This window comes from Capra hircus, chromosome 6, assembly GCF_001704415.2.
Source record: "Capra hircus breed San Clemente chromosome 6, ASM170441v1, whole genome shotgun sequence".
NCBI classification, from domain to species: Eukaryota; Metazoa; Chordata; class Mammalia; order Artiodactyla; family Bovidae; genus Capra; species Capra hircus.
The window spans coordinates 45,272,666-45,416,844 of NC_030813.1; the positions used below are offsets into that span (position 1 = coordinate 45,272,666).

Sequence of the window (144,179 nt, forward strand, 5' to 3'; positions counted from 1 at the left end):
CTGTATGCAAAAAGATGTGTTTATTTTTCCTTTGACTCCAGGAACCCTGGCTGCTCCTCAGCTCTGGATACACAACCCCCACCTGACTGTTAAGCCTTCTGAAACTACTGAAGCTTTCAGAAACAGTAGAAAAACCAGGTAGCTTTGCCTTCTGCAAGAATCAGAAAGTTGTGTAAACATTTAGGGCTGATCCCCCGGCAGCTGGAACTGGTTTAACCAGATTCAGTGAGGCTTGTGCAGAAATGTCTGTCTGGGTGAAGAAGCCTGCCTTTAATCTCAGTGGGCCTTTGGGAACAATCCAGAAAGCTGCTCTACCCTTCGAGTGTTTGTTTTAAGTTGTGGCACTTATAGGTAATCAGGAACTGCCTTTCAACCAAGGCACTGGTTTAAACCAAGGTCGCCACCACGCTGGCGCAGTGTTTAAGCAGTTTAACATTCAGCTACACTGGCTCTCTGCGCAGCAGGTGAGGAATTGCAAGTGCACACTTCCATCAGTCTCTAGACTAAATGCTGCTCATTTACTGGGACAACATCCACCCTATGTTTTGAGGGCAAATATTGCTATTTATTATTTTAAAAGTTCAAAAGTCTGTGGTTCAAAGAGGGCAAGTTGTCATTGCTGGTGTGGAAATTTGATATATAGAGGAATGCAGTAGGAAAAAGTCTTTAACTGAATAAAGAGATGGAAAGGTAACAGAATACGCCACTTTGGCTTAAGCATGATTTGGAGCTTAAGGCAATTGAGAATCAGCAGATATAAGAAAAGCTCACTGTCCTCTTATTTACCTAAAAGGGGGACATACTCTGTAAAGATAACTTGTAAAGATGCCCCCCCTTCACTCGCTCGCTCCCCGCCACCTCCCTTCTCTATCAAGAACAGAAATAAACCACTAGAGATAATTCTAGATCCTTGTTTACCATTAGTTTCACCATCTCCTTGCCTTCCGGAAATTTGCCATCCACAGGAGCTCAAAGTACTTCTCATATCTATAAATATATACTGTTCTTTTGTCAAGAGATTGAATATAAGCCTAGGTTCTAACCACCTCTGTGAGAGACTCACTTCTAATGTTCCCATGTGGATAGTTGACAAAAAAATGTTCATAAATATCTGCTTGTTTTATCTTATTTACCTAGTTTTTTTTTTTTTTTAAGTTTAATTTGTAGGGCCTCAGCCAGAGAACACAAGATGAGTAAAGAAAAGGAATTTTTTCTTTTTCTTTCCCTACAAGATGAACTAGATTCTAGTGGAGTTTCTATTCATAGTTTGGGGAGGTTGAGTTTCTCATGTATGTAATATGTATATTATATATATATACACTATATGTGGGTATGAGTGTGTGTTTGTTCACTTATTTAACTGTGCTACCACTTATGAAATTTCTTACTCAGCCGTGTACTATGTTGCATGTTTTTTGTGCTGTGTAAACATCTGTTTGCTCCTCCGTATCTACTCTCCGCCTTCCCCCCTCTGCTCTATGTTCTGAGAGGCTGACCTTCATGGACAGCATCAGCAGGCATCTCCACATCTCATTTCTGTGTTTTGTTTGTTTGTTTGTTATCTTTCTTTCTTTCTTTTTTGCCCATAAGAGATGAAAAGATGAAAGATCTGAGGGCCAAAGGAAGAAAGTGAGGTTGGATATTCATTCCCCCAGCTTCTTCCCTGTGGGCCTGTCATGGCTGGCTGAGGCCCTCTGCTGAAGGCCATCACTCTGCAGGGCTGTTTCTTCCATATAATTATTCTCTTTGGGTTTCCAGTAACTTCCTTGGCCCTGTAGATCTGGGGTGGAAATAACTTCCTGTTATTAACAGCCCTAAGGGAATACACTTTCCCTGGGTAGTTCACCTTAACTCCGCCTGCAACCTGGTAAACAGTCCCCTTATAAGACTTCCTTCAGTTACCCCACTTGAATGTGCCATCTGTGTCCTGCCAGGATCCAAAAGGTGCACATGTGCTTTCATTTCATTCTTCCCACAATTCAGAAGCCACATGTATTATTACATATAGTAAACCTGAGAAAGACTCAGAGATGCTGAGCAACTTGCCTGAAGTGGGTGGCATAATTAATTTGCAAACGGTGGAGCAGGATTCGAAGGGGGCTCTGTGTGGTTCAGTGACCCACTCTCACCAGGCTGAGCTGTATGGCTGGATGGCCTCTATGGTCCCAACCTTTCCCCTTTGTCCTCTTTTCATAAAAAATACTTTGCCGACCCCTTTGACTCCCCTAAAATGAAATTCATAGATGAGGCAATCTAACTAAACACCTAATTTTTAATAAAATAAAATGTACAAAATATTTTAAAAGGACAGTTACTTATAATAGAGTATATATTTCACATGTAAGTGCTTGGCATGACCACACTGTTACATGATAATGTAGCTGTCAGGTGTACATACTTACTTTATTTTTTTGTAAAATAATTTTATTTATCTATTTATTGTTGGTTGTGCTAGGTCTTCACTGCTGCTCAGGCTTTCTCCAGTTGCAGCTGAGTGGGGGCTATTCTGTATTTACGGTGCTTAGGTTTTTCATTGTGGCGGCTTCTCTTGCTGTGGAGCACCGGCCACTAGTGCCACCTGGGAGTGGTTGGAAACAGCACCACCAGACACTTGGTTGCCCCAGTGAAGAGTGCTTTTGTGGTAGACTGTGTCACTGCCTCCAGTTCTTCAGCCCTTTGTGACCTATTCCCTTTGCCTTGTAACTTATTAATGTTTGACCAAGTGACCTGCTTGAGTCAAAAGAATGAGGCAGAAGTGACAGTGCAGCTGGAAGCCTAGGCCAAGCTTGTCTGTTTCTTCTAGCTCTACTGCATTTCTGTCATTCTCATGAGAACAACGTGCCCAAGCTGGCCAGTTGGTTACAGTAGGAGGCTGAGGCACACATGGAGAAGAGCTGAGTCATGCTTGTCAAGGTGGATGTAGATCATCTAGACAATGACGTAGCTTAGGTAAGATTAGAGAGCTGAACCCCTCTGCTATAAGAAATCTCTGAGATGACAAAATGGACCTGTAGCAGCTTCTTTTGCAGGCATTCCAGCAGAAGCTCCAAGTCATCTGCCCAAACCCAAGCCAGTCTTTATGGTTCTTTGTACTCTCAAACTACAATGGACTAAGGACTTCCCTGATAAAAGTGGTTAAGAATCTGCTTTCCAATGCAGGGGATGCAGGTTTGGTCCCTGGTTGGGGAACTAAGATCCCACATGCTATGGGCCGACTAAGCCCAGATGCTTCAACTAGAGAAGCCTGAGTACTGCAACGAAGAACCTGAACCCTGCTTTGAAGACTTAGCACAGCCGAAAAAACACAAACTACAATGGGCCCAAACTGGGGATGGTTGTTTTCCCAAAGGAAACTGGAATTCTGTTAGAGAAGGTAGAGAAGACAGTGAACCACTACCAAGTGCTTCACCCATCTTCTGTGCAGGAGATTTGGGGACTGAGGGCTTTTATCATGGCTTCATCCATGTTCTCTGCAGGAAATTTGGGGACTGAGGGCTTTTATCCAGAAAGTCAAGGAGTAAGACTTCCTGATCTCCATAGGAAGATCACCAGTTTGTCCTCTGTTCAGGGTGGAGGACCAAAATCGAGTGTCTCTTAGCATTAAAGATCATGCTCTGAGATGGAAATGTGACAAGGGTCTGTCTCAGAGTCCTGTTAAGACTTGAGCTTTTTTCTGCTCAAGGATTTTTGTGTACAAACTAAAAATATTATGAAACAATAAAATGAAACATTAAATTAAAGCTCATATACATGGCCTCTCCAGCAAAGAACCAACATATGCTATTTAACATTTTGTTGTCCAGTTGCTCAGTCATGACCGACTCTTTGTGACCCCATGGGCTGCAGCATGCTAGGCTTCCCTGTCCTTCACCACCTCCTGGAGCTTGCTCAAACTCATGTTCATTGAGTCTGTATGTCACTCAACCACCTCGTCCTCTGTCAGCCCCTTCTCCTCAGGGAGCAGGTTCAACCCCTGGCTGGGGAACTAAGATCCCATGTGCTGCGAATAAGACCTGGTGCAGACAAAGATGTAGTTTCCAAAGGAGAGTAGAAGCAAATCTGGAAGACATTTAAAGAGGCAGAGGCTGGTATTTGAGAACATATTTATTCAGTTCAGGTCAGTTCAGTTGCTCAGTCATCTCCGACTCTTTGCAACCCCGTGAATCGCAGCACGCCAGGCCTCCCTGTCCATCACCATCTCCTGGAGTTCACTAAAACTCACGTCCCTCGAGTTGGCGATGCCATCCAGCCATCTCATCCTCTGTTGTCCCCTTCGCCTCCTGCCCCCAATCCCTCCCAGCATCAGACTCTTTTCCAATGAGTCAACTCTTTGCATGATGTGGCCAAAGTACTGGAGTTTCAGCTTTAGCATCATTCCTTCCAAAGAACACCCAGGGCTGATCTCCTTTAGAATGGACTGGTTGGATCTCCTTGCAGTCCAAGGGACTCTCAAGAGTCTTCTCCAACACCACAGTTCAAAAGCATCAATTCTTCGGTGATCAGCCTTCACAGTCCAACTCTCACATCCATACATGACCACTGGAAAAACCATAGCCTTGACTAGACGGACCTTTGTTGGCAAAGTAATGTCTCTGCTCTTTAATATGCTATCTAGGTTGGTCATAACTTTTTTTCTAAGGATGCAGTCTTCCCCAGCATCAGGGTCTTTTCCAGTGAGCAGTTCTTCCCATCAGGTGGCTTTTAATTTCATGGCTGCAGTCACCATCTGCAGTGATTTTGGAGCCCCAAAAAATAGTCAAACACGGTTTCCACTGTTTCTATATCTATTTCCCATGAAGTGATGGGACCGGATGCCATGATCTTCGTTTTCTGAATGTTGAGCTTTAAGCCAAATTTTTCACTCTCCTCTTTCACTTTCATCAAGAGGCTTTTTAGTTCCTCTTCACTTTCTGCCATTAACCACCCCCCCTCAAAAAAAATTGGTAATTATTTCTGGTGATATGATTTCATGAATTCAATTGCAAATTTTGCAAACAAGCTTTTTAAAGATTACAAATATGTACCTATAAGCCAAAAGTTAAAAAATAGAGGTGTTACTGCTAATGCGAATGAATAATTACGGCTTGAGATATATCCAAAAGTACCATCAACAGCAGGTCCTGAAAGTTTCCTAACTGGAGATGTAGAAGTGCAGATAATGTGCTCCAGAAATCCATGCTAGAGTACTTGAAAAGGGGTATTGTTATGTCAAAGACCAGATGCTACAGGTGCAGGTGAAGATCTGAGTGAAACTATTCCATAAAAAGTTCAGGAAAAGAGCAGTATTTCTAAATTAATATACATTAGTATTAAATGAGTGAGTCTAAATATGTATGAGTAGCATCATTTTTTTTTTTTACATACTATCAGTTTAGTTCAGTCTCTCAGTCGTGTCCGACTCTCTGCGACCCCATGGACTGCAGCACGCCAGGCCTCACTTTCCATCACAAACTCCTGGAGTTTACTCAAACTCATGTCCATTGAGTTGGTGATGCCATCCAACCATCTCATCCTCTGTTGTCCCCTTCTCCTCCCGCCTTCAGTCTTCCCCAGCATCAGGGTCTTTTCCAGTGAGTCAGTTCTTCCCATCAGGTGGCCAAAATATTGGAGTATTGGCTTCAACATCAGTCCTTCCAATGAATATTCAGGACAGATTTCCTTTAGGATGGACTGGTTGGATCTCCTTGCAGTCCAAGGACTCTTAAGAGTCTTCTCCAACACCACAGTTCAAAAGCATCAATTCTTTGGCACGTAGCTTTGTTTATAGTCCAACTCTCACATCCATACATGACTACTGGAAAAAACATAGCTTTGACTAGATGGACCTTTGTTGGAAAAGTAATGTCTGCTTTTTAAAATGCTGTCTACGTTGGTCATAACTTTTCTTCCAAGGAGTAAGCGTCTTTTAATTTCATGGCTGCAGTCACCATCTGCAGTGATTTTGGAGCCCCCTGAAGTCAAGTCTGTCACTGTTTCCACTGTTTCCCCATCTAATTGCCATGAAGTGAAGGGACTGGATGCCATGATCTTTGTATTCTGAATGTTGAGCTTTAAGCCAACTTTTTCACTTTCCTCTTTCAGTTTCATCAAGAGGCTCTTTAGTTCTTCTTTGCTTTCTGCCATAAGGGTAGTGTCATCTGCATATCTGAGGGTATTGATATTTCTCCCAGCAATCTTGATTCCAGCTTGTGCTTCCTCCAGCCCAGCGTTTCTCATGATGTACTCTGCATATAAGATAAATAAGCAGGGTGACAATATACAGACTTGATGTATGCCTTTTCCTATTTGGAACCAGTCTGTTGTTCCATGTCCAGTTCTATCTGTTGCTTCCTGACCTGCATACAGATTTCTCAAGAGGCAGGTCAGGTGGTCTGGTATTCCCATCTCTTGAAGAATTTTCCACAGTTTGTTGTGATCCACACAGTCAAAGGCTTTGGCATAGTCAATAAAGGAGAAAGCAGGAATAGATGTATTTCTGGAGCTCTCTTGCTTTTCTGATGACCCAATGGATGCTGGCAATTTGATCTCTGGTTCCTCTACCTTCTCTAAAACCAGCTTGAACATCTGGAAGTTCACGGTTCATGTATTGTTGATGCCTGGCTTGGAGAATTTTGAGTATTACTTTACTAGCGTGTGAGACAAGTGCAATTGTGTGGTAGTTTGAGTATTCTTTGGCATTGCCTTTCTTTGGGATTGGAATGAAAACTGACCTTTTCCAATCCTGTGACCACTGCTGAGTTTTCCAAATTTGCTGGCATATTGAGTGCAGCACTTTCACAGCATCATCTTTCAGGATTTGAAATAGCTCAATTGGAATTCCATCACCTCCACTAGCTTTGTTCATAGTGATGCTTCCTAAGGCCCACTTGACTTCACATTCCAGGATGTCTGGCTCCAGGTGAGTGATCACACCGTCATGGTTATCTGGGTCATGAAGATCTTTTTCTGTATAGTTCTGTGTATTCTTGCCACCTCTTCTTAATATCTTCTTCTTCTGTTAGGTCCATACCATTTCTGCCCTTTATTGAGCCCATCTTTGGATGAAATGTTCCCTGGTATCTTGAATTTTCTTGAAGAGATCTCTAGTCTTTTGTGTTTTATTGTTTTCCTCTATTTCTTTGCAATGATCACTGAGGAAGGCTTTCTTTTCTTTCCTTGCTATTCTTTGGAACTCTGCATTCAGATGCTTATATCTTTCCTTTTCTCCTTTGCTTTTTGCTTCTCTTCTTTTCACAGCTATTCGTAAGGCCTCCCAGATAGCCATTTTGCTTTTTTGCATTTCTTTTTTTTGGGGGGATGGTCTTGCTCCCTGTCTCCTGTACAATGTCATGAACCTCTGTCCATAGTTCATCAGGCACTCTGTCTAGCAGATCTAGTCCCTTAAATCTATTTCTCACTTTCCCTGTATAATCATAAGGGATTTGATTTAGGTCATACCTGAATGGCCTAGTGGTTTTCCCTACTCTCTTCAACTTTAGTCTGAATTTGGCAATAAGGAGTTCATGATCTGAGTCACAGTCAGCTCCCTGTCTTGTTTTTGCTGACTGGATAGAGCTTCTCCATCTTTGGCTGGAAAGAGTATAATCAATCTGATTTCGGTGTTGACCATCTGGTGATGTCCATGTGTAGAGTCTTCTCTTGTGTTTTTGGAAGAGGGTGTTTGCTATGACAAGTGCATTTTCTTGGCAAAACTCTATTAGCCTTTGCCGTACTTTATTCTGTACTCCAAGGCCAAATTTGCCTGTTACTCCAGGTGTTTCTTGACTTCCTACTTTTGCATTTCAGTCCTTTATAATGAAAAGGACATCTTTTTTGAGTGTTACTTCTAGAAGGTCTTGTAGGTGTTCATAGAACCGTTCAACTTCAGCTTCTTCAGCATTACTGGTTGGGGCATAGACTTGGATTACTGTGATATTGAATGGTTTGCCTTGGAAATGAACAGAGATCATTCTGTCATTTTTGAGATTGCATCCAAGTACTGTATTTCAGATGCATTTGTTGACTATAATGGCAACTCCATTTCTGCTAAGGGATTCCTGCCCACAGTAGTAGATATAATGGTCATCTGAGTGAAATTCACCCATTCCAGCCCACTTTGGTTCACCTATTTCTAAAATATCAATGTTCATTCTTGCCATCTCCTGTTTGACCACTTCCAATTTGCCTTGATTCATGGACCTAACCTTCCAGGTTCCTATGCAATATTGCTCTTTACAGCATTGGACCTTACTTCCATTATCAGTTATCTCCACAACTGGGTGTTGTTTTTGCTTTGCTTCTGTCCATTCTTTCTGGAGTTATTTCTCCACTCTTCTCCAGTAGCATATTGGGCACCTGCTGACCTGGGGCGTTCATTTCTCAGTGTCCTATCTTTCTGCCTTTTCATACTGTTCATGGGGTTCTCAGGGCAAGAATACTGAAGTGGTTTGCCTTTCCCTTCTGCAGTGGACCACATTTTGTCAGAACTCTCTACCATGATCCGTCCTTCTTGGTTAGCCCTACACAATAAGAATCATAGTTTCATTGAGTTAGACAAGGCTGTGGTGCATGTGATCAATTCGATTAGTTTTCTGTGATTGTGGTTTTCAGTCTGTCTGCCCTCTGATAGAGAAGGATAAGAGGCTTATGGAAGCTTCCTGATGGGATAGACTGACTGAGGGGGAAAGTGGGTCTTATTCTGATGGGCGGGGCCATGCTCAGTAAATCTTTAATTCAATTTTTTGTTGATGGGTGGAGCTCTGTATATATATAGTATATATTACATACTATAGATACTGACTGTTTCATCTACAATATTCATGTGTTTACTGCAGTTACATAATAAGTCTTGAAATTGGGTAAACTAATTTCTCCTACTTCATTATTTTTCAAAATTGTTTAGGCTATTGTAGTTTTCTCACCTATCCTTATGAATTTCAGAATAATATTGTCCAAATCTACAAACATCTGACAAAGATATGCTGTAAATATGGGTGTAAGTGACATTTTTACTAAGTTGAGTCTTCAGCTATTTTTATCAGTCGTGGCTGGTGGTGGTGGTTATGTTGCCTTTTGGATTTTTAACCATACCAAATCTTTGCTGCACTGCTAAGAGTCATCTGTGGTCATAACCTTCACAGAGTGTAAGGGGAGAGTTGTTCAGTCGTGTCTGACTCTTTAGGACCTCATGGACTATACAGTCTGTGGAATTCTCAAGGCCAGGATACTGGAGTGGGTAGCCTTTCCCTTCTCCAGGGGATTTTTGCAATCCAGGGATAGAACCCAAGTCTCCCCCATTTCAGGCGATTCTTTACCAGCTCCTGGCTATATTCTTACGCAAGGAGGGTACTCACGGATCCTAAGGTACTAAGGCTGAGGCAGAAAATAGGTGAGCTTACTGCACAGGGTCCAACAAGTTGCCTGTCAACGCATCCCGTCTCCCACTCACTCCCAGGAGAGGGACCTCCTAGCCTCCAGCTAGCAAGGGACAGGGTTTAGGGGCATGACTTCCGCTCCAGCGGCCGAAGTTCCTCCTAGCAGCGTGGGGGCGCTCTAAAGTGGCTGCAGGCCCAAGCGGCGCTCTTTCTCAGCCTCTTTGGTCCGGACTGAGGCTTTCGGGACGGCGGTGGGAAGATGGCGACCTCCAGGGACCAGCTTGGAACCTTGGAGGCAGAGGGGAGCTCGGGTCATCGGGGATCCTCGGGAGTCGAGGTGGTGCTTTCTTCCGATCCCGCCACCCCCGCCCCGCTGTGCCCTCACGGTGGGTCCGCGTCTGGGCTCAGCCTGGCTGTCTGGCGCCAAGGGGCGTGGTTAGCCTGAGGGTGCCTGGGGCATTTAGGGCTCCCGAATTTTTATCTGCCTCTCTCTCCCACTGAGTATGGTTCTAGAAGACGCTCCTTCCTCGGGAAGTTGTGCTTTTCCACTTACTTAAGAAACCTTCAAAGAAGCCTTCCTGTTGTGATTTTGGCTCCATCGCGGTTACGTCTTTTTTGAAGGGACGAGGCAGAGGCTAGGCACAAAGGATGTATGTTATTGAGTAATTCCCATTGCGAAGTACTTTGATATTTCATTTGTTGATTGCTTTATTTTTAGTTAAAAAAAAGTTAGGGAGGCGCGAAATCATGAATTCTTGCTTAGAAACCAGACCCAGTTTTTCTCTAACTCGCGGAGAGAGAGTGTGTCCAAATCGAAATGCTAAGAGTTTCACTGAAAAGGTAACTGAGCGCAGGTAACAAAGTGCTCAGTTGCTCGAACTCTGTTGTTGTGTCAGGACCTAGACGGTTCACCATGTGGACTGCAACTGTACTGACACTAGCGTTTTCTTTCTGGAGAGACTGGTTTTCGAAATATATTTCCTAAGTAGTCAGTGCCTGAATGTTGTGACTTTCGGTTAAAAAAAAATTATCAAAGTATTGCATTTAATTATGACAAGGTATGCATAAAACTAAAACGTTTTATTTGAGGTCGGTGAAAACCAGAAACTTGATATCGATGACTGACATGTTTTTTCTTATTATGGAACTAGGACCTACTCTTCTGTTTGTAAAAGTGAACCAAGGGAAAGAAGAAACACGGAGGTTTTATGCCTGTTCAGCTTGTAGAGATAGAAAAGATTGTAATTTTTTTCAATGGGAAGATGAAAAGGTATATCAGCTTTCTGGATATATTTATTTATTTATTTTTGATGTGTGTGACATTTTGTTGAGAATGTATGAGATAAACCTCTTAAGAGATGGAAGATACCATGTTTTTTGGTCCCGAGATTGGAGTTTATATTTACTTTGAACTTACTCTGACTGCTGATGTCTTAAACTACTGTCTCAAAGAATGAATTTCCTTTAAAACTTTCTGAGGTGTTAATACTGAGTTTGCAAATATAGATTTCTTCCTGAAGAATGCAGGTCATGATCATTCCAGGAAATGTTTTAGAAAAACCCTTTTTGGGAAGCGTTTGCATCAAACGTCCTTTCTTCAGCTACTGGATGGCTGAGGAAGGCACTTAGAGATACATTTATGAGCTTGGTATCCTCTTGGCTTAGTGCCAAATCAAGTTTCTGAAAGTTTTGACTAGAAAACTTTCAGCTTTGTTAGGTTTATTGGGAAACAGTCTGTGTGCCACTCTTTTGTAGACTTTTTAAGATCACCGTGTCTGAATTAATCTCTCAGTGATTCAATACTTTGTTTACTGTTTCAAACTGCTCTAGTTTCCCCAGCTTAATGTCTCCCCCGAAATGAATGCTTGTTTACAGCTTTGAGCTGCCTGAGTTTCTGGCTTGTTGGTGTTCGAATATGATACCACTTTTTCTAGGATGTTAGCCAGTTTGATGATTTACTAAGTGGATTTTGTACTATCTTTCAGTTGTCAGGAGCCAGACTTGCTGCCCGGGAAGCCCATAACCGAAGCTGTCAGCCTCCTTTATCCCAATCTCAGTGTGTGGAAAGGTACTGATGGGGTGTCACTTTTAATTTATTATCCCATTGTTGATTTTTTCCCCTGTGCCTTTAAGTTTACTTTAAGTGATTAGTGTATTTTTGTTGTGGTAAAATGTATATTTAACATTTACCAATTCAGTTCAGTCCAGTCGCTCAGTCGTGTCCAACTCTTTGCGACCCCGTGAACCACAGCACACCAGGCCTCCCTGTCTATTACCAACTCTCTGAGTACACCCAAATCCATGTCCATTGAGTTGGTGATGCCATTCAACCATCTCATCCTCTGTCGTCCCCTTCTCCTCCTGCCCTCAATCCCTCCCAGCATCAAGATCTTTTCAGATGAGTCAGCTCTTTGCATGAGGTGGCCAAAGTATTGGAGTTTCAGCTTCAACATCAGTCCTTCCAATGAACACCCAGGACTGATCTCCTTCAGAATGGACTGGTTGGATCTCCTTGCAGTCCAAGGGACTCTCAAGAGTCTTCTCCAACATCACAGTTCAAAAGCATCAATTCTTTGGCGCTCAGCTTTCTTTAGTCCAACTCTCAAATCCATACATGATGACTGGAAAAACCATAGCCTTGACTAGACTGACCTTTGTTGGCAAAGTAATGTCTCTGCTTTTTAATATGCTGTTTAGGACTTCACTTTTCACTTTCATGCATTGGAGGAGGAAATGGCAACGCACTCCAGTGTTCTTGCCTGGAGAATCCCAGGGACAGGGGAACCTGGTGGGCTGCTGTCTATGAGGTCGTACACAGTCGGACATGATTGAAGCGACTTAGCAGTAGCAGCAGCAGCAGATTGGTCATAACTTTCCTTCCAGGGAGTAAGCGTCTTTTAACTTCATGGCTGCAGTCACCATCTGCAGTGATTTTGGAGCCCAGAAAAATAAAGTCAGCCACTGTTTCCACTGTTTCCCCATCTATTTACCATGAAGTGATGGGTTACCGGATGCTATGATCTTAGTTTTCCGAATGTTGAGCTTTAAGCCAACTTTTTCACTCTCCTCTTTCACTTTCATCAAGAGGCTCTTTAATTCTTCTTCACTTTCTGCCATAAGGGTGGTGTCATCTGCATATCTGAGGTTATTGATATTTCTTCCGGCAGCCTTGATTCTAGCTTGTGCTTCCTCTAGCCCGGCGTTTCTCAAGATGTACCCTGTGTATAAGTTAAATAAGCAGGGTGACAGTGTACAGCCTTGACGTACTCCTTTTCCTATTTGGAACCAGTCTGTTGTTCTATGTCCAGTTCTATCTGTTGCTTCCTGACCTGCATATAGATTTCTCAAGGGGCAGGTCAGGTGGTCTGGTATTTCCATCTCTTTCAGAATTTTCTACAGTTTGTTGTGATCCACACAGTCAAAGGCTTTGGCATAGTCAATAAAGCAGAAATAGTTTTTTTTCTACAACTCTGTTGCTTTTTCCATGATCCAGCAGATGTTGGCAATTTGATCTCTGGTTCCTCTGCCTTTTCTAAAACCAGCTTGAACATCTGGAATTTCACAGTTCATGTATTGCTGAAGCCTGGCTTGGAGAATTTCAAGTATTACTTTACTAGCGTGTGAGACGAGTGCAATTGTGTGGTAGTTTGAGCATTCTTTGGCATTGCCTTTCTGATCACATGGACCACAGCCTTGTCTAACTCAATGAAACTGAGCCATGCCCTGTGGGGCCACCCAAGACAGGTGAGTCATGGTGGAGAGGTCTGACAGAATGTGGTCCACTGGAGAAGGGAATGGCAAACCACTTCAGTATTCTTGCCTCGAGAACCCCATGAACAGTGTGAAAAGGCAAAAAGATAAGATACTGAAAGATGAACTCCCCAGGTCGGTAGGTGCCCAGTATGCTACTGGAGATCAGTGGAGAAATAACTCCAGAAAGAATGAAGGGATGGAGCCAAAGCAAAATCAACACCCAGTTGTGAATGGGACTGGTGACGGAATCAAGGTCCGATGATGTAAAGAGTAATATTGCACAGGAACCTGGAATGTTAGGTCCATGAATCAGTGCAGATTGGAAGTGATCAAACAGGAGATGACGAAAGTGAACGTTGACATTCTAGGAATCAGCAAACTAAAATGGACTGGAATGGGTGAATTTAACTCAGATGACCATTATATCTACTGCTGTGGGCAGGAATCCTTTAGAAGAAATGGAGTAGCCATCATAGTCAACAAAAGAGTCTGAAATGCAGAACTTGGATGCAGTCTCAAAAATGACAGAATAAAGTGGTGATAATTATATTAACAGTGTTGTGCAACCATCACCACTACGTTTCATCATCCCAAACACATTCTGTCACTGTTAAGTAATAACTCTCCATTGAACCTTCCTCCAGTCTGCGATAACCTCTAATCTACTTTTTGTCTCTATGAATTTGACCATTCTAGGTACTTCAGATAACAGAATAATCTGTATTTGTCCTGTTGTGTCTGGCTTATTTCACTTATAGTAGTGTTTTCAAGGCTTATCCATGTTGTAGCATGTATCAAAACTTCATCCTTTTTATGGCTGAATGACATTCATTTGTATATGTGTACCATATCTTGTCTATCCATCAGTGGACACCCAGATGTTTCCACCTTTTGGCCGTTGTATGTAATAGTCAACACATGCTGGTGTATGAATAGTTTGAGTCCCTGTTTTCATTTCTTTGTGTACATCCCTAGAAGTAGAATTACTGGATCATCATGGCATCCGGTCCCATCACTTTATGGGAAATAGATGGGGAAACAGTGGAAACAGTGTCAGACTTTATTTTTTGGGGCTCCAAAATTACTGCAGATGGTGACTGCAGCCATGAAATTAAAAGACGCTTACTCCTTGGAAGAAAAGTTATTACCAACCTAGATAGAATATTTAAAAGCAGAGACATTAGTTTGCCGACTAAGGTCCGTCTAGTCAAGGCTGTGGTTTTTCCAGTGGTCATGTATGGATGTGAGAGTTGGACTGTGAAGAAGGCTGAGCGCCAGAGAATTGATGAGTTTGAACTGTGGTGTTGAAGAAGACTCTTGAGAGTCCTTTGGACTGTAAGGAGATCCAACCAGTCCATTCTAAAGGAGATCAGCCCTGGGATTTCTTTGGAAGGAATGATGCTAAAGCTGAAACGCCAGTACTTTGGCCACCTCATGCGAAGAGTTGACTCATTGGAAAAGACTCTGATGCTGGGAGGGATTGGGGGCAGGAGGAGAAGGGACGACAGAGGATGAGATGGCTGGATGGCATCACTGACTCGATGGACGTGAGTCTGAGTGAACTCCGGGAGTTGGTGATGGACAGGGAGGCTTGGTGTGCTGCAATTCATGGGGTCGCAGAGTTGGACATGACTGAGCGACTGAACTGAATTGAACTGGTGATAATACTGTTTAGTTTTTGAGAAATTGCCAACCCGTTTTCTACAATAGCTTCAACGTTTTATATCCCCCCCCCACCCCAGCAATGTAGGAGGGTTCCAATTTCTGCATGTCTTTGCTAACATGTATTATTATTATTTTTTGCTAGGATAGCCATCCTAGCAGTTGTGTTTTTGATTTTTTGTTTCCTTCTGTATTGATTTTTGTTTCCTTCTGTGTTAATGGTGTTGACCATCTTTTCAAATGCATTTTGGCCATTTATATATCTTCTTGGAGAAATGTCTATTCATGTCCTTTGCCTACTTTAACAAGGTCATTACTGTTTTTGTAGTTGAGCTGCAGGAGTTCTTTATATGTTCTAGGTGTGTGTGTGTGCATGCACTCAGTCGCGTCTGACTCTTCGTGACCCCAAGGACTGTAGCTCGCCAGGCTCCTCTGTCCCTGGGATTCTCGGGCAAGAATATTGGAGTGGGTTGCCATATATTACTCCAGGGGATCTTCGCAACCCAGGGATTGAACCTGAATCCCTTGTGTCTCTTGCTCTGGCAGGGGGATTCTTTACCACAGGAGTGTATCAAAGGGTCTCATCTTTCAATTTTTTTTTTTGTTGTTGCGTGTGCTTTTGTTATCATAGCTAAGAATCATTGCCAAATCCAGTTTCATGATACTGTAATCTTCTTTATTGAAATAGTATTAATAAAAGAACTAAAATTTTTTAAAAAAATATAACATCTGTCTTTAAAAATCTGCATTTTTAAAATGTTTTATTGGGTTAACTGGAATTGAGTCACAGGTTTAATTTGTTGGTAAACTTGTGAAGAAAATTCATCCCTTTCCTTTGTGGTAGGCATCGTGCTCTATGTGCTGGGGGAAGCTTTGTTCAAAGCCTCTAGTCTGGGTTGCTGATGACAAAACGGGTTTTCACTCTTGTGACAGCTCTTTCTGGTTACCTGGGTTGCTGTGTTGAGAAGGATTCTGAAGTCTTGTCTAGCTTAAGTGGAAAGGATACTGGGATCTGTTAAAAGTGTCTTCCTGAGCTTTTAAAGTCCTTTGATGGAGGTGACTTTTTTAAAGATAGCTTGATTGTCCCTTAACTAAAGTACTTAGTGATATCTACTTAATTTATGGGAATTAACTTGATATCTTCTTAATTTATGGGAATTAAATCAACAATGAAAAATGTTGAAAGGAGAATTGATGAAAATTGGGTACCACTGAGCCAGGCATCATGTGAGGTGTTTTCCATGTGAAGTGAAGTGAAAGTCACTCAGTTGTGTCCAACTCTTTGTGACCCCAAGAACTGTAGCCCACCAGGCTCCTCTGTCCATGGGATTCTCCAGGCAAGAATACTGAAGTGGGTTGCTGTTTCCTGCTCCATGAGATACTATTTAATCCTGCCAAGGTGGTTTAGATGAAACTTGTGGCTTGGAGAAGTTAAGTTAACCTCATCAACTTCATACTACTAGAATGACTGAGCAGTGACTCAAACTTATGCCTCTCTGATTCTGAAGTAGTATTTTTAAGCATATAATTCAGTTCAGTTCAGTCGCTCAGTCATGTCCTACTCTTTGCAACCCCATGAATCACAGCACACCAGGCCTCCCTGTCCATCACCAACTCCCGGAGTTTACCCAAACTAATGTCCATCGAGTCAGTGATGCCATCCAGCCATCTCATCCTTGGTCGTCCTCTTCTCCTCCTGCCCCCAGTCCCTCCCAGCATCAGGGTCTTTTCCAATGAGTCAACTCTTCACATGAGGTGGCCAAAGTATTGGAGTTTCAGCTTTAGCATCAGTCCTTCCAGTGAACACCCAGGACTCATCTCCTTAGGATGGACTGGTTGGATCTCCTTGCAGTCCAAGGGACTCTCAAGAGTCTTCTCCAACACCACAGTTCAAAAGCATCAATTCTTCGGCACTCAAAACAGATAGTAATTAATATATGATGTGTAGTAATTTAATTTAAGGAGATTTGAGGATATAAAAGTTATATAGAGATATATTATTATGAGGTTATCATAATGAGATAGAATAAATGCAGAAAGTAGAAAGTAGGTTTTTCCCTTTGAAGCCATCACTTTGGTCATTTTCTAGTACTTTCCCCCTGGCCTTTTTCCTGTGCAAAGGGGTTGTGGTCATAATGTGTACTTACTTTTGTACTCTACCATATCACTTTTAGCTAATAAGCATGTATTTCATGTTATTGCATAAAAATACTGGTGATTCAGTTAAACTCCGTAAGAAAATTTACATGATCTTCTTTCCTTACATAATAAGATTTTAGCCTGGAGCTAAACCACTGTGCAAATCTTTGTACTGCCAGAGTATGGTTTTTGATACTGAAGAATTTTTGAAATGCATATTTCATGATAATTAGAAATAAAAACACTGGCTAGAATATGAAAATATTAAAATTTTTTCAAAAGGTTATTTCCTGGGGGCTGTAATTTCATCTGTTCTAGTACTGATAATTAAGAGCTTGTCTTAAATCATCTGTGATCCAAAACCTCAGATTTTGTTCCCCAGGCCTCTGTCCATTTATCTATCCTTCCATCCATCCAATCATTTATTCATTCTTTGTTGAGGACTCAAAAAAAACTTAAAATGCTAGTAATAATGGAGTTGAGATATATTTAAAAATAATACACTGCAAAGAAGATGTACTATGTTGCCAGTATTCTTAGAAAAACTGGGTACTGTGGAAGGTCAGAAGCTTTACACATTATTTGTGCCTTCACTAACTGATTCAGTTTAAGGATATGGTATTTAAATAGATTTTGGAGGATTGGTAAAAGTTTACACTTTTTGAAGTGCAGTGTCATTGATTTTACTGCATCGCTTTATAGCTGATGCTCTTATTTATGCTTTCTTATTTGCTTGCTTCAGAGTGAAAAGTTTGAAATTAATCATTCTTCAAAATTAAAAATGTTGCCTTTCTCAAACCAAAGCTTATTAAATTACCTGTTCTATGCTATTAATTGCTTATTCTTTTAGTGTGTCTTCAGTTTGAGACTAGCAAATTATTCTTGCGTGTAATGGACCTAAAGATGACATACTATTACTTGAGATTATAATTGTTTTCTAATTTAATTTTATACAACTCATTTGTGTTATCTTATTAAGTAACTATATTTGAAAGTGTTAAAATGCATTTAAACATTATACCTATTTTATAAAGCAAACTTTTCATCTGTTACTGTGACATAGCATTAGCTTTTCATTGATTTAGTTTTGAAATTGTTAAAAAAGAACAATTGTAGTTATTGAGATAAATAGACTTTTGTTACTTGATTTTTATTATGGAACTGGCAGTGCTGCACAGACTTCTAAGTTCTACAATATAGGATTTGATAATCATTTTCCTAATTTTACTCTTGGAACCATGCTTTATATTTCATATGTGTTCAGCTGACTGGTTTACATTTTGTGCCTGAAACTTGACTTTCCTTACAGTTTTTAGCTGCCTGTTATGTAGTCTATTATGTAGTATGTTGGCATCTTTATCATGATCCCTGAAGTCTTACAGAAGATTTATTTTAATGCTAAAATCAGCATTAATTTATGTGCATCCAGATAGTTTTGTTTAGTTGATAATTCATTTGGTTATATTTTTTTCAGAGCTCATTTAAACTCAGATTTTCAAGGTCTGCTATTAGGGAAATGCCATAAACATAATTTGTCTACTCTTGGAAAGACAAATGGAACATCAAATGGAGATCAATAAAAGTGACATTCAGAATGCTAGCCTGCAGTTTGTGAGTCATGCTGAGCCGTGCAGCAGAATGAATTTCTTCTTGCCCCCGGGAGTGTGTAGTAAGTGCAGATGAGGAGGGAGCGCTGAGTAATCCTTCGCTCTGGAGAGTCTCATGTTCTTCCTGCCAAGCTTAAAAAAAGCTCTTGTGTCTGAATGTTACATAAAGCCACGTCGTTGAATGATGATGTAATTTTGAATAGAAATATGCCCAAGATCTCAGTTGATCTTGTCAAGAGAAGGTTACTAAACTAGCAATAAAAACTTTCTGAAGGATAGCTTTGACCAGACACAAAATATGTAAGTGGAGGTTCATTTAACATTATTTGCCGGGGTCCAGCCCCGGTGGATCCAGGGAATTCGAAGGGTGGACGGCGTTGGTGTGGAAAGACTTGTTTATTTATTAATATAAGATTAGATTAAGAAACTATAGTGTAGTAAGAAGATTAAGTGGAGGAAGAGGGCTGAATAGCTTGGTTTACACGGAAGGCCAATAAAATTCCAGACAAGGAATTTGCACCATCTACGTTGGGCCACCGGCGCCCGCTTGAATATCTAAGGGTGCCTCGCCTTAAGCTCCCTTTCTCGCCAGGGCAAGTAAGTAGACCTGGCGAGCCTCCGCGCCCCCAGGTGGAGATTCAGCCTGAAGTTAAAGTAAAGAGCAGAGAGAGGGAAAGGGAGAGAAAAAGAGAGAAATACACGGGGGGAGCCAGATTCCCAAGAAACCAGGCCGAGAGACCAGTCCGAGAAACTGGTCCGAGAAGCTGGTCCCCATCCTTTATTGTTCAGAAGGCCTTTTATACTTTTGATAAAACATGGAGATCAATGGGTAACACAAAATTATGTAGCGTTCGCAGCCCAGACTCTTTCTATACATCATTTTGTATACAAAAGGTCTCAGGTGATTTACATTATCTTCTGGCCAAGAGGCTTGTTAACACTTTTTGGCTCTCTTCCTTAATGAATGTTAATTTTGTTTCCCTGAAGTGTTTTTCTTTAATCTGCATCTCCTTAAAGCATTAAAGTTACATCTCTATAGAACAAAGGCGCAGTGAGTTATAACAAAGAAGGTACTTAACTCAAAGATCTAATGTTGCTAATACCAGGTCTACTACTTGTTTTCCTATATACCAACTATATCTAAAAATAAAGGATATGAAAATTCAGCAGCAAGCATTGACTCAACAAATGAAACTTTTAATCAGTCCTATTCTAAAGATTTTGACTCTTTGGAAGCCCCTACATTCCTAGGATGTTTTAAGCTTCCTGTGCCTCCTGCGGTCAGGAGGCCTCAAACAATCACATGCACAGCTGTACGAGTCCTGCAGGCAGGCTAGAAAGCCATCGGAGGGGTTTTTAGATTGAAACACTCTTTCAAATGCAGAAGACTAAAGCCCTGAATTGACTTTTTCCAGAAAATGTCAGAAGAGTGGAAAAGCAGAGCACAAAAACCAGCAGATTTTTGTTGGGGTACATGCTTAGGAATTTCCAGAGGGGTCCCTGAAGTCTGAGCACGCCTTGCGTTTGTCAGCTTCCTTCCTCATGACCTTGTCACTGGCAGGATTCCTCACACTGGCTTCCGGCAATTGTTCTTTTTCTTTTCTTAAAAATAATTAAATTTAGTGGCTTAAGATAGTTCCATGTAGTTAGTGAATTGCCACACTAGCCCCTGGCTTTGAGCTTTCATCTCTTCCTGGTGATTTGCACTTTGTCCTGCCTTCAGTTGGCTTCAATGGGTGTGTGATAGGCAGTCCTTTTGCCTGTTTTTAAGTAGCAGAAGCTGACATAGCATTATCTCTTTGGGGAGCTTCCTTTCTCCTTTTTCCTGTAAAGCCTTTGATTGTTTTTGTCATTCATTCAATGATGAGTGTTTACTTCTCTGATATCAAAAGTGTGCTTCGGTTTCCAGGGCTTCTTCAGGCGGTGCTAGCAATAAAGAACCCGCCTGCCAATGCAGGAGTTATAAGAGATGTGGGTTTGACCCCTGGGTTGAGAAGATCTCCTGGAGAAGGGCATGGCAACCGACTCTAGTATTAACGCCTGGAGAATCCCATGGACAGAGGAGCCTAGCGGGCTACAGTCCATAGGGTCGCAAAGAGTCAGACACAGCTGAAGCAACTTACGTGCTTCCGCTCTGTTGCTCTGGTTTGGTCCTTGACTGCAGGTACAATAACTTTGTGTGTCGGGACTGAGTCATAGGATGACGGCAGTGACGCTCCACCTACAGTCTGGCTGATGGCAGTTTTAAATCATGTCTCAATATCCTCGATGCTAAAATATGAAAATGTATGCATCTTCTGCTAAGTCGCTTCAGTAGATGTGATGAAATAGGTTGATTGGATTTTGCTTTTGTGATCCAGTCTTTCTTCTAATGGGTGGGTTTATTTAGCCCGTTTTAATGGTAGGTACGACAGATACAGATACGCTTGGTCCTGGTTTTGTTGTATGATATTTATTGCTTCTTTTTATTCTCTTTCACTCTATGGTCGCTTTTTTTAAAGTGCGTTTCTTCTGTATTATTGTTTTCATGGTTGCCTTTGTGGTTTTTTTAAACCAGATTTAATTTTTTTTAATATTGCCTTCATCTAAAAATGAGAAATGGTGACTTTATATATTTCTTCTTCTGTCTTTCCTTCTCTATAGTTACTATCTGATTTCAGTTGATTATTTCTTTTTAGGGTTAACCTCATACCTTTGATTGTTGCTTATAGCACTTTTACTTGATTTTTCAGTTTTAAATTATATCTTTTGGCCTATGGCTCTAAAACATGAGAAAATCAGTATACTTCTACTAACTCCCACTTTCTCTTCCCATTCCTTTGCTGGTTTTATTTGGATTTTGTTTCCATTTTATACTCTGATACTCATATTTTTTTCTCATTTTAGTCTGTGGTCAAATGGATTTAGTGCTGACTGACAGTCTACTGTTGTTTCATTTGGCTGAAATTTATCCTCCAGCAGTTTTAATTCGTTCATAAAAAACCTTTGATTAATTAAAAAATAACTGACATCAAAATATCCATGTGGCTATTGTGTGATTCCATTTATATTATAACGTGTATTAATCATAATAACTTCTTTACTGTACAACTTCTGTTTTCCAACTGGCTAATAACTGTTTTGGGCTTATTTGTTTTGTATGACTATCTGTTTAATTATTTATGTGCTTCAGAAATGATTCAATTGCAAACTCTCTGCCTGTTGTCTGAACTCTCTCAAAACATTCAGATGTAGCATAATCTCTCAGCTTCACCTTCTTGAAGAAATCTGAACTGCTCCTGACTGGAAAAGTTGCCCTTTCTCCTTGACATCCAGCTGTCCAGCAGTTTCTGCATGAAGTAACCAGATTACATAACTGTATAACCCCTATTCTTCCAAGTCCAAAAATATTTAATGCCTTTATTCTTTGTTGTTGTGGGTTTTTTTTACAATTAGAAATTTAATCTCTATTTTTTCTTTTACACACATATATATATATTTTAATTAAAGTATACTTGATTTACAGTGTGTTAATTTCTGGTGTACAGTAAAGTGATTTGGTTTTATATGTTGTTGATCAGTTGCTAAGTTGTGTCCAACTCTTTGTGACCCCATGGACTAAAGCACACCCAACTCCCCTGTCCTGCACTATCACCTGGAGTTTGCTCAGATTCATGTCCATTGAATTGGTAATGTCATCCAACCATCTCATCCTCTACTGCCCTCTTCTCCTTCCCCCTCAATCTTTCCCAGCATCAGGGTTTTTTTTCAGTGAGTTTCAGCTCTTCACATCAGGTTGCCACAGAATCGGAGCTTCAGCTTCAGCATCAGTCCTTCCAATGAATATTTAGGGTTAATTTCCTTGAGGATTGACTGATTTGATCTCCTTGCGATCCAAGGACTCTCAAGAGTCTTCTGCAGAACTGCAGTTTAAAAGCATCTATTCTTCAGCGCTCAGCCTTCTTTATGGTCCAACTCTCACATCCATACATGACTACTGGAGAAACAAACCGTAACTTTGGCTGTATAGACCTTTGTCAGCAAAGTAATGTCTGCTTTTTAATACACTGTTTAGGTTGGTCATAGCTTTCCTTCCAAGGAACAAGCATCTTTTAATTTCATGGCTGCAGTCACTGTCTGCAGTGATTTTGGAGCCTAAGAAAGTAAACCCTATCACTGTTTTCATTTTTTCCCCATCTGTTTGCCATGGAGTGATGGGACCAGCTGCCATGATCTTCATTTTTTGAATGTTGAGTTTTAAGCCAGCTTTTTCACTCCTCTTTTACCCTCAGTAAGAGGCTCTTTAGTTCTCTTCACTTTCCGCCATTAGAGTTTTATATATATATGTAGTTTTTCAGATTTGTCTCCATTATAGTTTATTACAAGATACTGAATATAGTTTGCTATGCTATACAGTAGAGCCTTGTTGCTTCTTTTTTATGTATAGCAGTGTACATTTACTAATCCCAAACTCCTAATTTCTCTCTCCCTACCCTCCTTTCCCCTGAGGTAACCATAAGTTTTTTTCTATGATTGTGTCACTCCTTTGTTCTTGAATGGCATTGTATTTAAATATAAAATTATTCGGGTGTGTATTTTCCTTGGGATTTTGCAGGATTGCTTCATGTCCTCCAGAGCAGTGCTGCTTAATGATCTGTGTTAAAGGGTCAGTGTTTTGTTTGTTTGCTTGATTTATATTTTTATTCACAGTTCACGGGGATTAGATACTTCTATAATATAATAAAAATATAATTAGAAAATAAGATGAAAAAGAAGACATACAAATGCAAGCCCACATTTTTTATTATTAGACTGAACAGACATAAAGTACTCTGCCTAAATGGTATCAAAGTTTCTAAACACGTACTCTTAATGTCTGTCTTTGTCTGGTCAGGAACTAGAAGCACATGTTGGCCAGCTCCAGTGCCTGGCCTCTTTGCAGAGCGCTGTTCTAGAGTTAAGTAAGTACTGTAGATGTCTGGGGCCAGTTTGATTTGTTATCACTCAGCAGTTGACTTGATCTTTTCTCTTTGTGCTTTGAAATCATGTATTTCTGTAAATATCTTTATGCTGATACTTCATTGATAGGATTCTAGGTTGGGAATATATTTTCTTCAGAATTTAGAAGGCAGTGTTCCAGCTTCTTTTGTCTTCCTTATAGCTGTTGAGAAGTTCAGGTTCAACAAGTTCATGTTCAGCAAGTTCATTCCTGATCTCTTCTGTGTGACCTGTGACTTTTTTGATCCCTCCATCAATTTTTTAGAATCTTTATTCTTAGAGATGTGATATGTCATGAGGTTCTATCTTGATGTGAGTCAGTTTTGTTTTATTTTGCTGGGTGTTAGGTAAATCCTTGGAAACTGGAAACTCATTTTCTTGAAGTCTGAGAAATTTCCCTAATTATGTCCCCAATGTCAAAGCATGAAAAACCGAGTGTTATATGATTTTACGGCTGAGTAAACCCCAATTCTTGGTGATCTTCTGGAGTTGTCTTTTTTTTTTTTTTTTTTTTGAGTTTGACTCTTGCCTTTCCTTTAAAGTGCTTTTTAACACCTTTGACTTAGGAAAATTTCAAGCATACACAAGAGAAGAGAGAGCAGTGTAAAGAGCCTCCTTTATTCTTTGCAGTATAAAAAGCCTGCCCTCACACCTAGCTTCATCAGACATCAATATGAGGCTAATTTTGTTCCACCTGTACCCTCTACCCTCACCTTCAACCTGACATTGTATAGTTCTACCCAGAAATACTTCTCTATGTATAACAAGAGATAAGGCCTTTAAAAACATGATCACAATAATACTTAAAACGTAAACAGTTTCTTAATATTATGTATCATGTGCAGTTAGAAATCAACATTTCTGTTTACCTCATAAATGCCATTTTATAATTGGTCTGTTCATATCAGGATCCAGACAACCTTCACATAGTGTAATTGGTTGATAGTTCTCATTCATTGAAGAATGAGAGTCATTTGTCTGATAGACTTTCCATATCTGAATTTGATGGATTAAATCCTATAATGTCATCGAATTTTCTTCTATCCCTTGTATTTCTTGGAGAGTAGCGTGTCACCAAAATCAAGTTCAGTTTTGGTAGCAGACTCTTCTGTAAGTGGTGGGGTATATTTCCTTTAACATCTCATCAAAAGGCAGATAATATAGTTTTCTTCATTTCTTGTGCCTGTAGCTCACTGAGTTTGATCTTTGGATGTAATTTTAGAAAATTTTAATCATTATTTTTTTTAAGCTTTCTCCCCACTCTCCCTTCTTGGAGGTTCATTTTCACATATTTGGGCCCTTTGATGTTTCATTTTAGATAGTGTCTAGGGCTGTGTCTTCAAGTACCCCAATTTTTTTTTTTTTCTATAGTGTCTGAACTGCTGTTAGTCCTGAGTCCTGTCTAGCATGTTTCTCATTTCAGACAATTAAAAAATCTTCATAGGTTTGATTTTGGTCTTTTTCTGTTTTCCATGTCTTTACTTTGGCTGTTGCTTTTGTCTGCCTTCTTGAACACATGGAATATAGTTATAATAAAATGGCTTTACTGTCTCTGTCTGCCGATTGCATTGTCTCTGTCATTTCTGAGCTGGTTTGAATTGATTTTTTTTCTCCCTCATCATGGGTCACGTTTTCTTGTTTCTTTGCATTTCTGATGCTGGCAATGTGATTTTTACCTCCTATATGGATATTTTGTATTCCTTTACCTATTTTTGAACTTGGCTCCAAGGTACAGTTAAATTACTTGTCTACTGTTTGATATTCTTGAGCTTGTTTGGCCAGCAGTAGTCTGTGGGCCACATCTGGTCATGCCGCTTCATTCCTGTTTGGTTTGTGGTTGGTTTTGTGCTCTGGCGATAGAACAGTAGTGGTAGAGAATGGATGGCCATGCTCACAGTATTTGCTCTCTGATTGTTTGTAGTCCTTTGCTTTTGAAGGCGGATCATTAAGTCTTTTGGAGGATCAGAGCAGCCTTTGGGATATGGCTGATTTCTCCCCACGTCTGGGGCCATACGTGCTGAGCACTGTACCTAATGCTTGTGGAGTTAGAGGTTTTTTGCTCAGTGCCCTGGGTGATTGTTCACCTGCTCCTTTGCATTGGTCCTTGCCCTCTCAGAGGGGAGTGTTTTCACGCACCTGCTGATCAGTATGCAACGTAGACTTGAGGGGACTCCCATCAGGCCTCAGAGTGCTCTCTCACTGCCCGCACTCCGCCCTCTGTACCCTGTGTGTACTGTTCAGTGCTCTGTCCTGGGGGTCCAGCCCATGGCCACCATGAATTCTCAACTCTACCTTATTAACTGGTCATCATGCTGCATCTGGAGCCTTGGTCCTGTGCAGCCAGCTCTCCACGGGCAGGAAGCTGGACACCGTTCCACTCACTCATCTCTTCCCATCTCTCAGCATTCACTGTTTGGGCTGCCAGTTGTCCAATATCTTAACACTGTGGTTTCATATGTTTTATGTATCTTTTGAGGGCCAGGATGGTAAATCCTAACTCTGTTGCTCTGTCTTAGCTGGCTGTGGAAGTGTTCAACAACAAACAGTTACTAATGAAGGGTAATAGTAGTGAATTCAGTGTGTCTGTTGTTGAGAAGGATACTGGTGCCTTCTGCTTGCATCTCATGTCTCCGGGGCCCTTTTCCCTACTGACATTCTTACTTTGAATTACTATTAAAGTTGCTTCTAATATCGTGCTCCTTTTTCTTTCCTGTCATAGATACAGCTATCAAAAGAAGAGTGTATCATAGAAATAGGAGCATTTAAATTACCAGCATGATAAGCTTATTTCTTGCTGTAGCCATTCAAAATATCTGTCACTGCCTTGAGTGCTTTGAAGTGAAACTGTGCTTAGGTATAAAAAAGTTTTAAAACCCACTTTGATTCTATGCTAAGTTCATAGTTTTTGCAGTGTAGTTCAGAGTTTAGTTCAACTGAAATCATATGACTCTTTTCAGACTCTAAGAATCCTTTGATGTGCTTAGATTTAGATATTTCTGACCTTTTGTGAGCCATGATGGCTCAGACAGTAAAGAATCTGCCTACAGTGAAGGAGACCCAGGTTCGATCCCTGAGTCGAGAAGATCCCCTGGAAAAGGGAATGGCTACCCACTCCAGTATTCTTGCCTGGAGAATCCCATGGACAGAGGAGCCTGGCAGACCCCAGTTCATGGTGTTGCAAAGAGTCGGACATGACCCAGCAGTTAACAGACACACACGTGAGCCATGATAATCTTACTTATTTTTCTTTTGTTTTCCTACTCTGATTTCTTAGTTGGTTTTTTAAAAATCAGCAGTTTTAAAAACATACTCTGATTGTCTTCTGTCTTTAATCATCAGGAATAAAAGGAAAAAAAAATGATGACTTTGAAATCAAATATAAAGATGAATTGAAAGGGATCAAATAGGATATCTGGTATCATATTTTTTAAGGTCTTTGATTATTGTTTTGCTGTTTTTAATTTTTTTTGTTTGTTTCTATGGCCAGTTTTTTTTTTTACTTTATTTTTTATTGAAGGATAATTGCTTTACAGGATTTTGTTGTTTTCTATCAGACCTCAACATGAATCAGCCATAGGTATACGTATATCCCCTACTATTTGAGCCTCTCTCCCCTCTCCCTCCCCATCCCACCCCTCTAGATAGATACAGAGCCCCTGTTTGAGTTTCCTGAGCCATGCAACAAATTCCCGTTGGCTATCTCTTTTACGTATGGTAATTTAAGTTTCCATGTTACTCTTTCCATGCATCTCACCCTCTCCCCATGTTCATAAGTCTGTTCTCTATGTCTGTTTCTCCATTGTTACCCTGTAAATAAGTTCTTCAGTACCATTCTTCTAGAGTCTGTATATATGTGTTAGAATGTGATGTTTTATCTTTCTCTTTCTGACTAGGTTCTAGGTTCATCCGCCTCATCAGAACTGACTCAGATGTGCTCCTTTTTAATGGCTGAGTAATATTCCATTGTGTATATGTACCACAACTTCTTTATCCATTCATCTGTCAGTGGACATCTAGGATGCTTCCATGTTCTAGCTATTGTAAATAGTGGTGCAATGAACAATGGGATACTTGTGTTTTTTTCAGTTTTGGTTTCCTCAGGGTATATGCCTAGGAGTGGGATTGCTGGGTCATATTGTGATTTTATTCCTATTTTGTTAAGGAATCTCCTTACCGTCTTACATAGTGGTTGTGTCAATTTATATTCCCACCAACAGTGCAAGAGCATTCCCTTTTCTCCACACCCTCTCCAGCATTTATTGTTTGTAAACTTTTTGATGATAGCCATTCTGACTGGTATGAGATGATATCTCATTGTGGTTTTGATTTGCATTTCTCTAATAATGACTGATGTTGAGCATCTTTTCATGTGTTTGTTAACCATCTGTATGTCTTCTTTGGAGAAATGTCTGTTTAGGTCTGTTTCCCACTTTTTGATTGGGTTGTTTGTTTTTCTGTTGTTTTGAGTTATATGAGCTGCTTGTATATTTTAGAAATTAATCCTTTGTCAGTTGTTTCATTTGCTATTATTTTCTCCCATTCTGAGGGTTGTCTTTACCCCTTGCTTATAGTTTCCTTTGCTGTGCAAAAGCATTTACATTTAATCAGGTCCCACTTGTTTACTTTTGTTTTTATTTCAATTACTCTAAGAGGTGCGTCATAGAGGAGCTTGCTTTGATTTGTGTCATCGAGTGTTCTGCCTGTGTTTTCCTCTAAGAATTTCTGGTCTTACATTTAGGTCTTTAATCCATTTTGAGTTTATCTTTGTGTATGGTGTTAGGAAGTGTTCTAATTTCATTCTTCTACATGTAGCTGTCCAGTTTTCCCAGCACCATTTATTGAAGAGGCTGTCTGTGCCCCATTGTGTATTCTTGCCTCCTTTGTCAAAAATAAGGTACCCATAGGTGCATGGGTTTATTTCTGGGCTTTCTGTTTTGTTCCATTGGTCTGTATTTCTGTTATTGTGCCAGTACCATACTGTCTTGATGACTGTAGCTTTGTAGTATAATCTGAAGTTAAAAAGATTGATTCCTCCAGCTCCATTCTTCTTTCTCGGGACTGCTTTGGCTCTTCGGAGTCTTTTGTGTTTCCATATGAATTGTGAAATTTTTTATTCTAGTTCTGTGAAAAATGCCATTGGTAGTTTGATAGGGATTGCATTGAATCTGTAGATTGTGTTTGGTAGTATAGTCATTTTGTAATATTAATTCTTCCTACCCAGGAGCATGGAATATCTCTACATCTGTTTATATCATCTTTGATTTCTTTCATGAGTGTCTTATAATTTTCTGTATACAGTTCTTTTGTCTCTTTAGATAAGTTTATTCCTAGATACTTAATTGCTTTTGTTGCAGTGGTGAATGGGATTGATTCCTTGATTTCTTTTTCTGATTTTTCATTGTTAGTATATAGAAATGCGAGTGATTTCTGTGTATTGATTTTTGTATCCTGCAACTTTGCTAAATTCACTGTAATTTTATACTATCATTAGGGTTTTCTATGTACAGTATCATGTCATCTGCAAACAGTGAGAGCTTTGCTTCTTCTTTTCCAATCTGGATTCCTTTTTCCCCTCTTCTCTGATTCCTGTAGCTAGGATTTCCAAAGCTATGTTTAATTGTGGTGAAAGTGGACACCCTTGTCTTGTTCCTGATCTTAGGGGGAATGCTTTCAGTTTTTCACCACTGAGAATAATGTTTGCTGTAGGCTTATCATATATGGCCTTTACTGTGTTGAGGTAGGTTCCCCCTGTGTGCATTTTTTGAAGAGTTTTAATCATAAATGGGTGCTGAATTTTGTCAAAGGCTTTTTCTGCATCTATTGACATGAGCATATGGTTTTTATCTTTCAATTTGTTAATATGGTATATCGCATTGATTGATTTGCATATATTTAAGAATCCTTGCATAGCTAGTATAAACCCAACTTGATCATGGTGTATCAGCTTTTTGATGTGTTGCTGAATTCTGTTTACTAAAGTTTTGTTAAGGATTTTTGCATCTGTGTTCATTGGTGATATTGGCTTAAATGTGGTCTTTCCTGGAAAATGTTCCGTGTGCACTTGAGAAGGTGTATTCTTCTGTATTTGGATGGAATGTCCTGAAAATAACAATGAGATCCATCTCATCTAATGTATCATTTAAGACTTGTGTTTCCTTATTAATTTTCTGTTTTGATGATCTGTCCATTGGTGTGAGTGGGATGTTAAATTCTCCTACTATTTTTGTGTTACTGTCAGTTTCTCCTTTTATGTCTGTTAGTGTTTGTCTTGTGTATTGAAGTGCTCCTATTTTGGATGCATAGATATTTACAATTTTTATGTCTTTCTCTTGGATTGATCCCTTGATCATTATGTAGTGTCCTTCCTTATCTCTTGTAATCATCTTTATACTTCTTCAACTTCACTCGCTCAGTCGTGTCCGACTCTTTGCAACCACCAGGCTCCTCCATCCATGGGATTCTCCAGGCAGGAATACTGGAGTGGGTTGCCATTTCCTTCTCCAGGGGATCTTCCCGATCCAGGGATCAAACCCAGGTCTCCCTTATTGCAGGCAGACGCTTTAATTGTCTTTATAGTAACATCTATTTTGTCTGATATGAGAATTGAACTCCAACTTCCTTTTGCTTCCCATTTGCATGGAATATATTTTTTCATCCTCTCACTTTCTATATATGTCTTTAGGTCTGAAGTGGATTTCTTGTAGATAGCATATCTTGTTGATATGGATCTTGTTTTGTGTCCATTCAGTTGGTCTGTGTCTTTTGGTTGGAGCATTTAATCCATTTACATTTAAAGTAATCATTGATATATATGTTCCTATTGCCATTTTCTTAATTGTTTTGGGTTGATTTTGTAGATCTTTTTTCTCTCTTGTATTTCCTGACTATATAAGTCCCTTTAACATTTGTTGTAAAGCTGGTTTTGTGGTCCTGAATTCTCTTAACTTTTGCTTGTCTGTAAAGCTTTTTATTTCTCCATCAATTTTGAATGAGATCCTTGCTGGGTACAGTAATCTTGGTTGTAGATTTTTTCATTTCAGTACTTTAAATATATCCTGCCATTCCCTTCTGGCCTGCAGAGTTTCTGCTGAAATATCAGCTGTTAAGCATATGGCGTTTCCCTTGTATGTTACTTGTTGCTTCTTGTTTGATGCTTTTAATGTTCTTTCTTTGAACTATGAACAGAGGTTCATGACATTGTACAGGAGACAATGGATCAAGACCATACCCAAGAAAAAGAAATGGAAAAAAGCAAAATTGCTGTCTGAGGAGGCCTTACAAATAGCTGTGAAAAGAAGAGAAGCCAAAAGCAAAGAAGAAAAGGAAGGATATACCCATTTGAATGCAGAGTTCCACAGAATAGCAAGGAAAGAGATAAAAGCGTTCCTCGGTGATCAATGCAAAGAAATAGAGGAAAACAACAGAATGGAAAAGACTAGAGATCTCTTCAAGAAAATTAGAGATACCAAGGGAACATTTCATGCAAAGATGGGCTCAATAAAGGACAAAAATGGTTTGGACCTAACAGAAGTAGAAGATATTAAGAAGAGGTGGCAGGAATACACAGAAGAATGGTACGAAAAAGATCTTCAGGACCAAGTTAATCATGATGGTGTGATCACTTACCTAGAACCAGACATCCTGGAATATGAAGTCAAGTGGGCCTTAGGAAGCATCACTACAAACAAAGCTAGTGGAGGTGATGGAATTCCAGTTGAGCTATTTCAAATCCTAAAAGATGATGCGGTGAAAGTGTTGCACTTAATATGCCAGCACATTTGGAAAACTCAGCAGTGGCTACAGGACTGGAAAAGATCAGTTTTCATTCCAATCCCAAAGAAAGGCAATGCCAAAGAATGCTCAAACTACCGCACAGTTGCATTCATCTCACACGCTAGTAAAGTACTGCTCAAAATTCTCCAAGCCAGGCTTCAGCAATATATGAACCATGGACTTCCAGATGTTCAAACTGGTTTTAGAAAAGGCAGAGGAACCAGAGATCAAATTGCCAATGTCCGCTGGATCATGGAAAAAGGAAGAGAGTTCCAGAAAAACATAGATTTTTGCTTTATTGACTATACCAAAGCCTTTGACTGTGTGGATTGCAATAAACTGTGGAAAATTCTCAAAGAGATGGGAATACCAGACCACCTGACCTGCCTCTTGAGAAATATGTATACAGGTCAGGAAGCAACAATTAGAGCTGAGCATAGAAGAACAGAAGTTCCAAATAGGAAAAGGAGTACGTCAAGGCTGTATATTGTCACCCTGCTTTTTTAACTTCTATGCAGAGTACATCATGAGAAACGCTGGGCTGGAAGAAGCACAAGCTAGAATCAAGATTGCCAGGAGAAATATTAATAACCTCATATACACAGATAACACCACCCTTATGGCAGAAAGTGAAGAAGAACTAAAGAGCCTCTTCATGAAAGTGAAAAAGGAGAGCAAAAAAGTTGGCTTAAAGCTCAACATTCAGAAAACAAAGATCATGGCATCTGGTCCCATCACTTCATGGGAAATAGATGGGGAAACAGTGACTGACTTTATTTTTTCGGGCTCCAAAATCACTGTAGATGGTGATTGCAGCCATGAAATTAAAAGACGCTTACTCCTTGGAAGAAAAGTTATGACCAACCTAGACAGCATGTTAAAAGGCAGAGACATTACTTTGTCAACAAAGGTCCGTCTAGTCAAGGCTATGGTTTTTCCAGTAGTCATATATGGATGTGAGAGTTGGACTGTAAAGAAAGCTGAGCGCCGAAGAATTGATGCTTTTGAACTGTGGTGTTGGAGAAGACTCTTGAGAGTCCCTTGGACTGCAAGGAGATCCAACCAGTCCAATCTAAAGGAGATCAGTCCTGGGTGTTCATTGGAAGGACTGATGTGAAGCTGAAACTCCAATACTTTGGCCACCTGATGCAAAGAGCTGACTCATTGGAAAAGACCCTGATGGTGGGAAAGATTGAGGGCAGGAGGAGAAGGAAATCACAGAGGATGAGATGGTTGGATGGCATCACCGACTCAATGGACATGGGTTTGGGTAGGCTCCAGGAGTTGGTGATAGACAGGGAGGCCTGGCGTGTTGTAGTTCCTGGGGTCGCAAAGAGTCGAACACGACTGAGCGACTGAACTGAACTGAACTTTGTGTTTAGTCTTTGTTAGTTTGATTCGTATGTGTCTTGGCGTATTTGTCCTTGGATTTATCCTGTATGGGACTCTTTGTGCCTCTTGGACTTGATTATTTCCTTTTCCATGTTGGGGAAATTTTCAGCTATAATCTCTTTAAAATTTTCTCATACCCTTTCTTTTTCTCTGCTTTTGGGACCCCTATAATGTGATTGTGCATTTGATGTTGTCTCAGAGGTTCTTGACACTCTCCTCAATTCTTTTCATTCTTTTTACTTTATTCTGCTCTTCAGAAGTTGTTTCCACCATTTCTTTTCTAGTTCATTGATTTGTTCTTCTGTTTCAGATATTCTGCTATTGATTACTTCTAGAGTATTTTTAATTTCAGTAATTGTGTTGTTTGTCTCTGTATGTTTATTCTTTAAATCTTCTAGGTCTTCGTTAATTGATTCTTGCATTTTCTCCATTTTGTTTTCAAGATTTTTGATCATCTTTACTATCATTATTCTGAATTCTTTTTCAGGTAGTTTGCCTCTTTCCTGTTCATTTATTTGGACTTCTGTGTTTCTGGTTTGTTCCTTCATTTGTGTAGTATTTCTCTGCCTTTTCATTATTACTATTTTTTTAACTTTCTGTGTTTGAGGTCTCCTTTTCCCAGGTTTCAAAGTTGAATTCTTTTTTCCTTTTGGTTTCTGCCCTCCTAAGTTTGATCCAGTGGTTTGTGTAAGCTTTGAATAGGGTGAGGTTTGTGCTGAGTTTTTGTTTGTTTGTATGTTTTTCCTCTGATTGGCAAGGCTGAGTGAGGTGGTAATCCTGTCTGCTGATGATTGGGTTTGTATTTTTGTTTTGTTTGTTGTTTAGATGAGGCCTCCTGCACAGGGTGATACTGGTAGTTGGATGATGCCAGGTCTTGTATTCAAGTGGTTTCTTTTGTGTGAGTTCTCACTATTTGATAGTTCTCTGTTAGTCTAGGATCTTGGAGTCAGTGCTCCCACTCCAAAGGCTCAGGGCTTGATCTCATGAAACGGACTGTTGTCCAGCATAAAATGCCTGTGGTACTGCACACAGTTCCTATTCTCCAGGTTCCAGTAACTCATTTTCAGAAGATTGCTGGCACAGCATCAAAACCAAATTGCTCTGCTCAACTTTGAGTGCTCGAGAGATGAAGGATTCCTCTGAGTCCTCCAAAATGCTGGCTTGATGAGTTACTGGTTCCTGTGACTCCAGCTCCAAAACCCTGTGGAGCAGCAGAAAAGCCCCCCAGAAGGGCACTTCTACACACCACCTGTGGAACCCCAGAGATGAGCAGGGTAGAATGTTTTGTTGTTTTGCATGTGAGCTTCTCAGAACTGCCTCCATCAGTACTGCTAAGAATAGAGGAACTTTGTGGGAACATTTTTTCTTTTAAGAGGTAATTTTTCTTGCTAAGTATGCCATAAGAAATTGAAGAATGATCTTAATTTCTCACTTTAAAATGACTGTCTTACTGAGCCAGACTGGTTAACACTTCAAGTTGGAATACATGGATTTGTCAATAAACTTAAAGGTGATAGTAGTCTCCATTACTACTAAGTTGTTTGAGTAATATATTATATTCACATTTTAAATGAATATTGATCTTCATCCAGTGGCTAAATTGGAGCATCTCAGTTCTTACGAAATCGCTGATCCTTTTCTATTTTTAGGTGTGCAGCCAGACATAAATTCTAGCCGACATTCCACAGAGTTTTTTGTACCTTTGCTTCCTCACACAGCACTCTTTGGGCTTCCCAGGTGGCGCTAGTGGTTAAAAAACCAGTCTGCTAATGCAGGAGACATAAGAGACACAGGTTTGATCCCTGCGTCGGGAAGATTCCCTGGAGGAGGGCACGGCAAACCAAGCCAGTATTCTTGCCTGGAGAATCCCATGGACAGAGGAGTCTGGTGGGCTACAGTCCATAGGGCTGCAAAGAGTTGGACACGACTGAAGTGACTTAGCATGCATGCTTGCACGCACAGCACTCTTTAAGAAGTAATACTTTTTGCATGTTAAAAGTGGCAAAAATCAAATGCCTTTAAGGTAACCAACTTAGACTGTATTGCTTTGTGTTTTGTCGCGTCTTGAAGGTACTTGAAGTTTATCGAGTTGCCCTTGTCTCAGAGAAAGTTTTGTCAGAGCTGTCAGCAGTTGCTGTTGCCGGATGATGAGGAGAAGCATCATGAACATCCAGTAGTGGGTGATGTTTCTATCACCCAGTTAAAAAGGCCCAGTAAACTCCTTTATCCCCTGGAAAACAAGAAGACAAATGCCCAGTATTTGTTTGCTGACCGGAGCTGTCTGTTCTTGGTAGACCTGCTCTCAAACCTTGGATTCAGAAGAGTACTGTGTGTTGGGACCCCAAGGTATGTGATAACAGTATTTTAAAGGCTTCTCCCATCACCACTTTCTAAACTGTAAGAAAATATAGTGAGTAGTTATTTACTGTATAGAGGGTACAACATGCAACCTCAAGTATACAGTGTAGTCCTTCTCTGAAGGAGTTTGTGATTTTTATTCCATTCAAGCGAAGTCTTTACAGATTTCTGATGTATGATAGAAGATTGTGGTTTGAATCTTCAGTTATTTACTATTAATTCTAGAGTTTTCTGTTTTAGATGAGATCCAACATTTAAAAATACTTTGAAATTCAGTGTTTCATTGAAATGTTAGAAATATCAGGAGACCATTGATGGGTTTTTTGTTACATGTGACATTAGTCGTTTCTTACTAAATTTGCTTTCACTGATTGCTTTAGGTTACATGAGCTGATCAGGTTGAACGAATCAGGTGGCAAGAAGTCTAACATTAGAAGCCTTTTATTGGATATTGATTTTCGGTAGGTTTACAAAGTATAATATTTATTCTCCTTCATTGTATTCTGTTTCTTTTTAATGTTTTCTTTTCTTTTTTTTAAAAATTTTTATTTTACTTTATTTTACTTTACAATACTGTATTGGTTTTGCCATACATTGACATGAATCCACCACGGGTGTACATGCATTCCCAAACAGGAACCCCCCTCCTAATACTCCATTGTGTATATGTACCACAGCTTTCTTATCCATTCATCTGCTGATGGACATCTAGGTTGTTTCCATGTCCTGGCTATTATAAACAGTGCTGCAATGAACATTTTACTAATCCTGTTATAACCCTTTACTTAGTATAGAAGTAGTAATTGTTTATAAGGTATTTCTTCAGTTAGATAGACTCAACATGTAAAAGTGAAAGTCACTGAGTTGTGGCCAACTCTTTGCAACCCCATGGACTATACAGTCTGTGGACTTCTCCAGGCCAGAATACTGGAGTGGGTAGCCTTTCCCTTCCCTAGGGGTTCTTCTCAACCCAGGGATCGACCCCAGTTTCCTGCATTGCAGGCGGATTCTTTACCAGTTGAGAGGGAGGCAGTAGGCTTTTTGCTAGTATGCTTCCTAATTTTTTTCTGTGAAGGTATCTAGTTGTCTTTGGCTTATAATTTAGACATACATTTCTATTGAGTGAAATTTCTTCTTATATACTTACTTTTCAAGGGTAATTCTGAATTTCCTCTGGGATTTTGTTTTATCATAATGTCTTAAATGGGATAAGATGTGTATTTTAATGTTTTTAATGAAGGGTGTGCGTACTATCTTTCACTGGATGAAGCCTGAAGTGAAGGGAGTGCTAACTAGGAAATAGGTCCTGAGGCAGAGGCTAATTAGTAAGCAAACAGATAAGCTTTGTGGGAGAGAATCAGAATTAAACAGCAACTGATATGTTGGAACAAACAGGTGAGACAGTGGACCACGTTTTGAGTCTTCCCTCTGGTTGTAATTGAGAAGATACAAATTTTTAATTTACAGCACAGGACGGCAGATGTGTCCATCCACAGACTCTAATTCTGTAAACTTGAAGTACTCTTCCTATTTTCTGTAATTGTTTGAATTCTAGGAGTTCATGGTAAGTCTTTGAGACACCATGTCCTTAGTATATTTTTCTTATTCTTGAGTGTATTGAAGGAATCAGTCTTTGAGTTGTTGTTTTTTTTTAATCTGATAGGACCTATTTAGCCAATATTCCAGTAGTTGTTGTGTTCTCTCCAGTATTACTCAGATTCTCTGTGAAATTACATATGCTTTTTCTCCCTAAAAACAAGGCAGACAGAATTTTAAAGTGTAGAAGTCACAATAAAAAGTACAGCTTTCATCATTTATTTTCCTTTAGATTTCCAAGTTAGCTTTGGGCTATCTACTGTAAGCATGTATGTGTCTCGGAAATAACCCACATTTTCTGCAACTCTCATTCCTTATTAACAAGACGAGTACACTCTTTACAAATATCTATTTGGTGTTAGTAATCTTCGGGAAAAAGAAATTCCATGAGTGATAATACAGACGTCTTCTTAAAGATAAACTCAGTTTCTTTTTTTAAACTGAGATATAACTCATTTAAAACAGACCATTTTTAAGTGTGTATTTCAGCAGTTTTTGGTATATTCACTGTTTTACATCTACAATCTATCACCCATAATTCCAGGACATTTTAAATCACACTAAAGAGAGACTCCTTACTTCTCCTGATATGCTCCTTACTCCTCCTGATAAGCGTCAATCTTTCTTTCATCCAGATTTGTCTCTTCAGGATGTTTTATATAAATGGAATCATACAATATATGCCCTTTGTGTCTGACTTTCTTCACTTAGCATAATGTTGTCAAGATTCCTCCATGTCATAGCATCTAAGTGTACTTCCTTTTATGACTGTGTACTGTTCCATTGAGTGAATATATCAATTTCTTTTTTAACTACCTTATTTCCTAAAGTGTTATTAAATGATTATAAAGGTATTATTATAAGAACTTTTAAGTTCTTATAATAACATGAAATATTAACTATAACTGATATTTAGTAAATGCTTGTCACATGTCAAACCCTATTCTAAATTCTTTGGTCCCCACAATAGCCCTCTAGGACAGATGCCATTAACATTCTCCTTTCCTCAGAATAGAAAACTAAGGTACAAAGAAATTAAATAACTTGACCAAAGTCACAGTCATAATTGTCCTATGGTAATTCTATGTTTAACTTCTTGAAGGACTCCCAAACTGTTTTCTAAGGTGACTGCACAGTTTTTCTTTCCCAACAGCCGTATATGAGAGTTCCAATTTCTTTGCATGCTCATGAACACTTGTTACTGTCTGTCTTTTTGAAATAGTGTCTCATTGTGGTAATGATGTTGAGCATCTTTTCATGAACTTAGGACCAATTGTTTATCGTTTTGGAGAAATGTCTATTCAGTCATTTGCTCAATTTTTAAAATTGATTATTTGTCTTATTGTTGAATTGAAAGAGTAGTTAATGTATTCTGGGTACTAGACTCCTATCAGATATATAATTCATAAATATTTTCTCTCATTCTGTGAGTTGTCTTTTCACTTTTATGTAGTCAAAAGTTATTCTCTTTTCTTTGGTTGCTTATGTTTTAGGTGTCATACCAAGAAACTATTACCTAGTCTAAAAGCATGAATATTTACATTTGTTTTCTTCTAAGAGTTTTAAATTTTTAGTTCTTACATTTGGTTAATTTTGAGTTAATTTTTTAGTATGATGTGAGGTAGGGGTCCAGTTTCATTCTTTACGTGTGGATATCCAGTTGCCTTGGCACCATTGTTTAAATGATTATTCTTTCCCCATGGAATGCTCTTGGAACCTTGTTGAAAACCACGTGACGATATATCTGTGGATTTATCTGTAGACCTTAAATTCTGTTCCATTTATTTGTGTCTGTCCTTATGCCAGGCCCATGCAATCTCAATTGTTGTTTTGTAGTGAGTTTTGGAATTGGAAAGTGTGTATCTTTCAACTTAATTCTTTTTGAGATTATTTTGGCTTTTGTGGGTTTATTGCATTTCTGTATGAATTTTAGAATTACCTAGTCCGTTTTCGTAAAAAGCTAGTTGAGCTTTTTGTAGGAGTCACATTGAATTTGTAGATCAATTTGAGGGGTTGTTGTTTAGTTACTAAGTCGTATCCAACTTTTTTGTGACCCCATGCACTATAGTCCACTGGGCTTCTCTGTCGATGGGATTTCCCAGGCAAGAACACTGGAGTGGTTGCTGTGTCTTTCCCCAGGGGATCTTCCTGACCCAGAGGTCAAACCCACATCTTTCCATCTTAAGTGTTCTGTTTCATGAATATGAGCTATCTTTCCATTTATTTAGCTCTTCTTTAATTTCTTTAAACAATATTTTATAGTTTTCAGTGTGCAGGACTTGCACTTCTTCTGTTAAAGTTTTTCCTAAACACTTCATTCTTTCTGTTTTTTTTAATTAAATTTTAAAAAAATTTTGTGTTGTTCATTGCTCATGCCCTGATGCTTTTTTTTAAAGTTGCAATAAAATATACATAGTATAACTTTTACCATGTTAGCCAGTTTTTTAAGTATACCATTCAGTAGTGTGAAATAAGTGAAGTATATTCACATCAGTGTGCACTGTTCTCCAGAACTCTTTTTTGCATCTTATCTGATTTACTAGTATTATTTTTTTAAGTTAATCATTGTCACATTAATTTTTAAAAATTGTTTTGAAAGAAATTCTAAGTCTTATTACTGGTTTACTTTTAACTTGAAAGATTGATATTGTGCTTTGACTCTTTTGCCTTAAATGCCATACCTTGCAGTTTCACCTTTCTTGAGCCTATAGTTAAATCCCCTAGTCTAAGTAGGGAGTAGGTGATGTAGATAAAGGTTGTTTTATAACCTATGGAACACACGGATGCTTTTTTCTTTCTGTGTCGGCAAACCTCTGTGTGTGTTGCAAACAAAAGCTGGAGGTATTGAACTATGGTCTCCTGGCTTAGCTTCTTTGATAGCTACTCTATTTTTGAGTCAGTTCTGTAAAAGGTCAACATTGAGTGCTAAGAGAGAGCCGGTTTAATTGAAATATGTTACTAGTCAGAATGAACTCTGCCTGTTGCCTGTATTTACATTATGATGGAGTGTGGGGTTGGTTCACATTTTTCACAGAGACCACAATTAAATCAGGGAAACCTTCCTATGTAGTATAGTGTGGCAGTAGATAGTTCCTTTGGCACTTTGAATTTGGCTTGTTGTTGCCCTGCAGAAGGTCTTTGCAGAGCTGCAGATCCCTCAACTCTAGGGATCTGTGTATAGTGCTGTAAATGTTCTTTCCTTTCCGTCCCGCCCTCCTTCCATTTATTTTTGCCTGCACTGAGTCTCTGGGTTGGGCTTTCTCTAGTTGCAGCAAATGGGCATCTTATTGCAGTGGCTTTTCTTGTTGCAGAGCACAGGTTCTAGAGTGCAGGCTGAGATGTTGTGGCTCGCAGTCTTAGTTGCCTTGTAGCGTGGCAGATCTTCCTGGACCATGGATAGAATCCATGTCCCCTGCATTGGCAGGTGAATTCTTAACCACTGGACCACCAGGGAAGTCCTAAATGCCCTTTTCTGAACATCTAAGATATGAACTTCATAAAGATGGAAATACCAGATCACCTTCCGTGTCTCTTGAGAAATTTCTGTGCAGGTCAAGGAGCAACCGTTAGAACCGGACATAGAACAATGGACTGGTTCAAAATTGGGAAAGACATATGTCAAGGCTGTATACTGTCACCTTGGTTATGTAACTTATATGCAGAATACATCATGTGAAATGCCAGACTGGGTGAATCACAACCTAGAATCAAGATTGCCAGGAGAAATACCAACAACCTTAGATGTGCAGTTGATACCACTCTGTAACGGCAGAAAGCGAAGAGGAACTAAAGAGCCCCTTGATGAAGGTGAAAGTGGAGAATGAAAAAGCTGGCTTAAAACTCAGCATTCGAAAAAAGAAGATCATGACATATAGTCCCATCACTTCACAGCAAATAGATGGCGGGGGAGGGGGTAGGGGTAAAAACAGTGACAGATTTTATTTTCTTGGCCTCCAAAATCACTGCAAACAGTGACTACATGAAATTAAAGATACTTTCTCCTTGGAAGAAAAGCTATGACAAATCTGGACAGTGTTTTAAAAAGCAGAGACATCAGTTTGCTGACAAAGGTACATATAATCAAAGCTATGGTTTTTCGAGTAGTCATGTATGTATGAAAGTTGGGCCATAAAAAAGGCCGAGTGCCACAGAACTGATTCTTTTGAATTGTGGTGCTGGAGAAGACTCTTGAGAGTCCCTTGGACAGCAAGGAGATCAAACCAGTCAATCCTGAATATTCATTGGAAGGACTGATGCTGATGCTGAAGCTGAAGTTTCAGTACTTTGGCCACCAGATGCAAAGAGCTGTCTCACTGGAAAAGACTATGATGCTGGGAAAGATTGAAGGCAGGAGAAGAAAGGGGTGACAGTGGATGAAATGGTTGGATTGCATCACTGACTTGATGGCCATGAGTTTGAGCAAAGTCCAGGAGATAGTGAAGGACAGTGAAGCCTGGCATGCTGCAGTCCATGGAGTTGCAAAGAATCAGATGTGACTTAGCAAGTGAGCAACAAGAAAAAGAAGATATGAAGTTAACATTTGCTAAGATGGATTTCTGTATGCTCCAATTTTAGCATGAAAGATGTGAAATTCTGTTTGGCAAACTACATCCAAATAAAGTTATATCAAAAAGCTGAATTTCTTAGGTTCATTTCGTGAACTAATTTTATTCAGCTCTTGATTACATTTCCTGTGTGTAGAACATGTTTCATACTTGGTAACTGGCTCTCATTTAAAGAGAATGAATGGCCAAATTAAATGGATGTCCTTTTGAGCAGTTTTCAAGTGTATGCATTTCTGATTGGTTTTGTTTGCGTTATTCAATGGAGAGAATAATTCTTTGTGGCCAATTTCATTTTAAGAGGGTAATGTTGAGTGAATTTTTGTAATTTAAAATATGAATAATTATGCTCCCTTATTTGTGTTTGATGGAAGCTTAGAGCTGAAACCTTGGCTTTTTTCTCTCTCTGGCTCTGCCCACTGCTACTGAGAACATTTTGGACAAGTGTGCTGTGCTGAATTTTATGTAAATAACATTTTTCTTTTCTTTTTTCTTTTTTAATTAAAAAAAAATACCTATTGCATTGTGAAGCAGTGAAAAAAGTAGAGGGCGGTAGAAATAAATACATTTAAAAAGGGATTGTATTTTTCACTTGCTCACACAAAGCAGTGCAAGGGAGAACACCTCAATGATGGTTGATCTACAGCTGTACTAGTCTTAATATATATGTAAATTAAATAATTGATATGATATATTATCAGCTATTTGGGATTTGGTTAAAGAGGAAGACATTTGTTAAATAATGGTAATTGACATTGTCACAGTTTTTGGAGTATTCCTTAGGTTACAGTGTATAGTTTAAATATTTTCTGTTATTTAAGCCTTCTGTTTATTTCTTCAGTTTAAATTTATGTCAGCAGATGTACTAACAGTATCTTAAATGATATTAAGGGATATTGTATTGAGAATGGTGAGCAGATGTTCTTTTGTCTCCACAGAATAAGAGGAAATGGGTTTAGATTACAGGAGGAGAAATTTTGGTTGGACATAAACCTAATTCCTTAATACTAGAGACATTGAGACATAAATCTTTATAGCTGGTATTTATTAAAATAACGATACCTGAAATCTCAGTATATGCTTTATAGCTAGCATTGTATTAAGCACTTTACATAATTATCTTATGTATTCTTACCTAGTCCTATGGGATAGAAATCATTTTCCCATTTTGCAGATGAAGAAACTGGGGCTCAGATAGGTAAAATAACTTACTAAAGTTACACAGCTAGTAACTGAGAGACTTAAGAGTTTGAAACCATGCCCCCTGACTCTCGAGCTGTACTCTTAGTCACGGTGTAATAGAAAGAGGATAAACTAGGCTTGTCCGTTGTATTAAATACTCAACATGGTTGGTGATCATGCAGATGGTATTAAATAACTGTGAGTAGAAAGAAGTGCCTCTATCATGATTTGGTTAAAGAAGTTGTATAAGTAAGTATGTGTCCATGATTTTTTTCAGTCTTTCCCCTATCTTACGTGTTCTGTAGAAGGATGGTGTGGTCCCGTGTGAACTGTTTTTGACAAAACTATGGAAGTTCAGAATTCTATTGAAAGAGGTTTCTATATTACACAAAGAAAACCCTCAGAAGTCAGCAAGAAAGACATTAAGACCCATAGACATAAATGGGGAAAATAGAGATAGGCAGTACAAATAAAATTAAGGAAGAAAGAAATTTCAGTTTTGTAAGAAATCAAGTAAATGCAAGTTTAAGCCATAAATGTGGTATGAATCAAAATTTGCCTAGTAAATTAGTAGAAATTATAATGTGTTAATACCCAAAGCTGGTGTTCCCATTCATTAGTGATTGCATTTTAAAGTAGTATGTTAGAAGAATAAAATGATTCAATCAGTAAATAAATATCCTCTTTCCTGGCACTAATTCAGTAAATATGAAATGCACATAAATTGTTTTTCTTATGTATTAAGAAGCATATTTTATTAAGCTAATTTGCAATAGACAAAAAAAACCTCTGTATTAAATACCATTTTTGTTAGCCACAGAAGAAAATAACAGCTATTGAGCAGAAATGTTGATTCAGTATTTTCCTTAACGTTATTAGGTATGAGAGACATTTAAACTGCCAAACTGACCCAAGCTTAAAATGCATAATAATCTCTATCAGGAACATAATTATTTATTTATAATCTTCTGGTCCATAGGAATATGTGTGTTTTTTGTATATGAGTTTTCTCACTGACTTATTAAAACTTGGGGCCATAATCTAAGTTTGTTATTCATCCACTATTGTTAGCTTCTTGAGGTTTGGGAAAGTATTCTTTATTTCAGAAACCTGAAGGATGATGAAATTGATTTTATTTAAGGTGTGATTTCATAATTTTAAAATTTAGTTTACATTTATTTACTATATAGCTGTGACCAGACAAGTAACTACAGTAATAAATTATTTTACAGGTATTCACAGTTTTATATGGAAGATAGTTTTTGCCATTATAATATGTTTAACCATCACTTCTTTGATGGAAAGGTAAGCGTTATGACCATTATCTCTTTCTTCTTTCTTATATTTCCTTCATTATTTTTCTACAGTCCCTCAAGAGCAAATGGTGGCTATTCTTCCATTTACTGATATTTACTTTTGTTTGTTCACTGAGTGTTATCAAGCATCCAGGGGTGATCATGTTATTCACCTTTCATGCTTTTCACTGCTTCTTGGGTAAAGACCTACTTTCTCAGCAAGACCCATGTAGCCTTGTGAGATTTGACCCTGCCGCCCTCCAGCCTGTCTTCTTTCCGTTCCTGCTTTGCTGTTGTATTCAGGGCATATGACATTCATCTCAGGCTGGCCTTTCCATCACAGGGGCCTTTGCCATGCTGTTCCCTCCTTCTTCCACTCCCTCTTTGCCCTGTGAATTTCACCTCATCCTTCAGAACCCTGTTCCAAGTTCCTTTCTCCAGCTTCCCCTACCCTCAGACAAGGTCAGGTTCTCCTTTGTAGATTTACAATACTGTAATTAAATAATTCTGTGGTTAGTTGTTTGATGTCTTCCTCTCTGATAAATTTCGTGTCCTAGTTAAGGGGATTTATGGTTTTATTAAGCTAATCCTTAAAAAATAGACAGTGTCAGGAGTTAACCCCAGTCTGTGAACTCTAGGTGATAATGATGTGGCAGTTTAGGTTCATCTCTTTTAACAGATGTCCCACTCCAGTGGGGGATATTGGTAATGGGGGAGGGGCAGGAGCAGGGGGTATGTAGGATATCTTTGAACCTTCCTCTCAGTTTCACTGTGAACTTAAAACTGCTCTTAAAAATTAGCCTTAAAAAAAGGAGAGTGGCTTAAAAAAAAAAACCTTCTTTCAGTATGATGTTAGTAATGTCCTTGTGAATAAACATCATAGCAAGTACTGATATTTCTACTCTTGTTTTGAACTCTTTGTTAGTCCCATTACGAAATAAAATCTGTAACCAACCAAGTAATCATACCTGACAGAAGGCTGGCCTAAAATATTTCAAATTATCAAGACTACCTGAAGCATATCCACACATGTGCTGGGCTGTGCTGTGCTTAGTTGCTCAGTCATGCGCAACTCTTTGTGACCCCATGGATTGTAGCCCTCCAGGCTCCTCAGTTCATGGGGATTCTCCAGGCAAGAATACTGGAGTGGGTGTCATGCCTTTCTGCAGAGGATCTTCCCAATCCAGGGATCAAACCCAGGTCTCCCACATTGTAGGTGGATTCTGAGCCACCAGGGAAGTCCAAGAATACTGGCTGAAGTGGGTATCCTATCCCTTCCCTAGGGGATCTTCCCAACCCAGGATTGAACCGGACGTCTCCTGCATTGCAGGTGTATTCTGTACCAGCTGAGCTATAAGAGAAGCCCATGTCCATACATATATATATATATATATATATATATATATATATATATATATTTTAAATGGTGAACTATGCTTAAGTATATATTGTGCTTTAAGATATTAACTGACAGACTGGAAATCAAGAAGACCAAAAGACCTGTGCATTTAGGAAATGAAAGTAGATTCTAAATTGTTGGTTGGGATTAAAAAGTGAGTCTCCTGATTTACTAGGTATAGCCAATGAAGTACTCCTTCCATCAGAATCAATTTAGCATTGGGATACACATTCTTCAGCAGTGAAAGCTATGAAAACCAAGTATTGAAGTAAATAGCAGTTACAATTAGATGTATTTCACTGTTTCCTGAAGGGCTTATGTGGTTGATAATCACCAGAATTTGAGGACTGATTAGATGAGCTTTAAGGAAAGCAAGAAATTGAAAAATCACTTGACAGTAGATGAAGAGGGGCTTTTCACCTTAGACAGTGACAGTAGGAAAAGGAGAGGAAAGAAGTGGGTTCTGAAGACATTTTACTGATGGAAACCAGCAGACTTGATGTAATTACTATGTGTACACATGTCAATTATACCTCATTTAAAAAAAAAAAAAGATGACTTGGTGATACCTGTGCTGGGGAAGAGATCAAATATACCATGGGGCCATGACCTGGGTTCATCTTTCATTCTTCAAAACACAGAGTGGGGAAGTTTGTAAGTGACATTTGGAAATGTTGAGTTTGTGGGGCTGGCAGAACACTGCCATGCAGGGGTCCAGTGTGGCATCTTGGAATTGTGGGGCCTTGAGCTCAGGGATGCTGTCAGTGCTAGTGACACAGATGAGGGAGTAACTGAGCTTCTGTTACTGCTTGATGCTTCAGTAATGGGTCAGGTATTCATTTATTTGTTCTTAATACTAGACCATGACTTTGCTTTTTATTCTGAACCATAAAGACGGGTAAAATTACATTTAAATACCTAACGGTTGGCCAGCAATTTTGTATATTTCAAGAAAATAACAAATAATTAGCATTTCTCTAGGAAATTCTATGTAAGTTTTATTGAGAGTTTATAGAATTACCTTGCAAGTTTCTAGAATAACCGTTGGAATAAGCTGTAAAGACTGAGCTCCATGTTTTCTTTCCTAGAAGAAAACAGTCATCCAACTCAGGCTGTCCTTTCTCTGTGTTTTAGGAGCAGCCTCTAAATAGCACTGCAGCTGTAGAGAATGATCTGTAGAAAACTACTGTTTAATTATTTTATTGTCTGCCTCTTTTCTACCTACTTGGAGTCAAGGTTTTCAGTAGAGATTACCATCTAATAATCGATCGCTAAAGTCTTTAAGTGTCTGCAAGGTGCCTGTCTGTGAAGGCATATAAGCCTTTGAGGCACCAAATGCCTTTGAGGATCTAAGCTCTGCCACTGCACAGAAGCTCTCCACAGTTGACTGGATTAAAAAGCAGAAGTTTCCTGTACAAGATTTTTTTCATAACAAATAATATAGTCTCTTGAAAAATAAAAAATGTCATACACCTTAATGGTTAAGGTGGTTAAAGTGTGTATAGAGGGTGCCTATTTAAAATGCCAGCTACTGAGATAAAAGAGTTAAGTTATTGTCAGCTTTGGTGGCATATGCGAGTGTCTTATTTCCGCCTTGTTTCCTAAGGTGATCAACCTTAGGACCCTCAGCCCCTCAGAAGAGTACACCCCACCATTGATTCTACCTGGAAAGATACTCTTTAATGTTTTTTAAAAATTTGGTTAAATGTTCAGGCTTTGTTAACATTTTTTTTTTCCTACTTATAACTCTTAGGGATTTGAAGGTTTTTCAGTAACATCGTCTGCAATTTTAGTCCTTGATCGTGTAGGCAGGTTAAGGAAGTGCCAGGCAGCACCTGAAAAATGATTAACCTTCTTGACACCATCCTTTGCTGTAGTACTTCCAGGAGGAAGTTAATACTTTCTTAGAGAAAAGGGATTGGGGTATTGTGATTTTTCCTTTCTTCAATTGGGTCTTCTAAGTTGATTTAATAGTAGAACAATATATATTATAACGTACATATAGGTTTATTAAAGTTCAAATACCATTAAACTTTAAAATCTTCTACTGTTTTGTATACTAAAAGTATTGATTTGCTTTTATAGATGAATACTTGAAAGCTACTACAAAGTCAGTAGACTAGAGCTAGTATTATAGGTCTGTCTCTTGTTGATCTTTCCAAAAGCAAAAAAGGGATAAATATACTGGACAGTTTTTAATGTTAACTTTGCAGTCACTAGTTCAGTTCAGTTCAGTCGCTCAGTTGTGTCCAACTCTTTGCAACTCCATGGACTGCAGCACGCCAGGCCTCCCTGTCCATCACTGGAGTCTACTCAAATTCATGTCCATTGAGTCAGTGATGCCATCCAATCAACTCATCTTCTGTCATCCCCTCCTCCTCCTGCCTTCAATCTTTCCCAGCATCAGGGTCCCTTCAAATGAGTCAGTTCTTCGCATCAGGTGGCCAAAGTATTGGAGCTGCAGCTTCAGTATCAATCCTTCCAATGAATTCCTTTGCAGTGGACTGGCTTGATCTCCTTGTTGTCCAAGGAACTCTCAAGAGTCTTCTCCAACACCACAGTTCAAAATCATCAGTTCTTCGGTGCTCAGCTTTTCTTTATAGTCCAACTCTTATATCCATACATGACTACTGGAAAAACCATAGCCTTGACTAGATGGACCTTTGTTGGCAAAGTAATGTCTCTGCTTGTTAAAATGCTGTCTAGGTTGGTCATAACATTTCTTCCAAGGAACAAGCATCTTTTAATTTCATGGCTGCAGTCACCATCTGCAGTGATTTTGGAGCCCCCCCAAAATAAAGTCTGTCGCTGTTTCCATTTTTTGCCCATCTGTTTGCCATGAAGTGATGGGACTAGATGCCATGATCTTAGTTTTCTGAATGTTGAGCTTTAAGTCAGCTTTTTCACTCTTCTCTTTCACTTTTATCAAGAGGCTCTTTAGTTCCCCTTCACTTTCTACCATAAGGGTGGTGTCATATGCATATCTGAGGTTATTGATGTTTCTCCCAGCAATCTTGATTCCAGCTTGTGCTTCATCCAGCCCAGCATTTCTCATGATATACTCTGCATCTAAGTTAAATAAGCAGGGCGACAATATACAGCCTTGACGTACTCCTTTCCTCATTTGGAACCAGTCTGTTGTTCCATGTCCGGTTTTAACTGTTGCTTCCTGACCTGCATACAGATTTCTCAGGAGGCAGGTCAGGTGGTCTGGTATTCCCATCTCTTGAAGAATTTTCCACAGTTTGTTGTGATCCACACAGTCAGAGGCTTTGGCGTAGTCAATAAAGCAGAAGTAGATGTTTTTGTGGAACTCTCTTGCTTTTTTGATGATCCAATGGATGTTGACAATTACTAAAAACACTGTAGTTAGTTTGTTGGGAAAATATGTTAGTAACACAGTTTCATGGCCTGGATAAGCTTTGTTATTTGTGAACTTGCATTTATTTACTTTCCATTGTTCAAATATGCCTGCCATTTACCTGGCATTCAAAAACACATGCATGTTTAACTGTTGATTTGTGGCTCATTAAATTGAAATTATGGTGGTGGACAAACCAGATAGGAAAAATATGTCTTATTCATCTTTGTGTCTCCAGTGTTTAGTACAGTCCCTGCTTCTGTTTGTTGAATTGAATTTAGCATTTTAGATAGTCTTCATGGATAGTGAGTTTCTCTCTTTTAGGTGACTAAATTTAGTTTTTTAATTTAACTATTTGAAATGTGTAGTCCTTGAATTTGCAATTTCATAAACCCATTTATCAAGGAACCTGAAGATAAAACCTAATGGGGCCAAATGAGAGAGGCTTCAGGATGTCACTGAGGGACTCTGGGGTGATAGGGTGGGTGAAGTTCAGGATGAAGAGAGAGACTGAGCCTAGTGCATTCTCCTCAAAGTAGGGCGAAGTTCCTGACTCTAGTCCTGGTTTATTTATTTATTTATTTTTTCTCTGTTTGTTCCAGGCTGCCCTTGAAGTGTGCAGGACATTTTTACAGGAAGATAAAGGTGAAGGAGTCGTCATGGTGGCAGATCCTCCATTTGGTGGCTTGGTCGAACCTCTGGCTGTTACATTCAAGAAGTTAATTGCTATGTGGAAAGAAGGTCACAGCCAAGGTGTGTGATTTATTATTTACTGCAAAGTAAACTTGTATATGCATCTACTTCCTGTCACATATTAGCAGACCTTAGTGAATCAGAGCACTGAAAAAATATACATGCCTTGAGTTCTCTGTTGAAAAATAGGCTTATTTGATGATGACTTTATCATGATACACTTTGTTTTATTCTAATTATGTATTTGAAAAATGGCTCATAAGTAAAATATTTGATTTTGGTGGGCGTAAGGAGGCATTATCCATGAACATTTAACAGAATATCAGTGAACTGTTGTCATTTATTTGCTATTTACTAAATGGCCACTATGTTCCAGATACTGTTTAGGTACTGGAAATGGAGTAGTAAATGAACACTTACCTCTGCCCTCATGGACCTTATATTTCATCTTCCAGAAGCCTTACCCAGAACTCTAGGACGGCACCTAGCCTCTGGGCCAAAGCTCTGAACTGTGCACAGATTTGTTTGGGAAGGCTGGCCATCAAGTAGCCTAGCAGTGACACATGGACACCTGACTCTAGAAGTGGGTTAATGACTAGGGGATATTCAGCTTAAAGTGGCTTAGGACTTCAAAGTATTTTATATAATTGCCTAATTAGTCAGTTTAATCATTTTTCAGTTTCCAGCCTACAAATTGATAAATATAAGAGTGTCAGGAATTAGTGATCAAGCTTCTCCATTAATTGTGCTATATAAATAGTGTGCTTTGGGGATAGGATGCAAATGAAATCTGAAAAGTGACTCATAGTGCTAAGTATCCTACTTATTTTTGGTTCTGAGGTCTCCTTTTCAGAGTGGAAAAGTCACTGTTGTTGGGGAAGCAGTAAAGAACCCTGTGGGCTTGAATTCGGTTCTACTGCTTATTAGCTGCAGTAAATTTGAACAAAGTGCTTAAATTTTGCAGCTTCGGTTTCCCCATCTATGATATGAGATTATTATATTAATATCTGACTCCAGGTATTGGTAAAGAGATAACATATAAAAAAGTTCCTAGCATTGTGCTCAGCCTGTATGAGATGTTCTGTAAATAATAGCTATGTCCACTGTCTCTCATAAAAATTAATTTTGATGGAATTGTTAATAAGAATCTCCCATGATCCAGAAAAGATGTATCCACCCTGAAAACTGGCATAGTGAGTTATGGCAGAGATAAGGATTCAGATCTAAGGCCTTCTGCCTTCTGGTCCAGGAATCCTTCCACTGTGTCACAACAACCTTTGTGCTTCATAGTGAAACTCATTTTTTTAAATTTGTCACTTTTTAGGTAATATCTTTGCCTTTACCTAGACCACAGTGATATGCATATAAAGTTAACTTTTATATACATACCCCATGTGAAAGTGAAGTCACTTAGTCGTGTCCGACTCTTTGCGACCCCATGGACTGTAGCCTACCAGGCTCCTCAGTCCATGGCATTTTCCAGGCAAGAATACTGGAGTGGGTTTCCCTTTCCTTCTCCAGGGAATCTTCCCAACCCAGGGATCAAACCCAGGTCTCCCGCATTGTAGGCAGACGCTTAACTGTCTGAGCTAACCCCGTGTAGCTGTGGTTAAATATACGAGAATGTTTCCATTGACTTTGGGGAAAAGTCAAGTTGTAAATGGTACTCTGGTAAATAGTCTCTCCTTTTGTATGATTTAAATGTATTGAAGGATTATAATTTCGCCCAATACCATATTTTTTTCAGTAACAACTCTCTTCTTTATGTTTTCTCTGACATCAGTTTTTTCTTTTCTGTTTTTTCTGATCCATTAGATAACAGTCAGAAAGAACTACCCATATTCTGGATTTTCCCCTATTTTTTTGAATCCCGAATTTGTCAGTTTTTCCCAAGCTTCTGCATGCTGGATTACCAGGTATAGTAAATATTCTGTTTTCTGGCATGGTTGGGAAGTGGATATTCTGCTTAAATAAATATTCTGGTAGGACTATCCATCAGTTTTAGTAAATGTAAACACTATAAGCTATATGAGACACTAAAACTCTATCATATGTAACTTAGTGCAGTGGTTCCTGGTGTCTGTAATCTCTAGGGTGCCTATTAAAAATAAAGATTCTTAGGTACCAAAATAAGCCTACTAAATCAAAATCAGAGGGTAAAGCTGTAAGAAAAAATATTTTACCAAGCTTCCCGGTAATTCTGAACTCTGCTCGGTCTTGCATTAAATGATCTAATGCTTCACATCACCAGGAGAGTGGGCAGCACCCCAGGATCATCATTATCAGCATGGGATTTCTCCATTCAGAGGTGGTAGAGAAGTAAATCACTTTTTCTGTACACTTTACTTTGTTGCCCAGAGGATGCCAGCAGCTCCAAGGAGGGGTTTGCCCAAAGTCGTGTCGGAACAACTAGTGTGTCAGAGAAGCAAAGATGCTGAGGTGTGAGTGTGCTGATTCAGGGCACTGACCAGACCTTCTCCTTCACGTCCCTGCCATTCAGCTCCTCTGCTTTAGCGTCCACTCTCCTGGATTCATTTCCTTGAGTTCTGAGTTTAACCCTGTTGTTGCCATCACAGTGTGTGGTCAGCAAGCGGGCACTGTTTCTTCTTCTGTAATGACATTTTTCTGTTTGAGTTTTCTGAGCAGTTGACTAGTCTCTGATCAAGGCTTTTCAGCCCCCAAATTGTAAAAGTCTTCACTAGTCGTTCCAAGCCAGCAGTTGATTCTTTTCTTTTATTAATTGAAGCATAGTTCATTTACCATACTGTGTTACTTTCAGGTGTACAGCGTAGTGATTCAGTATTTTTGCAGATTATATTATATTATATGCTATTACAAGGTAACAGGTATAATTCCTGTAGCACTTGGCTCTAATCTTTGTACATCCTGAAGATGTATACTATTATGAAAATTATTTAGAAATAATGTGAGAAACAGTGTTACTAAAAATGAGGGCACAGATTCTACCTGTAATTCTACTCCAAACAGCAAATAGGTTGTTGGAGTTGACCCTTGAATAACCAGAGGGTTAGGGGTGCAGTTGGAAATCAGTGTATAACTTATAATTAGCCCTTTGTATTTGAACTTTCTCCAAATCTGTGGTTCCGCATCTGTGGATTCAGCCAAATTTGTTTTGATAGTATTTACTATTGAAAAAGACCCATGAATAAGTAGACCCACACAGTTCAAACTTGTGTTGTTCAGGGGTCAACTTATTCACTTCTAGTCTTCTCAGAAAATACTTTTACATATTTGTAATCATAGCAGATGAATATGAATTCTGCTTCCTTCATGGTGCCTTATATAAATGTATATTTTAAAATATAGCTATATAATCTTATTCTTTATTATTTCATTAATGGACTGTATTGTTATCCTCTCTTTTTTCAGACTTAAGAGGTTGCTTCCACCTTTAAACATCTTTTATTCATAGAATTTTTTTTATATTGTATATAACTCCATTAAAATAAATTTCTAAAACTAAAATGGAATTACAAAAGTTACATTGTCAAGTTTAATGGACATTTTCATGGCTGTTGAACCGCATTAACAGATTCCTTTCCAAAACTGTGTAGCACAAGTCATTTTAACCTTGATTTCCTGAGCTCTGCTTTAGGCAAAATCTGTTTCATAATTCTTCTCAAAGCTGGTTTACTTTCCTTTTTAGGGCATCCAGTTTTCTGTTGCTTGTCTGAAGGTTGCTTCTACTGTAATATGGACCCTTGCAATGCAGAGATAGTTGACATATCCTAGAGATGTGAACTGAGTAAGCCATTTCTGACTTCAGGTACACCTGCTGCCTTTGACGGTGAATAATCATACAGTACAATGTTTGGCACATAGTAGGTGCCCTATACACATTGAGTGAGTTCAGTTCAGTTCAGTTCAGTCGCTCAGTCATGTCCGACTCTTTGCGACCCCATGAGTTACAGCACGCCAGGCCTCCCTGTCCATCACCAGCTCTCAGAGTTCACTCAGACTCAAGTCCATCGAGTCAGTGATGCCATCCAGCCATCTCATCCTCTGTCGTCCCCTTCTCCTGCCCCCAATCCCTCCCAGCATCAGAGTCTTTTCTAATGAGTCAGCTCTTCCCATGAGGTGGCCAAAGTACTGGAGTTTCAGCTTTAGCATCATTCCTTCCAAAGAAATCCCAGGGCTGATCTCCTCTAGAATGGACTGGTTGGATCTCCTTACAGTCCAAGGGACTCTCAAGAGTCTTCTCCAACGCCACAGTTCAAACGTATCAATTCTTCGTCACTCAGCCTTCTTCACAGTCCAACTCTCACATCCGTACGTGACCACTGGAAAAACCATAGCCTTGACTAGATGGACCTTAGTCGGCAAAGTAATGTCTCTGCTTTTGAATATGCAATCTAGGTTGGTCATAACTTTTCTTCCAAGGAGTAAGCGTCTTTTAATTTCATGGCTGCAGTCACCATCTGCAGTGATTTTGGAGCCCAAAAACATAAAGTCTGACACTGTTTCCACTGTTTCCCCATCTATTTCCCATGAAGTGATGGGACCGGATGCTGTGATCTTCGTTTTCTGAATGTTGAGCTTTAAGCTAACATTCTCACTCTCCTCTTTCACCTTCATCAAGAGGCTTTTCAGTTCCTCTTCACTTTCTGCCATAAGAGTGGTGTCATCTGCATATCTGAGGTTATTGATATTTCTCCCGGCAATCTTGATTCCAGCTTGTGTTTCTTCCAGTCCAGTGTTTCTCATGATGTACTCTGCATATAAGTTAAATAAGCAGGGTGACAATATACAGCCTTGACGCACTTTTTCTGGAGTTGAAAAGGAACTGAGTTTTAATCCTAGTTCTGACACTTAATAACTAGACCTACACATTTTATCTGACTCTCTGAAACTTACCTTGTTACCTGAGCATAGTAACAATATATCTGCCTCATAAAGGTTTTAAGAATTATTTGAGATAATATCTTAAAAAGCTTAGCCTTGTCCCTGACCCACAGCAAATGTAGAATAAAGGTCATTGCTATCAGCATTGTTGAAACCATCTTGATACTGTCATCATTCTGATGGTCCCAGAGTCAGGGTAGAACTTTTCTTACGTTCTCTTTTGTACAGTATCTGAGACATTAAAATTGTAAAACACATCATTCCTCAGAAAACTTTCATCCACATTTTGTTGTTTTTCAGTCACTAGGTCATATCTGACTTTTTGCAACCTCATGGATTACAGCATGCCAGGCTTCCCTGTCCTTTGCTATCTCCTCGAGTTTGCTCAAACTTATTTCCATTTTTTCACTGTGGGCAAGAGTTTGAAATGGTGAGGAGGCAGAAGGCAGATCCAGGATAAGGCAGATGCGAGCAATTAATGTGGATTAACCAGTTATTGTTTGTTTAGACAGGCTGTGTTACTACAAAAGAACTTTTACAAATGTTGGCGTTTTAGTTTTGAGAGCTAGTTCCAAGGTCCAAGCTTACTGAAAGTAGTTATATAACTCAGTGCATTGGGGGAGAAGGTGCTAATTAGATCATGTATATCAGTCAGGGTGAAAGCAGTGTTTTCAATTAAAGAGAAAGCCAACTTTTGAGAAGAATTAGAATAAAACTATAAAACGAAACAAATCTTAATTTTTTTTGTTATTCCTACTAAAGATAAGAATTACTGCCCCATTACATGCTGACTGGGAGAAGATTTCGCCAGATCTCCTGGGGTGAATGTAAACCTTTTCTGTTTTTTGTTTTTGTTTTGAAACTTTCTCTAGACTTACTATTATCCTTTCCAAACCTTTTGCATTCTTTCTTTTGTTTCTGTTGTTACTTTAGCTTCATTTTGTGGCAGTTTTTTCCCTTTTATATTAAACTGCCTTCATCAAATGAAAAATTTGCAAGTTTCCTTTCTTCCTTCACATATCTTTTCCCATAGACATTGATTAGGCTTTCTTTCTGACTTGGTCTGAGATGATTATATGCCCCTAAACCACAATACAGTAAAAAAAAAAAAAAAAAGGACACAAAATCTCTTTTTTCAGAAATACTTTTTAGGTTAGAGGAAGGCAGAAATGCTGCGAATCTTCATAAAATATAAATCATGTAGAATCTTCAGCGATAAAGCACTTGATCGAAGACCTAGAAAGGAAGGATTTGGTAATGAAAAGAAATTCTGATTTAGAGTCAGGAGAAGTTTGAGTCCTAGCACTGCCTTTTAGAAGCTATTTAATCTTGAGGGAAGTCACTTCATCTTTCCAGGTCTCTTGTTTCCTTACCTGTAAAATAAAATAATCGAACCAGAAAAGGGATGGCAGATAAGTTTTACTTTTAGACGTAAGCCTGATGCATTGTCAGTGACTTCCTGGAGAATTTGTTGAGAATACCAGACTCAGTGGCAGAAAGTAGCGTGATTGATTTGTGATGTCTGCCACAGGGTCAGGGTCAGAGAGTGGTAGATTCAGGTCCTATATTTACCGTATCTGAGCTGGATCATCTCACTTCCCTTCCACCTGGAACATGCTGTGATCTCTTGTTTCTACTTAGTCTGGGACATTGTTAAAAGTAGAGATCTTTGCCTTTTTTTTTTTTTTTTTTAAAGCTATCATTTTAAAAAATCATCCCATTAGAAAACAGTTTTTCAAGGCTGATTTCATGTTAAGAAATGACACTTTGACAGGACTTTCTGAGAAATGATTGTAAATTATAAGGTGACAAGAAATTCTCAAAACTCAATATATAGTAAACATAAAACATTTAATGGATTTGAAGTAATGAATAACACACAAACACGTCTGTGTATGTCTCTGTATGTATCTATATGTATCTGTACATATGGTATTTAAAATAAGAGGTTACATGGAGTAAGGTTTCTAACCTTTTAGAAGTTCTTTAATCTTGAGGGAAGTCACTTTATCTTTCCACGTTTCTATTTCCTTACCTGTAAAATAAAATAATTGAACCAAAAAAGGGATGGCAGATAAGTTTTACTTTTAGACTTAAACCTGATGAATATATTACATATTATATACGTAATATATATGTAAAAAAACCTTCTTGCTATGGCAGAAGTTGAGTGATGGAGCTGAAGAGTTCATTGGGATCTTTTGAATATAATGAAATTAAACAGAACATACTTTAGGGAGTTCTGAAAATACAAGTATGTACTGTTTTTTATTTAATCTTTATTTCCCAGCATAACACTTAAAGCATAATAGGTGCAGAGTAATTGTCGACATGAACGTCTTGGTTTCCGTAGAACTAGTTTCAGTCTTGTGTTGCAGAGACATTTGCTTATAGATAAAATTAAAAGTTAGGAATTGCAGATATTTTGTACTTTCCCTCATTTCTATACAGTACTTCATCACATTAATCAGTTCCATGGGAGAAATTTTCTATTTGAAAATGCCTCTCATCATCATTGTGAGTGAAATGTCAGGGATAATGATGGGAAAATGGTGTATCAGCTCTACCACTAGTGATATGCAATTTGCAAAATTGTGTTTGCTTTACAGCACTTCCATAGGAGGTTTATTTGTGTGGATGAAGCTATGAAATATGGATGTATGTTAGAGGTACATTAATTTACCCTAGCAGCATGCATTTTACATACCATATGTTTATAGTTAATTAGCACAACAAACCCACATTTAAAAATAATAATAATCTCAATTAGGTTATGCAAAATCAAGTAATCAACCACCTTCCTGACACACACATTCTGTGACTCCTTGGGTAATCATAAAGAAATTGTTCTTTTTCCCCCTCTCTTCCATCTGCTATCTATTCTATTGCATGGAGTATTCCATTTACTAAAAGTCTTTCTAAGATACTCTTTTCCAGCAGTTGAACATCTTCATAAGATTCTCTTGGAAAGAATTTTTTTTCTTATGACACTTATAAATGTTCAGAATATCTTTGTTGGTGCCATATATTTACTGAGTACATTGAGGAAGTACGTTAGGGAAAAATTATGAATTTAAACCATTTTAAAAGAAAACTACTTAAAGTACTATTTTGAGATAATTGAAGTAAAGTCTACTTTTGTATCTTAGCCTCTAATAGGTAACATATATTCATAGAATTTTAAAGTTGGAAACAAGCATAGCTTTAGCATAGGCTAACTTCCCAATGTAATAATCCTCTCCACTAAATTCATGACAAGCAGCCATCTAGCCTCACTTGAATGCTTTCAGTGAGCAAAGTCCTACAGCCTTACAAGGCAACTCAATTTATTTAATAGCTCTAATCATTAGAAAATTTTCTCATATGGAGATAAAATATGCTCCCTATTAACTTCTAACCATTGGTCCTACTTCTATTTTCCAAAGCAATGAAGGAGAATTCTAATTTCTATTCCACATAACACCCCTTCAGTTATAAAATAGCCATCAAATCCTCCCAGTCTTCTCTTTTCTGAATAAACACCCCCAGTCTGTAAAACTGTAAGTCCTATTTATCCCCATTACTTTCAGTAGAAATGAACTGGCTTTATTAATGTCTCAAAATGTAGCAACTGAATGCAGAGCTTTGAAAGTGATCTAACCTCGTCTCCTTTCCTTGTTAATGATACTACAGTTGTTATAGTCCTGAGTAATCCAGCTGTAGGCCCACACCTACTCTTAATGGTTACCCTAGACTGTGGACTCACTATGCTGACCTGTGTATGCTCACCATGCAGAACACCCTAGGGCTTTTTTCCTCACTGTCTCTCGTTTAGTTGGGTCTCCTCACCTTGTACTTTTCTTTCCCCCCGTTGCTGAAGCTTGTTAATCAGTCTTCCTAGATTTGTTCCCCTGTACATCTAGCCAGCAGTGCTATGGTCATGGGAGAACCTAGGAATCTCCCATTAAAGGCCTCTCTTTCCATCGTGCTCAGTGCCTCCAGTTCAGGCAGTTCAGTCGCTCAGTCGTGTCCGACTCTGCGACCCCATGGACTGCAGCATGCCAGGCTTCCCCGTCCTTCACTATCTTCCAGAGCTTGCTCAAACTCATGTCCATCGAGTCGGTGATGCCATCCAACCATCTCATCCTCTGTCGTCCCCTTTTCCTTTTCCCAGCATCAGGGCATAAGGGTCTTTTCCAATGAGTCAGTTCTTCGCATCAGGTGGCCAAAGTTTTGGACACTTTGACAGGAATTTCTGAGATGCCTTATGCCTTATATTTTTGCAATTCTCTCATTAAATAGCTAGCTTGTGAGTTAGTTCTGTTGTAAATTCTTAAGTGTAATCTTATGTAGAATCTACACAATTTATTACTTGAAAGTTGGGATCTAGCTTATAAAAATCACATAATACTCTTGTGGGTGATCTAAAGCAGTGTTTCTCAAACTTTAGTGTGCGAAGAGGGCTTGTTAAAAATACAGATTGCTGCCCCCCCCCCCCCGAGTTTGTGTTTTTAGGTCCTAGGTGGGACAAGAAATTGCATTTCTAACATGATCCCAGGTGATGCTGATATTGCTGATCCAGACACCACAGTTTGAGAGTTAATGATCTGAAGAAAGATGGACTTAGTGGCTAGGTGGAATTCACAGCAGTTTTAAAACCAAACTGAGAATGTTTATGGGTGATAAGCTGGAGGAGGAGACGGGAACCAGAAGCTGATAGGAATCATGCTTGTTGGTTTCAGTTTACTTTCCAGATAATCTGCAGAAAGGGAAAGTTGAGTTAGGGGTATTAAGGAGAGAGGTGAATGCTTGAAGTAGTCATTGTGGGGAGAACTGTAGTTGATTTCCCTCTGTGTCTCCGTCCTTCTATCACCAACATATGCCAGGTCCTGAATTCAGTGTTGTACATACACTGGCTCATTCAACTTTGACAGCAACTCTAAGGTAAGTGTTAGTAACCTTTTCCAGATGAAAATGATGCAGGCTTGCCTGAAGTCATATAACAAGTGAGCGGCAGAGCCACTGCCTGGCCTCGACCTGGCTCTGTCAGAAAGTGACGGTGGAGGGCCGAACCAAGGTGGCACTGAGCCTCAGGGAGCTGAAAACTGACATGCAGTGAATGCAAACAGTGAAACACCCCAACTGCCCTGGCACAGATCATCAAAGGTGGAATTTTTTAACCCTCAAAGCTAAATTCTTAATTATGTAATAGTCCTTCTTGCAGAGTCTGTTGCATTGGATATAAGATTAGAGTTCTTCTCTTAATTCCAGGTAACATGAATTTGTCATAGCAAATTGTACCTTTTTTATAATACAATTTTACTCTCATGGAGTCCTCTCTGAATCTGTTGACTAATAAGTAAACTCTTGCTTTTAAGAACTTCTTATTAAATATTCTGATTTAATTTGTATCTTGGCATCAGTTTGTTCACTTATTGGTTAAAGAGTCTTAACAAATGTTGACTCAGTTGAGAAATTTTTCTTTTAATTTTTTTTTTTACTTTCTAGGTAGATTATGATAATCATGCACTTTATAAACATGGAAAGACGGGACGGAAACAGTCTCCTGTGCGTATTTTCACGAATATCCCACCTAACAAAATAATCCTTCCTATTGAAGAAGGGTACAGGTAAGATCATAGAGGGACCTTGAAATACATTGGTCACTGAAAATAAAGTTCCATATATCTAACACAAAAATGCCTTTCATATTGACTCATGTAGTACTTTTATTACTATTAAATGTGGCCTAAAATGTTATATTGGATTTAGCTTGAATTATACCAAATTTTTGTAACATGCCTTGTGAACTTTTATCTACCTTGTGACTCTCAATAGGTATAAATATATGCAGCCCATTTCATCGAGTCTTTCTTTTCTCCTTAGATTTTGCCCACTGTGTCAACGTTATGTTTCTCTAGAGAATCAACACTGTGAACACTGTAATTCTTGTACATCCAAGGTATAGTTTTCTTTAGAATGTGTTTTTACTCAAATATGTTAGTTTTATTCTAGTTCACTAGTTTCATCATATTTGCTTACTGTTATTTTTTTAATATTATAATTCATATTAATGTATTAATGCCAAAGAATGTTCAAACTGCTATACAGTTGTGCTCATTTTACATGCTAGCAAGGTTATGCTCAAAATCCTTCAAACTAGGCTTCAGCAATATGTGAACCAAGAACTTTCAAATGTGCAAGCTGGGTTGAGAAAAGCCAGAGGAACCAGAGATCAAATTGCCCATATTCATTGGGTCATGGAGAAAGCAAGGGAATTCCAGAGAAGCATCTACTTCTGCTTCATTAATTATGCTAAAGCCTTTGACTGTGTGGATCACAACAAACTGGGAAATTCGTAATGAGATGGGAGTACCAGACCACTTTACATGTCTCCTAAGGAACCTATATGCAGGTCAAGAAGCAACAGTTAGAACTTACTATAGAACAATGGACCGGTTCAAAATTGGGAAAGGAGTACATCAAGACTGTATATTGTCACACTGCTTATTTAACTTATATGCAGAGTACATCATGTGAAATGCTGAGCTGGATGACTCACAAGCTGGAATCAAGATTGCCAAGGGAAATATCAACAGCCTCAGATATGCACATGATACCACTCTAATGGCAGAAAGTGAAGAGGAACTAAAGAGCCTCTGAAGAGGAGAGTGAAAAAACTGACTTGAAACTTAACATTTCAAAAATCTAAGATCATGGCATCTAGTCCCATCACTTCATAGCAAATAGATCGGGAAAAAGTAGAAGCAGTGACAGATTTTATTTTCTTGGGCTCCAAAATCACTGCAGATGGTGACTGCAGCCATGAAATTAAAAGACGCTTGCTCCTTGGAAGGAAAGCTATGATAAACCTAGATAGCATATTAAAAAGCAAAGACATCCCTTTGCTGACAAAGTCCATATAGTCAAAGCTATGGTTTTTTCAGTAGTCATGTACAGGTGTGAATGTTGAACCATAAAGAAAGCTGAGCTTCAAAGACTGATGCTTTTGAATAGTAGTGTTGGAAAAGAATCTTGAGAGTCCCTTGACCAGCAAGGGGATCAAATCAGTCAATCCTAAGGAAATCAACCCTGAATATTCATTGAAAGGTCTGTTGCTGAAGCTCCAATACTTTGGCCACCTGATGCAAAGAGCTGACTCATTAGAAAAGACCCTGATGCTGGGAAAGATAGAAGGCAAAAGGAGAAGGAGGCAGCAGAGGATGACATGGTTGTATAGCATCACCAACTCAATGGACATGAATTTGAGCAAACTCTGGGAGATGTTGGAGGACAGAGGAGCCTGCAGTTCATGGGATCGCAAAGCATTGGGCATGGCTTAGCAATTGAACAACAGCAACAAGTTAGTGAATTATTGTTTATTAATTATATTTTAATACAGTACCTTTTCTCTAATCATAAAGTACTGCAGGCTTTTAAAAATATTTAGTTGCCTTCATTATCATTAATAATTTTTGAGTTATTTTTATATGGTACTGTGTGACTGCTAAAATTATTAGTGTTTCAAATAAGACAGTAAATGAGGACTGAATTTTGTTGAGGGCAAAATTGTTTCAAATAAGGCATTGAGTTATTAGATACCAATCACTGTTCTGATGAAGCAGCAGTTAATAACAGGACTTTTTATGTGCCAGGCCCTGTCTTAAGTGCTGTACATGGGCTGAGTCATTTACTCCTCACAGCACTAGTAGACAGGCTTTTCACAGGTGAGGAGGGACTGCAGAGGACACACCTCCTAGTGACATTTTTGGAAGGCAGGATCACCCTTAGGGTGCTCTGTTATTTTAACTAAATCCAGTCAAAAAGAACATGTGAAGTTTAGTTGGCTGATAAGCACATATTATTCTCTGAAGGAAAGGCTATATTTTTATAACTATTGGAAAGTACATTTTTTATAACTTTATAATTGTATTACTGGTTATACTGGTTTTTTACTATGGTAACATAGATTATATATATTTCCAATTAGTTTAGAAAGTGTCTGTATTCTTCATTAAAAAAAAATTATGCCCAAATCATACAAATTACAAAATGAGAAAAAAAAAACAATTTTTTAATTTAGAGACGCACACATAAGTGGAAAAGTTAAAAACAAGGACGTGAGCATCAGAAAAGCTAGGATAGGTGCCTCTCAGTGGGGAGGGAGGAATGCTGGACTAGAAAGGGGCATTTGGGGAAGTGTCTAGGGGACTGATGGTATTCTGTCTCTTGACTTGTTGGGTTCTTCAGTGTTCACTTTATAATACTCACTAAACTGGATGTATGCATTTCATGTACTTTTTTAGGTATGTTTTATTTCATAGTTTTAAAATACCCAGATAGTAATCTCCATCCTTCTAAATTACATTTTCTCAAATATGAACGTTATTAAGGATTATGTCAGATAGACTATAAAAACTATGAGTCATTAATTCTCTTGAAATTTTCATTGAGTCCTTCTTCTTGCAGTTTGGGTTGATTGATCTGGAGTGGACTTTCAAGATCATTTAAATAAATCCCCCAGTTTTAGTGTTAAGGAGTCTGGGGCATTTGAGTTGAGTGGAGAAATGCATAAATTAAAATCAAAGTATTTAATTGTAAAGCTCAGGAAAGTGAGAAATAAGGAATGAATAATTTACACAGCTTTTAATAAGCCATTTTGATTTTTAATTATCAGACTTGATTCTTAATGACAAATTAATCATAATTTAAAAATTGTTTTTGTAGGATGGCAGGAAATGGAACCATTGCTTTCTCTGCAAAAAGTGTGTAAAGCCTTGTAAGTATTTAGACTTAGTGTTTGAGATCCTATGAAAACATTTGGGTTTTTCTTCATCTAAATAGAATTTTTATTTAACTGTATTTACAAAAGAAAAAAATTAATATAGAGACTTACATTAATTTACTTTCTTTTTAATTTTTACACTTATTAAAATGAACTTTCTCTTCTTCAGAGAGATGACTTTACCTTGTTTGGTTTGGCTTATTTTAGTAGGATTTTGTATTGTTCAGCCAGTCCCCATTGTATCAGTGGTTCGTGACTCATTGCAGAAGGGCAGAATTTGTTGCTACGTATGAGAAAGAAGTTAGCTGATTTACGTGGGATTCCAACCTCTTAACCTTGGCCTCTTTAGCCAAACTATAATTAGCTAGGCAAAGCGATCACAATATTTGAAGTAAACACTATTCATACTTCCTCATCATAAAGGTTAATCTAATGAAAAATTCTATTAAACGAACCTCTTCTAAAACCTAATTCTTTATTTTACAGCCTGGACCCACTGTAGCATTTGCAATCACTGTGCTCTTCCAGATCATTCTTGTGAGGGCCCTAAAGACGGCTGCTTTATTTGTGGTGAATTAGATCATAAACGGAGTACTTGTCCTAACATCTCTACATCTAAGAAAGTTAACAAGTTAGTTGAATTCCTTTATTTACTAGAAAAAATTTTTCTTGTGTACAGAACAATCCACAAAAGTGTGCAATAATTGGAGGATCCATAAGTGCGAAATTAATTGTTGCTTTCACTGTTAGACATTGTTTGCATAGATGGGGAGGAAGGTTATCAAGGTGAGTTTCAGAGAGCTTAAGATTTTACAGGCAAGACCAGTAAATAACCAAAATATAAGGTAGAAAATGACTAACTTTCCTATATGTGTATGTGATATAGTTGTTATAATTCAGAGCAACATTATACCAATGACAGTAGTTGATTTAGAAATATTATTGGTATTTTAAATGAGCTAACTTATGATTACATTTTTTTCTTTTTAAACTAAAGGGATGACAGGTATTGATTGAGTCCTCTTGTTTTGCTGATGTGGAAACCAGATAGCTAAGTTTAATGTTACATTAAAATTGAGATCAGGATAAAAATTTTGAGTAATCATATAACTTGTGATGAAAAAAACATCTTTTAGTATTAGAAGTGTTAGGTTGGTACTTGTTTATTTTATATTCATTTTAGACTATAGAAATGATATTAGACAAAAAAAACAAATTCGAGCAATTTTTTTATTCAAGGTCGAAATGGGTTGTAAAGCAGTAGAGACGACTCACAACATCAACAATGCATTTGACCCAGGAACTGCTACATACATACAGTGCAGTGGTGGTTCAAGAAGTTTTATAAAGGAGACAAGAACCTTGAAGATGAGGAGTGTAATACAGCTGGTCATAGGAAGTTGACAACGACCGATTGAGAGCCATCATTGAAGCTGATCCCCTTAACAGAGAAGTTGCTGAGGAACTCAACATTGACCATTCTATGGTCATTTGGCATTTCAAACAAATTGGAAAGGTGAAAAAGCTCAATAAATGGTTGCCTGATGAGCTGACCAAAAATAAAAAAGTAATTGTTTTGAAGTGTCATCTTCTCTTACTCTCGGAGAAGGCACTGGCGACCCACTCCAGTACTCTTGCTTGGAAAATGCCGTGGACGGAGGAGCCTGGTGAGCTGTAGTCCATGGGGTCGCTGAGTCGGACATGACTGAGTGACTTCACTTTCACTTCTCACTTTCATGCATTGGAGAAGGAAATGGCAACCCACTCCAGTGTTCTTGCCTGGAGAGTCCCAGGGATGGGGGAGCCTGGTGGGCTGCCATCTGTGGGGTTGCACAGAGTTCGACATGACTGACACAGCTTAGCAGCTGCAGTTTCTCTTATTCTGTGCAACATTTCTTGATTGGATTGTAATGCATGATGGAAAGTGGATTTTATATGACAACTGTCAATGACCAGCTCAGTGGTCGGACCAAGAACAAACTCCAGTGCACTTCCCAAGGCCAAACTAATACCATGAAAGGTCATGGTCACTGTTTGGTGGTCTGCTGCCTGTCTGATCCACTACAGCTCTCTGAAGACTGCTGAAACCATTACATCTGAGAAGTATGCTCAGCAAATCGATGAGATGCACCAAAAATTGCAACGCCTGCAGTCAGTATTGGTCAACGGAATGGGCCCAATTCTCCACAACATCACCTGACCCCATGTCACACAGCTGCTTCAAAAGTTGAATGAATTGGACTATAGAGTTTTGCCTCTTCCACCATATTCACCTGACCTCTCGCTAACCAACTACCACATCTTCAAACATCTCAACAGCTTTTTGCAGGGAAAATGCTTCCACAACCAGCAGGCGGCAGAAAATGCTTTCCAAGAGTTCGTCAAGTCCTGAAGCACAGATTTTTACGCTACAGGGATAAACAAACTTATTTTCTCACTGGCAAATATGTGTTGATTGTAATGGTTCCTGTTTTGATTAATAAAGATGTGTTTGAGTCTAGCTATAATGATTTAAAATTCATGGTCCAAAACAATTACTTTTGTACCAACCTGAATACCTGATGCTTTACTAACTACTTATGATTGTATTCTTTTCCATCTGTTTTTATTTTTTTGGTCAGTAGAATTTTTTTTTTCATTAAAGCCCAGCCATTTGAATTCTGCCTACTATTTAAACTACCTTTTCCACTGAAAAGTGAAAATGAGAGTGTCAGTCACTTAGTCATGTCTGACTCTTCGTGACCCCATGGACTGTAGCCTGCCAGGCTCCTCTGCCCATAGAATTCTCCAGGCACGAATACTGGAGTGGGTGGCCATTTCTTGATCCCAACCCAGGGGTCAAACCTGAGTCACTTACATCGCAAGCAGATTCTTTACCATCGGAGCCACCAGAGAAGCCCATATTGAATCTACTTTAAATAATTTATTCCCACTAGGTAATCAAGGGTAGAAGTGGTATTATAAAAATTAATTAAACAGGTATATTGAATCTTAGAAAATACTTTTCCTTATAATCCTTTAAGAATAGAATACAGTCTCATAAAGTAGGGGTGATCTAGGGGTGTTTTACTATTTACAGTATAATTCTAGTTGCAAACAGGAGTTAGTATCATGCTCAGCCTTTGATTCTGTGATTCTATGACACATGGAAACTGAATTTGCCTTTTGGTAATACATTGTAGGCTCTTCCTTGGTTCTTAAATAGCTCTGACTAGTCTATTTGTTAGTAATATATTGTTTTCATTGAGGAAAATCATGTAGTATCTTTCAGTACTAGATTTTATCAATTTTAACTTAAGACCAAATCTTTTAGGACGTGGTATACCTGATAATTCTTGAATAGTATCACCTTCTTCTCTTAGAGAAGACAACTAAACTGTTAATGGTTATTTTCAGGTATTGCTTTCAAAAAGTTTTTACAATGAGTTGACAAGGCATGAACTTTTTATAATAGTAAAAAATAATTTTTATGCTTTTTTTTTAGCCTATATGGCATCAAAGGTGTTTTCATCTTGTCTTACGTTGCTGGTGGCTCAGACAGAGGTTAAAGTGTCTGCCTCCAATGCGGGAGACCTGGGGTTGATCCCTGGGTCGGGAAGATCCCCTGGAGAAGGAAATGGTAACCCACTCCAGTATTCTTGCCTGGAGAATCCCATGGACGGAGAAGCCTGGCAGGCTACAGTCCACGGGGTCGCAGAGTCAGACACGACTGAGCGACTTCACTTCACTTCACTTCTATGTTACTTTAGTTTTCCTTAGTATTAATTGTCCTTTGGTTATGAACTAGAATGATGCTGGCTCCCTCTTGTGGTTAGAGCTTGTTTTATCAGTTACATAAATACTTGGAATTTAGAGGACAAATATCAATACCAGGTGAATTTAATTTTAAGGCAAAATAAAACAGCCAATTGATTTATACTCAGTTTATCACTGTTTAAAGACTCTACCTCTGGAACATTTTGTTCATTCATATTACAAATGAATATTTTCTTTCTGTTTTTGTTTACCATATCTTCTAGTGAAATCTAATGGCTCAGAGGTTAAAGCTTCTGCCTGCAATGTGGGAGACCTGGGTTCAATCCCTGGGTCGGGAAGATCCACTGGAGAAGGAAATGGCAACCCACTCCAGTATTCTTGCCTGGAGAATCCCATGGGTGGAGGAGTCTGGTGGGCTATTGTCCACTAGGTCGCAAAGGGTCGGACATGACTGAACGACTTAACTAACCTAACTAGTGAAATCTGGTTCATGTTTAGTTCTTAGCAGTGGATAAGCCAAAGAAAATTTGTTTGAATTTTATATACAGGCATGCATAATAACGTCATTGATTTTGCCATCAAGAGATTATATGTCATTACATTTGCTAAATCATCACTTACCAGGACATTTTCCTACTTTAAAATAAATGGCTAGAGAAAAAGGAGACTTACATAACATGCAAAAAACAGAACGAAGATGACTGTTTTGTTTTATTTTGAACTTAAAAGATACCCTAGTGCAAAATCTAAACATGGAAAAATATTAAATTACCAGGCAAAATTCTGAATAGTAGTCATGTGGAGCTACTAACAATAGCTAATATTTATTTAGGAGTTACTATATGCTGAGCATTTTATATACCTGAATAATTTATAGTAGTGTATGTAGTATCAAGGTAAAATTAAGAGCATGGTTTCCTGAATCAAGCTGGTTCTGCCACTTCCTCATAGATGGTTTCTTAGCCTCAGTTTCTTTCCCTAAAAAAGAAAAGTGGGAGAAGGAAAGGGAAGGGTGACGCCTGCCTTGTCTCAGTCTCCCAGCTCCTTGAAGTCAGTTGTGCCCGTTCATGTTCGTATTCCCAACACTTAATATGTATACTGAAGGAACCAAAGGAGAGGCTGGGCTTGTCCACGAGGAGATTATATACTGTATATGAAGCTGCTTTCCCAGATTTTGGTCCCGGGAAGATCAAGAAGAAGCTTTCCCCTAGGACTTGTGGTGGTTTATAAGGAGGAGTCCAGCAGTTGATATTGCTGGGCAGCCTTGGAAGTTTCCAGGTTTGCCAGTGCTGGCAGCCCCAGGCCACCCCTCTGTTCATGATATAATAAATGGCATGACTCTGCTAGCTTGGAGAAAGTGAATGAACAGACCAGTAATCTTTCTCAGCTATGGATTGCCTGTAACTTAGTTCAGAGAGCACCTGAAACAAAGGATCTGTTTTTGTTTTCTGGTATGATTTAATGTTTTTTAGAGATTGACTTTCAGCTTATTCATTTTGAAGCTAGTCTTCAAGAGCCCACTAAATGTGGACATCCTGGATGGCACTTGTCAGGATTTTAGGATACTGAGGAAAGGAAAAGTAAGACTATAAGCTGAGCTTCTGTAAGCCTTTTCAGAGCTGCAGCATTTTTCTACCATTGCTAACTGTCGATGTATCGGTCTTTTTCTGAAATATGTAATTCAGGGATTTGGAGATAGAAGTGCTGAGTTGAGCAGTACAGATGTACAAGGGGGAAAAAAAAAAACCCCTCCCAACTCATTGGCTTGACTATTCACCTCTGTGGTGTATTTGTCCTGAATAGATTGTTCTAAATCTGTAGTAACCATCTTTCAAAGAAATTTCTTCTCTAAAACATTTTGCTTGGTCAGGACTCTATCTCCTTGTTACTGTGGTTAGGATTCTGAGGATTTATGCTTATAATACAGTAAATTCTTTCCCTTCTGTTTTCTTATTTGGTTAGCTAGTTAATTAAACTTCAACATAATTACATAATTCACTGTGCTCATTCTCCAAAATAATTTAGCACCTTGTTTTTCAGAGCTGTCAGAAAGCAGAAGCAAAGAAAAAGCAATAAGATGAAAATGGAGACCACTAAAGGACAATCCATGAATCATACATCTGTTACAAGGAAGAAGAAAAGGAGAGAAAGAACCCATCAATATCTTTGCTCTTAAATGTCCAGTGACTTGAGAATAAGAAAGATTTATAGTCCAACCTTTGATGCCATTTTCTGAAAGTGCCATGTTGGACTTAAATTCTTTTGCTTTCAAAGGTATGCACCTTTCTAAGCTTGAAAATAGGGAGGCGGTATTTTGCTGGTTTATAGATACCCCCCCTTTACACGCCCCCCCCCCCCCCACACACACACACACTGCAGCCCCTCTGGAGACCTTCGCTGGCTTACTAGCTTTTGGTGCCTTTTTTCTCTCTTTACATCTCTTCCAGTCATATTATTTTAGCCTCTTTTATCTGAAAAATGGGCACAGAGCATTCTTTTGCAGAAACAGAATAAGAATGAAAACCTGAGGTTTTGTTTACATTGAACATGGGAATATGTTGTTAGATACATTAAATTAAATATTAAAATATTGCACAATGTCTTAAATCTCACTTGTAAAGAGAAATACAATGTACAGTTGTTTTTTTTAAGACAGAATCTGAAGATGGAAAGAATTTTGACAAAGGCAGTCTAAAACAATTATGATTATGGTTATATTAATATTAAATATTTATTTTTCAACTACTCTTTGCAGTTTTCCTTTGATGGTATAGAATCACCTAAATGTTTGTTGAATTATGACTTGCTCTGTCATCTTATTGTCTTTTAACTTATGCAGGATGTTTCTTTATAAAAGTTGTAGCAGAGGCAGTCTATTTTGGTGATTCACTCTCCTCTTTCCTATTCTAACACTTCCTGGTTGTATGTATTTGGCCGAGTCATTCACTCTCTAGAAGCCACTGTTTCTTATCATTATAACGGGGACAACACATCTCAGGTTTGTTTGTGGTTAAATTAAATGAGGCACCTGCACCTGGCTCTCAGTTCACTTGTTAGCCTGGAGAAATGTTAACAGGTGAAGATGGTAATTATCTGGTGGTCCAGGGCTGCAACGCTAAAGGGAGGGGTTTGAACAAAGAACTCCTCTCCCCATTTCTCTGCTAGGTATCTGACATTATCTTCTTCAGGCGTAGTAGTTTTGAATGGCTTGCATTTGCATAATGACTGTCCTCTCTTCCCCACATAATTATTTTAGAGCACGTTTGGAGGCATTTCTGCTTGGGCTTAGCTGGAGCCCTCTTCTAAAAGTAGAACTGTACTTCATCTCTTATTTAAATTCCACCTGGTATTTTAAGTTTGGATGGTTTGGTACCTCCTGTGGAATCCTCACACATGGCCCTGACAGGGTGGTCCTGATAGATCAGGTGACATCGAAAGATGAGCCAAGCTCCTGGACTTAACAAGCATCAAATAATTCTTCTCTTGCCCCATTTTTGTGGGTTGCTGTAGTGATAGGAGGGGCAGGTTTTGAGGTGATTGGATGAGATATGAACCTTGTAGAGTCATTGTAAGAGTCTCTCTGATTCAGGCATAGGTGTGGACATTGCCTGACTTTCATGGTGTCCATGATACTGTGGTTAAAATCTATTGAAATCTGCCCAGAAACTCAGACACCTGAGGGACCGTGACTGCTGAAGAATTGAGTCCTGATGGTCAATGGTTATCATCACCATGTTTTCTTAGTTTTAAGATACCATCAGTTGTAAAGTGTGCTATTGATGGAATCATCTTTTCAGGGGGAAAACACCCTTATCTTATTAATTGTATATTAGATGTGTCTTATTTCAGAAATACTGAAATGTGAAAAAAAGCCCATATTAGTATTGAGCAAATAGAGTATTACTTATAATCAGGAATTCTGTACTTGAAAACTTCGTTACCTTCTCAGAGAGTTAAAAATAGGAAGTTTGATGGTTCTGTTCTTGTGTTCAGTTAATGGTAATTTTAAGGACTTAATCTCTTTCTTTTCTCAGAGGATAAACTAATAGAATGTGAAAATGTCTCTGGGAGGTTGGGAGATGAGGTCATTTGTTCTAATTAGGAATCTGCATAACTGAGCATTAAGATACTTATTTAAAACAGCAGTAAGAGAAAATCCCTGAATTTGACAGACAAACCTTTTTAAGCTTTTTTTTTTTTTTAATAAAATAAAAACCCCGTGCACCAGCCCCAAGCATCCTACATCCTGCATTGAACATAAGGAAATTTTTTTTTTGGCCATGCCTTGTGGCATGTGGAATCTTAGTTCTCCCACCAGGGATTGAACCTGTGCTCCCTGCAGTGAAAATGTGGAGTCTTAACCACTGGAGCACTAGGGAAGTTTCTGAAAAGGACATTTTTCTTAAATAATTGCAGCTAAATCTCATTCTATTTCTTGCTTATATTACGTAATGTAATGAAATATGATGTTACTTTGTCATATTTTTGTACTTTGTTGCATTTTGTCACTTTGTAGGCCCTGAATGAGATTAGATTTTTTTCTCCTACATTTAGTGTGATATTTGGACTAATTTATTTCTCTGGTATGCCTCAATCTTTTCATCCCATTCTCTTTTTTCTGTTTGGAATATTTCCCTCCATACAGCCATCTTTTAAAGTCTTACAGAGCCTTTAGGCCCTGGTCCCAATCCCACTCTCTCCTGGTAAGTTGCACATTTGAGACTGATCCCAGCTACGACCTTCCTCTCCAAGCCGCTTGCTATTCTGCACCATGCTTGAGTCACTTTTTATGTAGTATTCCGTGACTGTATTGACAGCTTCTGTTTCCCCAAAAGGTTTCAGTTTCTTAATGTCAGTGCCCGCTTCTTACAGTCTCATGTCTGCTGAGTGCTGTAGGTATCTATAGAAACTTGAAAGTATGGAATTTTCTACAGGTTTTCAGGTGGTAGGTATATTCATTTGCTAGGGCTGCTATAACAAATATATTGGATGGCTTAAACAGTAATTAACTTTCTCATGGTTCTAGAGCCTGGAAGTTCAAGATAAAGGTGTTGACAGGCTTGGTTCTTGAGGCCTCTCTCCTTGGCTTGCAGGTGGTTGCCTTCTCTCTCTGTCCTCACATGATCTGTCTGCGGTGTCTCTTAGATCCACATTTCCTCCTGTAAGGATGGTTGGATTGCATTAGTGCCCACCTAAATGGCTTCATTTTACCTTTATCTCCTTTTTAAAGATGGTGTCTCTAGATCCAGCCCCTGTCTGAAGTACTGGGAGTTAGGTCTTCAGCATATAGATTTGGAGAGACACAGTTCAGTCCCTAACATTAGGCTTGCCTAAGATACAGAGACAAATTGCTCTTTTTCTTACAAGGATTGAAAAAAAAAGAAAAAACCTGGAGGCTGAAATGGTGAAGAGTCTGCTTGCAATGCAGGAGGCCTGGGTCAGGAAGATCCCCTGGAGAGAGGGGATGGCAACCCACTCCAGTATTCTTGCTTGGAGAATTCCATGGATGCAGGAGCCTGGCGGGCTGCAGTCCACGGGGTCACAAAGAGTATGACTTAGCATCTAACACACAACACTTTATTACTAAAAAATGCTAACCATCATCTTATAACAAAGGGATGCGACAAATCTTCAATTGTAAAGAGACAATATCTGTGAAGTACAATAAAACATGGTGTGCCTTTGACTTAAACATAAAATCACAGCCTACAAAAGGTTGTGGTCTGATGCCACCTCCTTCACGATGTCCTTGTTGCTGTCTCCAGTGAAACAGTCATCTTTTGCCAGTGAAATAAAAACAGTTGTGTGTTTGTGTGTCTTTGACTTGTTTTCAGGCACTTAAATCATGCCCTGCATTAGAACGACTCTGTGCTTGTTTCCCCTCTGTAGCTTAGAAGCTGCTTGGGGCCAGGACTTCATGGTGCACCTTCCCTGGCTCCCAGAGCTGTGTCTTGCACATGGTGATATCAGAGACAGCCAGCTGCAGGACCCATGGCCACCTTCCTTCTTCCACAAGCCTGGGAAGCTAACACGGTTAACTGGAAGTTGGCACCCAAGCTAACACTGTTCTTCACTCACTCAGTAGAAGCTCCTCATAAATCAGAGTTGGGTCAGGTGAATGGAAATGGTCATTCATGCCTCCAGACCCAACTGTGCTGCCTAATAGTAAGACGCTAATACTCTTAGAGCTGCCAAGAAAGAAAAGCTTTTAAAAAATGCAAAGGAAAAATCTAATTTGACTTATTTGATGTTGGTTTTAATTGGAAATTAGGACATGGGTTAAATTACTTGAGGGTCAGCTAGAAGGTCATTGATAAAGTGACGATAAGATCTCTAAATTTGATTTCAAGAGACTTAGTATAAGTGTTAACTGTGTAAGATTGAGGGGGAAGGAAAGCAAAACTGAGCAAGCAGATCTCAGAGGTTCAAGGGGTAAATTTTATCCTTTTAGCTGGACAGTCACAAGATTCTCAAACTATTGCACGGCTTAGTACCCCTGCAGACTGTAACTATGATATCCATTCGTCTTTAAGAAACTAACCCTAATTAGATGGGCCAATTTCTTCACTTGCAAATGTGGAGGTGAGGAGTGGGAGAAAACTAGAGATAGTCAGTCTAAACATTCTACATATTTAAAGAAGACAAAAGGAAATAAAAGTTGCTGCCTGTTAACTTTATACTTAATACATGAGCCACCTGAGTCAAAGAAAATGAAAAGTAACTCTGATTCTACTACCCAGAGATAACCACTGTCACAACTTATGTGTATTTTCTTCCAAAAATAAGATTCCTGTATAAATAGCTACAGACACTTTAAATTTTTAAAAAATGGAATTGTAAAAATAGTTTTGTAATCCTCTCATAAACATGTTGTGAACATCAGTTTATACACATAATGACAGTATTATTCTTCAGTATGGACATATTGTATTTAATCAGTCTCCTGTGGTTGGGCAGCTAAGTTGTTTCCATTTTTCACTATTGTAAACAATTTGATGAATGTACTTAATAACCAAATTTTTTCTTATTTCCAAATGGCCACATCTGGAACTTCACACCTATGATATTTCCTATGTTGTTATACATATCTGGGAGGAAATTCATACTCTTCTGTGAAGGTTTCATAATATGTAGGTAGTTACTCTCCTCTGTCTTGTAACACTGAGGGTATAGCTTTATTCACAGTCCTTTTCCTGTGTGGTACGAGGGACCATATTCAGGATGTTTCAGGAAGGTGGGTATTCAGTTTTCATAAGATTGTAAAGCAGGTAGATAGTGGATTTAGCTGAATGCACCCCACCATCTAGATTATCTATTGCCATGTGTTAGAGGATGGAGAAGGTTATCTTGAGACCCGAAAACCAGACAGCCAGCTCCATATTATCAATGGATCAGTTTATTACCAGGTAACTCACAAGTTGGGGGTCAGGCAGACAATGATCTGGAAGCATTTGCAACTGCGCTCAGCACCGCCAAAGGACCACTGCAACAGTTTTATATTAGTTCACCTAGAGAAACAGGAAGTGCATTCTGAAGTCAAGATTTATGAATGGGTAATTAGTCTTGGGCTTCCCTAGTGGCTCATACTATAAAGAATCCGCCTGCAATGCGCGATACCGGGGTTTGATCCCTGGATTGGGAAGATCCCCTGGAGGCGGGCATGAAAATCCACTCACAGTATTCTTGCCTGGAGAATCCCATGGACAGAGGAGCCTGGCAGGCCACAGTCCATAGGTTGTAGAGTCAGACGTGACTGAAGCGACTTTAGCACAACTAGTCTTGTGGGTGCCAGGAATACGTCAGGGAAGGTTTTCATCATTGTTTGGGGACTAACAGAGCATAAAGGCCACCTGGTCCTAATAATTATTAAACTATTAACTGCAAAGCTCTTGATGACAGAGAAGTGATTTACCACACAGTACAGTCCTGGGTAGGGCAGTGGAAGGACAGGTGGAACTGTACATGCTCAAGGTGGCATTGGTTGTGCTAACTATACAACACTCCAGAACATTAAATAATACCTGAAAATGCATTTCATTGATAACAAAAGCAAGTCCATTCTCACCTTGGAATACTGCCTCTGGACAAATCTGGGGACCATGCTTGATAGTTTGCAGAAAAAGCAAGGTTAAAGACCCATCTCTGAAAGGGAGCAGAGTAAACATCATGAGTTACAAACTGCCTGGCACAAAATAGTGCCTGAAATATTAGTTGCTGAATGAATTAGTCTACTTCTGTCACCTTTTCCCAGGGGCTAGATCCAGATAGATGGCGGGAAGATAGGGCTTATTTAGAGTTGAAGATCTTCCCACATTTCTTGTTTGAGCAAGTCAAACGAAGTGAAAGGTAGATGGCTTTCTACCATAGACTTTAAGATGGAGAATCACAGGATGATGATAGTCACATTCTTTTAACCTGGCCCATAACTTATGGGAACTTTTGAACAAGTTAACACATTTAGATGTGTAACAAGAGGCATCAGATGGACTCTGATTCACACATCCGGCCAGGCTGAGCCCATGTCCCCTGCACTTGAAGAGCCCAGATTCCTTCGTATAGTAGACGCTCCAATAGCTATGAGACAAATCCTGACTGAGCCCACAGTCCTCATTTATTACAATGCGGCTACTAATATCAGTAGTTATGAAGCTTAAATGGGATAAAGAATCAGGGTATTTGCCAATGTCGGAGATTCTAAAGCAGAGCTCTCCTACGTAGGCTGCAAATTGGCAGCACTCTTGAGTGTTCCATAAATCCTGGGTCCCATTCCGTACTGTGCTGTGCTGTGCTGTGCTTAGGCGCTCAGGCGTTTCCGACTCTTTGCGTAGCCCGTCAGGCTCCTCTGTCCATGGAGTTTCCCAGCAAGAATACTGGAGTAGGTTGCTTGCCAACCAAGGGTTCGAACCCAGGTCTCCCGCATTGCAGGCGGATTCTTTACCGTCTGAGCCACCAGGGAAGCGCTTTTCATCAGTCTGGCGTGCTGCCTGGGCACGGTGTTTAAAGCAAAAGAAACAAACAAAAAACCTCTCTAGTGAGCAAGCAGGACTGAGGACCACCGGTTGGAGACTGTCAAAAGGACTGTGGGTGATCGAAACCTCGCCTCCGTGCTCTCGCGAGGAAGTTCAGGCACCGGAAGTGCCGGAAAGCGCGCGGCGGCGGCGGCAGCGCGGCCGGCGCGGGTAGGGAAAGCGGGGGGCGGAGACCGCCCCGGCGGCGTTGGCTGCGGTGGGGCACCTCGCTGGTACCGCCGCCTTTGGTGCTCTTCCGGAAGGGTCCGGGGCAGGAGCGGCGCCGGGCTCTGGCAGAGCGGCCGCGGGGTCCCCAGCCAGCCTCCGACTAGGGAAGTCATTGCAGGGCCGTCCCCATGTTGCGTTTCCCGACCTGTTTCCCATCCTTCCGGGTGGTGGGAGAGAAGCAGTTGCCGCAGGAGATCATCTTCCTGGTCTGGTCACCCAAGCGGGATCTCATTGCTTTGGCCAACACCGCGGGCGAGGTGAGTGAGCCGGCGCGCAGCCACGAGGACACCGAGCCCGGGCCATCTGTCTACCCTGCCCCTCTCTGCAGTCTTGCTGCACAGTCTAAGTGAATATAAGGGACCACGCACGGGAAAGGTCTTTCGTACACCCATTTCCCGCATTCTGTGGCCAAGTTTTCACACAGCTTGACACAATCACACGGTCCTGCATCCCGGAGACTCTCATAGTTATTTGTTAAATGCGGCTTTTAAAGGCTCATGTATCACTTATGAGTTGACATAGTAGTGGGTCCACAGATTCCGCCCTTCGTTTGCTTATACAGTTCAGGCAGAAGAAAGGTGAGTTGTCAGACACGAGCTGTGCATATGCATGGTTGTAGCTGCCAAAGAGGATGTTTAAGAATCTTTATTCTGTTGTCCAACATTCACAGTGTTGGTTGGTTAGCCACCTCCCATTAAAAATACCTTTAAATTGAAACAAGAGTGATGCTTCACCTGATGGAATGTGCCTGATTCACTGATTCCTGATGGAATGTGCCTGAGTGTTGTCCCTATTTCTGCTGCTGCTGCTGCTAAGTCGCTTCAGTCGTGTCCGACGCTGTGCGATCCCATAGATGGAAGCCAACCGGGCTCCCCCACCCCTGGGATTCTCCAGGCAAGAGTACTGGAGTGGGTTGCCATTTCTGGTTCACCTTATATTACACTTCATCAAGTGTAACCCAGCTGTAACTTTCTGCTGAAAGTTTTTAATTACTTGGCAGACATTTTGTAAGGAAACCTTCACCTTTGTGTCTTTACTCCTTTGGCCTTTTGGCAGGTGTCCTGATAGTTACTTGGCCAGGTGGGAGTTGTCTTCAGCCAGGCTTGGAAACTAGTTGGAAAAGGGAACTCAGCAGTCAGGGAAACGTAGCAGCCTGGAAGGCTGTGTTGATTATCATGGCTTTGTCGCCAGGGTATTGATGTCTTTCCCAAAGCCCTCTATGAAATCTAGTCTCTCTCCGCATCCAGAGTGTTCTGGAATTCTCTCATGGCTCTGAGAGGAGTGCAGTTCCTTCAGCCACAACTGTAGGAGGGAAGGGAAAAAATAGCATCAGTGTGACCAGATGAGTAGGTGTAATTGTGGGCACTTGTCGCTTCCACTTTCTTAGTGAAGAAGAAAGGGCACTGTTTAGGAATGAGGATGGAGACGAAAATATTGGAATTTTGAGGAGGGAAGAGAACTTTGAAGAAGCTGACAAGGCGAATGGACTAGTGGATCTAATAGGATTGTTCTTCAGTATTAAAAGGCACATGAGCTTAGTGGTTCTGTAGTGAAACTAGTGAGCATGGTTGTGTCTTCTGTTCAGCTGCATGGGTGCAGGTGTGGTTGGCTTTAACCAGAGTTGTTGTGCCAAAGGGTGACAAAAAGCAAGAGATGCAAGGGAGTCGAAGTTATGTACAAGAGAAGTGATTGTAATGATGAACTTTGAATTCTAACCTGATTAAGTAGGGAATTGAGGTCATGTGTGGGGTGAGGGACAGAGAATCGGCGGTAGACTCATGGGATTGTATGTCTTGGTGAGGTTGCAGAATTGAAGTTGGGTATTAGTCAGGATGAGCAGGAAAGATACAGACAGTGATGGAAAGTGGGAAGTTTGCAGCTGAAGTTTATGGCAGCATTTGTAGTTGTCGGTAATGACAGTGTAACAGACATGACTCTGGGAGTGACTGCAGTAAAAAGCTGTGGTCATTGAAGAAGAGGTAGTTGAGAACCAAAAGCCAGGACGCTGTTGCTCTTGAAATCACCAAAAATGACGATGAGAAGTGTTGGAAGGCGTGAATGAGCCAGTGCGTGCATGTGTGCTGAGTTGCTTCAGCTGTGTCAGACTCTGCGCCCATATGGACTGCAGCCTGCCAGGCTGCTCTCTCTATGGGCTTTTCCTGGCAAGAATACTGGAGTGGGTTGCCATTGCCTTCTCTAGGGGATCTTCCCTACCCAGGGCATCGTACCTGAGTCTTCTGCTTGGCAGGTAGATTCTTTACCGCTGAGCTGTCTGGGAAGCTGTATTCCTTTCTAAAACATAAGTCTCTTGTTGACGTAAAAGTTAGGAAAATGTGTAGAGTACAGGGTTAAATTAGGCCTTGTTTCACCCGTTTCTTTGAAAATACCTTAAGTTCATTCAGACACTCTTGACTTTGAATTTTTTCTGATGGCTAAATATTATACTTGGTACAATTTTTTTAAAAATTTATAGTGGGGTTTAGATTTATTTTTGGAAATGGGTGTTTTTATTATCTGCCACTATGTCTGTTTTGTCCTAGGTTTTACTTCATCGACTTGCAAGTTTTCATCGAGTTTGGAGTTTTCCACCAAATGAAAATACAGGAAAGGAAGTGACCTGTCTGGCTTGGAGACCAGATGGCAAACGTAATGACAGTATTGTAAAAAATGTGTTTTTGTTTTTCAGAAAGAGTATTCTGTAAAGAGAACTTACTCACCGAGAGAATTTATTTTTCTTACAATGTACTAGAATTCTGAATACTGATTTGGGAATTTTGTTTTTTCAGATGCTTTATAGTGTTTTCATGGAACTCAGATTGATTCTGCCATCTTGTTTCATGGCAGAGATATCTCTAAAATGAAATCTGACTTCTTGGCAAAGATAAGTCTAACAGGAAGTTTTATGAGAATATACAGGGTACTTTGGTTTTGTTCTTTTGCTGTCTTGTTCTGCACTGTTTGTCCAGGGCTTCATTTGCCACTCAATAGTCAGTTCAGAGCCATCATGGCCCTTTTCTCCCCAAAATGTGTTTTAGCATTAAATGTGTGGTTCGTAAATATTCTCTCAGCACAATTGTTTACCTCACCTGAAGGACTGTCAGCTTTGACCCCCTTCCTTCAATTTCCATGTGATCTTACTCCTGTTGGTGCCCTGTGTGGTGTCGCTTACCATGCTGCTGCTCTGAGGACTGAGCTCTCCTCTTCCATGTGTTGTTACACTGACAGTTATTTGAGCTGCTGTACATGTCTGGTCAGCACAGGAAAATGCTGCAATTCATCTGTATCATTGGTGCCTTAAAAAAACAAATTGTTTTCATAAAATGATATGTATTCCTCCTTGTTGCCTCCTTTTTTCCCTAGGTAAATATAAGTCTGTAAAAATGTCCTGAAAGCCTGTCACTCTACAGATAACAGCTAGTTTGGTCTATATTCATTTTGCTCAGTTCTTGTTTCTTCTACTGGAAAAATATAAGTCTGTAAAAATGTCCTGAAAGCCTGTCACTCTACAGATAACAGCTAGTTTGGTCTATATTCATTTTGCTCAGTTCTTGTTTCTTCTACTGGAAAATAAAAAAAAGTATGTGTAAAATTACAGAACTTTTGTGAGTAGTATTTTGAGATCTTGCTCTCTTTGTCTAAAAACATCAGGATCTCAAAAATCTTGAAGGTCAGTGTGTATGAAAATGTATTTAAGTAGGTGATATTTTTATCATTAAAAAATGTCTCCTGTTTTTGAACAGTAAAATAGAGCTTAGCTTGGTAATGATTATTTCAAGATTGCTTTAAATTGCTTTAAAGAAGAGGAGACTTGGATTGCCTCTCATCTCACAGAGTTGTATGTATTGGTATACAGTGAAACACACAGCCTTCTGTCTAGACGGTCTTCAGTTTTATATGTTAGGAAGACATTAAGGACTTCTGTAGAGAAATGATACTAGATCATTCAGACCCATCAGTATTTGATATCCCTGTTCAATAAAGGTTAGAAATTAAAAAGAGGAATAAAAAACCTTCCCAAGAACCAAGCAGATGGAATCACTTTTTAACTTTCAGGTGGGGACCAGTATGTCTTGGTGATACGATATTATTGTTTATATGTTGATGTCTGTTCTGTGTTTTCTGCTTGGCCTCAAGGTTCCAGTCTAGAGACTCTGATATGTAAGATGTTAAGAACAGTATACAAGACAGTAGTAGGTTGCTCACAAAAGTTTGAGCATTTGAAAATAAGTGTCGATAACAGCATAACTCTATGCAAAGATACCTTTCAGTGTTTTACTTATTTAAAGGAAGGATTTAAGGGTTAAAGCATTTCTATGATTATGATATATATAAAATAGTAAAATTGGGCAAGAAATGAAATACCCATTTTTCTCTTAATATTACACTGACTTATTCTGATTATTTCTTCTTGTTTTAGTTTTGGCCTTTGCCCTTGCTGATACCAAGAAAATTGTGTTGTGTGATGTAGAAAAACCTGAAAGCTTGCACTCTTTTTCTGTGGAGGCCCCAGTTTCTTGTATGCATTGGATGGAAGTGACTGTTGAGAGCAGGTAGAGTGATAAAAACCCCAGTGGTCCCAGTAGGATATTCATGAAATTTTCATTTTTTAAAAGTGGAAACTTAGGCGCATCTGAGTATTGAGTATGTGTATTTGCTTTTAACCTTTGGTCTTAAGCTTATCAAGATGAAATTTTTTTGATATTTGCTAGATTTCTTTCTCTTCTGGAAAAAAATCTGTTTTATTATTGGAGCAGTAATGCCTGAATAGCCAAGATTTTTCTTTTTGGTTATTTTTTAAAGTTTATATCAATGAGTTATACTTTCAAGTAATATTAGTTAAGATTGTTGATTAGCAAATTAAGGTTCTGTTTTTCTTTTCACCATATATTTCATTCTGGAACTTTGTGTTTCTGTGTCTGAGTAAATATTCTTCGAATATGAAAAGTGCTGAATCGAGCATTTTGTTTTGATACTGAAGGAGTTCTTTTTATTTTTGTGATCCCTATAGTTTCCTTATTTTGTGAAAATAGTTTTGCCTTAGTCTGTGAAATTAAGTACTCTGCCACGTTTGCAGTAAAGATAGCCTAAAGGGTCAGTAGGCTTAGTGAATACTGAAGATAAAAGTTTTTTTTTTTTTTTTGAGGAAATAAGATCATTTTCTTCCTGTTAGCTTTTCTGTTCTAATTAAGTTTTAAGTTAATATCAAATGAATTTATAAACCCTGATTATTAATTCACAAATTTCCTCAGGAGGGGCTTGTAAAAATATTGGATAATAAGGTCTAGCCTGGGGTTTAAAATTCACTGTAGATAAAACAAGGATCAATCTGTCATCAAATAATAAAGGTTGCAAGAGGTAATGTGAATTTATAGAGGAGCAGAGTATACCATGTAATTTCTGTCCCAGTCCAGTTACCTGCTAAGTGTATTCCTAACACGCTTTCTGTTAAGAGTTCAGAAATGTTATATGGAGATTCCAGGGTCTTTTAGGACACCGCTTTTCACTTTATTCATTTCCATCTGTATTCGGAGGTAGGATTGAAAAAAATGCGAGGACACATAAAACTGTTTCAAAATACTTGGTGTCATCTTATATACACCGACTGGATTGTTATGTCTCCAAATGTGCATAAGTCATAGAGCCCATCATTACATTATAATAACTTCAGTGTTCTTTAAAATTACTCTTGCTACTCCTATGTTCAGTGTTGGTTTTTAGAGGAGAGTTAAGGAATCACAAATTGTCAGTCCATATCTGGTACTGATACTAAATACATATGGATGCATTTCATATGCTGAGAAAATTGTTTATAAATATTTGTTCCTCTTAATATAAAGTGGGTAGGCTGATATTTTTTTTCTTTCAGAAATAAAGTTCAAGATAAATTAAAAATTTCCAACTTTTCGGTTTCTTGCGTGTGATTGTTAAATGCCGTGCACAGTTTACCACTGTAAAAGTCACTGTGTTCATTTGGTAATGTGTCATATGTAAAATTGGGCCTTTAAAGATTAATATTTTTAATGGAAAGAGAAGTAGAATCTTTGTTTTAATAACACTTATTTTTGCTTTGTCTTATTTTCCCCTTTGTAGTGTTCTAACGTCCTTTTATAATTCTGAGGATGAATCAAATCTTCTCTTACCTAAACTTCCTACATTGCCGAAAAAGTAAGTACCAGTGTTTAATCTCATTCAAATTAATCTTACAGGTTTCTTTCTTTTAACACTGACAGTTTTCTCATGTGCTTTAAAAAAATGTATTTCTATTGAGAGTTTTTTACCCTACTCTTTTTTTTTTTCTAGTTATAGCAACACCTCAAAAATATTTAGGTAAGGTATACCTTTTCTTTTTTTCAAGTAAGATAAATCTTTTATTATTTGAAGCATATAGTTGAAAGATAATCCAATTTATTTTTATATTTTAGTGAAGAAAATTCGGATGAAATTATTAAGCTTTTGGGAGACGTCAGGTAAATCTTGCAGACATCTTAAATAGCAAGTTTTATTTTCTTAAATTTGATACTTGAGGCAGTTTTTAGACCAGAGTTCCAAAGATATTTTCTTTGTCATTTTATTTCATTGCTGGCAAATACCTCTGAACAATAAACAGACAATATCTATTACTCACTCATTTTTATTGTATGATATTTGTGTCAAGTTTAATATTATGGTATACTTTCATTTTTAAAAAGTAAAGGAGGATAGAAGTGCTTGAGTTTCTGAAATTTAAATTGAATCTTCAGGTTCTTTAAGCCCACATAATACGTTTAGCATCAGGGCCATGATAAAACTGATGGCACTTTATATTAACTGGAAAAGAGATGATTTTGTTATTGAGGGTATATAAATACAGTTGTTAAAATAATATATTCTTATTTTACTGTAAACTGAGGTTTTTGTAGGCCGAATGAAATTTATGTTGTTCTTTTGGGGGGGGAAAAAAGGAATAAGCCTGATGTAATTGAAACTTGGTGAACTTGTTTAGAGGTTCGGTCTCCCTGCTAGGGAGCTTGAGTGTGCAGATTATACGAGGGCAGCAACAACTTGTATCTTGGTGTAAGAACTCAGTCCTCTCTGTTGTCCTCAGCTTGCTTGTTGCATTATTTTTAATCAGGCTTAATATTCTTGTCCTTGGAGGAAGCTCTGGTTTTATTGAGCTTTATGCTTACGGAATGTTCAAAATTGCTCGAGTCACTGGGGTAAGTTTTTCTTTAAGATTCTCTATTTTTACCTCTATTTTTGTAACAACTGGCTGATTCATGGAAAAGAATAAAACATTACTGTTTTTCTCAGTTTCATTTCTTGGATTTACTCGTCCTTAAATGTTAAGAGGATAATTTTCTTACTAAGATAAAATAGTGATATGATGTCTGTGAAGATCAGAGGTTAGAAAATTAGGAGAATTAGTCAAAAAGTTTTTTCTTAACTAAAAGATCACTATGGTACACTTGATTATGATTTTATGTTTTTCTAGCCTTGCATTTAAGAGCTGCCATTTGTGATCGGAATGTGATGAAAGTCATTAGAAGCAATCTTAGGCTCAGTCTTGGTCTTCTCCATGCCTTTTCTTATTCTTGCAGTTCCCTAAAAGGGCAGAAAATGTTGCGGCTCTGCAGGCTGTGTTAGTTCTCCAGCACTCGGGTGCGTAGTTAGGGTCTGTGTCTGCGTCCTTGCAACTCAGTGGACGCATGCCTTCATCTGCCGCATACGTGGCAGGAGTTACTGCTTTTTAGAGCTCTGAATTTTCGCCTCCTGTGTTGTAAGCAGATGCAGTGCAGCAATAACACTAAATATAATGGGGATTTGACTGTTTTACAGATTGTCGGTACTTGTCTTGCGTTATGTCTGTCAAGTGATTTGAAGTCATTGTCAGTGGTCACAGAAGTTTCTGCCAGTGGTGCTTCAGAAGTTTCATATTTTCAGGTGAGTATTTGAACCAGCAGAGAGTAAATATATATTTTTAAAGGTTTGATTTTTATTATCCATATCACTGGATTCTAATGGTCATTAAAACAAAGCAAAAAATTGACTTGGAGCTTCTAAATCTTAGAGTGTTACTGGTGAATACCTTATTATTCCAATTGCTCAGCATAATTTTCATCAAAACAGTGTTTCGATGGTCTGTTAATGACCAATATTAACTTGTTGCTATACCAGTTCATGTTTGTAACAAGTGTTTTCTTGGGATTTTGACCCAAGAAAATGTAATTATTATTATAAAATATAATTGTTTTATAATTATATATAAATAATTATAAATATATAATATATAAAATATAATATATATCTATATAATTATTATTATAATAAAAGCTAATGTTTATTAATTATTTAATATGTGCCCAGTACTGAGTAATTCAGTATATTTTATGTGAATCCTCACGGTAACCTAAAAGATAGGTACTATTACTATCCCCATTTTGCGGTTGAGTAAATGGCATGCAGAGCAACTGTCACTTGCTTGGTAGGGACTTGAAGGTGATGCTGGGCAGTCTGGCTCCAGAGCCGGGGCTCTTAACTAACACATTGCCTCCTGTATGAGATGCCCACTAAATGCTGGGGAAAACCTTTTCATTGTGTGCTGTTTGTATCATAGACTGTGGAAACTGGGCTCCTACAGAGTATTTAGATTGTAGCTTTGCCTTCAAGAAAATCTTCCTGAAAATTTCATCTCGAATAACCCAGCCACCTAATCTAAGTATGTGTAAACTCTCAAACCAGAGCAGGACGAAAAGATGCCGGATGTGACACAAGTGAGGCCTTATAGTTTCACTGTATTCACAACAGCAGAGAGCTCTTGACTTTCTGCTGTTTGCTAGAACAGTTGTTCATGGTTGCTCTTCATCTTAAGGTTCTGTGAAAATCCAATTTCCCGAATTGTCTTTGGTGCTATGGTAAAATAATTCACTCTTTATGTGGAGTTTGTAACATGTTTTTAATAACAACTTTATTGTGATAATTCATGTACCTCTGTAATAGATAGTTAACTTGTATTTATTAGTAGCTATAATTCCTTAAAATTTTTTCAGATATTTGTTATCATTTTAAAAGTCTCTCATGATAGTGGTATAAATTAGATTATTACATTTATTCTAACTAATTAGAGAGGACTGCTAACTTAGAGGGGGTCAACTGTACATAGTTAAATGCTACAGATGAGAGAATCCTAAAATTATATTGTTATTTTCTAATTTGTTATACTGAAAAGGAGCAAAATTCTGAGGTAGTCTTTCTGATACATAGTTATACCTTGACTCTTCTTTAAAAGTAGTAAATATATCTGTTTGTGACTCACTTTAGTGTTTTGATTTGACAGCTTGAAACCAATCTATTGTACTCTTTCTTACCTGAAGTAACTCGAATGGCCAGAAAGTTTACTCACATTTCAGCTCTTTTACAGGTATTTATTTATAGCTTGTTTTATGTGACTGTTTACTATAAGTTTCTAATGTTGTGTAAATAAAAAACTTGAAAATCTTACTTTTTAAAGCCAACTATACATGGCAGAGGTGTCTAGTCTGATAGATAAGCTTACAATGTCCACTGAAACAAGAAAAAGAAATCTAATTGAAAATCTATTCCAACCCATCTCTATATCTCCAAAAGAAAAGAAAAAAGGCGTTTAAATCTTTTTAAACATTCTCATAAATAAGGTATTTTGTAATTTTAAAAGTGTCTTTGCAAATCAAGTATTATGGAAAATAGTCATTCTAACAGCTTTTGGATATAATAAATGTACCCCCAGTTAGCAGGTGATTGGTATTTTAGTTGGTTGACTGTTTGGGCCAGGCCCAGCTGAAGGTTCTGTTGTTCTGGGCTAGGTTCAGCTATTCAGGCTGGTCTTGGTCGTACAGCAGTGGTCAGCTGGCTGGTCCAAGTATCTCTCAGCCATGATGGCTTTATCTGAACTCCCCACTCCCCACTTGCCAACAGGCTAGCTCAGGCTTGTTGGGTAAGTGGTGTGGACAGGGGAACGTCAGGCGTGTAAGTGGAAGCTTGCAAAGCCTTCTGGAGCCTTGGACTCAGTGACACTTGTGCTTCTTTGTCACACTGAGACACACGGCCAGCCCAAATCGACAGACTGGAGAAACCAGCTATACATCCAGATAGAGGAGCTACAAAGAACTGTGACCTTCTTTCTTCAGTCTGCCACAGTCACTAATGTACTTCGTGTCAAAGATTTCTGGAGATCAGTATCTTTTTAAAAGGATACTGTTTGAAGATCGAATAGTTGACCAATCAGCATTTTAACGGTTAATGTACATAAAACACATCGTATATGTAAAAAGTTGAAAAATATCTATTTTACCAGATAAAAACTTAATTTGAGAATGTTTGATTGTTAAATGATTATCAAGTGTTAGCCATGGTCTCTTCTTTCTCAGGCTTAACTTTCAGAGTTAAAAGTGGTTTACAGTAAATCCTGGGTTTCTTTGAGACAATGGGCAGTAAGAAGCATGTATTATTTAGTTAGCATATTGACTTAAGTATTTTTTGCTACTTTAATATTTTTTCTTTTTGCTAATAGTATATAAATTTGTCACTGACATGTATGTGTGAAGCCTGGGAAGAAATACTGATGCAGATGGATTCTCGTCTTACCAAGTTCGTCCAGGTGATGTAACTGGAGTTTCCCATGGAAGGTGTTAAAGAGTGTATGATGTCCTTACTCATTTCATGAGGGACATGAGAAAAATCGATCTGATTTGTTCAAGGCTCAGATCTTGATTTCTTTGAGATGGCTTGATCTAACCTCAAACTCTTGTCTCAGAGAGAGATAATGCCAGTCCTTCCCATTGGAAAAACTTAGGTGGGGACAGGATTGTGAAGTGGAGCTAATAGGATGTGGCGATTAAGGACAGGTGTTGGAAGAGCTGACTGGCTGTTTCCTCATAACTGCTATTCAGATCGGAGAAGGCAATGGCACCCACTCCAGTACTCTTGCCTGGGAAGTCCCATGGACGGAGGAGCCTGGTAGGCTACAGTCCATGGGGTCGCTAAGAGTCGGACACAACTGAGCGACTTCACTTTCACTTTTCACTTTCATGCATTGGAGAAGGAAATGGCAACCCACTCCAGTGTTCTTGCTTGGAGAATCCCAGGGACGGGGGAGCCTGGCGGGCTGCCGTCTATGGGGTCGCACAAAGTCAGACACGACTGAAGCGACTTAGCAGCAGCAGCTGCAGCTATTCAGATAATCAGTTTAAATATGGATTTGAGAGAAGGTTAAAGGTAAGAAAGGGAGTCATGTTCCCATAATTTTGAATAAACAATGCTTATTTAAAAAACACTTACCATGAGTTTATCCATCTTTCTCTAGGAAAAGAACACAACCACATCAGTGCAAGATGAATTCATGGACTTGTTGTTGTGGGGGAAAGCAAGGTAATAAACTTACATTAGATACTTTTGCTTTACCTCCTCTTTTTAAAGTAATTTATTTCAAAAGTAACTCATATTCATTGTAAAAAAAAAATAGAAAATTCTGATGCACAAAAAACAAAGAATAGTATATATCTTTCTAGGCTTTTTTATTCATGTATTTATTTCCTATGTAAATGTAATCATTTTATGTGTATGTACCATGTATACATATATCTGTACTTTTTAAATGTATAAAAAATTAAAAATTTTTATGTAGCTAAATCACTCTTTTCCTTTATTGTATTTATCTCAGCATTATTCTTAAAAAGATCTTTCCCATAGTAAGCAGTCAAAGATCTTTATTTTCATCTAGAGATTTTTTTTGGTGGTTTATGATTTTATTCCATTTCCATGTTCCAGATATGATTTATTTGGTTGTATGCTATGAAAGACATAACAACTTATTTTTTTCTAAGTGTCTAATAATTGCCCAGTGTAACTTACTGAGTAGTACTTCTTCTTCTTACTGACATGAGATACCATTTTAGTGTATAGCACATTCTCATGTCTATTTCAGTCTGTTTGTGGACTTTAACATTTCCCGTTTTTGTCTGTTTCTCTGAGTACAACAAAGTCTTAATTTTTGTTGCGCTATTTCTTTTTATTTGTTTAAAGTCTTTGTTTAAATTTGTACTTTGAAATTAAATGTTTTAAGTGATGCATTCAGATTTTAAATAGAGGAGACTAAAAATACTTTCTTTTTCATTCTAGTGCTGAACTTCAGACCCTCTTAATGAACCAGTTAACAGTAAAGGTGTGGTTATCTTTGTACTTTAATGGCTATGAACATAGTCTTAATTTTTTTTGAATGGCATCTAGTGTCTTCCGTGTTTGCTAAATGTCGTATTTCTTTCTCTTAATCAGGGCTTAAAGAAGCTTGGCCAGTCTATAGAGTCATCATACTCCAGTATACAGAAATTGGTTATAAGTCACTTACAGAGGTATGAAGATGACGGAGAGTCTTTTGGTGTTGCATCTGCACGTACTCATAGCATTGGTTTCCTTTCTTCAGCCTTCTTTTCATTGTCTGGCATTCTCTGTTAGAGCGTCTTCTGGCTGACATTTTTGCCTTAGCATTCGAGGGGAATCTTAAAGTGCCCAAGATTTAAAGAATCGATAATAGTGACTCTGCTCTGTGAAATAACTTTACAACATCTTTTCACCACCCGAGGCCCTATCTGGGCTTTTTTCTCACCCAGACAGCCATGAGTTATGTCTTGAATAGGGCATATTCCCTTTTTTGAGCAGTGAAATTAAGTATGTTTGTATATCGTTTTATATGTTCTGTAAAAGCATGTTACATATTTTTGCATGTAAGTCCTTGGCAAGGTGTTGGTTGTGATTATCCTCGTTTTACATAAGAAGAAACTGAAGTTCAGAAAGGGCGTGTGGCATATGAAGTTCAGAAAGGGCAAAGTTATTACGTGTCAGAGCCAAGACTGTTCTACACCCTCAAGTCTCATGCCATTTCTAAACCCTGCTCCCTCAGTGAGGCAGCTTGCTGGTTGATGTTCAGTGTTTGACTTAGATTTTGATAGATTTCTTTATGCTGAGACCCCTGGCCCTTACCTCCCTCTTTGAGCACTGTAGGGCTGTCGGCCTGGTCTCCAGTCCACACTGTGTCCCTCAGATGTATTCTCCACAGTGGATCGGATCATGTTACTCTTATTAAAAACTTCCAGTGCCTTCCCATTTGTTAGGACCCATGTCTTTGGTGGCCTTCTCAAACTTGACACTTTTGTCTCCTACCTGGGGCTTTTGTACGTCTCTTTGCTTTTTGGAACACTTCCACTCTGTTCTTCACTTGCATTTTCCAGCTCTCAGCTCAGATGTTCAGAGAATCCTCTAATTCCCAGACTAGTTCAGGTTCTTCTCTTTCACCTGTACCTGGTGTGTTGAAATGGTCTGATTATGAAATTACGAAACTGTCTGATTATGTGGTTATGACTATCTCCCCCATTAGACTATCAGTGTTATAAGGACCCTTTTGTTTTGTTTACCATGAAGTCCCCATAGTGCCTGACCTGAAGTTGGAGCTTAATAAATATTTGCTCAGTTTTAAATACATAGCTGTTAGGTGAACAAGATGACCATATGACTATCTTAACAGTGCCAGGACCAACTGTGGAACATAATTTGATCTTATAAAGTTTAATCATGTGGCCAGTTCATCTCGCTAGTCATGACAACCAAATGATTCTGCTACAGTTTTTTGAAATAATTTTGAGAGCTAATAGTCTCTCATAGTAAGAAAATTAAAGTTACTTTCAGTTTTTATTTTTGAAAACTTAGAAACATTCAAGCAAGATAATAGGTGCCTGCCACCCTGATGATGGTGATGATACTAATTTATTTCTGCTCTGTTTTTGATAGTGGCTCAGAGTCTTTATTATACCATTTGAGTGAACTGAAAGGAATGGCTTCATGGAAGCAAAAATATGAACCTCTTGGACTAGATGCTGCAGGAATTGAAGGTGATAATTTTATTTCTCAACAGACTGCTTTAAACTCACTTTACTTATTGGACAAATGATATTTATTTATTTACTTCTTTTCAGATGCTATTACTGCAGTAGGTTCTTTTATACTCAAGGCAAATGAACTTCTTCAGTAAGTATTGGGGATGCTTGAAAATTGAAACCATTGACTTGAGAATATTTCACTTTTTGTAATGGAGAACCTAGCAAATTGTGATTTTCTTAAAATGAGATTTTAAGTTCTTATGAAAATTGCATGTTTATAGGATTAAAACAAATGAATAGCAGAGTGATTTTAAAAATTCACATGGTATTTTCCTATCTCACCCATCCTCACCTCAGGTCCTCTCTTCAGAGGGAATCCTTTAAACTCTTGTAATTGTTTCTGGTTTTAGTTCTACAGGTTACTTCCATATTTTTAAATTGTATGACTGTACTGCATTTCTTGTATTTATCAGTTTTTTGAAATTGTTCCTTTGTTTCTCTTTGTTTTTCCTAGACTCTATTTGCTTTCTTTTTTCCTTGCACAGAGACTTCCTGTCTCTCTTTACCACATTTTTAGGTTTTCTCCCTGTCTCAGGGGTAGCATCACATCCCTGGAATTCCCCTCTGTCCCTGGTGCCTCCTCTGTTAGCCTCCCACCTCACAACACCCCCGCCACCACCACGCCCACACCAATCTGTCCATTGGTTCCGGCTTTTGTGCCAGCTACCACCCAGGCGTTTTCCTCATTGCTTTCATGGGTTAGATCCTTACTTTCATGATCTCCTCTGTTTCTTGGTTCATTTAATCACTTTGTGGAAAATGTCCTCCAATTACTTAGAAAACAGATGTGTAAGGGTAAGCTTTCTGTGTCCCTTTGTGTCTTTTCTCCTCCTACCACACTTAATTGATGGTTTTGACTGGGTATGGATTATGAAGGGAGATTTATTTTCTCCAAGAGCTTTGAAAGCATTGCTCTGTTGTATTCTAGCCTGTTTGTTGCTGATGGAAGGTCTGGTGCTTCTGATTCTCATTCCTTTGTATGCTGTTTTCTTATCTTGAAAACTTTATTCTTCATCCTTGATACACTGAAATTTCACAGTAGTATTTTAAATGTGGGTCTTTCCATATATTGCACTGATAATTAAAAAATGCTATTTTTAAGCTGAACTCTGTTGTATTATTATTTTGATAATTTCCTCTTCTCCCCCACTTTTTAACACTAGATTTTTGTTCTAGAAATCTAGTTGGTCATGTTAGACTTCGTGGATTGACCCTCTATGTCTTTTATTTTTACTCACATTTTTTAAATAGCTTTGTCCTTACTGTTTCTTGTGAAATTTTCTTGACTTGATTACCCAGCACCATCTTTCATCCTATACATTTATTGTGTGTTTTTCACTATGTTTTAAACATTATTCTAGATGCTGAGAGTGTAGTAGTGAACAAAACTGATAAAAATCTTACCTTCATAGATACTGTCTTCTAATGTGATGAGACAGATAATAAAGAAATGAATAATTAAAATCTATAGCAGGTCAGATAGTGGTTTGTAGTGGTGGGAAAAACCATGCAGGGAAGGAGGATCTAGGGTGTGCTGGGGGTAGGGGTGCAGTCTTTTGGTCAGGGAGGGCCTCGAGGGTGGAAGGAGTGAGCCTTGCTGATATTTGGGAGCAAAGGGGACAGCAGGTATAAAGGCCTTGAGTTTGGAGCATGCCTGGCATACTTGAGGGGCATCTCCAGGAGCCACTAAGTTAGTGAACTTAGCAACAGTGTGAGCGATAGGATAAGGTGAAAGAGGTCATGGAGGATGGGTCAAGTTGTGTAGAGCCTGTAGGCCGTTGTAAGGACTTTGGCTTTTACGCTGGACATAATAAAGAATAACATAATAAGCTCTTAGAGAATTACAGGCTGTGGGGGAACAGGATCTGACTTAGGATCTTTTTGATCCCTCTTGTTATTTACTTAGTGTTGAGGATAGATTATATGAGGGCAAGCACAGAAGCCAAGAGAGAAATGGTGGTCAGAACCTGAATATATTTTGAAAATAGAACCAAATGGGTAAGAGACAGTGAAAGACGGGAGAACTAGTAGGATAAGTCTTGGTGGTACGACTGTTGGGATGCTGGCAAGAAGTCACTGGAAAGAAAGCTGGTGGTTGTGGTTGAGTAGGATGCTTGAAATTGAGATTTAGAAGGCTCAGGTTGGTAAAGAGGGTCTAGGGTGTGAACTTTGGAATAAGAGTCCAGGAGGAATGGAGAATGAAGGCATTGACCCACGCCATGCTCTTGCATGTTTTATTATGGCAGACCTGTCTTAATTACTAAGTGTTTTCTTATTTGTTTACTCATTTTTCAAAGCAGCGCCCTTGCTCTGTAGATATGACATTTCATGGCTCTCTGAGGACATTAATTAGATTTTTTAAAAGTCTGTGCTGCTTCCTGAATTATCTGTTTATATGTCACTTTGCTGTTTGTTTTGGTCTCTTGTTGCAAGCTTTCTGCAAAAACCTGATGCCCGATTGTTTACTCATATTTATTCCTGAGGCAGTTTACAGTTGCTTGGAGTTGCGGGGTGCAGGGTGGACCAAAGCCAGCACGAGTGCCAGCGTGTGTGGGCCTGTGCTGAGCCCCTCTCTTTCAGTTTCAGTCCTCCTTTGCCCAGCCCGACGTCATCCTGATGTCTTCTGCTGAGCTTGATGTCTCTAAGGACTGAGTGTCTCCGGGGCTCTGCTGGGTGGATAACTCCGTGCTTCTCCCTCTCTGAAGTGCCTCACATGTGGCCACTGCTGGTGACCTTCACCAGTCACCAGTCTTCTGTCTGCTTTTGACATTTCTGAAACTTAAAAAACCTTTTTTTTCCATCATCTTTTTGTATGTGAGTTTATAACACGTACACCCCTCCCCACTGTCGTTTTAATGGAGTTTAGAATATAGATGTGTGTGCTCAAAGAACAGGGAGGGAAATGACATTCCTTTTCCTGAATGTTGAATAATTTTTTGGTTCTGCATATTTGCAGAGAGTAAACATAAAATACTAAGTTTTCTCTGATCATGTTTTAATATGAATGAAAGGTTGTTGATTTAACTTCTTGCTCCTTGGAGATAAGTGAAATATAGCATTATTCTAGATTATAATGGAGAAACTGAGACAGTGAGAATTTTAACATTAGCCTGGGGTTGGGGTGAACTGAGAAAGACAGGAATCTTTTTTTTCCCCCCATTTTTGCTGCAGGAGTTTTGATCGTGGTGCTTGGTAACGCAAGAGATGTCACAGTTTTTTATGTCAGGTGTTGTACTGTGTACAGAAAGGTTAATGATACTGACCTACTTCTCCAGTAGTATTATGAGACTTAATGCTTAGAAGGGACTTTGAGATTTAGGGGTAAAAAGGGCACATATTATTTGCTTAGAGTAATTATCTTACAGATGTGAGCTTAAAGAGCTTTAAAAAAATGATATCCATTTCTATATTCAGAAACACTTTCATCAAAGTGTAGATGACTTCCACTTACAACACTTAATCTTCAGGGTACGTTTGTGTAAAGCCCAAGGAAATTTGATTTTTGAGATCTGTTACTATAAGGATAAAAATATCAGCTTCCATAAGTAATGTCTTATTGATATCATAGGTAATGGTAGTGACATAGTATAAACTTATAATGATGATTTTCTGTTATGGTTGATATTTTTTCTTCTTACTGATCAGTGATCTTTAAAAAAAAAAACAGAATAGTGCTAAAAACTGTTTTTGTTTTGTGTGTTTTTTTTTAATTTCTTTTGGTTCCAAAGTTAGAAAAGGATTTCATACTTTATTGAATGCTTGGAGAGACTATTACAGTTTGTGGCAAGGCTGTTATAACCAGTTAGAATCTGAGTTATTTGCCTTATTTTTAAAAAGAATAAGGATTTGCTCTTTTGAGAATTTATTTTTAGCTATGTGTTTGATTTGTTAAATCTGTTCTAAAGCTTTAAATGTCATCCAGATAGGCTATACTAGAACAGTAAGGATTATTATATTCCATAGTAATTGAACAATGATATATGAACCTCCTGTAATAATTTCATTTCTGATTTATTTTTATCTTTTAGAGTTATAGATAGCAGTATGAAAAACTTCAAAGCATTTTTTCGGTGGTTGTATGTGGGTAAGTTAATTGAATGAAGCATTCTTGTATTTTTAACACTTTTGAAGAAAAAATGTGGGAATATCAATTTGGAATATTCGATTACACTAGTAAAATTTTAATACTTGTCACTGTAGAGAGAATAGTTTAAATGACCCCACTTATACACTTCACTCAGTTTCAGCAGTTTTCAACACATGGCCAGTTGTATTTGTTCTTTATACCCTCCCATCCCCGCCCCCACAGATACAACTTCTAACATTGATTATCTCTATCACTTACTGATAATTGACCTTTTTTTACTCTGTAATGTCTCCTTAGGTTCAAATAACACTTTTTAATCTCTACTTTGTATTGGGCACTGTTAGGTGTTAGATTTGGAGTGGAAAAGGGGAGAGAAAATAAGACAAAGCCTCTGCCGTGAATAGTTGAACTCCTGTTTTATAACGTGATCTTGTGTTTCTAGATCTGTGCCATTCATTATGGTAGCCACTAGTCAATTATGGCTGTTTAAATTAGTTGAAATTATGTGGAATTACATATGCAGTTCCTTAGTCATGCTAGCCATGTTTGAAGTGCTCGGGAGCTGCTTGTAGTTAGTGGCTACCACGTTGGACAGCACAGAACTAGAACATTGCCATTATCACTTCTACTGGACAGTGATGCCCTAGCTAAATCGATTGCAGACCACTAGTCCTTCCTTTGTGTCTCTGCCTCTCTTTGCATTTATATGTGACCAGCAAATAGTCGCTGACATGATATCAGATGTGTTAATGCTCACCCTGCAGAGTGTGCATAGTTTATGGATGTAGTCCATTGGTGCTGCTGGTTTTGTGGCCTCTCTTAATGTCTTTGGAATAATTTAGCATCCATTTCCTGCCAACACATGGAATATTTAGTTGTAAATAGAATTTATTCCATAGTTCTTAAAATCCTAAAGAGTAAAACAGAAAGTAAATTACCTGTACTGTGCTAACATCCTTTTAAATAAATGCCCAAATCTTTTTTTAATTGATTTTTTCCAAATCTTTAATTCTCATGTTTTTAAAACATGACTTTTCATATTTGTTAGCCCAGTATAATTGCTTTTAATTAAAAAATGAATGCAGTCAGTGGATGTTGACATTTAAAATTCTTAGATTTTTCTCAAAACCATACCAACACTAGCCAGAATGGGGAGCCAGAGTGTTTATCAGGCCAGCCTGTTTAATATCAGAGTTAATTAGAATAAATTGCAATGTTCAAATTAAATGAAACCTTAGAAGTGACTTTCTATTAGAGAAATAGTAGCTTGGTTTTACTTATAATTACTGGAGTAATTAGGCAGTTTATATTCTTAGTGCATGTCCTAACTGTAATAAGAAGCTGCATTAGAAGATAAATGAATTACCACTCAGTCCTTATCATTAGAACAAAGCACACTGAATTGATCCCTGGGTCGGGAAGAGCCCCTGGAGAAGGACATGAAAACCCACTCTGGTTTGCTTGCCTGGGAAATCCCCTGGTCAGAGGAGCCTGGCGGGCTACAGTCCATGGGGTTGCAAAAGAGTTGGACAGGACTTAGTACCGAACAACAAAACAAACACTGGATTGGAGAGCTGGAGACCTGACTGTAACTGGATGCTGCCACCAGTTAGCGCTCTAACCCTGCTTTGCTCTTTTGTAAAATGCAGTCTCCATGAAGGCAGGGATTTATTTATACTGGTTTGTTCCCAGTACCTGTATTACGCTCAGTAAGTAATTTTTGAATGGATAAATGAATGAATGGAACTAGATTATGGCTGGGTTTTTTTTTTTTTCAGATAAATTAGAAGTCTGAATTAATTAAGAACAGTTTCCTAAAATAATCCTATTTGCAGAATCATGCCTAACATGCTTTTTCCTGACCAAACATAAGAAGCATATTCAAACACTATGCAAAACACATGCAATATATTTCTTCACTTAGGTGGATGTAATATGTATATAAAATACAGTATTGATGAAGACACCCCATGAAAGGACAAAAAGGGTCCACCACAAATAGTAAAGACGGTATATAAATACATATATACACATATATAAGTGTGTGTATACACACATAAATCTTAGTGCAAGCATCTTCATGTGGCAGAAAAGCCCAAGGGGAAGAAACACATCTGTTTGGCATTCTAAGGCTTTTGGAGGAAAGAAAGAATTGCCTGCACATTTTAAGAGAAGAAACATGACTAAGTTAGGAGGGATTCCTGCACACACAGTTTTTGCTAAAGGCAGCAGTTCGGTTTGTTTGTCTGGAGTGGCAATGGGTTGTATTAAAGGAGAAAAGGAAAAATGGTTTAAGATGGCTATACCAACCGTTTTGAGCCTAAGAATATAAATCAAATTCTTCACTCTGTAGTTCTTAGAAGAAAAATAAGTTTTCCTTGGTGACAAGAAGCTGTTGAAACTAGAAAATGTAGTCCAGTGAAATACATTTAGACTTGAAATGCATCTATAATTAAAATTATGTTTGGAGTTTCCCTTTAAAGATAGTTTTAAACTTTATATTTTCAGCAATGTTGAGAATGACAGAAGACCATGTACTTCCCGAACTGAACAAGGTAGTATATAATAGTATTTTTCCTATATGTGTTAGTGTTGCCCTGGTTGAGCTCAGCTGTGCTGGTCATCTTAGTAGTAAGATGCAGTTATTGTTAAGAGATGTTAGGCTGTAGGCACAAGAGAGATCCTAGTAAGCCCTTTTTAAAATTTGCATGTTTGATACTTTTTATCTCACAGAATACTAGACTATGGCTAAGCTTATCATTTTCATGTTTGTATAAGATCTTAGAGTCTGTATAACATAGGGTATTTGGATTCCTTATTTTAACTTCCTAAAATCTTAAATGCATTTTTATTTTCCTTGGAAGTCTTATGTGTAGATATTAGTACCTATGTTCATGTCTGGTGAGTACCAGTTTCTTTTTGACTGTAATAAGGATTATGACAAGTAGCAATGGAATCTCCTTCTCAGAATATCTTACAGAATAGGGCAGAATTCCCTTTGGGTTCCTGCTGCTCACTCATCCTCACCCCTCCCCAAACTGTGATTCAGGTAGATTAGGTGGTTTTAAGCCTGAAAAAATGGGGAGTATTAAAATTAGTCTTAGTGGACCAGATAAGTAAGGGATCACAGCTTTTATAGGAAGTAGATCTTCTGTGCTGTATGACTGGCCTTGCAAACCAGGGATGTTCGCATTAGCTATTTCTCTGCCATCACTCTTACCTTTACTTTGGGAGATTCAGTATGTTCGTTGTTGGCAGAGACCTCAATATGTAATTTTTTGAGGGCTGAAGAACTTGGATAGGGAGAAGGTGGGGTCATTAAAAGAAGCAGGGGCCAACACTGAAGCAAGAGGTGTTCTCAGGTTGCAGCCCTTAACCTAGATTGAGGTTATCTGAACAGACGTCCTCCACTCCCAAAGGAGAGACTCCATACTCATTCTTCAGTTCATTTGCTCAGTCATGTCCAACTCTTTGTGACCCCATGAACCACAGCATGCCAGGCCTCCCTGTCCATCACCACCTGCTGGAGTCCGGCCAAACCCATGTCCATTGAGTTGGTGATGTCATCCAACCATCTCATCCTCTGTCGTCCCCTTCTCCTCCTGCCTTCAATCTTTCCCAGCTTCAGGGTCCTTTCCAATGAGTCAGCTCTTTGCATCAGGTGGCCAAAGTATTGGAGTTTCAGCTTCAACATTAGTCCTTCCAATGAATATTCAGGACTGATCTCCTTTAAGATGGACTGGTTGGATCTCCTTACAGTCCAAGGGACTCTCAGAAGTCTTCTCCAACACTACAGTTCAAAAGCATCAATTCTTCAGTGCTCAGCTTTCTTTATAGTCCAACTCTCACATCCATACGTGACTACTGGAAAAAACCATAGCCTTGACTAGACGGACCTTTGTTAGCAAATTAATGTCTCTGCTTTTTAATATGCTCTCTAGGTCGGTCATAATTTGCCTTCCAAGGAGTAAGTGTCTTTTAATTTCATGGCTGCAGTCACTATCTGCAGTGATTTTGGAGCCCCCAAAAATAAAGTCAGCCACTGTCATTGTTTCCCCATCTATTTCCCATGAAGTGATGGGACCAGATGCGATGATCTTAGTTTTCTAAATTTTGAGCTTTAAGCCAACTTTTTCACTCTCCTCTTTCACTTTCATCAAGAGGCCCTTTAGTTCCTCTTCACTTTCTGCCATAAGGGTGGTGTCATCTGCATATCTGAGGTTATTGATATTTCTCCCGGCAGTCTTGATTCCAGCTTGTGCTTCCTCCAGCCCAGCATTTCTCATGATGTACTCTGCGTTTAAGTTAAATAAGCAGGGTGACAATATACTGCCTTGACGTACTCCTTTTCCTATTTGGAACCAGTCTGTTGTTCCATGTTCAGTTCTAACTGTTTCTTCCTGACCTGCACACAGGTTTCTCAGTCTTAGCTTTAGGCATAAAATAATAAATAGCCTTAGACTGTAAAGAGATCTGTAGCTATTGGAGTTGCTGATTGGAAAATGGGTTTAAAATAATTACATGCTTGTCACATTTATTGTTACATAATTTTTTATTAAGATGCTTTTCTTTATCTTGATTTATTTTTGTTCTTTTGGATTTGATAGATGACTCAGAAAGATATCACATTCGTTGCTGAATTTCTTACTGAACATTTCAATGAGGTAGGATATTGGCATTTCTATAGTGCTTTTTCAACAATAATTACAGTAAATCTGGATAATGGTAAGAAGTAATCAAATTTAATCCAATTTAAGCAACCTTCTAGCAATTATGTATGCTTTTTCAACTGTTGAACTAATGAATGACAGTACTTATTTATTAAATGTAAAGCATATAAATTGAACTTTGTGTTTGTGTCTTACCATCCACAAAAGAAAAGAGTAACTGCTACTAACAGCTTTCTTGAGAAGTAGAGTTTTTGGTTAAAATGTAAGATTTTTTTTTTTTCTTTAATGAGTTGATTTAAGAATTAAACTTTATTTATTCTTTCTAGGCTCCAGATCTTTATAATCGGAAAGGAAAATACTTTAACGTTGAAAAAGTTGGTCAGGTATGGGCTCTGGATTGAATCTAGTTACTAATTTTTTAATTTTTTAAAAACTAATTTTAAAACATTAGCAGTGTTAGTCTTTATTATACAAAACTTTCTGAAAGTAGCATAATGCCGAATTATATAGTAGCCTTCTCCTTTAGTAAAATCACCAAAGAGTGGCTTTAAACTTTTGGGGGGTCTTTGAACCCTTTATATTAAAATTATTGAAAACTCCCAGAGAGCTTTCATGTGGGTTGTGTCTATGAATAGCATATATTATTAGATATTAGAAATTAAACAGAAAAAAAGAATTATTTATTCTTAATTCACTTAAAAAGAACAAACCCTCTTTTCATTACATGTTAATATAAATATTTTTAATGGAAAATAACTATTTAACAAAACCAAATTAAGTGAAGAGTTTCATTGTTTTATATGTTTGCAAGTCTCCTTGATGTATGGTTTAAGAGAAGGCAGCCACATTTGTTCTGTTGTGATATGTTGTTTGATCAGAAAGCCTGGTTTTACACAGGTGTATAGTTGGAAAGGCAGAAATATTTTAATAGCTTTTTAGAAAATTGTGAATATTCTTTGATACTCCACCAAATTCTACAAACATTAGTATCTTAGGTTAGTTCTAGTGTGGAATCTAAATTGCAACAGTAGACATTCCGTATTATGATTCATTAAAATTTATTCATCTGCTTTTCACTCTGGAAGGATCTTGTTACCCTGTGCTTCATTTTGTAATATCATGTATTGATCTTTGGGAAAATACTGATTCACTGAATTACAGAGATCTTCCGTAGGCTGATACCTTTCTTCATACAGTATCCAAAAGTCAGATTTTGTTAATATCATTACCAATCTCATCAGACAATCTTTAACTACTATGAGGCTGTCAAGCACATAGTAGCAGATATGGGTTTTCCAAAATTTTAATTTTTGCTTGAATGTTTAAATTTTATCACTGACAACAAATACTGTCAGTTATTTTGCTTAAAGTGACAGGATCACTTTCTTTAGTTTCAAGAAAATATCTGCCAAATACCCAAGGACACATAATCAGAGTTTGCCTGCCAGTCATTCTTTTGAGTAAAAATGGAATTCCAGGAGCAGCAAAGATGTGCCTAGCTGACTCAAGTGCATTTTCATAAATGCTTTTCCTCATGGTAACCATCATGCTTTGGTATGCAGCGAAAGTGCTTTATTCATACTTCCAATTCTGTCTCTCAGAATATTAGAAAGATTTTGTTGAGATTTAATAAAATTAATAATTTTAATAGCCTTTTCAGAGATTGGTGAAACTGTATGTGGCAAAAAGGAATCCAGTGACTACTAGCATGGTTTGATTCTTGGCGGCAATGCCAGCAGTTGTCCCCACCTGTGCTCTTGACAACCAGGGCAGATGTCATTACAGTGGAAAAAGCAAATAATAGCTTTTTACCATTATAGAAATAGTAATGGCCTCATGGATCTTGGAAACCATCTTGAAGGCGCTCCGAGTGGTGTGGACCACACTTTGAGAATCGCTGCCATGGAGTAGATTGACAGTTGAATATCTAAGTCTAAAATGTGTAAGGGCAACAGTTCTATTTTCCATGAAACTAGAACGTGATACTTAAACTCCACGTATGGTTTCTATGTCTGTTGCATTCTGATCTTTCAGTAGTCTGCAGTTTGTTCAGTAGCTTGGCGTTTAGTAAATATTGGTCATCTCACAGAATAATGTGGTTTCAGAGGACTTGACAGTAAAAATAACTTGAGTAGAATAGTGTTAAATGTAAGCAATTTCAGAGCCTAATTCTCTGGTTTACAAAGCTGAAATGTCTAATTCTCGGTTTCTAGTACTTGAAAGATGAAGATGATGATCTTGTGTCACCCCCTAACACAGAGGGAAACCAGTGGTATGACTTTCTTCAGAACAGCAGCCACCTTAAAGGTATTTCATGAACCAAGCAGATTTGGGCCATGTTCCTATTTATTTGAGACCAGTTGAAGTGACGCAGCAGCAGCAGCAGCAGCAATACCTCAGCAAATGTCCTTGCTGAATACTTATTTAAGTTCTTTGATTTTTGTGTCCATTTTATTTGATTAGAGAAACAGGAAAATAATAACAGTGTATGCTATTACCATGTTCAAAAACACAGTATGGTAACTGTGATGTAGTAAGATTGCTTATTTTAAGTATTGTCTGTTATAAAAAATAGGATATTGGGAAGAAAAAACACAGTATGGTAACTGTGATGTAGTAAGATTGCTTATTTTAAGTATTGTCTGTTATAAAAAATAGGATATTGGGAAGAAAACTATAGAGCCTATCAGAGAAGTCTGTTTAAGTCAGTTCCAGTTTATTAGCTTTGAAAAACATATGATGCTTTTAACTCCTGTAATGATGCATCACTGTATTCTCCTGAGGTGGCTTTTTTTTTTTTTTAACTTGTTACGCCTTTTGTTTTCTGGATTGTTGATACGATAAAATTTTATTAAGCCAACATTATTGGGGATGCCACACAAAATAGCAACCATTATGTATCAAAACTTCTCCATTTTAGATGAAAAGATGTTTAAAGCATCTATTTCTTTGCTTTCTCAAAGAGTAATTTAACCAAGGTTTAGCTGTTTCTTAGATCCTTGGGGTAATAGCCACCTGCTGCTGCCAAGTCGCTTCAGTCGTGTCCGACTCTGTGCGACCCCATAGACGGCTCCACCGTCCCTGGGATTCTCCAGGCAGGAACACTGGAGTGGTTTACTATTTCCTTCTCCAATGCATGAAAGTGAAAAGTGAAAGTGAGGTTGCTCAGTCGTGTCTGACTCTTCGCGACCCCATGGGCTGCAGCCCACCAGGTTTCTCCGTCCGTGGGATTTTCCAGGCAAGAGTACTGGAGTGGGTTGCCATTGCCTTCTCCCAATAGCCACTATATACATGTATTATCTGCTTTAATCCTCAGAAGAACCTAGAAGGTTATCTTCATTTTACTAAAGAGGAAACTGAAGGTTAGAGAAGGCCCATGATGATGAGGGTAGTAACCAATAGAGCTAGGACTCTGCTAACTTGCGAGCCCGTGTTTTTAACTGCAGTCAGTAATAATCTCTGCTTCTTTCTGTTTGCTGTTTATCTGAATGAGGAGTGAGTGGGAGAAGCAGAGAAATCTCAGGCCCAAAACTTTGCTTGTTACTCTTTTGATTTAGCCCTAGAAGTCCACATTCTTTTTCGGAGCAGAACATGTTTTATATTGCTTGAGAGTCTTCAGGATCACCAGAGAGATGTATTAACACAAGTTAGTATTGAATGGAGGGATAATAAAAGTACAGCTGACTCAGCTAATTTATTGTATTGAATGAGGATGTCGATGGAGTAAGGAATGATGCCTAGGGAGGGCTGATAGCAGTGTGTGAGCAGTGATGGCCCCAGGACCCTGTCACTGTGGGGCTCGTATCCATCCTGAGGACTTTGGAAAAAAACTGGTCCTACCCTTTTTTCTCCCCACATCTTCTGTAGCTGAATAGAAAGGCCTAACCTTAGTTACAGACCTCATATTTAACTTCAAATTAATTCCATCTCTTAAGATGTTAGAATGTGACTTCAGACCAGCTCATTAATCTCCCATCTTAGTAGGTTATGAAGTAGTACAAATTGTCACTATGGAGCTTTTAAGAAACCCTTGATGAAACTTCTTTCTAGAACTTTGCAAAAATCAAGTGCCGAATACTTAATGTACATACCTTCCCAGGGGAGGTGAGAGAGTTGGTGTCACATGTGGGTGAAAGTGGGTGTGCTGGAAGCAGGGCTGCCTGGGCTGGGGGCCTGCCCTGCCACTTGCGGGTGTGTGGCTGCGGGCACATTGCCTGACCTCTCTGTGCCCCAGTGTTTTCTTCTGTAAAGTGAGGTGATCATAGTGCCTCCCTCAAAAGCAGTTGGGAAGATTCAATAAATTAATCTAAATGGAGCACTTAGGATAGTGCCTGCCACATAGCACACAAGCAGTCAGTGTGCATTTGAAGTGTTTTTACTCAAACACTTCTGACTCCAAAGTGAGAGGATTCTTTTCCTCCTGAGATCATCTCAGGTCATACCCAGATCACCTGGGTATCCCACACTTGCGTTATGACACTAACTGCAGAGTTAGCTCAGACTCCTGGGTTCAGGCCTTAGTCCCACAAGACTGCCCCCACTTCAGAGTTCTGTCACCAGTACTGGGTTCCCAGGTTACCCACATTTCTGTTCCACTTTGCTATAAATTTGAGGGTTCCCATAGTTCAAGTTTAATAATTTGCTAAAATGGCTCACAAAACTAACAAACACTTGACTTATATTTACCAGTTTATTATCAAGGATGCGATTCTGGATTAGCCAAGTAGAGATGCACATGGGGTGAGGGAGTGGGGGACGTGGAGCTTCCATCCCCTCTTTAGATGCACAGCCCTCCCAGCCCCTTAATGCAGGCATCAATGCAGAGGCCCTAGCTCTGTCATCTAGGGGTTTTGTGGAGTTTTCATTATGTAGGTGTGGTTAACTTACTGGCCATTGGTGACACTTCATATTTTCCCTCCATTGTCCTTAGGATCCCACAGTGTATTGAGTTGTGTCTTCTTAGTCTTATCCAATCTGTGATAGCTCCTCAAGTCTTTCCTTATCTTTTTATGACCTGATTTGATGAGTACTCATTTTAGTTCAGTTTAGTCGCTCAGTCATGTCCAACTCTTTGCAACCCCGTGAATCGCAGCACGCCAGGCCTCCCTGTCCATCACCAACTCCCAGAGTTCACTCAGACTCACATCCATCGAGTCAGTGATGCCATCCAGCTGTCTCATCCTCTGTCGTCCCCTTCTCCTGCCCCCAATCCCTCCCAACATCAGAGTCTTTTCCAGTGAGTCAACTCTTCGCATGAGGTGGCCAAAGTACTGGAGTTTCAGCTTCAGCATCATTCCCTCCGAAGATATCCCAGGGCTGATCTCCTTCACAATGGACTGGTTGGATCTCCTTGCAGTCCAAGGGACTCTCAAGTGTCTTCTCCAACGCAGTTCAAAAGCATCAATTCTTCGGTGCTCAGCTTTCTTCACAGTCCAACTCTCACATCCATACGTGACTACTGGAGAAACCATAGCCTTGACTAGACGGACCTTTGTTAGCAAAGTAATGTCTCTGCTTTTGAGTATGCTGTCTAAGTTGGTCATAACTTTCCTTCCAAGGAGTAAGCATCTTTTAATTTCATGGCTGCAATCCACATCTGCAGTGATTTTGGAGCCCCCCCCCAAAATAAAGTCTGACACTGTTTCCACTGTTTCCCCATCTATTTCCCATGAAGTGATGGGACCAGATGCCATGATCTTCATTTTCTGAATGTTGAGCTTTAAGCCAACTTTTTCACCCTCCACTTTCACTTTCATCTTTCCTCTTCACTTTCTGCCGTAAGGGTGGTGTCATCTGCATATCTGAGGTTATTGACATTTCTCCCAGCAATCTTGATTCCAGCTTGTGCTTCTTCCAGCCCAGTGTTTCTCATGATGTACTCTGCATAGAAGTTAAATAAGCAGGGTGACAATATACAGCCTTGATGTACTCCTTTTCCTATTTGGAACCAGTCTGTTGTTCCATGTCCAGTTCTAACTGTTGCTTCCTGACCTGCATATAGGTTTCTCAAGAGGCAGGTCAGGTGATCTGGTATTCCCATCTCTTTCAGCATTGTCCACAGTTTATTGTGATCTACATAGTCAAAGTCTTTGGCATAGTCAATAAAGCAAAAATAGATGATTTTCTGGAACTCTCTTGGTTTTTTGATGATCCAGCGGATGTTGGCATTTTGAAATCTGGTTCCTCTGCCTTTTCTAGAGGGACTCAATGCCGGCTTCTCTCTTCTACCTGGTTGGGGGATGGGGCTGAATGTTCCAAGCTTCTAATCAGGGCTTGGTCTTTATGGTGACCGGCCTGCATCCTGAAGCTATCTAGGGGCTCTTTAAAACAGAGGATGCTCCTATCATCGTTATCACTCAGGAAATTCCAAAGGTTTTAAAGAGTTCTGTCCCAGGAACTGGCGACAGAGACCAAGTATCTTTCTGTGATACCACAGCATCTGTCACCTGTTGGGAGCTTCAAATGTTAACATGATTAAAAACTCCTTTATCCAGCATAGCTGGGGCAGGAGGTGCTATAAGGGAGGCCAGCAGAGCACAGTGGAAGAGGGTGGGCTTGGGAGTGGGACCTGGGCTTGATTCAGAGGTCTAGCTTCTTGGTCATTCTCACACTGGGTGATTGCCTAAACCTCCTAGGGTTCATTTATTTTAAAAAATCAGTAAAATAAACAGTATGATAGTTATTTTATACAGCTGTTGTAAACAATAGAAATAACAGATATAAAAAGAATCTAACATACTTGATGGCAGTAGTTGACAAATTATATATTACTTTCTACTGATAAAAGTGCCCTTTTCAGAAATGAAGAGCTTATTTTCATAGCACCAATTTCTTATCTCCTGTTTTTGTTTTCACCATCATACTCTTCCAAAATAATACTGGGTTGCTATTGTTACACCATTGTGGCAAAGAAGAGGGAAGAGTGAACTTGTTTCATTATATGTCTTCTGGTTCTCAAGTCATCCTTTGCTTCTTACAGCCAACGGAAGCATGTTGTTGGATTTTGGTGGGAAAGATAAAAGAATAGTAAACTGCCAGGACTCAGCTTGTGAGTGTGGTGGTTTTCAGTGGGCTGGCCGCCAAGGATGTTGCAAAGCAGGAGGCCTTGGTCGTTTTTCGTTGAGTTTGTGTGAAGGTACAGTAGAGTGCCCAGGGAGAATTCCACCATCAGATAAGCTGTGTGGGCTGGCTCTAACAGTACCTTAGTTTTGCCTAGCTCTCTGGTTTGTTACAGCTTTTTGTTTTTTGTTTTTGTTTTTGTTTTTGTTTGAAACCAGAAAGTCCTTTGCTGTTTCCTTATTATCCTCGAAAATCATTGCATTTTGTGAAAAGGCGGATGGAGAACATTATTGATCAGTGCTTGCAAAAGCCAGCAGTAAGTTTGAAAGAAATGCATGTTTTTGTATAGGAGCAAGAATATCTATAATATGTGGCTCATTTATGTAAATGATCATAATTATTAAGATGAACCGTATGAAAATGCTGGTACTCAACTGTTTTTGACTAACAGAAGTGGCAGTTTCATATTATTCACCCTAATATTTCCTCTTACTGTTGGTTTCTTACATAAATTAAAAAATATATACACGGTTATTGACTATGTTGGCATCTTTAGTATTTTATTGGTCCCCAGAACAAACTTATTATAAATGATCTTAGTTATAGAGCTGATGTGTCTGTTAACTGCTGAAGGATGGATGATTGATGCTGTGAAACTTAGAAGAGATGGTTTTTCACCTGCCATCACTTATCTCCAAGGTCCTTTGGCACTCAGAGTTTTCTCTCTTCTTTACTGTTGTGACTGTCATTAAAATTTCTTGCATGAAGGTTTGGTGACAGAGATGATTTTTCACTAGACTTAAACAGTGATGATCAGTCACTTTCTGTGGAGTATTTATTTCCGTGTATGTACATGCTTTAATTATATTTTTAAATCTTATTTAGGATGTAATTGGAAAATCAATGAATCAAGCAGTATGTATTCCATTATATAAAGATAGTAGAAGGTAATTCTGTTTACTTTTTGGGTGGTATAATTCAACAGCCGATTAAAATTTTTCTTACCTTTCTTTTCTTTTGTTTTAGTGAGGACTCCACACGTAGACTGTTCAAATTCCCCTTTCTGTAAGTGTGTGTTTCTTCCCTGTCTTCTGTGAACAGTACAGTTTTGTTGTATAAATTGATAGCTAAATGTCATGTTTTGACATTAACTTTTTTCCTTAGGTGGAATAATAAAACCTCAAATCTACATTATCTTCTTTTTACTATTTTAGAAGATTCACTTTACAAAATGTGCATCTTAAGGAGACATACTGATATTTCCCAGTGAGTATTAATCTGAAGTTTGAATCAAGGAGATAAGATTCTAATATTTTTAATAATAAAACATACTGCTTCCCTCTCCTCCATTTCAGCTTTTAGTTAAGCTACTTTGACTTTAGACTTGCTAACTCAACTCTTCTAAGTCTTAGTTTTCACATTATTAAGGTGGTAATGCCAAATTAGGAAGCTGTGCAATCCCTTTTAATTTTAGATTATTTAATTTTGTACTGGTATATCGCTATTACATATAGGGTTTCCTTAGGCTTAGGGAAAATATAACAGCAAAACAGTTGGCATTATATCTCATGAACTATGGAACTTCAGAATTGTATTTGGGCTTCCTTGTAGAAGGAAGGTTTAGTATTCAGTTCAGTCTCTCAGTCGTGTCCCACACTTTGTGACCCCATGGACTGCAGCACGCCGGGTTTAGTATGCCTTTCATTAAACAAGAGGCCTTGCCTATAGAGACTTCTTTTGAGAATGCAAATAAAAGTTTTGAAAGATAAATCATATTCAGAATGTCACTAGGATCTTAAGTGGTTTTAAATCTAAACCAAAGGAAACTTTTTGAACCCAAGATGTAGTCCAAGAGAAATAATTTGGGTCTGTGGCCATACCACCCTAAACGTACCCGATCTGGTCCGATCTCAGAAGCTAAGCAAGGTTGGGCCTGGTTAGTACTTGGACGGGAGAGATAATTTGGTTGTCCAGACATCCTCGTTTTGTAAGATATTTTGCTGCTTTGGTGACTGTGAGATTTTAAACCGAGTTGTAATTTTGATGTTAAGTTTGTCTGTCAGGGATTTGCGTTAGTTATCAGTATTCTAGAGTGAGTGTAGTAGTATTTTGGTCTGGGGTTTGGTGATTATGTAAATGTACGGACAGTCATTTTTTTTTGAGCATATATAGATTATTGCCTATCCAAGTTGTTCTACAAAGTCTCTCCCCACCCCTCTTCTTTCTTCAAGATCTGTAAGTAATGGACTAATTGCTGTTAAATTTGGGAGCTTCACATATGCCACAACTGAAAAAGTGAGAAGAAGGTAAATCTTGAACCTTGTCTGGATGAGCTGTATATACAGTAAATGCAAATACAGGAATATGGTTAGAATCAGTTACAGTGATGATATTCTCAGGCCTTCGTCACTTGCAACATAGAGGGGCTGGGTTCTTTATGTGTTTTATACTTAGAGGGTGATTTGAACCTTAGAGGGTGATTTGAAAAGAACCTTACTGGCCTGCGGGAATTCCTGTAGTATGGTTTCCTACAGTTAATACTTCTGAAGTCTCTGTCTCCTAAGAAAGTAATGTGATTGCAGGGGGCAGATGACTAAAGGTCTTCTTATGACCAACAGAGATGTGAGGTGGTGGTGTCCTTCTTACTGCTTTGGGGTTTTCTTAGGTTAAGTGTAACAGTACCGATATCATCTGGAGGCTTTGCAAGAGAAAGAACTGACACTAATCCTAAACTTACCTTTTTCTTACTGTTTTCCTTACATAAAGGAAGTTCTTTGAAGTTGTATCTTTTCATATGTAAATCTTATTTTTACTTTTCATTCTAGTTAACTTTGATTACTCAATATATTTGTATGGTGCCATTCATAGAATTTCCAGAGGCTTAAGTCCTGACCATTGATGTCAAGAATTTTCTGGAACTGTGAACCAACCTCACAGATTTTTTTTTTCCATGATTACCTGTTTTCAGGGCCTAGTTATATTTGTGAATAATCAGTACCATAGGTAACTGAGACTTTAGTGTAAACTAATGATATATTTTAAATGTTGCTGCATAGAATGTCAATTTGACATTTTCATTGTCAGTTTTTGGTTTGGTACCAGTATAATGCTATATATATAGTATTTTCTCAGTCATGATAACCTTGATATAACGGAACTTATTTAATTCTAGCACCTACAGTTGTTTAGATGCCCAGTTTTATGATGATGAAACAGTCACAGTAGTTCTTAAAGACACTGTAGGACGTGAAGGAAGAGATAGACTCTTGGTGCAGCTGCCATTGTCTTCAGTGTACAGCAGTGAGGATTCTGCAGAATATCAATTCACTGGGACTTACTCTACGAGGTAACTTATATTAGTAAGATTGTCAGTTAAGTATTTTTTTAATGTATATTGTACATTATAGTTCTTTAGGTATGATAAAATCAACTGAGTAGAAGTACTTCTATTTTTTTAATTGAAAAAATACTGGCTTCAACAGCTCTCTTGTCCTTTGCTTTGTTCGTAAATCAAGAATTATTTGCTGGAAGAAGGTGGGGAATTATTTTGTGTGGAGAACAGCACTTCTGTTTTCAAGGATGACATTAGCCCTAGTTTATAGTTGAATTATTTTAGATTTGTCTTTAATATTTTCCTTTCAGAATTAGGACCTCAATAGCCTCAGAAGGGGTTCAAGTTCACATCCAAGAGCTAGCTTTAGATTAAGATTTAAGTAAGCAGATTCATTAATAAAATGAGTTCATTTGCTTACCTTAAAAGTGAATCAAAAACGTTATTTTCTAAGGTTTCTGCTTTAATAAGATAATTTGATCTATTTGGAAGTGCGGTGTTTTCATAGAATATAGTATCACAGCTTTTTTATACAATAGCTGGGAGAATTATGTCGGAAATGGGAATATTAGTAGGAATCAAACCCTGATGCCATCCTTAGTAAATGAGGGGAAAGAGCCCGGTTTCACTCCTGGCTTGGCTTTCTTCCCTCTCTAGGCTAGATGAGCAGCGTAGTGCTATCCCCACCCGTACCATGCACTTTGAGAAGCACTGGAGATTACTGGAAAGTATGAAGGCACAGTATGTTGCTGGAAATGGTTTTCGAAAGGTGTCCTGTGTGGTAAGTGTTTACAAATTGGTACTAAGAGTAACAGAAGTGGCAGGATCTGTAAGGTCCTCTCAGTGCAAACATTCTGTGATAACGCTTTTATTCATTACGAGCATGTAGTGGTCTTAGCTATTTAGTTCTCTTGTTCTGAGAAAGCTTGCTAAGCAATTATTAACTGTTTTAGATTTTATTAATCTTGAAATTGTCACTGTATATGTGGAGTACAGAATGAAAGCTGAGTTGAGTGATTTTGTTGTAAGTTGATGGGAAAATAATTTTCCTATGAAACCACTCTTCAGATTTCTGATTTTTAATATACAATATATTAAGCCATTTAAAATTTCTGTATTTGGCCTTTTCTTTAGTTAAGCTCAAATCTCCGTCATGTGAGAGTGTTTGAAATGGACATAGATGATGAGTGGGAGCTTGATGAGTCTTCGGATGAAGAGGAGGAGGCTGGTAACAAGCCTGCGAAAGTGAAGGAAGAGGTGCTGTCCGAGTCGGAAGCAGAGGCCCAGCAAGCCGGTGCTGCCGCTGCAGCTCCAGAGATGGCTGCTGAAGTAGGAAGCGAGACCCCAAGCTAGACTCATGATGTGGCTTGCTGTTATTTTTATGTTCTCATGTCAGGAAGGACATAGACGGTGATCGAAGATGTGTTGAACCACTTAATTTTCTTTACAAAATAAACAGTGAATTTTCCTTGAGTTTTTTATTCTGCTTCTTCTCTTAATGGTATAACCACTGTGAGAGGCTTTCTCCTTTTACCGAGATTTCTTTTTAATACTGGGTGCAGAACTAGTGTTAAAGAAAATACATATTGAATGTGAAGAAAAAGTTTAGTCTTTTCTGTCGAAAGGTAGTATCAGGAATCATCCCTATATCAGGAAGAAGTTACCTTTAGTCATTCATCACTGGAAGTTTTGATGCATTTAGTACTTTTAAACTGCAGGCAACATTTATTTTTCTATCTTCCCTTTCTAGTTCCTTTTAGAGCTCCAGAATGCTTTCAAAATTACATTTGCTTTTTTAAAAATTAATTTATTTTTTATTGAAGGATAATTGCTTTACAGAATTTTGCTATTTTCTGTCAAATGTCAACATGAATCAGCCATAGGTATACATGTATCCCCTCCCTTTTGAGCCTCTCTCCCATCTCCCTCCCCATCCCACCCCTCTAGATTGATACAGAGCCCCTGTTTGAGTTTCCTGAGCCATACAGCAAATTCCCGTTGGCTATCTATTTTACATATGGTAATGTAAGTTTCCATGTTACTCTCCATACGTCTCACCCTCTCCTCCCCTCTCCCCATGTCCATAAGTCTATTCTCTATGTCTGATTCTCCATTGTTGCCCTGGAAATAAATTCTTCAGTACCATTTTTCTAGGTTCCATATATATGCATTAGAATATGATATTTATCTTTCTCTTTCTGACTTACTTCACTCTGTATGATAGGATCTGGGTTCATCCACCTCATTAGAACTGACTCAAATGTGTTCCGTTTTACGGCTGAGTAATATTCCATTGTAATAGACCACAACTTCTTTATCCAGGCATCTGTTGATGACATCTAGGTTGCTTCCATGTTCTACCTGTTGTAAATAGTGCTGCGTGAACAATGGGATGCATGTGTCTTTTCAGTTTTGGTTTTGGATAGAGATGGTATATTTGGAAAGGTGATTTTTAGTATAAAAGTGGTGACACAGTGTTTCAGAGGAGTGTTGGTAGCAGAGGCCCTGTTGGAATGGATATGAAATAGATGTGAAGTGAGGAAGTGGAGCCCACAGAAGTAGGCCAGTCTTGAAGAATTTTGCTGCAAGAGAGGAGAGAAAAGAGGCTAGAGACATGACTTTGGAGGCTTTTTTTAAAAAAAGATGGATTCTCTGAAGGCATATTTACATTACCAGAGGAGTGATCCACAAGAGAGACATTAACCATTCTAGAGGAAGGGGAAATACGTGAAAGTGAAACCCTCGAGAAGGCGAAGGGCCAAGACCCAACGGCCAGAGGAACGGTCAGCCTCGGGTTGGAGCATGGTGTTCCTTCCACGCTCGCAGGAGTGTGTGGGGACTGGTGCTCGTGGCTGGTGGAACTGTGGGTATGACAGTTTTCCCCAAGAGATACCGTCTCAGCAGAGAGAGATGACGAGAGGAAATGTGTGAAATCCTTGACCTCAGAGGAAAAGTGAATTCACCGAGGAAGTGTTAGCATTGAAGGTCCGCTGGAGATTTGTAGCCTAAGTTAATGAACCCAATTAATGGAATCATTTCCTCCTGCTGCTCAGATGTTGGGTGAATTAGGTGGAGCTTTGGCTTTAATCTGGGTTATGGTTTTGTTAAACCACTGCAACAAGAAAGGGATGAGGGGCTTGGAAAAGGTAGTAACACCGTGACAGGGTCAGTGGGTTAGAAGGTGGAGGATTGTGGGGTTTTAGATTCAGAGGGATGGAGAGATGGGTGTGGTTTGCAGTGAATGGTACAGAGGGCAAGGGAACTGGGGCCATGGTGTTAGGGAAGGAGAAAATCACTGGGGCTCAGTAGATCAAGAATTGCCTGGTGCTTTTGGATGACTCATCCATGTGGCTGTTCATGTAACAAAAATGACAGCAAGCAGGATGGAGAAAGTTACCCTGAGTGGGGTGCTGGGATCACCAGTGCAGGAGGAGGAGGAGCTGACAGCTTTTTGAAAAGCTGCCTGTGCTCAGAGCTTTGAGAGGCCCAGGGGAGGATCTGTGACTTAGGTTACTTAGGAAGTTGGAGGAAGCAGGGAATTGGACCCAGGCAGACTGAGGCAAGGCCGGGCTCCCAAGCCCCACACTGACCTCTGGAGAGATCGAAGCAAAGCCCAGGGTTATAGAGGACCCGGTGCAGAATAAACAATTACGAAGCCAGCTTGTGAGCACAGCAGTGTCTTCCAGTCCTGTATCAGCTATAGGTTGGCACTGTCTCCATCTGGGAGATATGATTAAAGGCCATGATGGGGAGGCGTGGGGAGGTCCTTAAAGCGGACTTGGCAGCTCTCCTCACTGGCTCTGGGAAACAGGTGCCCCTGTCTGGTCCTGTCTTAGCACAGCGCTGGTCACAGAGATAATCCTGTGGGGTGAGGAGGTGGCCCAATCCAATCGCCCGGGAGAGTGGACCAGAGTGAGCCCTGCTGAGAGGCCCAGGGCGGGACCAGGGATGGGCAGGCACTGAAGCACCCGTCTTTCCCCTGGTGTAGGGGTGCATTTCAGGGCCTCTCTGGTGCTAGGTGCTCTCCTGGGTCATCTGAAGCATTACCGGGAGGGGAGCTACCCTGTTTAGGGGCTCTGGCTGTTTGAAAAACCAGGCAGTTCCCAGGCCCCCAGGAGATGGCACTGGGCTGCTTAGCACACCCAGGAGGGCCTAGCCCCAGCTGGCCCATGGACCTCTGCATCTGCCAAAGTATACACAAAAATCCCAAGTGCTCAGGGCCAGATGTTCTGGGCCAGGCTGGGCCAGACCTGAGGCTGGTTGTAATCAGAAGGTCTCTACCTGCACCTGCTGCCGCCCATCCCCCTCCTCCTGTGTGCCTTTGGTTTTTCAAGGTTCTTCTGTGCAGAAGCCTGTCATGAAAGAGAAATAGTGTGGGAGAGGCTTTGTATACATTATCTCATATGGTTCTCTAAACAGATCTGCAACAAAGGAATTGCTCTCCTTGGTTCAGAGAAAAGAAAAATGTTCAGAGAGGTTCCATGTATCCCAGTTACACAACCAGTCAGTGTAACAGCCAGGATGCAAAACCCCAGGTAGCAATAATTGCTACAGCTGAGTACTTAGTAAGAGCCAGGTGCCATTCCAAGCACACTGCACAAATAACTCATTCAAGCCTCAGCCCAGTCCTATAAGGTGAGTGCTATTATTAGCATCATCTCCATTTCACAGATGGAGCAGCTGAGGCACAGGAAACATTTGCTTGTTCACAGGAATCACACCGGCCGCAGGGGCAGGATGGGGATGCCTGGTGCAGCACCCTGGCTGTTAACCACGACGCGTGCTGCCTTTCTGGGGTCTGTGTTACAAACCCCACTCCCTCCCGTGCCTTGGCTGCCTTGTGCCTAACCACGCGCTGGCCCGCAGTCTTCCTGCCATGGTGCAGCCGTGACGCCGTCTGCATGGCACAACTGACAGTGGTGCCAAGGCTTCATTCTCAGAGCTCCGTCCTTCATAATCACCATCAGGTCCGTGAGGAAACAGGCTGCGACCAGAAGCAGTGCTGCTTTCTCTGCCCATTTGGGAGTATGTGGGGGGCCCCAAATCCTGCCCCCCAAGGTCAGGATCGTTTCCTCCAAGACAGCACTGCTGCCCATGCCTGTGACCGTGGCCTCTCACCTTGCCTACTCAGCAGGCTCGTATGTGTGTATGTTCAGGACTCAGAGCCGTGCTCTCCCCAGAAAGGTGACAGTGGGGAAGCTACCCACTATATTTGTGCTGTCGACGTTCTCTGTCTCATTCCCAGTGCATCAAGATATTTTGCATTTTGTTGGTCTACAGACTTCCACTGGGTCAAGGCTTCCACGGAAGATGGGAAGCAGGTAAGAAGCAGAGATGATCTTCTGAATAAATACATGGGCCAGGCAGGGGGTGAATCTGCAGTTTGCAGCAGAGAAACCATTCAAAACAGGATGCTTGGTGGTGAACACTGAGAGGGACTGTGTGACTCTGGAATACAGACGAGAAAACACACTTGGCCCATTAGTTGTGGGCTAGAATCGATGATAATGCAGTGTCGAAAAAATAAGTTCCATCTTAACTTTTTCCACAAAATAGAGCATGACGTGTCAGTTATCCCATTTATTCATCCAACATGTAAAAGGGACTTGAGTTGACAGTCTTGGGATGGAGCAGGAACTGTAATAATGTAGTTTCCATTTGAGGAACAGAAGTTGGAGGAACAGATTTGCAAACTGGCTCAGCAACTCGGTGAAAATGTGAGCCTTAGACCTCTCAAATGGCTAACCCAGTACTTTTCACTGCCCTTAGTTCCAAAATTAGTATAAGGTTCTGTTTATGTTTAAACGCAAGACTATTTTACAGCTAGTTTTGCTGTGGGCTGCACACTAGGTGTGTGACACGCGCCACGTGGTCCACATTTCTGGAAGCCTGAGGGACGGATGATGGTTTGCTGCCAGAATGTGGTGAAGAAGACAGTAGGCAAAATCACTGGTAAAGGAGATGAAGACATGTTTTATGGGTTGAAGCAGAACAGAGAGGAGTGGTGTGGCTCTAAGGGGAGAAGGGTGCAAAATGTGCCCACCTAGTTTGGAAGAATAGACTTGCTGCCCCTCTGTTGGTCCCAGAGTCCAGTTCAAATGCTTTCCAAAGCCTCCTTTTACTCCTCCAGCCCTCACCATCCCAGTCCCAGGCTAGCTGTCATCTCTGCCTCAAATCCTCACCATACCCGTTGTGTTTCCTGAGCACCAAGTCCAGGAGAGGACCTGGACTAATTAACTGTGGGTATGAACTTGTCCAGCTGCCCCCACCCCAGAAAAAGGGAGCATTGTTAATTTCCCTTTGTACCAAGGAGGATGGAGAAGCCCAGAGAGGTTAGATAATTTGCCTAAGGTCACACAGTGGTGAGGGAAGGGTCAGCCAAGTTTCCTGTCACACACAGTACATCTCTGACATCAACCACTTCCTCCCTTTCTTGTGAACAACAAACCTTCCACTTCTGGCAGGCGAACTCCTCCAGGGCTGGGACCCGTGCTGAAGTGAAGTGAAGTCAAGTCGCTCAGTCGTGTCCGACTCTGCGACCCCATGGACTGTAGCCCACCAGGCTCCTCCGTCCATCGGATTCTCCAGGCAAGAGTACTGGAGTGAGCGGGTTGCCATTTCCTTCTCCAGGGGATCTTCCCGACCCAGGGATCGAACCCAGGTGTCCCACATCACAGGCAGACGCTTTAACCTCTGAGCCACCAGGGAAGTCCTGCTGCCTGGTGGTAAATCCTCACTGAAGGTCTGGGCGATATTGGAAGCCCTGCCCTTGAAATTGATGGGAGTCCAGCACTTTGAGTCCTATATTGGAAGCCACAGCGCCCCCTAGTGCCTGAGAAGTCTTAACTTTAGCGCCAAGCTGGCCAGCTCGGAAGGTTCCCAGCGCTCTGAGCCACTCAAGGTAGGAGGGGCTGCTCCCCACGGCTGCCCCATGCGGATTGCTGAGCCTGACCTGTGGGAATGCCTCAGTCCAGGAAGCTCAGGCACCACATGGCCTTTCTGACATGCTGGGTTGCCAGGCATGGTGGCCTCTTAGACCTGTCAAATGTCTCTGCCAGGACTGTAGCCCACTCTGCCAGGCCCAGTGGCCTAGGAGGAAGATATGTGGGAGGGTCCCCATCAGGAGACGGGGTTCCAGAGGTCGACGTGGCCTGCAAGTTGGAGGATGGCTGAAAGGCCCTGCAGAGGGCAGCAGTTTGCTTGGCTATGCTGTTCATGCTGGGCTGGTTTCCTGACACATGGGTATAACACAGGCCTCGTGCTCTGAAGGGCTCAGGCTCAGTTTAATGCTCTGTGGAACTAACCACATGAGAACAAGCAAAGGCTGTTTATTCTGAGCTTCCCTGAGCAAGGGAGGCAGGCTTGCCTTTGGGCAGACACTAGAGAGCAGGCCGAAGGGCGGGGAATGCTTTAGAGTGAAGAAGAGGGAAGGCTGCAAGCTTACGCTGACTAGAGGCAGTGGGCCCCGGGAGGCTGAAGGAGGCCTAATAGAAGCAGGACATCCTATGTGGCTGGTTAGGAGTGTGCATTTGGCCTTATTGGGTTGGTCCTGAGTTAGAAGCAAGGACAGAAATTAGGAAAGCTGTCGATTACCTCAATTCAGTTCAGTTCAGTTGCTCAGTCATGTCTGACTCTGCGACCCCATGGACTGCAGCACACCAGGCCTCCCTGTGCATCACCAACTCCCAGAGTTCACTCAAACTCATGTCCATTGAGTTGGTGACACGATCCAACCATCTCATCCTCTGTCGTCCCCTTCTCCTCTTGCCTTCAGTCTTTCCCAGCATCAGGATCTAGTCCAGTGAGTCAGTGCTTTGCATCAGATGGCCAAAGTGTTGGAGTTTCAGCTTCAACATCATTCCTTCCAATGAACACTCAGTACTGATCTCCTTTAGGATGGACTGGTTGGATCTCCTTGCAGCCTAAGGGACTCTCAAGAGTCTTCTCCAACACCACAGAGTTCAAAAGCATCAATTCTTTGGTGCTCAGCTTTCTTTAGTCCAACTCTCACATCCATACATGACTACTGGAAAAACCATAGCCCTGACTAGATGGACCTTTGTCGGCAAAGTAATGTCTCTGCTTTTTAATATGCCGTCTAGGTTGGTCATAGCTTTTCTTTCAAGGAGCAAGCGTCTTTTAATTTCATGGCTGCAGTTACCATCTGCAATGATTTTGGAGCCCCCAAAAATAGTCTGTCACTGTTTCCACTGTTTCCCCATCTATTTGCCATGGAGTGATAGTTACTGATCATTGGCTATTGAGGCCGATTGTTGCAAGAAGATTCTTTGGCTTCCTGGATTGCCACTGTTGAGGTGGCCATCTCCCTTCCCGCGTGAATGGCTTATAGGAAGCGGACAGTTTCCTGGGCTGGTTATCACAGATGAGTCGGTTTTCTGGGCAGGCTGCTGTAGGTTGCAGCTCAGAGTTCTATTTCATGCATGGTCTGGCTGGTGACTGTATATTCAGCTTCTCACTCTGCTGTCACCGTCTTGGAAGTTCTTGACAAGAGGCCCTGTATTTTCATTCCATATTGCGACCTGTAAATGATGTACCCATTCCTATGTTTTCTGGACTCATGACCAAGGAAGCTTTCATGATCTAGTTGCAGTTTTCAAACTTTTACTTAGAATTCAAGTTTGTGCTGTTCACAAGGACTGAGGGCCTCCTGGTGAAGCCGAGGCACAAACACCCTGGAGAATGTCTGCCTGTTGACGGGTCTGTTTCATGTCTGTTTCATTCTCAAGCCTGCAGATCTTCTGCTGTGTTTTTTGGGTTTTTTTTCCATCTTGGTATGGCAGGGGTCTTCTGGGCAGTGAGGTTAGTCAGTGAGCCTGGGCTGAAACAAACATCTAACTTCGGTCACAGGTCACTAATTTAGATCCTGTTCATTTTAAATAAAAAAGTTTTAATCAATATTTGATGAAAAGATTTGCTAAGCAAATGCACTGTGCAAAAAGTTTGCAAGGAGGAGGGCAATATTTAATCTGTCTAGAGCAAAATTTTCAAGGACCTAATCAGCACTGTGTTATACAAAACCAATGAATTACCTTGTAAGCATAAAATCTAGTTTTAATGCATTCTTTGCTGTTCGTGTGTTGGAGGAGGTCATTGAGAGGTTGTGACCACCAGTTGACCTGTGAGGGGACCCTGGCAATCAGAGGCTCCTACCCCATCCCCTGTCCTTGGAGTCTACATTCTTCCCACTGTTCCAACACTAGGAGCTGTCTCAGGAATGCAACCTTGAGATAATATGCTGTTGAGACCATCTGAACCCATTTAAGGCCTTTACATAAATTTTAAGACCAATGGACAAGTGTGGAAATCTGGGGCCACCCCAGACAAGCCTCATTTGTTAGCTTCCTTTGCTTGTTAAACTTTCCGCCTACCAATCTGCAGCAGCTTTCTCTTTTTTATTCTCTCCTTGTCCCCAGTAACCTATTAGGGACAGTTTCTGATTTCACCTGGGGGAAGATCCTGAGCTTATTATCATGAAAGTGGCTCTGAATCCTCCGGCCTCTGGACATAGCCTCATGAAGGCATCCTGAAACACTGAAAAGCAGGACAGTGAAATCCTTCTGCAGGGATTTGCTAATTTAGGCTTACTGCAAAAAAAGCACATCTTTTTCAGGTCCCTGCGCCCAAGTGCTGAGGCGTTTCTGTACCTCTGTTACCCTCACTGCTCCCCGTTTCAGGTTTCCTGGGGACACCAGCCCCACATGGGTTTCCCTGCAGTGCTTTGTCCTTCCCTTCCTTCCTCACGATGAGTCTTTCTGCCATTGTCTCTCCTTCCTGCACAAAGACTGCCTTCTCCAAGTGGTCCCTTCCTCCTGCTCCTCCCCTAACTAGTCCCACCGAAAAGCTCTGGAGGCAGACAGAGCAGCTCCCAGGCCACACTCTGCCACTTAGTCAGGATGAGAACTTAACCAGGCTACTTAACTACTTGGAGCCTCATCTTCTTTATCTGTGAAATGGGGACACTCATCCTAGCCTCCCTGGGTCTTGGTGAGGGCCAAGGGGATAACGTTCACGGAAAGGGATGAACTAGCGCTGACCCAGCCCTCTCAGTAAACTCAGCCGGTGGTGGTTAATTTCAGATGGTAATGCCATTCACCTCATTGCTTTGGTTACATTTGTCTTTCTGGTGAAGGAAAATTTCCTTATTTTTGTGTCACCTCAGACATCAGCTCTGGTTCCAATGCTCCCAAACTCAAAGGATGAAGACTTTTCTCCACTGAAGGCATTCAAGAGAAGATGCCGTGGGGGCTGGCAGCAGCTGCCAAGGAGGCCTGTCTTAACTTTTTGGGAAGACAGTATTATGGGCTGGAGCACAAGAGTAGCCTCTCAGGTGGCCATTTGCAAGGGGACGGGCTCGTTTGCACATAGTTTTGAAGGGTTGTTTTGGGGGGAGTCTCTTTGCTCTGCAATCACCCATCTAAAGGAGAGCGGTGGGGAATGGCATTGATTCGTAACCAGAGGCGTGGGCACCGCTGCCTCCCTCTCTCCCAGGTTCCTCCTGGGTCTGCCTTCTGACACTTTGGGTTTGAAGACTCCTGTGTTTTGCTGGTACCTGCATGGTACCTGCATGGGGCAATGCAATTGTTTGCAAATACCTGGTGCTTACCTTCGTTCTCAGTGGCTAGAGGCACATAGTAAGTGCTCACTAAAATGACTTACCTGGCCACATGCCCCACTGCCCGGGTTACTTGGCGACCTTCATTTATCCATCAGGCCTTCAATACTTTGCAGTCTTCACGAAAGTCTCTGGGAGGCCTGAGGAACACCTGAATTATGGATCAGAAAAAACAAGACTGAGGTGCACTTTTTTTTGGTTGAACAAAAATCAAGATCTTTGTTCCAGGGTTTTGCAAATGTGAGCACCAGGCTTCTTATAATTAAAGAGGGAGAGGTGGGACCGTAGACAACACAAAACAGGAGGAGACTGACTGGCCCTGAAGCCCTGCAGCTGTCGCCGCCGGCATCCCGCACTCCCTCCCACCCCCAGCGTCTCTGCACTTAGTTCCTAGGTCTATACCTTCCTCTCTCTCAGCCAAATCCCCATTTTAGGGGACCATGTTTCCTAGAAGCTTCCTGAGAGTGGGTACACAGGAATAAATTTCTAAAATGGCTGATCTCTGAAACTGTCTTTTCTCTGTTCTGATATCCACTGACAGTTTGGTTGGGTGCACACTTCAAGGTCAGAAATGGTTCCCCTCACAGTTTTGAAGGCATTGCTACCTTATCCCTTAGCTCTCCTGTTGCCAGTGACTCGTCCGTCATGTGTGATGACCTGTTTCTATTTTCTCTTGTTCTATTTTCTCTTCTGGGTGCATTTTGTACCCTCCCTTTTCCCCTAGTATGCTGAGGTTTCATGATAATGTGTTTAGGTGGGATGATTTTTATTCATTTATTGAGCTGTTAATGGACTTTCATCTGGAAAGTCATGCCCATCATTTACAAATGATAATAAAATATGCAGTACTTTCTGCTGTTAATTCAACCTGGCTGATGGGCTCTCAGAATGCTTTCATCGTTGTTGTTGTTGAACTCTTTATACCTTTAGTGGCAACTCAGGCATGATTTGACAGAACCAGAAAAAATGAAGCAATACCTGTTTACCATTCAGTTCAGGAGAGGTGTTCACGTCACTGCTGAACAAGTGTACGTCCCATATCCATGTTAGTGGGTATTTTTGTCTGTGTTAAAGAGTGAGATGACAGTTAGGCCACAAAGCTATTGGACCTCACAGATACAGATACATAGGCATTAATAACCTCGAAAGATATATAATAGTGACGTGTTGTAAAAGGTAGTAAAGTGTGGTAAAGTAATTAGGAAGTAATAGACTGAGTATTCATCACATTTGCTTTTAACACAATTTACTTAATTGTAAGTTTATATATCTGTGAATAGTGGCTTTGCTTAGCCAGCAGCTTAAGAAATTCCTGAAAATTTAAAAAATGCTCTCTCAAGTCAGAACGAGACAGTTACAGTTCACCACTAGAACTGAATGTCCTTCAGTTTGGGGACTTTAAAAAAATGTTTCTTAAATTTTTTCTGCTCTTCAGTTTCTCAGTTCTCCTTCTCTGGAATTCATGTGGACTGAGTCTCTTATTTTTTTATCTTTCTCTCATTATTTTTGAAAATCTTATTGACTTTTGTGTTATTTTTTGAAAGATTTCTTTCCTCAACTTTGTCTTCCAATCTTCTAATTATTTTTTATTTTTTCTAGCTTATTTTAATTTCCAAGAGTTCTTTCCTATTCCTTGATTGCTATTATAATTTTTTTTCCTCCACCTCCTCCTTCATATAGAACTGCAATATCTTGCCTAATGTCTCTGAAGATATATGTGAACATCGGGTGTGTATGTGTGTGTTTAGTTTTTATTTCCACGCATTGTCTGTCTTTAGCTTGACTTTGGACGCATAGAATTCAAGGTGCCCTTGATATATACAAGTGTGATTGTTAGCTCTCTGGGAATGTTCAGAAGAATGGACTAAATTGTAACATAAATTCAGACATTGGCCTGGGTGTGATGATGTCATCTAAGGACAGAGCAGAGAGTGGTCTTGGTAGGGCTCAACTTAGCACCCTGTCTATTGCCTGGGCACGCTGATCTCCCTATTCTGTGCTGTTATTCCCCACCTCTGAGGCACCCATCACCTTTGCCCATGATGCTATATTGAATCCATGCCTGACTGCCCTCTCCACTGAGAACAAGGGCTTCTGCTGTCCTGTTCTCTGATGCATGTGGTGGGTGCTCAGTAAACTTCCTGGCATAGAACAAGGTGCTCAAAATACAGTTATTGAATAATTGAATGAATGAATGAATGGCTATTTTCCCAATTTCCCTAGGGAAATTGTGTCATTTCCTTCTTACTTCTGTTGCCATTTGATTCTCAGTGAGTCGTAAAGCTGATTAGGACAGAAGTGGAGGCCGTATGTGGACTGTGAGTTTCCACCTGACCTTGGGTGGCGATGATGGTCAAGAACTCTTCCCCAGGCTGAGGGGCAGGAGGAAGAAATGGCTCCTCTAAGCCTGGTTCCTCTGCCCAGTGCCTTTAGTCTTACTCTGGTTTCTCGCCTGTCTAAGGCAGGTGGCGAGGAGGAGCCCAGGGAGGGGTTCAGAATTGATTTGCATTTCTTGGTAGGAATAGGGGCAGAAGGACCAAGACTTAGGCACCAGATTGATTTTTTTTTTTTTCAGTCTGAAGAAAGATGCTTTTCTGTCTCTCCCAACTTTAACTTCTGCTGCAGCCAGCATAGCAGGTAGGGATCAAAAATAGTTGACCCACAGTTTGGGAATAGAAACTAGAGACAGAATTAAAGTTTTAAAGATGGGACCGGGGGACTCAAGACCTCTTGGATCAAGAGCCCTGTTCCTCAGAGCCACATCACTTTTATTTAGTATCTTGGCAAGCAGAAAGTATCTGTTGTGCTGCCATAAAATCAGCCTCCTGTATCCTTAGCCATGTCTCCCATTTGATTGATTACTTTGAACTATCTTTGCTAGTTTCTTGTAGAAGGGGTATCACCCAGCTGGAGGTCATAGACCCGCATATGCTTTGGGAAAACATCTTAGTGTGTGTACAAGCAGTGTTCTGAACTTGTACTGACCCGGCTTTCCGAGGTCCACACTATGTTTTTCCTCAGCTTAGCAGAGCATGACGACCCCAACTAATCAACCTGACGTACTTTTGTTTAGATTGTACTGTATTGCTATATTTTCCTTTTGTTCTTTTCCCATGGTGATTTCCTCATGGCTTAGCCAGAGCAACAGGGAACTGATTATTAACCCCTGCAAACTTCTCTGCCTCTGGCTAGGTTTTCACACTCAACCCAGTCTGACAAGGGCACTATAAGAAGAGCTGAAAGGAAACTTTCTAGGGGCTTCCTAGGTGGGTGGTCCAGTGGTCAGGACTCCATACTTCCAGTGCAAGGGGTGTGGGTTCAGCCCCTGGTTGGAGAAATAAGATCTCACATGCCACATGGCAAGGCCAGAAATATATGATATAATATATGTGAAGTGTGTGTTAGTCGCTCAGGCGTGTCCGACTCTTCGCATCCCCATGGACTGTAGCCCGCCAGGTTCTTCTGTTCATTCTTGCCTGTCCATTCTCCAGGCAAGAATACTAGAGCAGGTAGCCTTTCCCTTCTCTAGGGGATCTTCCCTACCCAGGGATCTAACCCACGTCTCCTACATTGCAGGTGGATTCTTTACCTCTGAATCACCAGGGAAGACCATATAATCTATATTATTATATAATATATATAAAGAAAGCTTCCATTTTGGTGCTTTGTTGGTAAAGCTGGGCCTTCCTGGCCCCTTTTCTCCCCTGATCTGGACTCTGCATCTCCTTTCTCCTGTGCAGCTGCTCTGGAGCGACTGTCGGCTCCTATGCTAAGGAGGAAGTTCACACCCCAAGCGCTCAGCCCCCTTGGTGACAGGTCCTTCAGGCTGAGCCATGCCAAGATAGGAACATGGGTGACCTCGTTTCCAGCTGGCTTCTCCACCACCTGTCTTCACAGAGCTGTCATTTTCAGAAGCTATAACTCTGTGACCCTCATGCTTTTAGTGGAAATCCTAAAGGCTGTGAAAACCAAAAATTGTTTGCTATTTATTTTTGTAACTAGCTTGGCATCAAAATGTGACCTAAATTTGCTGGCAAAACCTCACCTGAATGGAGGCTATTAACAACTCCACTGAGTGTGAAGATTTGTATATTTTGGTGCAGAAATATTACTATATCTGATTTTGTCATGCTATGTTCATATGTTTAATTGTGTGCTGTCCTGGATCCCCTGGGTGTATCACAGATTGTGCCATACCAAACTGCATGAACATTCTTAAACTGGAGTTTCCTGGATTTCGACCCACAGCTGATCCAGGATTTGGATATGGGCCGTGAATCTGTGTGTGTCCTATGATAGGGAGACGTGGAGCAATGCCTCTCAGAGTCAGACAGCCTGGCTTCAGCCAGCACATACTGGTGTGGGGTCTTGGCAAGCCTCACATCCTCCTGGACCCTCTGTATCTTCCTCTGTAACGTGGCGGCCGGGACAGTGCTCTCACAGCACTGGGGCAAGGTCTGCCCTGGTTGCCTCACCACCTGCACCTCCCATCACATCCTTGCTGGTCCCTTTTCTTGGATTCATTCTCCCCCAGATGTCTCCACCTGGCTCCCACCCTGTGTTCTCTGAAGTCGCCTCCCCCCGGAGGCTTCCTGACCCTGCAAATGAGGCATGGTCTCTCCTACTTCCATGCAGTGCCTCTTTCTCTCACTTTGCTTCTCCACCTAGCACGTGTCTCCACCTGCAGGGACATTGTGTGACTGTTAGTTTACTTGTAAATTGCCTGTCACCCGCACTGGGAGGTAGGCTCCTTCAGGCATGACTTCTTGGCCTGTTCCATGGCCGCCTGCCCGGCAGGTCCAGCAGCCCTGCTGATGCCCAGTGAGGAGCAGAGAGGTGCCCAGAGAGAAAACAGAGGTGCCCAGAGAGAAGGGGAGTGGCTCCCCTGCATACACGCCCTCAGGGAGTGGGGTGATGATGGGTACAAGACCACGAGGGGGTCACCACCCCGTGCACTCTGGGGTGCTGCCGGTTCCTCCCTGGAGTTTCTGAGTTCTCCTTTTATATTTAGAAAGGATTGGAGGAGGCAGCAGAGGCTGCATGTGTGTGGGAGTTGGAGGTTCTGAGAGGAAAATGGAAGGCAATTTTGGTTTTTTGTCAGGACTCAAGTCGAAGCCGATTAGATATTTCTTTGAAGGCCTTTTTAGTATGGATTTCGGGAAATAATTCAGAGGGGCATTGCACTCTGCCCACGCTCTGAAATCCTTGAAACCCTGGAGTTGGTCTCTGCTTCTGGCAAAGGCAATCCCCAGAAGCCTCCTGAGGGTGTAGATGAGCCGAGGGCTCCGTGGGGAAGCCAAGCCTCTGGGTGCCACGGTTGCTGGAAGAGCCGTTCTCTCTGGACCTGTGTCCTTAGGTTTCCTGGTACCTGGACTGGGGAGGGTTCCCTGGGAGGGAGATTGTGTTTCCTGAGTCCTTTTGAAGGACTTGAAGCCTCTCCAGTGGTGAAGCAGAAGCAAGTCAAATGTGCTTGGTGCCAGCCTGCATGTCAGATGATTCTGAAAAAAACTGAAGCAAATACTGGACTTAACAAGAGAGCACTTGCCCAAATTTCAGGGCAGTGGGGTGAGAACTGAGCTCTCTTACACAACGGAAGGGCAGAGTTTTAGAGGAGGGTCAAAGTGTTTAGGAAACATGTGACTGAAATTGGTTAATTAGAGGTGTGATTTGAAATACTGAGCCCAAGGGTCCCAGAATGAAATATGTTAAATACTAGAGATTTTCAGAATGTATGCACAATGCCAGCGAGCAGAATAGCCTGGCAGCCATGCACCTGCTATCTGGGTTTATAAAATTTCACCATTTCGCCAGATTTCCAATAAAAGAACAGTGTTACAGACACAGTTGGAATCCCCTATGTACCCATGCATTTCCTCCCTCCCTCTAAATTTGGCTACTACTCATAGGCATGTTTTTATATTATTGATACAAATACTGTCTCCTTAAATCTATTATTATATGTTTCTAAAATTCTATTTATAATATAAAGTTTTCATTATGTAATAATATATACTATGTACATACATACATTATAAACTATTATGCCACTGCGTACAGCTTTCTGCAACTTACCTTTTATGTTGCTCAATATTATGCTTTGGAGATTTGCCCATGTTGGTCCACAGAGCTACAGTTCAGTCATTTCAACTCTAGAACATTCCATCATGTTAGTACATCACAAGTTATTTATCCATTTTTCTGTGGATGGCCATTCTGAGGCTGTCACAAGCTTCTGCCATTACAAACAATACTTCAATGAATATTTTCGTGCCGTATTCTTGTGCTCTTGCTTGAGTTTCTTCAAAGTATTTCTCTATGAGCGGAATTGCTAACTCAAGAAGTCTGCAAATATCCAGCCTTGTTTACTTTTGCCAGATTGGTCTCCAGTCGGTCAACACCAATCTAGCCTCCCATTAGCTGAGTAGAAGAGCTCCTGTTGCTCCACACCCTCAGCAGCTCTTCAGTGTTGCCCAAGTGCTTCTCCCAGAGAGCTGAGGGCTCTGGACCTTGAGCCCGTCATGAGGGCGGACAGCTGAGGGCAGTCTGCCAGCAACACCCCCGGCCCCTGGGAGCTGAGAAAAGCATCCTTCTCTTCTCGGAGGGAAACAGAGGCCACCCTCCGCCTTCCCCCAGCCCCATGGCTCACTCCAGTCTCGAGCTCTGTGTGGAGCTGGCTGATCTCTATGTATCGAATCACCCCAGCTCCCTCTCCTCTGCCTTCCCCTTGGGTCTGACCCGAGTGAGAGGCTGGGACAGGAGATCAGGAGATGAGAGTAAACAGAGGTCAAGGTGTTTATTCCTGCCACCCCATTCTTTGGCCTCAGTCCCTGCTGGGCCACCTCCAGCTCATCCTACTTCCAGGAGTGCTGTTCTCTCCTCTCAGCCCTCTGGGCTTTGGGTGTTACCTGTTCCCACTGTTACCTGTTACCAGTACCCACTGCTACTTGGCTCCCTTAATCAGCCTGCTTGTTACGAACAGTAACTAAACCCTTGGAAGTGTACCATCTCCATCTTTCTCTGAATGATATTCTTTTTGATTTATTAAAATAATTCCAATACTTATGAATACCATCCTCCATCAAGTTTCTCCACAAAAGGTGAAACAATGAGATATAACCAAGTGACACAGAGAGCTGAATCCAGCCTGTGAGCAACTGAGCCACCCCCCAGCCAGGTGACCTTCCCACAAGGATTTAGATTTAAGCCCCAGCAAAGTGACCAATGATGTCACACCACAGACCCAGTCTGGGGGTCTTGCAGATACCTGAACTTGTCAGTGTTAAATCTGTGAACTCAAGTCAGGCGAGGCTGGGGGAGGGGGGGTGCGGGGGCGGGGGGGGGGGTGCTGCTATACCTTCCTGAGAGGGTTATTGAGAAACAAGAGGAAATAGTCTAGGTCAATGGCTGAGAGGCCTGTGGCTGATCCAGCCCCTCTGGATGTCCCTCCCTTGAGTGCTCGCAGCCCTACAGGTAGTCTGGCAGGCAAAGCCCTTCCTGCCAGGGGAGGAGGAGGCCCTTGTACAATCCACAGCCTATGCAGCAGCATGCGATGGCCCTGCTGAAGCCCTCACCCGGCGTCCTTGCCAATGTGGTGGAGATACAGTGGCTCCTGGATTCAGACAGAGCTAGGCTCAAGTCCTGTTCCAGTCCTAGTCTACTCCAGGAAGTTCTGCGGCACATCCAGTGAGTCACCTGAACTCTTCTTGCGTTCAAAGGATACAAACACAGTCTCTACTTTGGAGAGCTGCAGCGAAGACGGAATGAAGAAGATGTCTGTAACATGTACGGACTTCCCAGGTGGCTCACTGGTAAAGAATCCACCTTCCAATGCAGGAGATGCAAGGGTCACAGATTCGATCCCTGGGTCGGGAAGATCCCCTGGAGAAGGAAATGACAACCCACTCTCGTATTCTTGCCTGGAAAATTCCATGGACAGAGGAGCCTGGCAAACTACAGTTCATGGGATTGTAAAGAGTCAGACATGACTGAGCAACTGAGCCCAGATTGCACACTGTAATATGTATAAAAATGTCAGGCACACAGAAGGTGCTCAGTGAATGCTACTATTCCGACTTAGCTGCTGTTATCTTTATGTGCAGTCAGTGTGGTCCTCATCTTTCCCTGCAGGTGGGATCTATAATTCTCACTGGGAAGGGGCTTCTGTTAGGGAAGGGGTGCTGCTGTCATTTGGAGTTGGTGCCCTGAGACAATTTTCCTTCTCTGAAATCCTCCTGCTGCAATATCCCCAAAGACAGTTTTTCATTCCGAAGACCAGCCTCAACACCATCACTTTTGCTTCTTGATGTCTGGCTCCTTCCTCTAAACTCTTCTGCAACCCTCCTCTCTCCCCCACTCTCCCCTCATTCCTCTCCAGTCCTTCCTTCTCTCTCTCCCCTCCCGCCTCTCTTCTGAGCAGCCTTCAAGCTGCACAGATGCAGTGCTGGGTCCAAGGGGAGAAGCAGCTTCCCTGGCTCCCAGGTCTCACGGTAACATTTGCTCTTCTGGAAGGAAATGATCACTCGGCTCCTAAAGGGAACCTGTGGCCTCCCCAGACCCATGCCCTGCCTCTGCTCTGGAGAGAGAGTTTGGTGTAGCAGGAAGGGATGGTGAGGAGGTCAGGAGTGTGTCCACTGCCCCACCCTACCTCTCAATACCCAGAATACACTTTCTCCTCCCAGAGAAGTCAGGTCAGGATTCCTATAGAGGGCAGTGGAAAGGACCAGGACTCTGGGAGCACATGAAGACCAACCAGGCCTAACCAGTCAGGATCCCCTTGACTGGGCAGCTGGTTTGGCTCCGGGTAGCATCTGGGAAGGTGAGGCCCCACAGTTTGTAATTGGTTCAAATTTTTATGATCCAGTAGATGACTTTGTTTCTTGATGAAGACTGTTTTAGAAAGATCATAGTCATGTGACTTTACTTAGAAAAAAGATTACTGTTTCCCTAAGCAGCCATGCTTGTGCGTGTGAATGTGTGCGTGTGTGCGTGTGTGTGTGCGTGTGTGTGTGTGGGGTGGGGTGGGGTGGGGGGAAGTTACTCCTTCTAGTGGGCAGCTGTGGTAACACTGTAAACATGAGCAGTTAGTGAGCTGTGGGTTGAGAAATGGAGAAACATATGGAAGGAGCTGCAAGTTGACTTATTTCTCCTCTTGGGATCCCCTCTCCACCTCCACGCCAACCTCCACCCCCACCCAAAATGGCCTCCCTAGCAAATAGGCTCCTCTGCCTCACAAGATACTCTATTTCTTTTCATTTTTATTTTATTTTGGAGTACAGTTGATTAACCATGTTGTATTAGTTTTGTATACAGCAAAGTGATTCAGTTATACATAGATCCATTCTTTTTCAGATTCTTTTCCCATGTAGGTTATAACAGAACGTTGAGTAGAGTTCCCTATGCTATTCAGTAGGTTCTTGCTGACCATCTATTTTCCAGTGCTCTTGCCTGGAAAATCCCATGGACGGAGGAGCTTGGTAGGCTGCAGTCCATATGGTCGCTGAGTTGGACACGACTGAGCGACTTCACTTTCACTTTTCGCTTTTCACTTTCATGCATTGGAAAAGGAAATGGCAACCCACTCCAGTGTTCTTGCCTGGAGAATCCCAGGGACGGTGGGGCCTGGTGGGCTGCCGTCTCTGGGGTCGCACAGAGTCGGACACGACTGAAGCGACTTAGCAGCAGCAGCAGCAGCAGCAGCAGTGTGTATATGTTAACTCCAAATTTCCAGTTTATCCATCCCCCATATCTTTTCCCTTTGATAACAATAAGCAGCTGTGCTTCCGCATGTTTTTGAAGTCTATGAGTCTGTTTCTGTTTTGTAAATAAGTTCATTTGTATCATTTTTTTGATTCCACATATAAGTGATATAATATTTGTCTTTGACTTCACCTAATCCATTCATATTTCTACATATGGCATCATTTCATTCTTTTTTATGGCAGGGTAATATTCCATTATATATATGTACACATCTGCTTTATCCATTTGTCTGTCAATGGACATTAAGGTTGCTTTCATCTCTCGGCTATTGTATGAACACTGAGATGCATGTATCTTTCTGAATTTATGGTTTTCTCCAGTTTTATGTCCAGTGGTGGGATTGTTGGACCACATGTTAGTTCTATTTTTAGTTTTTTTTTAAGAAAACTCCATACTGTTCTCCATAGAGGTTATACCAATTTGCATTCCCACCAACTGTGTAGGAGGGTTCCCTTTTCTCCATACCCTCTCTAGCATTTATTGTTTGTAGATTTTTTGATGGTGGCCATTCTGAGCAGTATGAGGTGATACCTCATTGGAGTTTTGATTTGCATTTCTCTAATAATTAGCGATGTTGAACTGTACAAAAAAGATCTTCATGACCAAGATAATCACAATGGTGTGATCACTCACCTAGCGCCAGACATCCTAGAATGTGAAGTCAAGTGGGCCTTAGAAAGCATCACTATGAACAAAGCTAGTGGAGGTGATGGAATTCCAGTGGAGCTATTTCCAATCCTGAAAGCTGATGCTGTGAAAGTGTTGCACTCAATATGCCAGCAAATTTGGAAAACTCAGCAGTGGCCACAGGACTGGAAAAGGTCAGTTTTCACTCCAATTCCAAAGAAAGGCAATGCAAAAGAATGCTCAAACTACTATACAATTGCACCCATCTCACATGCTAGTAAAGTAGTGCTCAAAATTCTCCAAGCCAGGATTCAGCAATACGCGAACTGTGAACTTCCTGATGTTCAAGCTGGTTTTAGAAAAGGCAGAGGAACCAGAGATCAAATTGCCAACATCCGTTGGATCATTGAAAAAGCAAGAGAGTTCCAGAAAAACATCTATTTCTGCTTTACTGACCATGCCAAAGCCTTTGACTGTGTGGATCACAATAAACTGTGGACAATTCTGAAAGAGATGGGAATATCAGACCACCTGACCTGCCTCTTGAGAAACCTATATGCAGGTCAGGAAGCAACAGTTAGAACTGAACATGGAACAACAGACTGGTTCCAAATAGGAAAAGGAGTATGTCAAGGCTGTATATTGTCACCCTGCTTATTTAAGTTATATGCAGAGTACACCATGAGAAACGCTGGGCTGGGACAAGCACAAGCTGGAATCAAGATTGCTGGGAGAAATATCAATAACCTCAGATATGCAGATGACACCACCCTTATGGCAGAAAGTGAAGAGGAACTAAAAAGCCTCTTGATGAAAGTGAAAGAGGAGAGTGAAAAAGTTGGCTTCAAGCTCAACATTCAGAAAACGAAGATCATGGCATCTGGTCCCATCACTTCATGGGAAATAGATGGGGAAACAGTGGAAACAGTGTCAGACTTTATTTTGGGGGGCTCCAAAATCACTGCAGATGATTATTGCAGCCATGAAATTAAAAGACGCTTACTCCTTGGAAGAAAAGTTATGACCAACCTAGATAGCATATTAAAAAGCAGAGACATTGCTTTGCCAACAAAGGTTCGTCTAGTCAAGGCTATGGTTTTTCCAGTGGTCATGTATGGATGTGAGAGTTGGACTGTGAATAAAGCTGAGTGCCAAAGAATTGATGCTTTTGAACTGTGATGTTGGAGAAGACTCTTGAGAGTCCCTTGGACTGCAAGGAGATCAACCAGTCCATTCTAAAGGAGATCAGTCCTGGGTGTTCTTTGGAGGGACTGATGCTGAAGCTGAAACTCCAATACTTTGGCCACCTCATGTGAAGAGCTGACTCATTGGAAAAGACTGTGATGCTGAGAAGAATTGCGGGCAGGAGGAGAAGGGGACAACTGAGGATGAGATGGCTGGATGGCATCACCAACTCTAGGGACATGAGTTTGGGTGAACTCCGGGAGCTGGTGATGGACAGGGAGGCCTGGGGTGCTGAATTCATGGGGTCGCAAAGAGTCGGACATGACTAAGTGACTGAACTGAACTGAACTATCATATTTTCATGTACTTATGGGCCATCAGTATGTCTTCTTTGGAAAAAAAGTATTTTTATATCTTCTGCTTATTTTTTGATTGGGCTGTTTGTTTTATTGTTATTGAGCTGCATGAGGTATTTGCAATCTCAGAGATTAATCTGTCGGTTGCTTTCTTTGCAAATATTTTCTCTCATTTTGGGGGTTGTCTTTTTATTTTATGGTTTCCTTTGCTGTGCAAAAGCTTTTAAGTTTGACAGATCTCATTTGTTTATTTTTGTTATTATTTTCATTACTCTAGGAGGTGGATCTAAAAAGATATTGCTGTGATTTATGTCAAAGAGTACTCCACTTATGTTTTCTTTTAAGAGTTTCATAGTATCTGATCTTCTATCTAGGTCTTTAATCCATTTTGAATTTATTTTTGTTTGTGGTATTAAAGAATGCTGACCTGCTGACGAAGTACTTCCCCACCACTGATGGCTAAGAGCAGGTCCTGAAGTTTCAGGTGTCAGCTCTGTGGGATCAGTGTTATCTGAAAGGTAAAGGGTGAGGAAGCCATAGAGAAAGTGATCTCAAGTGTTCCTGGTAGGTGATTCAAACCCCCTCATTTATTCTCACTAACCCCCAAGTCTCTGGTGGTTGCAGGAAAGATAGGTCCTGGTTCAGAGCTCTGTTGGATTCCCGGCTTTGTCCAAATCACACAGCTTTGTGACCTGGGGCAACCTAAACTTTCTAGGCTTTAGGTTCACTTGGTTCCTCATTGTGAGTGGGAAAAATAAAACATAAAACATAGTCACTAGACATTGCAGTGCTGCCTGCAATAGCCAACACATGAAAGCCACCTGAATGTCCAGCAGTGGGGGACCAGATAAAGGAGAAGTGGTACACACATAGAATGGAATATTACTCGGTCATTAAAAGAATGGAATCATGTGATTTGCAGCAATATGGGTGGACTTGGAGATGATCATACTACGCAAAGCAAGTCAGGCAGAAAAAGACAAACATTGTATGGCATCATTTATATGAGGAAGCTAAAAAACGTGATGCAAAGGGACTTATTTATGAAACAGAAACAGACTCCAGACTTAAAGAACAAACCTATGGTTACTGGGGGACGGATATATCGGGAGTTTGGGACGGACATGTACACACTGCTATACTGAAAATGGATAATCAACAAGGACTTTCTGTAGACAAGGAACTCTGCTTACTATTCTCTAACAACCTAAATGGGAAGAGAACCTGAAAAAGAATAGATACATGTCTAATTGAATCACTTTGCTATACACCTGAAACTGACACAGAACTGTTAATCAACTATACAAAGTAATATAAAATATAAAATTTACACATAATTTAAATAATTAAATAATTTACATATAATTATAAATAATTTAATTATACTTCAAATGATTCCAATATAAAATAAAAATTAAATAGGAATGAACAAATTGTATGAGAAAAATTACATTATCATTAGAGTTGCCATGAGTGAAGGAAATAATGCAGTGAGGCAGGAGGTAACTTGCTGGGCATCCAGAACGAATGACTTCCCCTTCCTCCTCTCTTCTCCGTCCTGCTGTTCCTCCTTTCCTTCCAGAAGGAAATGTGAGACATCGTGATCATGTTAAGGCACTCCACTGAGCGGGTGGCTCTTTCTCTCTGGGAAATCTTGCTGCGTGGATGTGTAGGAGGTGGGTCGATATGTAGTAACACACTAGCGGCAGCAACTAACATGAGATAGCTGTATCCATAGAGGCTCTTGACATGCTCCAAAAACTCTATAAGGCCATGATATTTGTTTCCCTTTTATAATGAGGAAACCGCAGCACACTTCCGTCACGCCCATCCTCATCCAGTTATTGGATGCCTGCCACATGCTGGCTTTCACTAGTTGAAGGGGACGATGGGAGAATACGCAGGAGAGGATGTGCGGGGCTAGCCTGGCTCCAAGTTCTTTGTACTTGCCCAAAGTGCTTCCAGCTCAAGTGTTAGTGGTTCCAATATTTGCAATTGGAAGTTATTGAATTCCTACTTATTATTGTTGAGAAACATCAATAAGTTATTAATCAAAAGATGAGATAACATAAATCTTGATTTGTAAATAAAATCGGAAGGACAAGGGCATATCCAGGTTGCTTTCAACCTCTCTCTTTGTTCTTTGCCAGGTTCCTCAGGGCTTCCCAGGTAAGGAATCTGCCTGCCACTACAGCAGATGCAAGAAACACAGGTTTGATCCCTGGGACAAGAAGATCCCCTGGAGTAAGAAATGGTAACCCGCTCCAGTATTCTTGCCTGGAAAATTCTAAATGGACAGAGAAGTCTGGTGGGCTGCAGTTCATGGGATCATAAAGAGTTGGAGACAACTGAGCGCGCATGCATGCAGGGTTCCTCAGGGTCATTGGTTTGGAATAAGCAGATACTTATGGCTCAGAGGTTAAAGCATCTGCCTGCAATTCAGGAGACCGGGGTTCGATCCCTGGGTCGGGAAGATCCCCTGGAGAAGGAAATGGCAACCCACTCCAGTACTCTTGCCTGGAGAATCCCATGGACAGAGGAACCTCGTGGGCTACAGTCCACGGGGTCGCAAAGAGTCGGACATGAGGGAGCGACTTCACTTATCCCAACACATTGCTTTGGAATACTCTTTCTGGAACCCCATGGGTGTGAAACTAGCTCCATTGACATAAGCATCTAGGTGCTTTGAGATCTTCCAAATACAGTGCAGCACAATGGTTGGTGGTAAAATCTTGAACTATTATACCAAAGGACAAGGCCACTGGATGGGAAGAAACCATCCCCTCCTGCCTCCTTTGTCAAATGATTTGGTTGCTGAGGAGGTGGGAGCTGGGAAGGCGATTGAGTACACATTGTCATATAGGAACTTTAAAACCTTTGTGGGAGTGTGACAGCTTCTCTTGTCACCAAGTCTATCTTGGCCTGGGACACGCCTGACCCTGGTAGATGCAGACCCCAGCAGAAGCAGAGTGGATGCTGTGTGAATGTGTGATTTGCCATATGTGTGGTTTGACCAGATGGATTCTGTGTGCCTTTAAGTTGCTCCCATGGTAACAAGCACAGAAGTGGGTCCTGGCAATTTGCTGGTCTGCACAGGTGTAACATTTCTCTTTTGATGTTCTAGTCTAATCTCTCTTGGTCCTTCCTTCCTCCTCCCAGGTCCTATCTTTAGACTGTTGTTTCCTCTTTGATCCTTCTGGGAGTTGAGGCTTCCTGCCTTGTCCCAAAAGGTCACTGTGAGTTTTTCCTATCATGGCACTATGTCTATTTCCTCATGCCCACCACCCTCCTGCCTTATCCTTCTTGCTGCGATCAGGCAGTTATTTCTGCCCAGAGCTGGAGACAGAGTAGAGAGAGCCGATGGACAGGATAGCTGGCTGTTTGGTCAGTGGCAACAGCAGGAAGATGGTATCGTGGGGACTCTTGAGTCCATTTTCATGCCAAAGCACATCCTTTATGCTAAACTCCAGTGTGGTTCTGCAGATGCCTGAGAAGCCAGCCCTGCCCACCCCAGTAGCTGCCTTTGACTTCATTCCTGGCTCCTATTTTCAATTAATCGAGAGAAGAAAGGCTGGTTAAAAACCTTTGGGGGTGGGCTGGTTTGAGACTGGGTGGTTGTGTTCGTCTGTCCTATCCTCTCTCAGAGAAGTTTCATACAGGAAGGCTGCTGGCCAGTAGTCACTGCTATCATCTGCAAGGTTCCTTTACTGAGCGCCTTCTATGCATTCCACTGTCCTACATATCGTGGGGGATGCAGACCTGATCTATGTACTCAAAGAGAAAAAAAGTTGTGTGCGAAAATAATGGCATATATAGATCAAAGACATACACCTGAGAGCTGAAACTATAAAACTGTTAGGGGGAAACAGAGGAAAAGCTTGATGACATTGGCTGTGGCAATGGTTTCTCAATATGACACCAAAGGCACAGGCAACAAAAGAGAAAACAGAAATATTGAACTGCATCAAAACAAAAAATTTCTATGTGTCAAACGACACAATTAGAGTGAATAGGCAACCTATGGAATGGGAGAAAATACTTGCAAATCACATATCTGATAGGGGGTTAACATCCAGAATACTCAAAGAACTCCTACAAAGCAACAGCAGGAAAAAAAAAAAATCAAACAGCCTGATAGAAAAAGTAGGCAAAGGAAATGTCTCTGATGGTGTAGTGGTTAAGATTCTGCACTTCAACTGCAGAGGGCACAGGTTCAATCCCTGATTGAGGAACTAAGATCCCACATGCCTCACAGCTCAGCTAAAAAAATTAAAAAGTAGGCAAAGGGCTTAAATAGATAGTCTCCAAAGTAGATATAGACATGTCCAATAACCACGTGAAAAGATGCTCAATATCACTAATCATTAGGGAAATGCAAACTAAAACCACAATGAGATACCACTTCACACCTATTGGGATGGCTACTATCAAAACACCAGAAAATATTCAGGGCAAGAATGTGAAGAAACTGGAAAACTTGTGCATTGCTGCTGGAAATGTCAAATGATGCAGTTGCTATGGAAAACAATTTGGTAATTCCTCCAAAAATTAAAAATAAAATCACAGTGTGATCCAACTATTCCACTTTGGGTATATAACTGAAAAGAATTGACAGCAGGAATTTGAAGAGACATTTGTCCACTCATGTTCATAGCAGCATATTCACAATAGCTAAAACACGGAAGAAATCCAAGTGTTCATCCATGGGTGAGTGTTACATATACATAGTGTGGTATATATATACACAGACCATGACATATGATTCAGCTTTATAAAGAAAGGAAATCCCAACACATGCTACAACATGAATGAACTGTGAGAAATTAAATAAGTGAAATAAGCCAGTCATGAAAGGACAGATAATATAAGATTCCATTTATATGAAGTACCTGGAGCTGTCAAATTCATAGAGACAGAAAGTAGGATGGCAGTTGCCTGGAGCTGGGAAGGGGAATGAGAAGTTATCGTTTAATGGGAACAGAGTTCCAGTTTTACATCATGGAAAGAGTTCTAGAGATAGATGGTGGTGATGGTTGCATAACAATGTGAGCACACTTAATGCCATTGAAAAGTACACTTAAAAATAGCTAAGGTGATACATTTAATTGACGTGTATTCTGTCACAATTAAAAAAAACAGACCTCTTAATTCTATGAACTAGGCAGTATTCCCATTTTACAGATGGCGAAACTGAGGCGTAAAGAAGTTAGGAGACTTCCTTAAACTTACACAGGTAATAACTGATAGATCTGGGAGTTGAATCCAGTCAGCCTGCTTCCTGTAAATATCCATATGGCCCATCCTCACTTGCTTCAGGGCTCTGCTCAATGTCCCCCCAGTGCCCCACCTCCACTCCCCACTCTGCATAAACACCTGTCCCTTCCCTAATGTAATCCCATCCTTGTTTTTCTGCTTTAGTTTATCTTCCTGGCATTTGCCATGACTTGAGTTATAATATACTTATATGGTTAATTTGTTTTAATTGTCTGTCTCCTGGCTTCATGATGACAGGGAGTTGGCCGTTTTGTTTACTGTGGTGTTGGTGTGCCAGGCACATAGCATGTACTCAATAAATATTTGTTGAATGAATAAATCAGACATGTATTAGGTGTCTTCCATGTGCCAGGCACTGGGAATGTTAATATATCAGTGAAATCTGGTCCCTAGCCCCAGGCCTCCTGGCCTGGTGGTAAGATGGGCAAACAGGTAGATGTTCACAGTAGATAGGAAATACCCAGCCCAGCCTGGGAGGAGGCCAGGAAGGCTTCCTGGAGGAGGAACAACTCCTTGAGCTTAGTTATGAAGAATAGGTTGGGGGTGTCCAGGTGAAGAAGAGGAAGAAGGGCTTTCTAGGTAGTGGGAATAGCATGTGCAGAGTCCCCAAGCCCTGAAAGAGTGCTGACATTTAGGAGAACCGAGTTAGTGAGTGAGTGGAGGGAAGGAAGAGGTTTGAGTGCTGAGAGGATCTGCCCAGGCAGATCTTAGGTTTCTGGGGCCCTGTTAAGAAGGGAGAGCTTAAGTCTGGAGAGCTCTTCCTCTTTTTGTCTCCTTTCCTGTTTCCTATGTTCTAAGGGATGCCTTACAGTAAACCTATTCCAGCTTGATGTTTAGAATCACCATAAAAGGAATTCCCTGGGAGCCTAGTGAACTAAGGTCCCTCAAGCTGTGTCAGGTCAGTAGCTCAGTAGTGTCTGACTCTTGCGACCCCGTGGACTGCAGCACGCCAGGCCTCCCTGTCCATCACCAACTCCCGGAGTCTACTCAAACTCATGTCCATTAAGTCGGTGATGCCATCCAACCATTTCATCCTCTGTCATCCCCTTTTCCTCCCACCTTCAATCTTTCCCAGTACCAGGGGCTTTTCAAATGAGTCAGCTCCTTGTGTCAGGTGGCCAAAGTATTGGCGTTTCAGCTTCAGCATCAGTCCTTCCAGTGAATATTCAGGACTGATTTTCTTTGGGATGGACTGGTTGGATCTCCTTGCAGTCCAAGGGACTCTCAAGTCTTCTCCAAGATTTTGAACCACGGTTCAAAAGCATCAATTCTTCGGCGCTCAGCTTTCTTTATTGTCCCATTCTCACATCCATACATGACTACTGGAAAAACCATAGCCTTGATTAGATGGACCTTTGTTGGCAAAGTAATGTCTCTGCTTTTTAATATGCTGTCTAGGTTGGTCATAACTTTTCTTCCAAGGAGTAAGCGTCTTTTAATTTCATGGCTGCAATCACCATCTGCAGTGATTTTGGAGCCCCCCCACCACAAATGAAATCTGTCACTGTTTCCACTGTTTCCCCATATGTTTGCCATGATGTGACGGGACGAGATGCCATGATCTTAGTTTTCTGAATGTTGAGTTTTAAACCAACTTTTTCACGCTCCTCTCTTACTTTCATCAAGAGGCTCTCTAGTTCTTCTTTGCTTTCTGTCATAAAGGTGGTATCATCTGCATAAAAAGTCGTCATAAGTACAAACCTCACTGGGAAAGGGATGGAAACTGGCCTTGCTGGAGCAGCGCTCCTTGGGGTCTGAAACTTGGCTTGCCTTAGCCATGGAATCTGCACACCCGCCCTGAGTGGCAGGTAGGGGAGTGCGGCCAGCCTGCCCACCTTGGCAGCCTGGAACTACTGCTCAGTATTAAGATCACACAGGTGGCAGAATCAGGACTCGAACTCAAGGCCATGGTTCCGGAGCCTGAGTGTTCTTTGCAGCATGGAGGACAATGGACCTCCCTGTTCTTGCTCTTCTTGACTCCTCTGAGCCCTCTACTGGCTTATGTCACTTGATTGGCCTCACCCTGCTGAGCAGGGCAGCAACAGAGGAACCTTGCTGAAGTCTTGGGTGCAGACTACCACCTGGAAGTTCTTTCCAAAGCCTCTCAAAAGGTTGTGAACCAGGCTCACACTCTTCCTGGCTTCCATCATTGAGCCAAGCAGCAATAGGACACTGGGTTTAGCGGATACAACAGGATTCAGGTAGCTACCCTGCAGTGCAACCTGGGGAGGAATCGCTGTTTCTCTTGGGATGCCTGTGTGTGTCTCCTCTGCCAGAGAAGGCTGTACCATGCTCCTGGCACTCACAGCAAAGCCAGGAGGGTGTGAGTGGCCCCAGGGTCTTGGTGGTTTCAATAAAGGTGGTGGATGCAAATAAGCTCTGAACCCTGACAATCGCTGGCTCTAGAGCAGAGACAAAAGGTGGGGGTTGGGCATTTAAAACTCAGCAATAGATGGAAGAGTAAATCCCATCTTGATGCCCGATGGGCTGATGGAAATAGCCCTTATTGTGTTTTCTGCCAGGGAGTGTTGGTGCCCCTTGTGTGTGTGTGTGTGTGGCAGGGTGGATCAACGTCACATCACTGGCAGATACATTTCTGCCTTCCAGAAAGTGGGTGAACCAGATGTTGGTTTCCCTGGGGAGGGAGCCATCAGAGCTTTGTGGTTTATTGAGAGATGAACTCTTTCACTGTTTGAGGAGGGAAAAGGTTGCTGGATGACGTAGGATGACCCGGGTCTCACTGCTATCACACACATCTGCTTCCTAGAGGCTTCCATTTTGCATAAGTGTTCACCTGCATTTGTTTTTTCCCCTCTAGACCACAGCCTTTCATCTTTGTGCCCCCAGAGCCAGTTGTGGCTTGGCCCAAGTAGATAATAAATCAATATGTGTTGAAAGGATGGATGATTGAATGGTAAATGATGGAGGCACTTCAGTAATCGGGACCCTAGTGTCTGAGACATTGTTCTCAATGTTTCCATGTGGCCCACGCAGGAATAATGTTGATTCTGAGGAGTTTAGTTGAGAGTTTTGAACAGGCTCCCCAAATCAATGAGGATGCTATTGGAGCTTTCTTGTTTTCCTACTAGACTGCCAATTTTCTGCTCTTCTCCCATCAGTCTTCATGGAGGGACAGAGCCTGGCCTCCTGTAGAGTGAGAGGAGGCTGTCTGACTCCATCTGATCAAAGTCCTCAACAATGGACAGCCCAAGAGCCAAGGGGAGTGTGGTTGCTGGGAGTTCTGCATGGAGTCGGGCTGAGCCCTGGGCTTAGTTTGCAAGTCAGTGGGACAAGAAGATATCCATGAATCCACAGATTCTCATGAGCCTGTATACAGTGAATTTAGCATTCCAGACATCCAGCACCCTGCACTCTTAAAAATTCAAGCCAACAAATTCCAGGCTTCCTCTGTGACCCTGCAGAGTCTGTGCAGGTTAATAGTTGTCACTCTGGGTTATAATTATTGTGGATGCATGCATTCTCCATGCAGTGAGCATGGGGGACCCTTTAAGGCAGGGCCCATGCCTGGCTTTACTTTCTGGGACCTCACTGAGGTGACAGTGCTCCTGCACCCCCCAGTAAAGGTTAGTTGAATGAATGATGGAGCACTAGTTGCCCATTACCAGTGACTGAATAGATACTATGAGGATATTAAAAATTACAGGAAATAGTCAGTTCCTTCAAAAACACTATGATCTATTGGCATAATTGTTGGTTTGAATTTTAAAAAGCCCATGGAAGAAAGTTTTCACAATGTGATTCAGAATCAGACCAAGCAAAGGTGAAGTCCTCTTTAGACGTTAATTTATTGTTTCTTCCTTCCCCAGACAATGAAAGAGAGAAGAGAGAGGGAAATTAAAGAATCTCTTAGTTTCTGCTCAGGTTTGGAGGCAGAGGTGGGATATTCCACATGTGATGAAGTGGGTGGAGGGAGACCATGAGACAGAACTAGCTTTTTTCTCTTTCTTATATAAGGAATAGTTTTTCATGGCTGACGTCAGAGATGAGCGAAAAGAAAAAAAAAAATCTTATCATTCAGAAATAACCACTGTTTCTATTTTCTCTTTTTTTTAAAAAATATTTGTTTTTATTTATGTATGTGGCTGAGCCAGGTTTTAGTTGCATCCAGGATTTAGCTTAGTCCTGCACTTCAGTCGCTCAGTCGTGTCTGACTCTTTGCAACCCCGTGGACTGCAGCACACCAGGCTTTCCTGTCCATCACCAACTCCTGGAGCTTCCTCAGACTCATGTCCATTTAGTTGGTGATGCGATCCAACCATCTCATTGGCGTTCACATGTAAATGGGTTCACATTTACTAGCTGTGTGGTATGCGGTATCTATGGTTGCAGCACATGGGATCTAGTGCCCTGATCAGGGATTGAACCCAGGTCCCTGGCATAAGCATGGGGTCTTATCTGCTGGACTGCCAGGGAAGTCCCACCACTGTTTCTATTTTCATGTAGTTTATTCTGTTTCACTTTTTTCTCTCAGCTACTTTTTTAAAAATGTATTAATCTATACAGTTGCTTTACAAGATTGTGTTAGCTTCAGGTGCACAGCTTCAGATTCTTTTCCATTATAGGTTATTCTAAGATATTGAATAGAGTTCCAGATGCTATACAGTAAATCCTTGTTGTTTTGTCTTTTTCACTTTTTAAAAACAAGGCAGAATCCTTATTGTTTTTTGTTTTATGTGTAGGAATTCTTGTTGTTGTTATTAGCAGAAAGAGAAGAAAATGTAAATAAGAAAAAGCAAGAGAAGAGCGATTGCCTTTGGGCTCTGAGGGAACTCCAGTGTTGGTAGTTTGTTGAATTTCCCTTGAGTCTTCCTTGCTATTCCCCTTCCTTGTTTGGCTTCTGTCACACACACACACACACACACACACACACACACACAGACACAAATAATAAAACCCTGAAGGTTCCCCCCCCGTTTTGTACCAAATTAGAGGACACAAATAAACAAATAAAAAGAAAGCAGACATTAGTGATCCAGGATCACCAGGTGTGTTTCAGAGCCCATGTATCTGAGTAGGGATTTCCTTCCCTCCCCTACTCCGTCCCTTTCCTTTCTTCTTTTATTTTTAAGGCGAAATGGGAACAAAATATTGGGTTATGTTGAGGCAAGTCAGAGGAAGATACAGATAACCCCCCTGCTTTGCAACTTGTTTTCTACTTGGTGGTCACATTTGCTAGCTGAGGGGAACAGAGTCACACTTAGGCTTGTCACTCACTTGAAGAACACTCTTCACTTTTAAAAAAAATCCTGAGAGAAGGGGGTGGGTTTATCAACAAAAGGTATGCTTAACTTGCCCTGGGAAAGTAGGGAGGAGGGAACATTTTGTCACTGTCTTAAATGAGAATATAAACAAATTCTTTCAACAACCTTCACTCATCCATCCAGGAGGGCTTGAAAGAAAAAAAGTGTTAGTCACTCAGTCATGTCTGACTCTTTGCAACCCCAAGGACTATAGCCTGCCAGGCTCCTCTGTCCATGGCATTATCCAGGCAAGAAGACTGGAGTGGGTTGCCATGCCCCCCTCCAGGGGATCTTCCCAACCCAGGAATCAAACCCAGGTCTCCTGCATTATAGGTGGATTCTTTACCAGCTGAGCCACAATGAAAGCCCAAGAATCTTGGAGTGGGGAGATGATCCCATCTCCAGGGGATCTTTGCAACCCAGAAATTGAACTGGGGTCTCCTGTATTGCAAGTGGACTCTTTACCAAGGGAGCTATCAGAGAAAACCCACCAGAGGGCTTGGGTAGGGGGAAAGCAGGGAAGGGCTTACAAATGGGAAACACCCAGAATGTCCACAGGGGCTCTGGGCTGATTGAACAGAAAGGTTCTCAGCCATTAATGAAGACCTACTATGTGCTATGCAGACACTGTACTGTGCTGTGCTGTAAGACACCTAGGAAAGGTTCACGTGTCTCCATCCTCCAGAACTAAAACATTGCATATTCATTGCCTTTATTTCACCCTACATCTCTTCTGTTTGGAGCCAGCTATTGTTTTAATTTACAACAAGAGCCGCTATTGCTTCTGGAAGTATTAAATATTTTTAGTTCACTTCAGTTACTCAGTTGCTCAGTCCAACTCTGCAACCCCATGGACTGCAGCATGCCAGGCTTCCCTGTCCATCACCAACTCTTGAAGTTTACTCAATCTCATGTCCAGTTAGTTGGTAATGCCATCCAACCATCATCCTCTGTCGTCCCCTTCTCCTCCTGCCATCAATATTTCCCAGAATTAGGGTCTTTTCAAATGAGTCAGCTCCTTGTGTCAGGTGGCCAAAGTATTGGAGTTTCAGCTTCAGCATCAGTCCTTCCAATGAATATTCAAGACTGATTTCCTTTAGGATTGACTGCTTAGATCTCCTTGCAGTCCAAGGGACTCTCAAGAGTCTTCTCCAACACCACAGTTCAAAAGCATCAATTGTTTCGCACTCAGCTTTCTTTATAGTCCAACTCTCAGATCCATACATGACCACTGGAAAAACCAAAGCTTTGACTAGATGGACCTTTGTTGGCAAAGTAATCTCTCTGCTTTTTAATATGCTGTCTAGGTTTGTCAGAGCTTTTCTTCCAAGGAGCAAGCATCTTTTAATTTCATTGCTGCAGTCACTATCTGCGGTGATTTTGGAGCCCATAAAAATAAAGTCTCTCACTCTTTCCATTGTTTCCCCATCTATTTGCTGTGAAGTGATGGGACTGGATGCCATGATCTTAGGTTTCTGAATGTTGAGTTTTAAGCCAACTTTTTCACTCTCTTCTTTCACTTTCATCAAGAGGCTCTTTAGTTCTTCTTCACTTTCTGCCATAAGGGTAGTGTCATCTGCATATCTGAGGTTATTGATATTTCTCCCGGCAATCTTGATTCCAGCTTGTGCTTCATCGAGCCCAGCATTTCTCATGGTGTACTCTGCATATAAGTTAAATAAGCAGGGTGACAATAGGTTTTTGCCTTTATGTATTCCTTTCCCAATTTGGAATTAGTCTGTTGTTCCATGTCCAGTTCTAACTGTTACTTCCTGACCTGCATACAGGTTTCTCAAGAGACAGGTGAGGTGGTCTGGTATTCCCATGTCTTTAAGAATTTTCCACAGTTTGTTGTGACTCACACAGTCAAAGGCTTTGGCATAGTCAATAAAACAGAAATAGATGTTTTTCTGGAACTCTCTTGTTTTTTCAATGATGCAACAGATGTTGGCAATTTGATCTCTGGTTCCTCTGCCTTTCCTAAAACCAGCTTGAACATCTGGAAGTTCTTGATTCAAGTACTGCTGAAGCCTGGCTTGGAGAATTTTGAGAATTACTTTGCTAGCGTGTTGAGATGAGTGCAATTGTGCAGTAGTTTGAACATTCTTTGGCGTTGCCTTTCTTTGAGATTGGAATGAAAACTGACCTTTTCCAGTCCTGTGACCACTGCTGAGTTTTCCAAATTTGCTGGCATATTGAGTGCAGCACTTTCACAGCATCAGCTTTTAGGACTTGAAATAGCTCAACTGGAATGCCATCACCTCCGCTACCTT

At 40.3% G+C, this 144,179-nt stretch overlaps 2 protein-coding genes and 1 long non-coding RNA gene across 8 annotated transcripts; 2 read left to right on the forward strand and 1 right to left on the reverse strand.

Annotated features, from left to right (window-relative positions):
* Nucleotides 9,580–69,241, forward strand: ZCCHC4 (zinc finger CCHC-type containing 4). 5 transcript variants are annotated; one of them, XM_005681476.3, is made up of 13 exons: nucleotides 9,580–9,739; nucleotides 10,505–10,623; nucleotides 11,339–11,421; nucleotides 34,727–35,002; nucleotides 35,395–35,475; nucleotides 43,587–43,659; nucleotides 49,012–49,162; nucleotides 50,918–51,018; nucleotides 59,453–59,574; nucleotides 59,831–59,906; nucleotides 62,672–62,723; nucleotides 63,216–63,360; nucleotides 68,526–69,241. In XM_005681476.3, exons 1-13 carry the CDS (start codon nucleotides 9,613–9,615, stop codon nucleotides 68,659–68,661), a joined length of 1,542 nt encoding a protein of 513 aa, XP_005681533.2. In that variant the 5' UTR covers nucleotides 9,580–9,612; the 3' UTR covers nucleotides 68,662–69,241. The 5 variants fall into 5 exon arrangements, with proteins under 5 accessions (XP_005681533.2, XP_017904834.1, XP_013820022.2 ...); XM_018049345.1 differs by lacking the exon at nucleotides 68,526–69,241 and adding an exon at nucleotides 63,969–64,005; XM_013964568.2 differs by lacking the exon at nucleotides 10,505–10,623 and having other exon boundaries at nucleotides 9,580–9,690.
* On the reverse strand, nucleotides 73,882–75,308 carry LOC106502190. 2 transcript variants are annotated; one of them, XR_001295779.2, is made up of 3 exons: nucleotides 75,260–75,308; nucleotides 74,551–74,627; nucleotides 73,882–73,993 (listed from the first exon to the last, which is right to left on the reverse strand). It is a non-coding gene; the product is annotated as an uncharacterized LOC106502190 (long non-coding RNA). The 2 variants fall into 2 exon arrangements; XR_001295780.2 differs by having other exon boundaries at nucleotides 74,727–75,288.
* Nucleotides 75,625–110,284, forward strand: ANAPC4 (anaphase promoting complex subunit 4). Its single transcript, XM_018049347.1, has 28 exons — nucleotides 75,625–75,978; nucleotides 78,262–78,367; nucleotides 80,139–80,271; nucleotides 81,812–81,886; nucleotides 82,022–82,048; nucleotides 82,144–82,188; nucleotides 82,833–82,917; nucleotides 83,537–83,641; nucleotides 85,035–85,118; nucleotides 86,247–86,333; nucleotides 87,039–87,103; nucleotides 87,854–87,896; nucleotides 88,007–88,083; nucleotides 89,516–89,616; nucleotides 89,701–89,752; nucleotides 93,693–93,748; nucleotides 96,260–96,306; nucleotides 98,359–98,415; nucleotides 98,748–98,804; nucleotides 100,635–100,728; nucleotides 105,699–105,796; nucleotides 106,366–106,427; nucleotides 106,507–106,545; nucleotides 106,645–106,746; nucleotides 107,712–107,786; nucleotides 108,653–108,826; nucleotides 109,469–109,592; nucleotides 109,946–110,284. The coding sequence occupies exons 1-28, from the start codon at nucleotides 75,850–75,852 to the stop codon at nucleotides 110,162–110,164; spliced, it is 2,418 nt and encodes an 805-aa protein (XP_017904836.1). The 5' UTR covers nucleotides 75,625–75,849; the 3' UTR covers nucleotides 110,165–110,284.

Excerpts from the sequence above, each read along its gene's own strand:
- ZCCHC4 (XM_005681476.3), top strand. The coding sequence starts at position 9,613 with ATGGCGACCTCCAGGGACCAGCTTGGAACCTTGGAGGCAGAGGGGAGC. Across the intron at positions 11,422-34,726 it reads CAATCTCAGTGTGTGGAAAG|GTACTTGAAGTTTATCGAGT; the intron begins GTACTGATGGGG and ends CGCGTCTTGAAG. Across the intron at positions 43,660-49,011 it reads ATCACTTCTTTGATGGAAAG|GCTGCCCTTGAAGTGTGCAG; the intron begins GTAAGCGTTATG and ends TGTTTGTTCCAG.
- ANAPC4 (XM_018049347.1), top strand. The coding sequence starts at position 75,850 with ATGTTGCGTTTCCCGACCTGTTTCCCATCCTTCCGGGTGGTGGGAGAG. Across the intron at positions 75,979-78,261 it reads TGGCCAACACCGCGGGCGAG|GTTTTACTTCATCGACTTGC; the intron begins GTGAGTGAGCCG and ends GTTTTGTCCTAG. Across the intron at positions 83,642-85,034 it reads CAGAAGTTTCATATTTTCAG|CTTGAAACCAATCTATTGTA; the intron begins GTGAGTATTTGA and ends TTGATTTGACAG.